Source organism: Ranitomeya variabilis, chromosome 1 (genome assembly GCF_051348905.1).
Source record: "Ranitomeya variabilis isolate aRanVar5 chromosome 1, aRanVar5.hap1, whole genome shotgun sequence".
Classification (NCBI taxonomy): Eukaryota; Metazoa; Chordata; class Amphibia; order Anura; family Dendrobatidae; genus Ranitomeya; species Ranitomeya variabilis.
In genome coordinates, this window is record NC_135232.1 from 664,024,417 (window position 1) to 664,158,231 (window position 133,815).

General features: G+C 43.8%; 2 protein-coding genes across 2 annotated transcripts; one reads left to right on the plus strand and one right to left on the minus strand.

The window, feature by feature from the left end:
• Positions 1–34,823: 34,823 nt before the first annotated feature.
• SCG5 (secretogranin V) lies at positions 34,824–114,756 on the minus strand. Its single transcript, XM_077263572.1, has 6 exons — positions 114,620–114,756; positions 89,535–89,766; positions 47,629–47,778; positions 42,402–42,511; positions 39,458–39,511; positions 34,824–35,298 (listed from the first exon to the last, which is right to left on the minus strand). Exons 1-6 carry the CDS (start codon positions 114,623–114,625, stop codon positions 35,209–35,211), a joined length of 642 nt encoding a protein of 213 aa, XP_077119687.1. The 5' UTR covers positions 114,626–114,756; the 3' UTR covers positions 34,824–35,208.
• A 13,276-nt stretch (positions 114,757–128,032) lies between these two features.
• On the plus strand, positions 128,033–130,191 carry LOC143798324 (uncharacterized). Its single transcript, XM_077281110.1, has 3 exons — positions 128,033–128,118; positions 128,279–128,435; positions 128,556–130,191. Exons 2-3 carry the CDS (start codon positions 128,308–128,310, stop codon positions 130,189–130,191), a joined length of 1,764 nt encoding a protein of 587 aa, XP_077137225.1. The 5' UTR covers positions 128,033–128,118; positions 128,279–128,307.
• Positions 130,192–133,815: the final 3,624 nt, after the last annotated feature.

Here is a 133,815-nt window from a genome sequence, read left to right on the forward strand (position 1 = left end):
AAGGATCCCCCACCATCAAGGTGATAAAGGGATCCAAACCCTAACCCTAACCCTAGGGATACTAACCCTACCCCTAACCCTACCCCTAACCCTAGGGATCCTAACCCTACCCTTAAACCTACCCCTAACCCTACCCCTAACCCTACCCCAACCCTAGGGATACTAACCCTAACCCTCCCCTAACCCTAGGGATCCTAACCCTACCCCTAACCCTACCCCTAACCCTAGGGATACTAACCCTACCCCTAACCCTAGGGATCCTAACCCTAACCCTAGGGATACTAACCCTACCCCTAACCCTAGGGATCCTAACCCTACCCCTAACCCTACCCCTAACCCTAGGGATACTAACCCTACCCCTAACCCTAGGGATCCTAACCCTACCCCTAGGGATCCTAACCCTACCCTTAAACCTACCCCTAACCCTACCCCTAACCCTACCCCTAACCCTAGGGATACTAACCCTACCCTAACCCTAGGGATCCTAACCCTACCCCTAACCCTAGGGATCCTAACCCTACCCCTAACCCTAGGGATCCTAACCCTACCCCTAACCCTACCCCTAACCCTAACCCTAGCTATTTCTATTTATAGTGGGTTTTCTTGTTGATTTTGATGATTGGCAGCTGTCACACACTTCTCAGCATGCTTTCAAAAACGCAAACGCAGGAAAAAACGCATGTAAACGCGGCAAAACGCAGCGTTTTTTTACCGCATGCGAAAACGCATGCGTCTAAAAAACGCAGCGTTTGCACGCGTTTACATGCGTTTTTTTCACCACCTGCGTTTGCGTTTTAAACGCTGCGTTTTTAAACGCAAATGTGAAACTAGCCTAATACGTTGTTTTTTTGTGATGGATTTGCTGCCAACCTCTTTTTTCCCCCCTCATGTATGAGATGGTTGTGGTTTCCAAGTGGAAATTACCACAAGAATGGACCAGTCACCTCTTTTGGTTGCTCCACAGATTTCGAAACAGTAAAAATAAGTTAGAAAAGACGGAACATACAGAAGTCGTGCCAACATTCCTGCACTCCTCATTTGTGATGTTTATTTAGAGGGATCCAGGTGGAATCCAACATGCGTTGTATGCGGATGCATCCGCACGTGGCATTTTGACGTGCCCGCCGACCCCACGCATACAACGCCTGTCCCTGCGTACACAATGTTAAAGATAGGTATGCAAAACGCATGTGGAAGTAGACAGAGCTTAACGGAGGTTGTACGCAGCCATGCACAGACCAGCCAAACGCAAGTGTGAAACCAACCTAAGTATGGAGGAATATGCCTAAAAAAAACTACTTTTTTTCCCATCATTTTTTCAAAATCTCAAGGGAAAAAATGATAAACAAAAAAAATAAACAGCAAAGTGCTTTTCAAGCATTACAATGAGTAGGATGAGTCTTTTAAGCATTTTTCATAATTTTTTGAGACTTTTTTAAGTAGCTCCGCATAGAAAAAGTCGAAAAAAAATAATAATCATAATAGTGTGAACATGGCAGAGCTTTTTTTTTTTTTTAAAGCTCTTCCCTCTGAGCTATTGCCAGCTGGACAGTTCCATGCTAACTCAAATGTTTGTGATTGTCTCCACCCAGAGTTCCTGATTGGCTCCACCCTGATTGCACACCCTATTTGAACTTGGCATTGTACTCCCTTGTGAGATTATTGAGCTTTCAGTCTCTAGTCAAGCAGCCTTGCACCTGCTGTTTAGTCTCAAGATTCTACTACCACTCTGTGTATTGATTCCTTGCTATTCCTGAGTACACTATGTGCTGCTCCTTTAACCCCTTTCTGACATCGGACGTACTATCCCGTCGAGGTGGGGTGGGCCCATATGACCACTGACTGGATAGTACGTCCAGCGCGATCGGCCGCGTTCACGGGGGGAGCGCGGCGGAGCGCGGCCGGGTGTCTGCTGACTATCGCAGCTGACATCCGGCACTATGTGCCAGGAGCGGTCACGGACTGCCCCCGGCACATTAACCCCCGGCACACTGCGATCAAACATAATCGCAGTGTTCCAGGAGTATAGGGAAGCATCGCGCAGGGAGGGGGCTCCCTGCGGGCTTCCCTGAGACCCATGGAGCAACGCGATGTAATCACGTTTATCCGAGGGTCTCTTACCTCCTCCTCCCTGCAGCAGGCTCGGATCCAAGGTGGCCGTGGCATCCGGGTCCTGCAGGGAGGTGGCTTCACTGCGCCTGCTCAGAGCAGGCGCCGGGAAGCCTCCAAGAGCTGTGCACGTCAGATCGCCGATCTGGCACAGTGCACAGCAAAGTGTCAGATCGGCGATCTTACACTATAACATCATGTTCCCCCCTGGGGCAATGTTACAGTGTAAAAGAAAAAATTCCAAGAAAAAATGCAAAAAAAAAAATATATATATTGTTCCTATAAATACATTTCTTTATCTAAATAAAAAAACAATAAAAGTACACATATTTAGTATCGCCGCGTCTGTAGCGACCCGACCTATAAAACTGTCCCACTAGTTAACCCCTTCAGTGAACACCGTAAAAAGAAAAACGAGGCAAAAAACAACGCTTTATTATCATACTGCCGAATAAAAAGTGGAATAACACGCGATCAAAAAGACGGATATAAATAACCATTGTACCGCTGAAAACATCATCTTGTCCCACAAAAAACGAGCCGCCATACAGCATTATCAAAGAAAAAAGAAAAAAGTTATAGTCCTCAGAATAAAGCGATGCAAAAGTAATTATTTTTTCTATAAAATAGTTTTTATCGTATAAAAGCACCAAAACATAAAAAAATGATATAAATGAGGTATCGCTGTAATCGTACTGACCCGAAGAATAAAACTGCTTTATCCATTTTACCAAACGCGGAACGGTATAAACCTCCCCCAAAAGAAATTCATGAATAGCTGGTTTTTGGTCATTCTGCCTCACAAAAATCGGAATAAAAAGCGATCAAAAAATGTCATGTGCCCAAAAATGATACAAATAAAAACGTCAACTCGTCCAGCAAAAAACAAGACCTCACATGACTCTGTGGACCAAAATATGGAAAAATTATAGCTCTCAAAATGTGGTAATGCAAAAAAAAATTTTTGCAATAAAAAGCGTCTTTCATTGTGTGACGACTGCCAATCATAAAAATCCGCTAAAAAAACGCTATAAAAGTAAATCAAACCCCCCTTCATCACCCCCTTAGTTAGCGAAAAATAAAAAAAATAAAAAAATGTATTTATTTCCATTTTCCCATTAGGGTTAGGGCTAGGGTTAGGGTTAGGGATATGGCTAGGGTTAGGGCTAGGGTTATGGCAAGGGTTAGGGCTAGGGTTAGGGTTGGGGCTAGGGTTAAAGATACAGTTAGGGTTGGGGCTAAAGTTAGGGTTAGGGTTGGGGCTCAAGTTAGGGTTAGAGTTTGAATTACATTTACGGTTGGGAATAGGGTTGGGATTAGGGTTAGGGGTGTGTCAGGGTTAGGGGTGTGGTTAAGGTTACCTTTGGGATTAGGGTTAGGGATGTGTTTGGATTAGGGTTTCAGTTATAATTGGGGGGTTTTCACTGTTTAGGCACATCAGGGGCTCTCCAAACGCGACATGGCGTCCGATCTCAATTCCAGCCAATTCTTCGTTGAAAAAGTAAAACAGTGCTCCTTCCCTTCTGAGCTCTCCCGTGCGCCCAAGCAAGGGTTTACCCCAACATATGGGGTATCAGCGTACTCAGAACACATTGGACAACAACGATAGGGGTCCAATTTCTCCTGTTACCCTTGGGAAAATACAAAACTGGGGGCTAAAATATAATTTTTGTGGAAAAAAAAGGATTTTTTATTTTCACGGCTCTGCGTTATAAACTTTAGTGAAATACTTGGGGGTTCAAAGTTCTCACAACACATCTAGATAAGTTCCTTGGGGGGGTCTAGTTTCCAATATAGGGTCACTTGTGGGGGGTTTCTACTGTTTAGGTACATTAGGGGCTCTGCAAACGCAATGTGACGCCTGCAGACCAATCCATCTAAGTCTGCATTCCAAATGACGCTCCTTCCCTTCCGAGCTCTGCCATGCGATCAAACGGTGGTTCCCCCCCATATATGGGGTATCAGCGTACTCAGGACAAATTGGACAACAACTTTTGGGGTCTAATTTCAACTGTTACCCTTGGAAAATTACAAAACTGGGGGCTAAAAAATAATTTTTGTGGAAAAAAAATTTTTTTTATTTTCACGGCTCTGCGTTATGAACTGTAGTGAAACACTTGGGGGTTCAAAGCTCTCACAACACATCTAGATTAGTTCCTTAGGGGGTCTTCTTTCCAAAATGGTGTCACTTGTGGGGTGTTTCAATGTTTAGGCACATCAGTGGCTCTCCAAACGCAACATGGCGTCCCATCTCAATTCCAGTCAATTTTGCATTGAAAAGTCAAACGGCGCTCCTTCCCTTCCGAGCTCTGCCATGCGCCCAAACAGTGGTTTACCCCCACAAATGAGGTATCAGCATACTCAGGACTAATTGTACAACAACTTTTGGAGTCTAATTTCGTCTCTTACACTTGGGAAAATAAAAAATTGGGGGCGAAAAGATCATTTTTGTGAAAAAATATTCTTTTTTATTTTTACGGCTCTGCATTATAAGATTCTGTGAATCACTTAATGGTTCAAAGTGCTCACCACACATCTAAATAAGTTCCTTAGGGGGTCTACTTTCCAAAATGGTGTCACTTGTGGGGGGTTTCAATGTTTAGGCACATCAGGGGCTCTCCAAACGCAACATGGCGTCCCATCTCAATTCCAGTCAATTTTGCATTGAAAAGTCAAACGGCGCTCCTTCCCTTCCGAGCTCTGCCATGCGCCCAAACAGTGGTTTACCCCCACAAATGAGGTATCAGCATACTCAGGACTAATTGTACAACAACTTTTGGAGTCTAATTTCGTCTCTTACACTTGGGAAAATAAAAAATTGGGGGCGAAAAGATCATTTTTGTGAAAAAATATTCTTTTTATTTTTACGGCTTTGCATTATAAGATTCTGTGAATCACTTAATGGTTCCAAGTGCTCACCACACATCTAAATAAGTTCCTTAGGGGGTCTACTTTCCAAAATGGTGTCACTTGTGGGAGGTTTCAATGTTTAGGCACATCAGGGGCTCTCCAAACGCAACATGGCGTCTCATCTCAATTCCTGTCAATTTTGCATTGAAACGTCAAACGGCGCTCCTTCCCTTCCGAGCTCTCCCTTGCGCCCAAACAGTGGTTTACCCCAACATATGGGGTATCAGCGTACTCAGGACAAATTGTACAACAACTTTTGGGGTCCAATTTCTTCTCTTACCCTTGGGAAAATAAAAAATTGGGGGTGGAAAGATCATTTTTGTGAAAAAATAGGATTTTTTCTTTTTACGGCTCTGCATTATAAACTTCTGTGAATCACTTAATGGGTCAAAGTGCTCACCACACATCTAGATAAGTTCCTTAGGGGGTCTACTTTCCAAAATGGTGATACTTGTGGGGGGTTTCAATGTTTAGGCACATCAGGGGCTCTCCAAACGCAACATGGCGTCCCATCTCAATTCCAGTCAATTTTGCATTGAAAAGTCAAATGGCGCTCCTTCGCTTCCGAGCTCTACCATGCGCCTAAACAGTGGTTTACCCCTACATATGGGGTATCGGCGTACTCAGGTCAAATTGTACAACAACTTTTGTGGTCCATTTTCTCCTGTTACCCTTAGTAAAATAAAACAAATTGGAGCTGAAGTAAATTTTTTGTGAAAAAAAGTTAAATGTTCATTTTTATTTAAACATTCCAAAAATTCCTGTGAAACACCTGAAGTGTTAATAAACTTTTTGAATGTGGTTTTAAGCACCTTGACGGGTGCCGTTTTTAGAATGGTGTCACAATTGGTTATTTTCTATCATATAGACCCCTCAAAATGACTTCAAATGAGATGTGGTCCCTAAAAAAAAAATGGTGTTGTAAAAATGAGAAATTGCTGGTCAACTTTTAACCCTTATAACTCCCTAACAAAAAAAAATTGGTTCTAAAATTGTGCTGATATAAAGTAGACATGTGGGAAATATTACTTATTAAGTATTTTGTGTGACATATCTCTGATTTTATTGCATAAAAATTCAAAGTTGGAAAATTGCAAAATTTTCAAAATTTTCTCCAAATTTCCGTTTTTTTCACAAATAAACGCAGGTAATATCAAAGAAATGTTATCACTATCATAAAGTACAATATGTCACGAGAAAACAATATCAGAATCACCGGGATCCGTTGAAGCGTTCCAGAGTTATAACGTCATAAAGGGACAGTGGTCAGAATTGTAAAAATTGGCCTGGTCATTAACGTGCAAACCACCCTTGGGGGTAAAGGGGTTAAACTATACTGCTACTCCTTTAAAGGCAACCTGTCAGCAGGATTGTGCGCAGTAACCTACACACACCGTCAGGTCGGCGCTGAAAGGCTACGGTCACACTATCAGTATTTGGTCAGTATTTCACATCAGTATTTGTTAGCTAAAACCAGGAGTGAGTCAAAAATACAGACTTGGTGACTTGTTTCTATTATAGCTTTCCCCTCTGTTTCTTCTACTCTTGGTTTTGGCTTACAAATACTGATGTAAAATACTGACCACATACTGATAGTGTGACCATAGCCTTAGGCTGCCATCACACTATAAGTATTTGGTCAGTATTTTACATCAGTATTTGTAGTCAAAACCAGGAGTGGGTGATAAATACAGAAGTGGTGCATATGTTTCTATTATGCATTTCATCTGATTGTTCCACTCCTGGTTTTGGCTTACAAATATTGATGTAAAATACTGACCAAATACTGCTAGTGTGATGGCAGCCTAAGGCCAGGGTCACACTAGAGAGTTTTACGGACGTATGAGAGGCGCAAAAACAACGCATTGCACACGGACCAATGATTCTCTATGGGGCAGCTCCTATCTGCCGTATATTCCTCAGCCGTATTTTACAGGCTGAGAAAATCGCTGAATGCTGCGTTTGTCAGCGTATTGCGCAAATAAATCCATCAATGAAAGTCTATGGTGGCGTGAAAAATACAGACTACACACGGACCATCAGTGTGACTTGCGAGAAATGCGCACCGGTGTTCTATAGAAAAGCCGGTAATTCAGTGCAGTGTACAGTAAAATCACACTGACAGGTTAGAATAGAATAGGTAAAATAAATGTCTACACATAGTATAGGTATATATATATATATATATATATATATATATATATATATATATATATATATATGTCAGTGAGACACCCACACATATACAGTATATATATATATATATCTATATTTAATACAGCGCTAGATAGCATAAAAGCTGGTAATTCAATTACCGGCTTTTACTATCTCCTTGGGGGCTCTAGCTGTTAAAATAAAGGGTTAATTCACGGAAAAAAACTGGCGTGGGCTCCCGCGCAATTTTCTCCGCCAGAGTGGGAAAGCCAGTGACTGAGGGCAGATATTAATAGCCTAGAGAGGGACCATGGTTATTGCCCCCCCGGCTAAAAACATCTGCCCCCAGCCACCCCAGAAAAGGCACATCTGTAAGATGCACCTATTCTGGCACTTGGCCTCTCTCTTACCACTCCCCTGTAGTGGTGGGATATGGGGTAATAAAGGGTTAATGCCACCTTGCTATTGTAAGGTGACATTAAGCCTGGTTAATAATGGAGAGGTGTCAATAAGACACCTATCCATTATTAATCCAATAGTAGTAAATGGTTAATAAAACACACACACATTAGGAAAAAAGTATTTTATTGAAATAAAGACACAGGGTGTTGTAATAGTTTATTATACTCTTAATCCAAATGACGACCCTCATTCTGTAAAAGAAAAAAAAGAAAAAAGTAACAATATCCCATACCTTTCCGGCACTCAGTCACGTCCCATGCTGTAAATCCATCTGAAGGGCTTAAAAATTTTTACAGCGAGGAGCCTGCTAATGCAGCTGCCCCTGGCATTAAAAACTGGGGAATGAATGGGAAGCAGGGGAACGTAGCATCGTAGACTTGCGGTGCTGCGCCCCCTGCTGGTATAAACTCGTATAGACTCTAGCGTGGGAATTTTTCTGAATAGTTTCTCACGCTAGAGTTCATACGAGTTTATACCAGCAGGGGGCACAGCACCGCAAGTCTACGATGCTATGTTTCCCTGCTTTCAATTTATTCCCCAGATTTTACAGACAGGAGCACAGCTGCATTAGCAGGCTCCTGGCTGTAAAAAAATTTAACCCCTTTAGATGGATATACAGGTTTTTGTATCTCCTATTGTTTCTCCAATATCATTGATTGCTGATATATTGTATAGCCTTATTCAAACATTACTGGCTTATTAATAACGAAGATGATTTGGTTGTTATCTATTTTCTGGCATCTAGTGGGTGCCATCTGTACATGTTAGTCTCAATATTGTCATTTTGGGACTAACTGTCCTTTTTTAATGACTATTATAAAAAAAATATTTAGGAGATTTACACATGTTAGCCTTTCTATTGAGACCTCCTATTTGAGTTTAATTCTGTTATAGGATGAGGGAATGTGCACATGTTGAGTAAAATTTCTGCATCTCTTGGCAGAAAAAACGCAGCTGCAAAAACGAACGTTTTTGGTTTTTTTTTGTGTGAAGTCAATGGTGGAAAAACGCAGGGCAAAAACACATAGAGAACTGACATGCCGCAGATTATTTTCTGCACCAAATCTGCAAGTCAAAAATACTTGGGTGCATGACACATCAGTTTTTCATTCACTTTGCTGTCATCAGGTTTTGTTTCAGGTTGACACAAATCCACGTCGAAAAACGAGACAAAAATGAACCCAATCTGCAACATCTGCACGACCTAAAATGTTCAAAGTCTTTTTTTAGGCTTTTATACCAACAAAATGGAGTCGAGACCACAAAATAGTCTATAGGTAATCAATATGATACCGATAAATTGTGAACAAGTTTTTTGAGACTTATATATCAAGGAAATGTACCCGAGACGAAATAATACCCTGTGGGTGAGCAATATAATACTGATACAATTTTGAACATTTTTTTTTTTTGAGGCTTATATAGCAACGAAATGTACTCCAGACCCGGGAAAAGTCTATGGGTGATCAATATAGTAACGATAACTTTTTGAAAGCTTTTGGAGGGTTATGTGCTAACAAAATGTACCCAAGAACACGTAATACTGTACAGCTAAGACATACCCAGCAACATTTTTACTTTTTTTTTGTCATTTATCACAAAAATGTACCCCAGAAAATGGAATAGTGTGTGGGTAAGAAAAGTGAACAAACAAGCAACATTTTCAAACGCTTTTTTCTACTGTTAAATAGCACAAAAACGTGACCTAAAGCACATAATACCGTATGGATAAGTAATCTTATCCTGAAATATTTTTCCATGCTCTTTGTACGTTTACATACCACCATAATGCAACAACAACCATTTTATCCATAACTGTATGGATGAGTCATTGAATCCTTAACAACATTTTGAACAAAAATATTTTGAAAGTGTAGTTGATGTACAGTACTTATACAGTCACAGTCATAGAGGCTTTACAGAAAGTGCAAGGCCAGACCAAAATTATACAGAGGGTCATCCATAGATCCCTGAAAGGCAACAACTGGTGGGCCTCATTAAAATATTGAATATTACAAATTCTTTTGTGTTGCTGTCATCTGGTGGTGGTGTGGAAAAGTGTTGGCTAATCGAGGCTTTGTTCATTTTTAAGAGGGAACTCTTCTGTATTCTCTGATTGGCGAAAGCGCCTGTCTGTTATGACCCCCGGGCAGCACTAAAAACCCGGTCAGACAAGATGCTAGCGGCAGGGCAGCACAACATCTCCAAGGCATAGAGAGACAGCTCATGCCAGGAGTCCAGCCTTGAGACCCAATAGTTGAAAGTCGCAGCGGAATTAGGGACTACGCTGGTTTGGTCAGCCAGGTACTACTTGACCATCTTTAAAAACTTTTTCCTCCTTGTCAAAAATACCCGGTTATCAGGAGCTGGGCTGGTATCATGAAATTGGCCCACGTCTTTGACAGTGTACCCCAGCTTTAAAAGTTTTTGTTCACTTTTAGAGATCACAGAAATATTCAAAGACCACGTAACACTGCATATCTGGGAAATGGAGGCCTACAAAATTTCTAAAAGCTTTTTAGCAGTTTTATAGATATGTTCAGACCACGTAACACTGTATGTCTGAGAAATGGAAGCCTACAACATTTTTAAAAGCTTTTGTTCATTTTTAGAGATTACGGAAATGTACTCCACGCTATGGAATAGTGTATGGCTGAGAAATGTAGCCCAGGAAAATGTTTCAATTATTTTTTGGTGTGTTATATAGCACAATAAGGACCTCAAATCACGTAATACTTGTTGGATCAAAATATATATATTTTTTCAGCCCCCAGTAAAAAAAAGCTACAGCTATATATTTGCCAACGGACTGCACAGGCCTAATCCCTGTCTTCAGATTGGATTCTATCTCTCTCCCTCCTTCGTCTAAATGCAGATTGTATGTGATACAAACAATTAGCCCTTAGAAGAGCTGTTAGGCACCGGTCACACTATCAGTATATGGTAGGTATTTTACATCAGTATTTGTAAGCCAAAACCAGGAGTGGAATAATCTGAGGAAAAGGATAATAGAAACACGTCACCACTTCCGTATTCATCACCCACTCCTGGTTTTGGCTTTTAAATACTGACGTAAAATACTGACCAAATACTGATAGTGTGACCGAGGCCTGAGTATGATGGCTCAGCTTCAGCAGCAGTATCAACATTACAGGCCTCTGATTCGTTATACTATGCACACAGCAGGCCTAAACAAGTAGTCCCTCCCACCAATATGAGGTGTCACAAACCTGTGCAATGGTGTCAGTGTGTCAAGCTGGGCTGCGCCAGTCCTTTTATGACCTCTGATGTCACTCAGTTAGCCAATCACAGTAACGCCACAACTGAGGATGGCTACAACATTAGAGTATGTGCACACGTTGCGGATTCCATTGCGGATTTTTCCACCCTGCGTTATACCTGCAGATTACCTGCGGATTTTGTGCGGTTTTAAAGCGGATTTCACCTGTGGTTTTACACCTGCGGATTCCTATAATGGAATAGGTGTAAAACGCTGCGGAATCCGCACAAAGAATTGACATGCTGCCGAAAATAAAACCGCTGCGTTTAACGTTTAACCTACCCTTTAAATTATAAACTGTTCATGTCTTTGGCAGTGGGCAAACTTATAAAATCAGAGAGGGATCAAATACTTATAGCCTCCAAAAAATAACCACAGTAGGTCAACTATTTTTTTTGTCACTCCAATGCATTTGCACCATAAAAGAAAATTTGTCACCAGGTTTTTTCTACCCCCATAAGAAAGTATCATGATATAGGAGTGGAAAACCTGATTCCAGTGATGTGTCACTTTTTTTATGAAATCATAGTTTTCTCTGCTGCAGATTTTACAGTTCTCTGAATGATGAGCTTTGTATAACCCTGATTACACCACTGATTGGCAGATTACTGTGTGCATATGCAGAAAGCAGACTTGTACATGGGAACATGACCCAAGAGAATATCTGTCCCAGTTTTATCTTCAACACAATTTGGCAAACTTGTCAAAGTCACTGGTATCGTTAAATTTGCCCATTTTTCTTGCTTTCAACACATCAACTTAAAGAACTGACTATTCTCTTGTCGCCTAGTATGTTCCACCTCTTCACAGATGCCAATTTAAGAAACTAATCAATGTTCTTTATCGTCTCAGAAGTTGCTTATGAGACAGAAAGGAACCGTCCAGGGTAAAAGTTTATGTGGCATGGTCTTACCACTGGTCAATGCTATTGGTCAATGCCTGTAAAATCCAAATGAAAACAATTATGAGAAACTATAAGTAGCCCTACAACATTACACTCTTGTCAGCAAACCCCGTTATGTTTCGTAGCCTAATTTTTACAAGCATTGACAGCTTCATGGAAAGCCAAGTTTCTACAAATAATTTCTTCATTAAATGCTTTCAATCTGTTGGACATCCATTACAAAGGGCAAGTTCAATTATCTATAAACTGTGCTTTCCATCCTCTCTGGTAAATTATCTCTCAAGATTTTCAGGAGCTCCATAATGTGTACTAGATACATGCTAAATAGCTCTAAAACTAGATGTTCCAAAATCTGAGGTCCTTGGACAAAAATCCACCAACAAAAAACTTGTGTTTTGGTAATAAGAAGTGTTACCTTATATATGAAGGTTTTCTGCACAGAAACATGACCATGAATGTCAGATACAGAGATGTAGGCTGATATTAGCTGTAGCAAAACATGAAAACACTTCTGCCCCTGATAGTAGAACATTGCTCACTGCTTTCATGTAGATATGTCGACCACTAAGGAGGTCTACACATAATTCATTATGTCACTATAAACCCTGGAGCAGCACAATCTGAATACTGAGTAATCCTGGGCTTTTCATTAACCAGTTCCTGCTGTAACAATCACATCCTAAAGGTACCGTCACACTAAACGATATCGCTAGCGATCCGTGACGTTGCAGCGTCCTCGCTAGCGATATCGTTTAGTTTGACACGCAGCAGCGATCAGGATCCTGCTGTGATGTCGCTGGTCGCTGAATAAAGTTCAGAACTTTATTTGGTCGTCCGATCGCCGTGTATCGTTGTGTTTGACAGCAAAAGCAACGATACCAGCGATATTTTACACTGGTAACCAGGGTAAACATCGGGTTACTAAGCGCAGGGCCGCGCTTAGTAACCCGATGTTTACCCTGGTTACCAGTGTAAAATGTAAAAAAAACAAACAGTACATACTCACATGCGTCCCCCGGCGTCCGCTTCCCACACTGACTGAGCGCCGCAAAGTGAAAGTGAAACCACAGCACAGCGGTGACGTCACCGCTGTGCCCTGCTACTGCCGGCGCTCAGTCAGTGCAGGAAGCGGACGCTGGGGGACGCATGTAAGTATGTACTGTTTGTTTTTTTTACATTTTACTCTGGTAACCAGGGTAAACATCGGGTTACTAAGCGCGGCCGAGGGACCTCGGCATCGTTGGTCGCTGGAGAGCGGTCTGTGACAGCTCTCCAGCGATCAAACAGCGACGCTGCAGCGATCGGCATCGTTGTCGCTATCGCTGCAGCGTCGCTTAGTGTGACGGTACCTTAAGTCCTCTCGGAAACCCATATCCACACTGCACACCTCCACTGCAAAGGTTTTTTTATATATAACATGTGTTCAACATATGGTCATCTTCTGAACCATCTCTGGGTTACAGAAGAGCAGCTAACGTCATAATTGAAGGTGATCAGACTCCACATCCTCTCCATTCACACTGAATTACAACACTACTCACAGAAAGACCAAGACACTATTAAACCAGTGCAGATAAAATGGGACACCATTGTTGTGTAGGGACTTGGTTTAAGATGACATTAAAATGGTTGCAACATGTTTTGGATGGACTGATTTGCTGTAGAATAGATAAAAGACTAGTGGACTATTATTGACAAAGTTAAAGTGTAAAATATTACACTTTAAAATGGAACTATCATTACATTTTACAATAAAACATACATTAACTATATTTCTTAGACCGGATGAGGATGGTGTCCTCATTTTAGAAATCTTTTTACCATATTTATTAATCCTTTCACCACCTTGGGTTTTTTGAGTTTCCGTCTTTTGCTCCACTTCTTCCCGGAGCCATAAATTTGTTTTCTATTTTTCCATCAATATGGCCATGTGAGGGCTTGTTTTTTGCGGGACGAGTTGTACTTTTGAACAACAGCATTGGTTTTACCACATTGTGTAATGGAAACAGGAAAAATTGCAAAAAAGTGCAATTCAACAATAGTTTTTTGGTTTGTTTCTTACCATGTTCACTAAATGCTAAAACCGACCTACCATTATGAGTCTCCAGGTCTTTATGAGTTTGTAGATACCAAACGTGTAGGTTCTTTTTTATTTAAGTGGTGAAAAAAAAATCCAGTTTGTAAAAAAAAAAAACCCCCCCCCCCCCAATTTTCTGAGACCCATAGAGTCTCCATTTTTCATGATCTGGGGCTGGGTGATGGCTTATTTTTTACGTGCTGAGCTGATCTTTTCATTGATACCATTTTAGTGTAGATACGATTTTTTGATCTCCCATTATTGCATTTTAATGCAATATTGCGGCAACTAAAAAATCGTAATTCTGGCATTTTTATTTTTTTCCTTGTTATGCCATTTACTGATCGGATTAATTCTTTTCATACACTGATAGATCCGGCGATTCTGAACCTACTGTGTAGCTAAAAATATCACCTGCTATGAGCGCTGGCCACATGATGTTGCATGGTTGATTCACTACCAACGTACAAGGAAAACACAAAAACATAGAACAAAAACTCTCAGATAAAAAGTAACAAAGTTTATTTAGAAAAATATTTTTAAACTGAAAAAATAGCAAAATAATAAAAATGATAAAGTAGACAGTTTAGAACACAGGTGTAAAGCACAAGGTCCCACAATATTTTAGCAGATGGGAAGACCAATAGACAGCAGCAATTTAAATAAAGTTCTAGTGCTCATATGGTTAATGCCCAACCAATACATGTCTCCATGAAGATATAACCACCGAATGCCTCAGATATAGATACATATAATTATACTGAGCAGGCAACTGCTACTGAGAAGCACAAGTGAAAAGTCAACAATGGAGAGGTGGAGGGTGTATATAACTTTAAGAGAACATGATCACCAAGGACAATGCTGTACTACAAAGGTCTTACCTATAGTCTCTACTTAGGGCCAAATGCTGCCAGCCGCAACTCAGGTTTCGCTTGGGCTTCCTCAGGGGGCTGTTATTTATTTATTAAAATATAAAATGTCTTTTTATTACTATATTTATATATTCACATATTTAATATTCATTTATATGCACTCATAACTGTTGAAACACTTTGTTAATTCTCTTGGTTAATATACTTCTCGTTGTCTAAATATCCTGTCCATGCATCTAGCCCAGTATAATATCGGGCTGTAAATTTAATCACAGCGGCTGTTCTTTTTTGGCACACTGCACGTTATACCTGTCATTGTATAATTTTTGCACCTTTTATAATTATTTTTCAATTTGGTAATAACTTTGGTGTGACTCCTTGTCACTGGGTCTGGGATGTGGCTCACCAGTATGGGAGTCGATCGCAGCCTTCGGGTGTCTCCTTTTTACTTTTGTTCTGGTCCTCCGATGTTAACCCTTTACTGCCACTGGACGGGATAGTATGTCCAATGGTAGTATTCCTGCTTTGATGTGGGCTCTGGCGGTGAGCCCGCACCCAAGCTGGGGACATGTCAGCTGTTTTGAACAGCTGACATGTGCCCACAATAGGCACGGGCGGAATTGCGATCCGGCTGCGCCTATTTCTAGGTAAATGCCGCTGTCAAACTCTGACAATTTAAAGGGAACCTGTCACCTGAATTTGGCGGGACCAGTTTTGGGTCATATGGGCGGGGTTTTCGGGTGTTTGATTCACCCTTTCCTTACCTGCTGGCTGCATGCTGGCTGCAATATTGGATTGAAGTTCATGCTCTGTCCTCCGGAGTACACACCTGCGCAAGGCAATATTGCCTTTCGCAGGCGTGTACTCCGGAGGACAGAGAATGAACTTCAATCCAATATTGCAGCCAGCATGCAGCCAGCGGGTAAGAAAATGGTGAATCAAACACCCGAAAACCCCGCCCATATGACCCAAAACTGGTCCCGCCAAATTCAGGTGACAGGTTCCCTTTAACGTGCGCTTCTGGCCATCGGGCTGGAAATACGCTCACCACTGACCCCCTTCACATGATCTGGGGTCATCGGAATAACAACCAGAGGTCTCCTTTAGACCTCTTTGGTTGTTGATGCTGGATTGCTATGGGCGCCACCCTGTGGTCGGCGCTCATATCAATGCAGTAATTCTACTACATAGAGGCGATCTGAGCATCGCCTCTATGTAGCAGAGCCAATCAAGTTGTGGCAGCTTCTAGCCTCCCATGGAGGATTAAAAAAAAATGGAAGTTTAAATCATCCTCCTTCGCCCCATTCAAAATAAAACAATAAAAAAAATCAAATATACACATATTTGGTATCGTTGTATTCAGAATCGGCAGATCTATCAATAAAAAAAGGATTAACCTGATCACTAAATGGCAAAGAGAGAAAAAAATCGAAAAGCCAGAATTACGTTTTTTTGGTCACCGCGACATTGCATTAAAATGCAATAACTGGCGATCAAAAGAACGTATCTGCACAAATGTGGTATCATTAGAAACATCAGTTTGGCGTGCAAAAAATAAGCCCTCACACAACCTGAGATAACGAAAATTGGAGACTCTACGGGTATTGGAATATGGCACATTTATTTTTTTTTTTGCAAACTTTGAAATTTTTTTTCAACACTTAGATAAAAAATAACCTAGACATGTTTGGTGTCTATGAACGCGTAATGATCTGGGGAATCAAAATGGCAGGTCAGTTTTAGCATTTAGTGAACCTAGCAATAAAGCCAAACAAAAACCCAAGTGTGGGATTGCACTTTTTTGGCAATTTCACCGCACTTGGAATTTTTTTTCCCGTTTTCAAGTGCACGACATGCTAAAACCAATGATGTCGTTCAAAAGAACAACTCATCCCACAAAAAATAAGCCCGGAAAAATAAAAAATGTTATGGCTCTGGAAGGACGGGAGCGAAAAATGAAAACGCAAAACCGAAAAAAGCTCCGGTCATGAAGGGATAAATCTTCACTGTCTTCCCCCTGCACCATATGGCTGAATTTAACCAGTGTGATTTTTTTTCCAAGGTGTCTTCTGTAATATGTGGAAATACCTGACTATTTTCTGTGTTCCTCACTAACAGTGAAATGTACAATCATTGAATCGGGATCTGAGACATTATCCAAAATATGGTCTTGCCCTTATGTAATTATATTGATTTTCTTTCCCCTATGCCGATATTGGGGTGAGAGTAATGAATATATTTATCTGATGATGAATTGAATATTCAATATCCCGACAATTAGCTGTGGCTAAAAACTATTAAAGAATTGTCCCTATAAAGGGTTTACCAGATATACTCAAGTATAAGCCGACCCCCCCTAATTTTGCCACAAAAAACTGGGAAAACTTAATGACTCTAGTATAAGCCTAGGGTGGGAAATGCAGCAGCTACCGGTAAATGTCAAAAGTAAAAATAGATACCAATAAAAGTAAAATTAATTGAGACATCAGTAGGTTAAGTGTTTTTGAATATCCATATTGAATCAGGAGCCCCATATAATGCTCCATAAAGTTTATGATGGCCCCATAAGATGCTCCATATTAAAATATGCCCCATATAATCCTGCATAAAGGTTAATAATGGCCCCATAAGATGCTCCATAGACACATTTGCCCAATATAATGCTGCACAAATGTTGATTATGGCCCCATAAGGGACCTGCAGGGATCGCGCCAGGAGCAGGTGAGTATAATTAGACAGCCCCTGCTCCCCCTACCCTGCCGACCCCTGGGTATGACTTGAGTATAAGCCGAGAGGGGGACTTTCAGCCCAACAAAATGGGCTGAAAATCTCAGCTTATACTCGAGTATATACGGTAACTAAAATCAACAAAAATTATTATATGGACAACTCCATTAACCATTGGTCTTAGTGAATAACGAACTGTACTGCCAACCGTGGTATTCACTTTATCAACTACGGCTATTGGATAACGAATTTTCATTCCATGGTGTATGATGTTTAACTACCGTATATACTCGAGTATAAGTCGACCCGAGTATAAGCCTACCCGAGTATAAGCCAAGACCCCTAATTTTGCCACAAAAAATGGGAAAACTTAATGACTCGAGTATAAGCCTAGTAGTAAATGTCAAAAATAAAAATAGATACGAATAAAAGTAAAATTAATTGAGACATCAGTAGGTTAAGTGTTTTAGAATATCCATATTGAATCAGGAGCCCCATATAATGCTCCATACAGTTCATGATGGGTCCCATAAGATGCTCCATATTAAAATATGCCCCATATAATGCTGCACAAATGTTGATTATGCCCCCATAATATGCTCCATACAGACATTTGCCCCATATAATGCTGCTCAAATGCTGATTATGGCCCCATAAGATGCTCCATACAGACATTTGCCCCATATAATGCTGCACAAATGCTGATTATGGCCCCATAAGATGCTCCATAGACACATTTGCTCCATATGCTGTAGCTGCGATAAAAAAAAATCACATACTCACCTCTCAGGCCCCCGGGACTTGCTATAGTCACCTTTCCGCGTTCCACCGATGGGCGCCGCTGTGTCTTCCGCGTCCTCTGCACTGAAGTTCAGGCAGAGGGCGGCGCGCACACTAATCACATTATTGCGCCCTCTGACCTGAGCATCACTGCAGAGGACTCGGAAGACACAGCGGCGCCGGCGGTGGAATGCGGACAGGTGAATATAGGGCAATGCCCTTGTTATACTCACCTGCTCCTGGCGCGGTCCCTGCACATCCCTGGTTCTCCGGGCGCTGACAGCTTCTTCCTGTATTGAGCGTGGTACCGCTCATTACAGTAATGAATATGGACCTGACTCCACTCCCATAGGGGTGGAGCCGCATATTCATTACTGTAATGAGTGGTACCATGTGATGGCTCAATGCTGGAAGAAGCTGCCGGCGCCCGGAGAACCAGGGACCTGCAGGGACCGCGCCAGGAGCAGGTGAGTATGATTAGACAGCTGCCGCTCCCCCTCCCCTGCCAACCCCTGGAAATGACTCGAGTATAAGCCGAGAGGGGCAATTTCAGCCTAAAAAAATGGGCTGAAATGCTCGGCTTATACTCAAGTATATACGGTATTTGTGTTTGTTGTTTTGAATATATCCTTTTTATTGCAAATTGCTATGCGTGACTAACAATTCAATTTATTAAGCAGGCATTTGCACAATTGATGGAGATTAGTGTGGATGGTATCTTATAGGACTAAATACCGCATATATATATCTTTGCACATGTATCCCTTTGCCTAGATGTCCTATAGGTGTCAACAGCGTGGGTAACAATATCTAAATTCTTGTTTCTAAAATTAAGATTTTGTCTACAGGTGACAGTTTTTTAGGTAGTTTGCTGAAAGCGATGTCTGAGTGTATTAGTATATCCACTTAATTAGGACCAAGTCAAGAGGACATAATAGTCCATTTTGAGGACAGTTTTGGCAAGCCTATCTGTATAATTTGCATCCTTCCTTTTAGCAAGTTTCAGGCAGTAAGGATTCACCCCTTCCTTAGACAAAATATAGGGGGCAGGTGGTTAAGACAGTTGCAAGAGGATCAAGCAACGCAGTTTTTTTGTAGTGTAATACACCAAAAAGTACTAAAGTGCTTACTTTTTATCGATAAAAGAATATATTTTATTGAAAAAAATAGAAAATATATGCAAATTTTTAGTTTTTATATTTTGCACACTTTCTATGTAGCTAATCTAGACAAATATTGGACCTTTTGCAAAGTTGATGAAAGTCAAGAAAAGCAGGGGATTTTAGCCTGCAAAACTGTAAGGCTATGCGCACACTTTGCGGATTTTGCTGTGGATCCGCAGCGGATTTGAACGCTGCGGATCCGCAGCAGTTTCCCATGAGTTTACAGTACAATGTAAACCTATGGGAAACAAAAATCGCTGTGCACATGCTGCGGAAAAAAATGCGCGGAAACGCAGCGGATTACATTCCGCAGCATGTCACTTCTTTTCTGCGGATTTTCACCTGCTCCAATAGGAAACTGCAGATGAAAATCCGCAGAAGAAACCGCAGTAAAAACCGCGATAAATCCGCAGTAAAAACCGCAACGGGTTTTCACTGCGGATTTTGGAATTCCGCTTGCGGAAAATTCCGCAGTGGAATCCGCAAAGTGTGCACATAGCCTGAATGCACCTCAGCATTATAATACAGACTGTATCAGATATAGTTCAGTGTGCACTGCGCTTTTGTGTTACATTTGGCAAATGCATCCAAAGGGCAATGCGTGCCACACTGCCACTGTACTAAATACTACTATTCTACTGATGCGGATTTTCTAATACCCATTTTAAATCCTTGTGTGAGAAAGGTCCATTTGGATCTGAATTACATGTAATATTATGTTATATTTGAATTACTTGGATGGAGAGAAACATCTTAGTGCAGTATTGATGGGTTTGGCTCCCACTGCTGCTCCTCTAGTTCAGCGTGCCATACACCTTTTACCAGGGCCGCAATCAGGGCATTACTGCCCTGACTGGCGTATTGGGCCTGGTGGGCAGAGGGGGCCCACATCGAGCCCCGTTTCATCTGCCCATCGGCAGGCTTCTGCCGGTACAGTAACTCTCAGACGCAGGTTCAATTACTCTATTGCCTTGCGGGCCTGCATGGGCCCACAAGTCAATAGTTAAACCTGCCAGCCACTCGGAGGCTGGCAGCTGATATAAGAGCACGTCGCCGGTATGACGTCATTGTCATTCGCTGGCGAGTCCGCGCTGAAATGCCTGAGATGGACATCGGTGCTGGACCGTGGTGTTTTTTTTTTAATTGAATGCGGCAAGCCGGGGGCAGTATGTGAGACACAGGGAGCAGGATGTGTGACACTGGGAGAAGAATGTGAGACACGGGGGGCAGAATGTGAGACACAGGGGGGCAGGATGTGAGATACAGGGGGGGGCAGGATGTGAGACACAGGGGGCAAGACTTGGGTATACTAATAGATCATAAACTGAACATGAGTCAACAGTGTGATGCAGCAGCAAAAAAGGCAAATGCAATTCTGGGATGTATTAACAGAAGTATACAGTCTAGATCACGCAAAGTCATTATTGCCCTCTACTCCTCTGGTCAGACCACATCTGGAATACTGTGTCCAGTTTTGGGCACCACATTTTAAAAAAGACATCAACAAACTGGAGCAAGTTCAGAGAAGAGCGACCAGAATGGTGACCGGTCTGCAAACCATGTCCTATGAGGAACGTTTACAGGATTTGGAAATGTTTAGCTTGCAAAAAAGAAGACTGAGAGGAGACTTAATAACTGTCTACAAATATCTCAAGGGCTGTCACATTGTAGAAGGATCATCTTTATTCTCATTTGCACAAGGAAAGACTAGAAGCAATGGGATGAAACTGAATGGGAGGAGACACAGATTTTATATTAGAAAAAACTTTTTGACAGTTAGAGTGATCCATGAGTGGAACAGGCTGCCACGTGAGGTGGTGAGTTCTCCTTCCATGGAAGTTTTCAAACAGAGGCTGGACAGACATCTGTCTGGTATGATTTAGTGAATACTGCTTTGAGCAGGGGGTTGGACCAGATGACCCAGGAGGTGCCTTCCAACTCTACCATTCTATGATTCTATGATTCTGTGAGGATGTGAGACACAGGATGGCAGAATGTGAGATACAGGAATGCAGAATGTGAGAGACAGGGGGCAGAATATGAGACACAGGGAGGAAGAATGTGAGACACAGGTGGGAAGAATGTGAGACACGGGGGCAGGATGTGAGACGGGGCAGGATGTGAGACGGGGCAGGATGTGAGACACAGGGGGCAGAATGTAAGACACATGGGGGGCAGGTTGTGATACACAGGGGCAGGATGGGAGACACGGGGCAGGATAGAGGCAAATGGGGCAGGAATACGGGGCAGGATGGAGACAGATGGGGCAGGAATATGGGGCAGGATGGAGACAGATGGGGCAGGATCATGGTGCAGGATGGAGACACATGGTGCAGGATCATGGGGCAGGATGGATACGATGGAGACAGATGGGGTGGCAGGATCATGGGACAGATGGGGCAGGATCATGGGACAGATGGGGCAGGATTATGGGACAGATGGGGCAGGATCATGGGACAGATGGGGCAGGATGGGGAGATCATATGGGGGCAGAATGGATACTCAAGATGGGGGATATTATTACCATAGGGGCTAATTAAGGGATATTATTACTGCAGTGATGTATTTATTTTATTTTTTGAGGATACTGTTTTAAATGGGGGGCAGTCCTTTTTTTCTTCATCTGGTGCAATGTAGAAGTTGGGGAAAAATTAATTAATGTGTTCTGCAAGCTGAGCTCTATATAACTGTGTTATTTCCTGAAGAGACGAGTTCTGGCTGGAAGACGTGATGGTGGTCTGTGCTGGATGAAGATGAAAAGCGAAGCTGAAGGACTTCACCTAGAGACATCACTGGTGAGTCAGTGTTTTATCTGCACACTGACACTATACAATATATACAGAGTTTCTGTGTACAATGTCACCAGTGATCACTGTATTACCTGTACACTGGCGCTATATACAGAGCTCCTGCGTATAATGGCACTGGTGATCACTGTATTACCCGTACACTGGCACTATATACAGAGGTCCTGTGTACAATGTCACCGGTGATCACTGTATTACCTGTACACAGACACTGCATACTAAGTACAGATCTCCTGTGTATAATGGCACTTATGGTGATAGTATTGTGTTTTTTTATTAATGATCAGCATTGTAGTGTTCAGTCACTATGTGGTGGTAATATGTTGTCCTGCTATGGTGTAGCGGTATTTGTCCTTTGTATGTGCTATTATTCGGTCACTGTGGTGGTATTATGTGGTCTGGTCATGGTGTGGTGGTATTTGTTCCCTGTATGTGGTATTATTTGTCACCATGTGGTGGTAATATGTGGTCTGGTCATGGTGTGGGGGTATTTGTTCCCTGTATGTGGTATAATTGGTCACCATGTGGTGGTAATATGTGATCTGGACATGGTGTGGCCGTATTTGTTCCTTGTATGTGGTATTATAGGTCACTATGTGGTGACCATGAGTAACATAGTAAAGGGGCTGATACCTGATTCCAGTGATGTATCACTTACTGGGCTGCTTAGTGCTGTTTTGATAGAATCACTGTTGTATTTTCTGCAGATCTAGAAGTGGTCTGAATGCGGAGCCTGTATAACCCTGCCCAAACCACTGATTGTCAGCTTTCTGTGTACACTGTCAACAAGCTGCCAATCAGTGGTGGGAGCAGAGTTACACAGAATTTCCTGACTGCTGTGCACGAGACAAGTAGTCCTGCAGTGCTAATCTCCTGCTGATAAAACACTGGTTGTATTGAAATTACAGCACACAGCCTAAGTTACACTTTGCTGAAATCAAGCTTTCTTCCCCTACATTCTGCTGATCTCACATTAAATAGAAGAAAACCTGTTGACATATTCCCTTTAAACTGTTTTGTGACTTTGTAGTGCAAAAAGTTGCATGTTCCACTAAAATACAAAATTTGCACCAATATATCTGGTTTGCATAGAATCACTCCATTGTGGGACTGGAGTACATTTGTGCCAAAATGTTATTTTTTAAAAGTTATATACGCGTGTAGCTCTGTCAAAGTCAAGACCAGCAATACCTTTACATGGGCAGTCTCCTTTACTGAGAAATCAGTGTTGAATTGATGTGCAAAAGAGGCTGAAGAGCTATGGTAGATCTGAAGCCTCTGTCTCTCCAGCTGTATTCCCAGCCTAGCACTGCCTCCTCCTGCTTCATTGACAGCCTTTATTCTGGGGAATTCAAGCAAAGAAGCCACCAGTCAAGCAGGAGGTGGAGGCGCTGGGCGGGAAATAGTGTTGGAGTGACAGAGGCTGCAGCCGAATATTTTAGATTATCCGTTTGGTATAGTTTAATAAAATGTTAAGTATTGAACAAGTTATTGCATCATTTAATGGACCATAATAAATGCATGTTAAAAATAATAATCTAGTCCAAATTACATGGAGAAAACATGCTTCTAAACCGGATCAACTTCTCCCTGATATTTACACCCACAGATTCCCTCATTAACGTGTATGTTGAGTTCAGCTGGTGTCTGTGGCGGCAGGGTTGATGTGACTGGCATTTGTGAGATGCCCGATAGGGTTTCCAGCATACATCATTCAATATTTCAGAATCCTCACTCTTAATGATTGAAGATGAGTCACTGACCTGCAGTAGCATGACTCTCAGATGAAAAGAACCAGGGCTCAAGGGGTTATACACAGGGCTGCCATCAGGGCATTATTGCCCTGACTGGCGTATGGGGCCCGGTGGGCAGAGCAGGCCCGCATCAGGCCCCAGCGGCAGGATTCTGCCGGTACAGTAACTGAACCTGCGTCTGAGACGCAGGTTCAGTTACTCTATTGCCTTGCGAGTCCGCAAGGCAATAGTTAAAGCCGCCAGCCAATCGAACGGACGGAATGTGAGACACAGGGGGCAGAATGTGAGACATGGCGGCAATATGGAGACACATAGGGCAGAATGGATACGATGGAGACAGATGGGGCGGTTGGATCATGGGACAGATGGGGCAGGATGGGGAGATCATAAGGGGCAGAATGAATACTCATGAGGGCTGGATGGGAGAACATATGGCTGGAGCCAGGAATGAGAGATACGGGGCCAGGATGGGGGATATTATTACCATAGGGGCTAATTAAGGGATATTATTACTGCAATTATGTATTTATTTTATTTTTTGAGTATACTGTTTTAAATGGGGAGCGGCCCTGTTACTGTGCAGAGTGACCCTGTTGCCTTTCTTTCTTCATCTGGTGTAGTGTAGAAGTTGGGGAAAAAATTAAGTAATTTGTTCTGCAAGCGGAGCTCTAGATAACTTATTTCCTGCAGAGACAAGTCCTGGCTGGAAGATGTTATGGCGGTCTGTGCGGAAGATGAAAAGCGAACCTGAAGGACTTCACCTAGACACTTCACTGGTGAGTCAGTGTATTATCTGTACACTGACACTGTACACAGAGCTCCTGTGTACTATGTCACCCGTGATCACTGTATTACTTGTACACTGGCACTATATACAGAGCTCCTGTGTAAAATGTCACCAGTGATCCCTGTATTACCTGTACACTGACACTATATACAGAGCTCCTGTGTATAATGTCACCTGTGGTCACTGTATTACCTGTACACAGACACTGCATACTAAGTACAGATCTCCTGTGTATAATGGCACTTATGGTGATAGTATTGTTTTTATTATAACTGATCAGTATGGTAGTATTCAGTCACAATGTAGTGGTAATATATTGTCGGGCCATGGTGTGGCGGTATTTGTCCCTTATATGTGCTATTATTTGGTTACTGTGGAGGTAATATGTGGTCTGGTCATGGTGTGGTGGTATTTGTTCCCTGTATGTAGTATTATTGGTCACCATGTGGTGGTAATATGTGGTCTGGACATGGTGTGGCAGTATTTGTTCCTTGTATGTGGTATTATAGGTCACTATGTGGTGGTGATATGGCGTCTGGTCATGGTGTGGTGGTATTTGTCTCTTTTGGATGTGATATCATTGGTCATTTTAAAAATTGAAAAATAAATAAAAATATACCAAAATTGTGTTGCATATTTTAACAAATGTTTAATAGGTTAGCATAGTGTAGGGCCCGGCCAAAAGAGTCTACCTTGTTGTGGTGGCAGATTAGAAAAATCTTTTGGCCAAAATAAAAGCTGCTGGCTATATGTGTGATCTGGTGATGGGAACTGTTAATGTATGATTGATGAGAATTAGAGTTTTTCCAAGAGAGAGGTGGGACTGTGGACATTTGAAGGGGTGTAGCCTGGGCGGAGTCTCAAAGGGCCCCCAAAAATGTTGCCAGTATGGGGCCCCGAAATTCCTAGTAGCAGCCCTGGTTGTACAGCATTGCTCATTTCTTCTGAACTTTGAGTTTCAGATGGCATAGCAAACACGTGTTCTTAAAGGACCACTACAGTAATTTTTTTTGTCCCCTTTACTATCAACCAGTAATGTTTTGTTTTTACATTGTGTGCATTAAAATATTTACTGATTGCCATCTTCTACCGTTTTCAGCGCTGCTCCGGTACCTCTCCTGTAACATGTGGCCGCAATTCTAAACTGGTTCATTCATGTCTTCTCTGTGAATCAAAAGTCACTTTCTCAGTGCTAGTCAGAGTCTTTGGCTAGAATCACACTAGCATATGGCATCCGATGTGATATGCTAATGACACTCGGCTCCTGCTCTGCTGCGAGTGTGAGCCAAGTGTTATGCTACTGTGCTCCGCAGCATCGGTGCAGAGGAGACAGAGAAGGTAATTTTTCCATCTCCTCCATGGCTTGACTCACTATATATCGGACTGCATTGAGATGACAGCAGAGAGCAGTCCAATGTTTCACTCACACCCATAGACTTGTATGGGTGCAAGCAGAGTTGGACTGGCAAACCGGAGAACCGGAAGATTCTCTGGTGGGCCCAGGCACTGAAACCTGCTGACATACTGGCCAGCAGCCTTGGTCCGTCACAGCTCCAGAGGCCCCCAGCCAGTGGTGTGTTGCTAATAGCGGCACACTCAGCAGCTATGGGGCCCCTGAGTCAGGGGGGCTCGCCCAGTGCCAGCGCAGCAGCAGCTGGAGACAAGAGCCTGTCCCTACTGCTAAAGAGAAATGAATATTCATGCTTCCCCACACCCCCATGGGCGTGGAGAGGAGTGAATACTCATTTCATTTTAATAGCGGGCAGTGTTGGTCGCAGGCTGAGGCTAACACTGTCCGCATGTAAAGCCAGAGTGGCTGCATCGGGGCCTCGGAGGTGGGCCCCTGCAGGGTGGCTAACCCTGAGAGCAATCGGCAGGCAGGGAGCAATCCCTGCAGCTTGGCAGCAAAGTGGAGCTGCAGGAATCCGATGCCGTCCTGCAGTGCTTCCTGCCCAGTGCTTCTTGTCTGACACAGCGTGGCTGGATGACGTCATCATTCAGCGCAGGGCTGTTTCAGAGAGAGAGCTGCCAGCAATGAAGATGCTGCTGGGATGTGCTGCGGCTGTGGGTAATGTGCGGAGAGGTGAATGGTGCTGTGTGTCTGTCTGCGTGTGTATGTGGTGCGGTGCTGTGTGTGCGTGTGTATATGTGTGTTGTGGTGCTGTGTGTATTGGAGATATGTGTATTGGAGATTGGCAATGATGTGGGGGATGGAGAGAGCAGTGATGGGGGTGGTGGGAGAGAACGCAATGTTGGTGGTGGAAAGGACGATGGGGGCTGGTGAGGGAGAAGGCAATGATGGGGGTGGTGGGGGAGAAAGCAATGATAGTTGTGGTGGAAAAGACATTGATGGTGGTTGTGGAGGGAGGTAATGATGGAGGTGGTGGGTGAGAAGGCAATGATAGAGGTGGTGATGAGGACAATGATGGGTGGAGGGGGAGAACAATGATGGAGGTGGAGTGCAGCTGCATTATGCCCTATGAGGGGGGCTGCATTATACTTTGAGGGGGTTACATTATATTCTGTTGGGGAGCTGCAATATATTCTGTGTGGGGGCTGCATTATTCTCTCGGGGCTACATTATATTCTGGGGGGGCTACATCATACTATATGAGGGGAGCTGCATTATGCCCTATGAGGAGGCTACAGTATATTCTATGGGGGGCTGCATTATACCTTATGAGGGGGTTGCATTATATTTTGTGGGGGCTGCATTATATTCTATGAGGGAGGCTACATTATTTTCTATGAGGGGGGTTACTTTTTATTCTATGAGGGGGCTACTTTATATTCTATGACTGGGCTACATTATATTCTATGAGGGGGCTACCCCAACCCCCTGCTACATAATTAAGACGTGTACTATCTTATATTATACCATGGTATTAGCGTGTTTTACCACACAATTGGTGGTCTGGTATTTATTTCTATGTGGCTAAATAGTGGGCCCAACGTGCTGCAGTCTGACGCTGGGGGCAAGTGAGCCGAGTCTTGCTGCAGCATACTACGATTGTTTTCTCATGCGGAGAAAATATTTGCAGATGTGATCTGCCCCATAGATTAACACTGGGCCGAGTGCTATGCGATGACTTATCGCACAGCACTGGGCTGTGTTATACAGTAGTATAAGGATCTTTAAGGCTTAGACTTAGGGCTCATTTAAACATCATTTGTTTTCATACAAGTGCTATCCGTGTTCTTCAGGAATAGTTCTCATACCAAGATATTCCATGGTCCTATGCACATGTCTGATTTTCCCCCCACCCCCACATTGGACTAAGTGGTCCATTTAAAAAGAGACATGTCTAATTTTGATCTGAGGGTCAGACCAAAATCAGCAATGCAAGTGTATGAGTCCATAAAAAAAATATTGGACCACAAACGGAATACTATGATTTTCACGCAGGAGAAAGTGGAGATAACCTTTTTTTTGTAGGCCACTTTATTTCTTTGTTTTGTGGGACATGATTTAATGGTACGTTAAGGTCCAATCTACATCATTGTAAGTCGAACGAGATGTCAATCAAAGTGCTGAGGCATACCTGCATCCACTGCTAACAGTATAGCGAGTAATGACCATGGTTGCATGTCAACTGTCCAGATATTCCAGGACGGTCTGAAAAAACAGGTCACTTTTTTCCCCATGTGGAAAAAAATGTGTTGTGTTCGTGATTTTTTTGGAAGCTGGAGAAACTCATACAGCATATTATGATTGTAATTATCTTCCTTTTTCCAGTTTACAGGCAGTGCAGCGAATGTCTTCATATCAGAATTATTGGCTGTGAACATGTTTCTAATGTGTGTGTAAAAAAAAGTTTTGTCTGTCCGTTATTTTTTGAGAAGCTGTAATTAACTTGGCAACCCTGATGATGATTGTAATCACTCTGTGCACACCCCATGACTAAAAGCCAGTGGCTCCCGTAAGAAATGTTAAAGGGAACCTATCACCCCGTTTTTTAAAGATTAGATAAAAATAGTGTGAAATAGGGGCAGAGCTGGGCTTTACATTAGTGCCTTTTTGGTGCCTTTACACCCCCGTTAGGCTGCCGAAATACCTTTGTGAAGTGGCCGTTTTGTCCTGTCACTCAAGTTGGTCAGGTCGGATGGGCGTGGTCACAGCGCTGTTTCTCCCCCAGATCAGGCTCATCATTACGTTGGTGGCGTAGTGGTGTGCGCATGTCCAAAGAGAAGATCCACTGCCCAGGAGATTCAAAACAGCGCGGTCTTCGCTATTCGCCGTTTACCGGTGGGCGCGGCCATCTTTCCTGTGGCTGCGCGTGCGCAGATGGAGCGCTCTGCTGCCCGGGGCTTCAGGAAAATGGCCGCCGCGATCTCCATCTGCGCACGCGCGGAATCCCGCGGCCATTTTCCTGAAGCCCCGGGCAGCAGAGCGCTCCATCTGCGCACGCGCAGCCACAGGAAAGATGGCCGCGCCCACCGGTAAATGGCGAATAGCGAAGACCGCGCTGTTTTGAATCTCCTGGGCAGTGGATCTTCTCTTTGGACATGCGCACACCACTACGCCACCAACGTAATGATGAGCCTGATCTGGGGGAGAAACAGCGCTGTGACCACGCCCATCCGACCTGACCAACTTGAGTGACAGGACAAAACGGCCACTTCACAAAGGTATTTCGGCAGCCTAACGGGGGTGTAAAGGCACCAAAAAGGCACTAATGTAAAGCCCAGCTCTGCCCCTATTTCACACTATTTTTATCTAATTTTTAAAAAACGGGGTGATAGGTTCCCTTTAATTTTCTCCCAGTAGCCGCACTTTCAGTAAGGCACCAGCAACATTATAATGCAATTTACCCTCACATTAATCCTATAACAGCCTCAATTTAAACTCTGCTCTTCCCTCCTGGGTCTGATAGGCCGACTCATAACTATTTTACCATTATTATGTAATTAGATGACCGTAATGAAATTATCACCTAGTTTTTCCAGAAACACGCATATAACTAAGGTATGTTACAAAAAGGAAATCACCACTACAGATTTATAATGTTGTATAGTCATATAAAATGTCTTTCACCACTGATGGGAAACGTGGTTTGAGTCATTGTTATTTACAAACTATCTTCCACTCATAGGCATCTATGCACCCAAACATGCTGAAAATACTCCAGAACAGCAAACTAGGACCAGATTTCTTGAAACCAGTACACAATTTACAGAGGAAGAAATATATTTTAAACTTGAAACCACCAAAATAATTCATCTTACCATTTTCAATTTATTCTAACCCTGCAAAGTGTTTTTGCTGCAAGCACTCAAGTTAAATCCTTAACAATATTTCTCATATTTTCCTTTAGTTTAGCTTTTGCAGATTTTTTTTTTTGTTAAATTTGGTTTATACAAGAAACACTGAATATATCTTTTGGACTTTTGTTTTTTAAGCAAAATTCTAGATGATGTAAAATGTTGATCCCAAAAACAACTTCAAAATAACTAAAAAAAGATCTATATATCTTATCTGCAAATAAAAAAAATTGCTGTGATAATATTTAGACACTGTTGTCATTGACATCTACCCAGTCATAAATACAACACCAGAAGATATTTTAATTTATGCATTTTTTTTTTATTCTTATTTAAATGCATATCTGAAAAATTAACACTTTCTGGCATGACATTAAACTCACATTTTCCTTTATAGCACCACTTTGGCATTTTCCTATTTCACCGCCAAATCAGTGTCACATACGTATGGTCCCTCCCTGTAGTAGAATTCTTACCGGTCTCCGACTTCTGCGGCTATCAGCCCTAATCCGGTCCTGTTCTGCTAGCTGACGGATCTTTCCAGTGTTTGCGGGGGGTGGGGTGGGGACCAGAAGTCACTTTTTTATGTACTGTAAGTCTATGACAGTCATAGACTTACATATTTATTTATTAATATCTGTGCTATAACAAAAAAAAACAATTTTCACTCTGGCCATTAAGTTTCATATTAGCTAACGTTTCCTGGGGACCCCTGATCTAGAGACTGACATTTTTTCCCATTCTTCTTTGCAAACTAGATCTAGTTAAGCGAGATTGGATGGAAGTGTCTGTGAACAGCAAATTTGAAGTCTTATTAGAGATTCTCAATTGGATTTAGGTCTGAACTATGACTGGACCATTCACACATATGAATATGCTTTGATCCAAACCATCTACTCTAGCTCTGACTATGTTTAGGGTCATTGTCCTTCTGTAAGGTGAACCTGTGCCCTAGTCTCAAGATTTTTCCAGCCTCTAACAGGTTTCCTTCCAGGATTGCCTAGTAATTAGCTAATTAGCTCCATCCATTTTCACATCAACTCTGACCAGCTTCCCTGTCCCTGCTGAAGAAGACCATCCCCAGAGCATGATGCTGCCACCACCATGTTTGACGGTGGGGATGGTGTTTTCAGGGTAATGTTCAGTGTTAGCTGTCCAACACACACATACAGTAATGCATTTAGCCCTAAAAGTTCTACTTTGGTTTCATCAGACCAGAGCACGTTTTTTCACATGCTGTGTTCCCTACTTGGCTTTTTGCAAACTGCAAACAGGACTTCTTATTGTTTGCTTTCAAAAGTGGCTTTCTTCTTGCCACTCTTCCATAAAGGACAGATTTGTGGAGTGCCCAACTAATACTTGTCCTGTGACAAATTCTGCCACCTGACCTGTGTGGATCTCTGCAGCTCCTCCAGAGTGACCATGGGCCTCTTTGCTGCTTTAGTGCTATTCTTGCCTGGGATGTCAGTTTAGGTGGACGGCCATGTCTTGGTTGGTTTGCAGTTGTGACATACTCCTTTCATTTTTGTATGATGGATTGAACAGTGCTCTGCGTGATGTTCACAGCTTGAGGTATTTTTTTTAATAACATAACCCTGCTTTACTTTTCTGCAGAAACAAGATTGTGCTTCACTCGATTGATAACAGTGTCTGCCTGCACAAAACATTGGGACACTACTTGCTGTATAGAGTGAAGAGCAAATTCTAACTGCAATCCCACCCTCTCAGTCCTGACTGGTCTTCCAGGGGGCTCTCTCAGCCTGGAAGGTAGTTGCATAAAACAATTAAAAAAAGGAATAATGCTCTAAAGGTCATTGCGGCAGTTTAAAAGTGACTGTTGACCTAAAAGGATCTCTTTAACAAGTACACACACAAAAAAAAGTGTCAAACATCCAGATAAAACCATCCTGTAAAAACCCAGTCTTAGCTCGTATTTACCCTGGCCAATTTTAAGGAACAAGCATTCCTAAAAACTCATTTACCAATAACAAGCCTGTCTAAACAGGTTAATCACCCAACAAAGGAGCAAAGCACTCATTTGTCTAAAACTTAACATGACAAAAAGGTTTAAAGTTTTTTTAACCCCTTCACAATCTATTACGTATAGGTACGTCATAGGTCGCCTCCCCCTGTTTTATGCAGGCTCTGGTGCTGAGCCCGCATGTTTTAAGGCATATGACAGCTGACCTGAATCGCGATCCACCGGCGACTGTTAACACGTTAAACATCGTTGACAATCTGACAGCGGCATTTAACAAAATCGCGTGTCATTAGCTCCGCCCACTGGTGCCCCTGTCACATGATCGCGGGGCCCCGATGGGTTGGTATGACAGTATTTTTGCTATACCTATCAGGGCTGAAGTGATCAGAGGATTGCAACTTCAAGTCTTCTATGGTAAAAAGTGGAGAAAAAAAGTGTTTGAACTTTTATATTTTTAATATTTTGGGAATAATTAAAAAAAAAAAAAAAAACAACAAATCACCCCACTTTTGCCCCATTTAAAATAAAACAATAAAAAAAATACACATTTAGTATTGCTGAGTTAAAAAAGTTTGATCATTCAAAATATAAAATAAATTCACTCATAAAATAAAAGCTGTAATGAGAATTTCAAAAGAACATACCGTATATACTCGAGTATAAGCTGAGATTTTCAGCCCAAATTTTTGGGCTGAAAGTGCCCCCCTCGGCTTATACTCGAGTCACGGTCGGCGGGTGAGGGGGAGAGGGCGCTGAGGCATACTTACCTGCTTCCGGGGCTCCTGACGCTCCCCCTCCCCGTCCCACGGTCTCCGGGTGCAGCAGCTCTTCCCCTGTTCAGCGGTCACGTGGGACCGCTCATTAGAGAAATGAATAGGCTGCTCCACCTCCCATAGGGGCGGAGCCGCATAATTCATTTCTCTAATCAGCGGTGCCGGTGACCGCTGACAGAGGAAGAGGCTGCGGCACCGAAGACCAGCTGTCCGGGGGAAGGAGCGGGACGCCGGGAGCAGGTAAGTATGACATATTCACCTGTCCGCGTTCCACACGCCGGGCGTCGCGCCATCTTCCCGGCGTCTCTCCGCTCTGACTGTGCAGGTCAGAGGGCGCGATGACGCATATAGTGTGCGTGCCACCCTCTGCCTGATCAGTCAGTGCGGGGAGACGCCGGGACCGGACGTGAGGAGCTGAAAGCAAGAGAGGTGAGTATGCGTTTTATTATTTTTATTGCAGCAGCAGCAGCAATGGCACAGCTATGGGGCAATAATGGATGGTGCAGAGCACTATATGGCACAGCTATGGGGCAATAATGGTGCAGAGCACTATATGGCACAGCTATGGGGCAATAATGGACGGTGCAGAGCACTGTATGGCACAGCTATGGGGCAATAATGGTGCAGAGCACTATATGGCACAGCTATGGGGCAATAATGGACGGTGCAGAGCACTATATGGCACAGCTATGGGGCAATAATGGTGCAGAGCACTATATGGCACAGCTATGGGGCAATAATGGTGCAGCGCACTATATGGCACAGCTATGGGGCAATAATGGTGCAGAGCACTATATGGCACAGCTATGGGGCAATAATGGACGGTGCAGAGCACTATATGGCACAGCTATGGGGCAATAATGGTGCAGAGCACTATATGGCACAGCTATGGGGCAATAATGGTGCAGAGCACTATATGGCACAGCTATGGGGCAATAATGGTGCAGAGCACTATATGGCACAGCTATGGGGCAATAATGGACGGTGCAGAGCACTGTATGGCACAGCTATGGGGCAATAATGGTGCAGAGCACTATATGGCACAGCTATGGGGCAATAATGGACGGTGCAGAGCACTGTATGGCACAGCTATGGGGCAATAATGGTGCAGAGCACTATATGGCACAGCTATGGGGCAATAATGGACGGTGCAGAGCACTATATGGCACAGCTATGGGGCAATAATGGTGCAGAGCACTATATGGCACAGCTATGGGGCAATAATGGACGGTGCAGAGCACTGTATGGCACAGCTATGGGGCAATAATGGTGCAGAGCACTATATGGCACAGCTATGGGGCAATTATGAACGGTGCAGAGCACTATATGGCACAGCTATGGGGTCATAATGAATGGTATGGAGCATCTATTTTTATTTTTGAAATTCACCGGTAGCTGCTGCATTTTCCACCCTAGGCTTATACTCGAGTCAATAAGTTTTCCCAGTTTTTTGTGGCAAAATTAGGGGGGTCGGCTTATACTCGGGTCGGTTTATACTCGAGTATATACGGTAATTGTTTTTTTTTTATAACAGGTTAGCACTCCTCCTTAAAAAATAAAATAAAGCGATTAAATTGTTGTTTGTACCCCAAATTGGTGTCAATAAAACTGTCAGCTCCCCACAAAAAAACAAAAGTCCTCCCACAGGAAAAATAAGAATATTACAAGTATCAGAAAATGGCGACTCAAGCCAAAACTGAAATAAAAAAGTTCCATTTAAGTTTGATATCTCTGTAATTATACAGACCTGGAGAATTAAGTGTCAATGATTTTTACCACACAATAAACAAAACCTAAAAAACTGATGGAATTGTATATTATTTTTCTCCATTTCACCACACTTGGAATTTTTCAAAAATAAAACACTGACCAGTTTTTAAGGGGTTAGAGACGTTTTGCATCAAGCCTACCAGTTATATTGGCATCATGAATACCCATATTAATAGATATAACATAAATCTCCAGATATCATTCATTAATCAGCTAGAGATGAACTTGTCATTGAATAGTAATGTCCAATGCATGGGGAATAAAATCTTTATTGCAGTTATTTCTAATTTACAGTACTAATCCAAGTAAGTAGTGATCTCTGCAGCCAGACACAGGAGATGGGGTCTTATTGGTAACTACATCTTAACACTGACTATATTTGGCAGCAAGCAAATGGTTAAACTTCCCCAAAGCATCACAAAAAATGCACAAGAAAAAGATACCGTTCCTATAATTTAACAGAAAGCAGAAGTCTATATTTTTTATTATCTATGACAACATAATGTTATAAATCCAGCTGTTTCCCATTCACAGGTCTATAAATAATAAACATGCTGCCAGTCAGTGGGGCTCTGGAGCAGCAGATAGGACGCCGAGCCGGATCACAGAAAAGACGGCACACTCATTTGGTTTTGCTTATTCTTCCTCTTCACCAGAGAAATGCGGAACAGACTTCTTGGCTACAACTTTATCCAGCCTCTGTCCCTGTAGGTATGGATTTACCATCTGTAAGAGGAAAAGTTGGGCGGTGACAAGTGTGTAAGTCATGAATATGATAGATAGATCTAGGTAGATAAATAGATTCCCAATCTCAAAGAGTGTACAATGTAAAGAAAATAACGGAATGATTTGGAAATTTCCTGTAGCCATATTTTATTAACACAAGGTAAGAGCACAGACCAGAAGGCAAACGTTGGACATTTTTCTATTTCATTTGAAAAAAAATAAAAAATCATTTAGATATTAATGGCAATAAAATATGTAAAAAAAAGTTGGGCCAGGACCATGTCTACCATTGTGGAGCAGCCCATTTTCTTTTTACAACAGTCTGTAACATCTGGGAAATGAGGAGACCAATTGCTGGAGTTTTGATAAAGGAATGTTGTCCCATTCTTGTCTGATGTAGGATTGACCCGGTCTTTGCTGGAGTTTTCGTTCCTGAATGCACTGCATGTTTTCTACTGGTGAAAGGTCTGGACTGCAGGCGGCCGTTTCATCACCCGAACACTTAAACTGTGAAGCCATGCTGTTGTGATGGATGCAAAGCTTTCCCTGAACTAAATGTTGCTGGGTTAGGAGAATATGTTGTTCTAACACCTCTATATAATGCTCTCATGGCGCCCTTCCTGTATTGCGCCGCCCTGCCATACATCAGATCAGAGATGTAGGAACTGTGTGCTGATAACAAGCTGGATGGTCCTTCTCACATTTTGATTCATCAGACCACAGAAAAATGTTCCATTTTTCCTCAGTCCGTTTTTAATTAACTTTGCCCCAGAGAAGATGGCAGCATTTCTGGATTGTGTTGATATGTGGCCTCTTCTTTGCATGATAGTGCTTTCATTTGCATTTAAGGATTGCAAGGTGAACTGTACTTACAATGATTTCTAGAAGTATTCATGAGCCTGTGCAGTGATTTGCACAACCCAATCATGCCTATTTTTACTGCAGCGCCACCTGGGGGCCCTTAGATCATGAAAATCCAATATTGACTGTTAGCCTTGTCCCTTGTGCACATGGATTTCTCCAGACTCTCCACATCTTTTCATGATATTATGTATGATAGATGGTGGGATATTCAAAGTATTTGACATTGAGGAACATTTTTCTGAAATTGTTCTATGATTATTAGATGCAGTTATTCACAGATTATTGAGTCTCCGACCATCTTTGCTTCTGAGAGACTCTGCCTCTCTAACATGCTCTGTTCTTTTTTGTGACTTCATTGAAAAATTACCCTCCATCTGCTATTCAATTACTTTTACTGTCTTTTGTTAACTTCGTCCCAACTTCTTTGAGGAGTATTGCTTCAATCAATTTCTAAATGAGTAAATTTTTCACTCAAATTAAATGGAAAATGTCTAGTGTTCACCTTCTTACATGTGTCCTATGTTCTGTTGTTAATAAAATATATCTAGAAGAGATTTCCAAATCATTGGATTTTTGTTTTCTTTACGTTTTATAAAGTTTACATTTTTTGCAATTGATGTTATAGATATATATTAGAATTTAATGGGTCATGTAATGTCCATGATGTATGTTTGACTTATACTCAAGGAAAGTCTCTGAAAGTATATGCTAAATATACACCCTGGACACATACAGTACAATTTCATACATCCCCCATCTACCATAATTAGGGGTAAAGAAAAAAAGAAGGCAATTAAAGTGTTCCCTTTGTATTCAGAAGAGCTATTGATTTCCCAAAATGTATGTGGAATATAGACAACAAACATGGACTGCATTGTAATGAAACTTAAACATGGTCACTGTTGTAGAGTGGGAAAAAGACTAAAACTGATAGTAATAGAGTCTGGAGTGTATTGAAGAGCTAAAATGAGTTTCAAATATAAACTTGATGTTGCTGCTAGAGATTAGTTATTTTTTATTTGAACTCTCAACTTCACCGAATTTTACTCAAAAACTTGGTTCCAAATATCTCAATACTGGAAAGCTTGTAATTGCCTAGAAAATACATGTGGAGTAGAAGAGAAAGAGAATCATAGAATGTTAGAGTTGGAAGGGACCTCCTGGGTCATCTGGTCCAACCCCCTGCTCAATGCAGGATTCACTAAACCATCTCAGACAGATGTCTGTCCAGCCTCTGTTTGAAGACTTCCATTGAAGGAGAACTCAACACCTCTCGTGGCAGCCTGTTCCACTCATTGATTACTCTAACTGTCAAAAAGTTTTTTCTAATACCTAGGAATCTAGAGAAAGAGGACCCCGCTGACCAAAAGATCTTACACTATACAGGAGAGAGATAGGACTCTGCTGACCATAAGAGCTTACACTCTACAGAACAGAGAGATAGAGAGGACCTCGCTAACCATAAGAGCTTACACTCTACAGGAGAGAGAGAAGCCCTCACTGATCATATGAGCTTACAAACTATAGGAGAGAGAGAGGACCCTGCTGAACATAAGATCTTACACACTACAGGATAGTGAGGACCCTGCTGACCATAAGAGCTTACGCTCTACAGGAGAGAGAGAGGACCCCGCTGACCATAAGAGCTCACACTCTACAGGTGGGAGAGAGGACCTCGCTTATCATAAGAACATACACTCTACAGGTGAGAAAGAGAGGATCCCACTGACCGTAAGAGCTTAAGGCCCCGTCTCACATAGCGAGATCGCTAGCGAGATCGCTGCTGAGTCACAAGTTTTGTGACGCAACAGCGACCTCCATAGCGATCTCGCTATGTGTGACACGTACCAGCGATCAGGCCCCTGCTGCGAGATCGCTGGTCGTGTCAGAATGGCCTGGACCTTTTTTTGGTCGTTGAGGCCCCGCTGACATCGCTGAATCGGTGTGTGTGACACCGATCCAGCGATGTCTTCACTGGTAACCAGGGTAAACATCGGGTTACTAAGCGCAGGGCCGCGCTTAGTAACCCGATGTTTACCCTGGTTACCAAAAAAAACAAACAGTACATACTCGCCTTTCGGTGTCCAGGTCCCTTGCCGTCTGCTTCCTGCTCTCACTGACTCCCGGCCGTACAGTGAGAAGTGAGAGCGCAGCAGTGACGTCACCGCTGCGCTCTGCTCTCACTGTACGGCGGCTCAGTCAGAGCAGGAAGCAGACGGCAAGGGACCTGGACACCGAAAGGCGAGTATGTAGTGTTTGTTTTTTTTGGTAACCAGGGTAAACATCGGGTTACTAAGCGCGGCCCTGCGCTTAGTAACCCGATGTTTACCCTGGTTACCCGGGTGCTGCAGGGGGACTTCGGCATCGTTGAAGACAGTTTCAACGATGCCGAAGTCGTTCCCCTGATCGTTGGTCGCTGGGGAGAGCGGTCTGTGTGACAGCTCCCCAGCGACCACACAGCGACTTACCAACGATCACGGCCAGGTCATATCGCTGGTCGTGATCGTTGGTAAATCGCTTAGTGAGACGGGGCCTTTACACTCTACAGACTGGAGAGAGGACCCCATGATGGCCAAAAGATCTCACACACTATACAGGAGAGAAAGATTTACCCAGTAACTCTGGAGATGGAAAGCAACTCTGTCATACAAATTATGACATACTGGGATCTGAGAATCAGTGATGGTCCAGGTACTGACCACAACTGTACAAGGTATGATAGTCATAGCTGCATGGTATTATGGACGAGTGGCAATGGAAAATGACATTACCCCACTCTCTGATGCTTCATCAGTTAGAGAAATGGTGCCGGGCAAGTCTTTAATCTCAAAATGTTCGATCCGCGAATCAATTCGCTCATCTGTAGTAGCTGATTGCTCATTATTGGCAATATCAAACAAAAAAAAGTTGAATGAATAGAAAAAAATCCATGTAAAACCACATCAGAAACATGCATATTGTACACAGACTTTTTTTCTGCCGGCACTCTGATTTATGGTGCAGAAAAATCCTCTGCAAATACTCATCACATGTACATACCTCAATTGTACTTCTGTCTACAAAATCTAAAATCATTGAAGCAGCAAACTTAGTGAAAATCAAAATCTGTCAGTCTCAAAACTTTTTGTCATGACTGTAAGAAGTAAACTCTGTACCCATAGCTGGTATACCTATATAATGTGTGGAGTTACCTAGGCTGAACTCTTTCCCTTGAAACTTTTATCTCCCATTTCCCACAACTATACAAGCACAACATGTCATATGTCAAGTAACAATTTTAAAAAATAAGTATTACCCTCTTTTTCCTCTGGGAGGTGCCTTTCATCTTCTCATAAAGTAGTTTTTTATTCTGCACACAGGATAAAAGCAGAAATCACAATGCAGTCAATCACAGTTTTCCTTTATAATGTGGGTACAAGGAATAGAAATTACCGTAGATAGCCTCCGTTTACCTATGCAGGAGGATTAGCTTTACTTGCCCAAGAATTACAGCTAGAAACATAGTTTTTGATGGATAAATACAAAAAATTCTTAGATTTAAGAGCACGTCTTTCCCCTAAACATTTGCAGAAAATAACCTACAAAATTAAGGCTTCTACAATTATTAAAATAGTTTAATAGTGCTATTTAACTAAAAGAATAAACGTCAGATATGAATAGATGGAGTGTGGAGCGGAGCATTTTCTTTCATTATATCCCACCAGACTGATTGATCTGGAGCCAGTCTCCCTGATCTCATTGATTTGCTCTTTCTAATCTGAATCTAGTCTAAGATCTGGGGATACTTTCTATAATTTGGTATCATTATAAAATGCTCACAATAATTTTCCCTTTAAGCATAGAGGGTTTTTGTTTGGCCTTGGGGATTCACATCTGTTTAATTCTTGCCGTCTTGTCTGGATTCAAAGATTATGCTGGAGAAATAGGGCTTTTCCACAAGTACAAAGACTAGAAAATCAATAAAGGTTTTTACAAATGACAGCAAAATTCTTTATTTTTCTACATTTTAGGGACAGTTCTGATGTACTGATTACACATAGACAATGGGTGCTATAGGATTTATCGAACCATTAAACGATTTCTTATCCTTAAAAAAAAAAAGACGTTAAATATGCACTACTAACAAAAATGTTATCCCACTAAACCTTTCCAAATATGTATGTGTTGTAAAACAGAAAGAAATTAAATGGAGTTTAAGTTGGTATACAGACAGTGTGTAAGTGTATGTTCACACTGGCAAATTAAACAAATAACCGAATATAGAAACAAAAATGAACATATACCCTGCTATAAGTAGGTAAACAGCAGGTGTTCATATAAAAACATGGGGTATTTAGTAAAAAAAACATAAAAGCCATCCCACCAGACACAAGGTGTGCCCAGTCGGGACAGTCCTAACCTCTAGTATTAAACTGTACCAAGGTGTACCCAGTCGAGACAGTCCTAACCTCTAGTATTAAACTGCACCAAGGTGTACCCAGTCGAGACAGTCCTCACCTCTAGTATTAAACTGTACCAAGGTGTACCCAGTCGAGACAGTCCTAACCTCTAGTATTAAACTGTACCAAGGTGTACCCAGTCAAGACAGTCCTAACCTCTAGTATGAAAACTGTACCATTTCAAAAATGATCTCAATGTGAATAAGGGTGGTCAGGAGAGGGCCCAGCTATGGACACCCAACCATGGGAAACTATATAAACCTAGACGCAAAACCGAAAGAAATTAACTGGAGTATAAGTTGATATACATGCAACGTGTAATCGCAAGTTCACTCTGACCATTAAACAAAATTAACAGGTTAGGACCGCCACGATTTGGTACAGCCTGACGCTGGTGGGATGGCCTTTATGCTTTTTTTGATCAAAAACAGTGTTTACTAAGTACCTTATGTTATTTATATGCACTATTGCTTTTTACTTACTTATAGCAGGGTATATGTTCAAGTTGTTTCTATGTTAGGTTTTGGATGTTTGTGTTGTAGTGCAGTTTGTATTAAAATACTTACCATTCACTGTCTTCTACGGTTTCCAGCGCCACTCCGGTCCTCTCTGGGTCACGTGAGCGCTCATCATCTTGGGACCGTTGTACAAAGCAGTGTAATTTTCACTAATGTAAGCCTCCATAGACTTACATTGTGATTGCGACTTACCGTCCACACACAAAACCCTGTGTGATCCAGTGATTTGAAGTCATGTGATCCAGAAAAGGACTGGAGTAACTTTGGAAACTGTGATCAGTAAATATTTTAATTCAAGTACACTACATTATAGACATAGTTAAAAAGTTCTAGGGGGATAAAATGTTTGTTGGGAGTGCTTCTTTAATATCATCTAAATACTGGGACCCCCACCAATTACCAGAATGGACTACACTTGGTGGTGGCCTTGCAGCTAAAGGGGTAAAGCGCATCGCAGAAAAAAACGCAGCATGTTCATTAATTTTGCAGATTTTTTGCGGATTTCCCGCTATTTAATGCATTAGAAAGCTCTGGAAAAAAACGCGAAAAATCCACACAAAAAAAGCGACAAAAACGCGATAAAAACAAGCAAAAAACGCATGCGGATTTCCTGCAGAAAAAGTCCGGTTTTGTTCAGGAAATTTCTGCAAATAATCCTGACGTGTGCACATATCCTAAAACTATTCTTTCCATTTATACTTTTTCTCTCTTTTGGATTCCTCTCCTGGCTTTGAAAATAAACAAAAACTACCACAAAAACAGGATTTGTGATACCAGCTTTATAAAATAAGCTATGGGACAATGAATTGATAGGTTTGTCTATCTAAAGAGAGAGCCATCTTGCATGGAACATTTATGTGCGATCAGTGGAGTTCTGATTCCTGGAGTCCCAGCCCAGCAGCAAACTATGGAGTAGAATGTTTTTTTTTCTATGAACAGCAGCCGATCTGCACAAATCAATTCAGTGGATGCATTTATGGAGCCCCGTTGCCCGCTACTGAATAGAAGTTATTATTATTTATTTATATAGCACCATTAATTCCATGGTGCTGTACATGAGAAGGGGTTACATACAGGGTTATAGATATCATTTCCAGTATTTACGATGACAGACCAGTACAGAGGAGAGAGGACCCTGTCCTTGCGGACTTGTTGGACCCCCATTGATCACACAATGATGAGGATCTATTTTGAGCATACTAAATAATATGTAAACCATTTGACAAGCGATGGGGGAAGCTTTAGAGAGCTAAAGAAGTAAGGGATGACAGTCATGACTTACCCACTTGTTAACTCCTGGATAGTTGTGTTCTGGGTCGTACAGGTTTTGGTGAAGCTGGTATTCTTTGCTGAACTGGGCTGTGTCTGGTGTATCTGCCAAGCAACCGTCACCTATTTTCCAAACAAAAACATTCTCATAAAAATGGAACAATTAGGTACATTTTCCCAAAGATGGCTTGCAGTAAGAACAACCTGTAGAAGGCAGGCTGTGCTTAGAATGAATTGTGCATTCATGTTCATGGAGAAAACACAAGTTATACTGTATAACGCAAAGAAACTCTGCAGTTGTGGGAGTAGCTGTATTAAGTGCCGAGGCAGGAGTAGACCTTGAGCTCTAGTCCTTAAAGGGGGTATCCGGGACCATTTTAGTTTTCTTTTCATGGGGTAAGGACAAGCAGGTAGTTGCTAACTACCTGCCTGTTCTGCCCGATGCTTCATCAGAGCAGTCACTGGCCACTCCTGACGGTGATTCTGTAGCTTTCACTAATATCACATTAACATAGCAGCTGCTTCTCTTCTGCTTTGCTCTGTTGAGGGGGCATTACTGCTGATGTTATGCTGATTGACAGCCGGCTTTCCACTGCCTAACTGCGGAGAGCTGTCTGTCAATCTGCACAATGTCTGCAGTGATGGCTTGTCAACAGAGCTGCTCTGTTGACATTGGGTTAAATGAAGTAGCAAAATTGCTGGTAGGAGCTACTATCTGCCTGTCCGTTCTTAGCCCCATGAGAAAAAACTAAAATAGTCCTTTATAACGCCTTTAAAGAGAACCTTTCAGCCTGGAAATGCAGTGCAAACTGCAAGCAACATTTTATAGAGCAGGAGCAGCTGAACATGTTGATGTATAGTTTTGTAAGGAAAAGATTCAGTAATACTTGCATTTTATTCAATGAAATCCTTATTCTCTCCATGCAATCAGGTCCAGTTGGTGGCTATAATCAGTGATTGACAGCTTCCTCTACATGCACATTTACACAGGGAAAACTGTCAATCACTGATTAGGACCTCCCACTGGACCTGTGCAAAGAAAGGGCAGGGAGTTCATTACATAAAATACAAGATGTACTGAATCTTTTCCCACAGGACTATGCACCATTCTGTTTAGCTCCTCCTGCTCCATAATATAAAAAGTTGATGGGTTTTCTTTAACCCCTTCATCCCCGGAGCTTTTTTCGTTTTTCGCTCCCCTCCTTCCCAGAGCCATAACTTTTTTATTTTTCCGTCAATATGGCCATGTGAGGGCTTATTTTTTGCGGGATGAGATGTACTTTTGAATAATACCATTGGTTTTACCATGCCGTGTAACAGAAAACGGGAAAAAAATTCCAAGTGTGATGAAATTGCAAAAAAAGTGCAATCTCACACTTGTTTTTTTGTTTGGCTTTTTTGCTGGGTTCACCAAATGCTAAAACTAACCTGCCATTATGATTCTCCAGGTCATTAGGTTATTTTTTATCTAAGTGGTGGAAAAAAGATTCCAAAGTTTGCAAAAAAAAAAAAAATTGCGCAATTTTCCGATACCCGTAGCGTCTCCAATTTTCGTGATCTGGGGTCAGGTGAGGGCTTATTTTTGTGTGCCAAGCTGCCGTTTTTTGAAGGATACCATTTTGGCGTAGATACGTTCTTGTTATCGCCCGTTATTGCATTTTAATGCAATGTCGCGGCGACCAAAAAAACGTAATTTGGGCGTTTTGATTTTTTTTCTCGCTACGCCATTTAGTGGTCAGGTTAATCCTTTGTTTTTATTGATAGATCGGGCGATTCTGAACGCGGCGATACCAAATATGTGTATGTTTGATTTTTTTTTATTGTTTTATTTTGATTGGGGCGAAAGGGGGGGTGATTTTAACTTTTATATATTTTTTATTTTTTTATATTTTTAAACACTTTTTTTTTAATTTTGGCATGCTTCAATAGCCTCCATAGGAGGCTACAAGCATGCACAACTCGATCGGCTCTGCTACATAGAGGTGAAGTACAGATCACCTCTATGTAGCAGAAATCCAGGTGTACTTTGAACGCCGACCACAGGGTGGCGCTCAAAGCAATCGGCCATCAACAACCATAGAGGTCTCAAGGAGACCTCTGGTTATGGCAATGCACCGCTGACCCCCGATCATGTGACGGGGGTCAGCAGTGCGAGCAATTACGGCCGCGCGGCCGGGAGCGCTAGTTAAATGCCGCTGTCAGCGCTTGATGGCGGCATTTAACTAGTTAATGGGCACAGGCGGATCGCAATTCCGCTCACGCTCATTGTGCGCACAGGTCAGCTGTACAAAACAGCTGACATGTCGCGGCTTTGAGGTGGGCTCACCACCGGAGCCCACCTCAAAGCAGGGGATCTGGCAGATGACGTACTATTCCGTCAGCTGGCAGAAAGGGGTTAAAGGGGTCAATAGGCCACTCCTCATAACATGCCGCCAAAAGACACATGGTAGGTGGGGGCCTGGTTAAAGATTTTATTTTGGGGTCCAGGAGCTTCAAGTTATCCCACTGGTTGCAGTGTATACCAGTAGTCCATGGCTGTGGCATTGCAGCTCAGCTTCATTGACGGTTACATATTATGGACTTTTATGCCCTCTGAATACTGCCTCATAGTGCCTTTATGATGCACGTTATTCTCACTTAGAAACATAACTTTTCTATGAGAATTCCTTCATAATACAGGATATCAATCTCCAAATCCTGATTGTTATTTGGATTTCTGGAAAATGTGCTCCGCAGTAGTGACCTCATAGTCTCTCCATGGAGGGCATATTAGGGATCTGTCACAAGTATAAAGATAATCTAGCATAAATAAAGGATATTTCAAATGCACACTGAAGAAGAAATTGGAGATTATAACAAAAAATAAAGCCAAAAAGAAACTTGTCCAACAAAATATATTTATGATGTAACATCTTTTAAACCTACATTGGAAACTTTACCAATGCTAACCTTAATATTAGATGCATGTTACATCGTCATGAGTCCACCTGCCCAAAAACCTTAAATTGCCTATACATTGCTTTAGTGATTTATTAGACAACTAGTCTAGATAACAGTCATAATCGCATATTGGGAGAGGTTCGATTACCTCGTTCGTGTCTGTAGTGGTAACTTATTTACCAAGAACACTTTTACTTTGTGCCTTTGGCAAAATTTGTAATGGCTATAGGTCCCTTTTAATGACTTGTTCATTTACTCACAGACACAGTGACGCCACTGAGCAGGTGCATGAGGTGGTGGAAAGTGAACGGATAGAGAAGGTGAATGTCATAGTTGCTAATTTTTAATTATTATTCATGTTAATCTCTACTGGGTTTTATTTTAAGATAATGGCATACAGTGCATTTATTGCATCTATTTGGGACAGTATTGATTAGTATATGGTTCCATATTACACATCGATATCTACACAATGGACCATGGATTCAAGAGGAAGAATGTCCTGCGGAAAGAGTGTTAAAGGGGTTTTCCAAGCTGGGGGCTCAAGTTTGAAGTCACTCTAAGGGACTACAGACTTGTGAATCTGCATATTGCACGCTTGTCAGGATTCTCCGATGTCGGCGACGGGAGTGGATTGTTCGTGACCACAAGTATGCGATTTGCATACTCCTGGCCATATTCCCACTAGATGTATACAACCTTGCTAATTTCACTTGTATTGAGTCGGCACGTGACCGCGTGTATGCAAATCACATAGGTGCAGTCACGTGCCCACCAGCATCGAAGGATCCTGACAGCGCTCACACTGTAAGCTCTGAGGATTCACAAGTCTGCATTCATGCAGAGTGACTGTAGACTTGGACCCCAAAGTTGGACAACCCCTTTAACACTGAAAGTAGATCATGAAATAACTTCATACTGCTCCATAGAGAGGCTGTCCAGCCACCTAAACAGTTTTTAAAAAATGCTGTAAATTAAGAAAAATAAATAAAACGGATCTTACCAATTCATCAATAACCTTGACCTGATGTTTCCCTGGTCTCCGACCATTCTTCTTGCTCAGTCTGTACATGTGGACATGTGACTGTTTTAGCCAATCACTGGCTGTAAAAGTGACATGTTGGTCGCAGTGGTAACATGTTTGTTCAGACTGAGCAGAAAGTACAGAAATTGGAGAGGGGACACCGGACACTGGAATGGCAGTATTACTATTTTAATTTTATAACATTCAAAGACAAAAAAAGGCAGACAGACATTCTTGTTAGGATGCTGCGCAAACATCAATCACATAAATAAGCAGACACCCCTCACCCTGACCCGCCCCCGAAAGAAGTGAAACGCGCGTCAGGGTGTGGGGACACCACTCTGCATTCTCCTGACCATCATCGGTCATTTACAGTCGTCCTCATGACAGGTACAACTCTTTGGGATTATCTTTTTCCCCTATATGTGGGCTATCATCATTTACCATCTGGATATCTTTACATCTATCTATTCTTGTGGATATGTATGTATCTCTGAGCCATCTAAATTAATTTATAGGTTTGTATCTTTATTGTTAAGTATTAACATTTCACTTTAGACTAGGGTTTGGGATGAGGATAATACCTGTATGCATTAATTGTTCTAAATTATATATACGCCTTGTTTTGCCCCTAGAAATACCCTGAATAGTATTTGATGTGTAAGTCTATACTGCTGGAATTATATTCCATCCTATATGTATTTATTATTTGGCATTACATAATTTATACGGATTTATTACAGGATTATAAATGACATAGACCTTATGAGATACACAGGATTTAGTGGCGTCCTCTATACGAGGCACCCTGTGATTTTAAATGTTTTTTATATGCTTTTCATCTAAATTAATGGATCTCTTCTTTCCTCTGGTGGATTACCCATAGCTAGATTATGTTTTGAAATCTTGTTAGATAGCTAAGCCATGGTGAGGGTGAAAAAAAATTGTTGGACACCATAAGAATTAATAATTTGTATTTCTTTTTTCAAAAAAAAGTATTTGGTCGATTCTTTTTAGGTACAGTCCCAGCTATAGATCTTGATCTGTACAAGTAACATGTTGAAAGTTTTACAACAAAAACATCTTAGGATAGATGATTGGATGTGTACAAAACACTACATTATGTACTAAAACTATTATTTTAAGGTCTCTCTTTATTTCATCCTTTACTAAAAAAAAAATTGTGAAGAAAATAGTTGCAGCTTATTATAAATGAGTGCCATATATTTTTCTGCTATTATATCAACTTTAATATTAGACAATAGATTAACTATACCTGTTTTTCCAACAGGACATGGGTTAGGAGGGTTTGGATATCCTTGATCTTCCCGAAAGTCTTTAGGAATGTTGTCCCCCGTTAGCTCCGCTACAATGTTTGGTATGTTCCCATATGGTCCCAAGTGCTGCAATCCTTCATGGGCGCCACCTGTAGGAAGTGTCAAATGTAATATGCACCATAAAAAATGACAAAGTATTATTGTATAACCAGGAGTATACATAGAAATCATGGGGCCCCATAGCAGGAGTTCTACTTGCACGCCACCCTTCCCTCCCCCCCTCCAAATTTTTTTTAATGCAATGTTGCAATGACCCAAAAAAATGTAATTCTGGTGTTTTGATTTTTTTCTTCTTACACCGTTTACCGATTGGATTAACCTCTTAACCCCAAAAACTTTTTGGGGTTTTGCGTTTTCGTTTTTTTGTTCCCCTTCTTCTCAGAGCCATAACTTTTTTATTTCTTTGTCAATATGACCATATGAGGGCTTGTTTTTTGTAGGATGAGTTGTACTTTTGAGCAACACCATTGGTTTTATCATGTCGTGTACTAGAAAACAGGAAAAAAATAAAAGTGTGGTGGGATTGCAAAAAAGGTGCCATCCCACACTTGTTTTTTGTTTGGCTTTTTTACTAGGTTCACTAAATGCTAAAACTGACCTGCCATTATGATTCTCCAGGTCATTACGAGTTCATAGACTCCAAACATGTCTAGGTTCTTTTTTATTTTTAAGTGGTGAAAAAAAAATTCCAAACTTTGTTGAAAAAAAAAAAAATTTGTGCCATTTTCCGATACCCGTAGCGTCTCCATTTTCTGTGATCTCGGGTTGAGTGAGGGCTTATTTTTATTTATTTTTGCGTGTTAAGCTGACGTTTTTAATGATACCATTTTGGTGCAGATACGATCTTTTGATCGCCCGTTATTACATTTTAATGCAATGTCGCGGCGGCTAAAAAAAGTAATTCTGGCGTTTTGACTTTTTTTCTCGCGACGCCATTTAGCGATCAGGTTAATCCTTTTTTTATTGATAGATCAGGAGATTCTGAATGCGGCGATACCAAATATGTGTAGGTTTGATTTTTTTTTTTTTTTTTGAATGGGACGAAACGGGGGTGATTTAAACTTTTATTTTTTTTTATTTGTTTATGTTTTAAAACATTTTTTTTTTACTTTTGGCATGCTTCAATAGTCTCCATAGACTAGAAGCTGCCACAACCCGATCTGCTCTGCTACATAGAGGTGATGATCAGATCGCTTCTATATAGCAGAATTACACACTTGCTATGAGCACCAACCACTGGATGGCGCTCACAGCAAGTCAGCACTGACAACCATAGAGGTTTCCAGGAGACCTCCGGTTGTCATGCCAACACAATGGTGACCTGTGATCACGTGACGGGGTCATCGGTGTGCGTGTTTCCGGCGCGATTGCAGCGGCATTTAACTGGTTAATAGCCGCGGGTGGATTGCGATTCCACCTGCAGCTATTGTGGGCACATGTCAGCTGGTCAAAACAGCTGATATGTCCCAGAAAGATGTGGGCTCACCATCGGAGCCTACATCAAACGGAGGGAGTCCGACATAGGCATAAATGTACGCCCGATGTCGGAAAGGGGTTAATTCTTAATATACTGTATATTGATAGATCTGGTGATTCTGAACACGGCAATACCAAATATGTGTATTTTTTATTGTTTTATTCTGCTCTGTGTAGCAGAAATGCTCACTTGCTATGAGCGGGCGGCGCTCATAGCTTTCCAGCAATAAAAACAACAAGGGTCTCCTACAGACCCCAGTTTGTCTTGCCAACCCATCAGTGATCCGCAGTCATGTGACACAGGCACCGATGGGCAGCTGCAGGTGGATCACGATTCCATCCGCAGCTGCTAGAGGCACATATCTGCTAATGAAATCAGCTGACATGTGCCAGAAAAGTTGTGGGCTCATCGCCGGATGGAGCCAACCTTAGACGTACCTATGCGCTTAGGATTGGAAAAGGGTCAAAAATGCTTTGCTATCTTCTAATAGCCTTCTCCTGCATTGTGGGCCTTCACCATTTTCAGAGTTCTAGGCAGCTACTTAGAAGAATCCACAGCTGCTGTTTTTTTTGCACAAGGTTAGAGGAGGATGAGTTTTTATAAAGCTGGGAAATTTGCATCACCTGACCTTTCCTAACGATGATAGTGAACAAGCCATAACCCCAACAGAATAAGGTCTGAAACCTTGGTCAAAGTTATCTGAGCACACAAATCTCCAAGGGTGCCCAAGATTTTGTATCAGCCCATTTTCCTTTTTGTTATTTCTAATGTAAAAAATGAATATGAGGTTTTTTTTGCCCAAAATACAAAAAGGAAATACGTCATCTTTAACTTTAGCCCTTTTAAAGATCATTTGATCTTCTACTTGCTTAACTGTTCACAATAACAATAATTTTGACCAGGGGTGCCCAAACTTTTACATACCATATAGTATAATGGATCCCATAGCCCTGCGCTGGCACTGGGACCCCTCGGCTCATGGGCCCCATAGCAGCCACGTGGCTTGCTGCCACTGGTGGTACACCACTGTGTATAACACTTTTGCAATTTGAAAAGAAAAATGCCAGTTTGTCAGTCTTTTATGTACTTAGTTATAAGGAGTTCCATAAATTTTCCTCCACTAGATGATCTTTGGCTAATTGATTCACAAGATTCTCATAAGGTTTTCGCAACATTGAAAGTTGTAACCTATCCACAAGATATATGGTAACTGTTATTAGTGAGGGCCCAATAGAAAAACTCCGCTGCCAGTCCTTTACAAATTGAATTGAGTGGTGGTATGCATGAGTGCTTATCGCTTCATTCTGACTAGGCATTTCAGAATCCAGTTCTCGGGATTGGTGAGAGGTTCTAGAGGTCAGATCCCCGCAAAGCTGCAGATTAGAAGAGAGCTGCGGAAATGTAGGTCTTCAGTTTTGGATGCATAACGTTATCCCATACGTGTTCCTCTTTCAAGATGAGTTTTATACCAGCCAAAGGCAGTCCATGTGCACCAAGGTATGTAAATCTGTACTTAAAGGGGTTGTCCCATGAACAAGGTTTATTTTAATCAATAGATCTTTGAATAATAATAAGTTCCAAAGTTTGATGGGTTTAAAAAAATGTTCCTGTGCTGAGATAATCTTATAAATGTGCCCCTGCTGTGTACTGTGTAAAGGCTGTGTTTGACCATGTTGGAACATGGTGTGATCATACCACATTTCCTAAGCAGGGGAGGAAGCAAAAGAGTATAAAGACAGGACAAAGTGGGTTCGCAGCTGATTCTTTCTTTGAGGTAAAACATTGCTTAAAAACAGGAATTTAATTGTTTTGCCCCACAAAAAGAATCATCTGTGATCCCATGCTGTAATGTCTATATACTCTATTTTGTGTACTCTCCAGCCCAGTAGCTGTGGTATGATCACACCATGTTTCAGCATGGTCAGTCACAGCCATTACACAGTACACAGCAGGGGCACATTTATAAGATTATCTCAGCACAGAAACATTTTTTTTAAACCCATCCAGTTGTGAAACTTATTTTTATTTCAAGATCTGTTAATTAAAATGTACTTTAGGCTGTTTGATGGAATATATTGGGCTCGATTAATCATTTGCAATGTTTTTAAGTTATTTTAGGGGTACCTTAGGATTATACTAGAGACTATAGAGCCCCACCCTTTCCAATGCTATGATCTTTTTTACATTTTATATGTACTGTATGTTTTTTTATGATGTCTATATTTCCATTATTTTAACATTAACCTAGTAAAGAATATTTTTAGGGGCGTTTCTAGCTTTGGTTTACATACATAAAGTCTCTCCAAGTAGAGACTGGAGTATATTTGTGACGAAATTTGCAATTTTTTTTAAAAATCACACAAATGATCAGTCAGGCGAAAAAACATATGGAAACCCTAAACTCCACCTGCAATATTGGACTAAAAAATAAACACAAAGCGACTTGAAGAAAGGCTCAAATGGAAAAATTAACACGGTATGAACAACAAAAGCAGAACAACAAAAAACAGGTGCAAATGCAATAATGATTCAGACCCAATGTCTTTTTAGTCATGTCTTGCTCCTCATTCTTTCTTGAAGGTACATCAATGACATTCTAATTCTCTAGGCTAATTCAAACTATTAGTTTGAAGTGACATAATAGATGCTATTAATTTCCTGCACAGTATAAGAACAAGGCCAATGGTGGAAACATCATTACATCTCAAATTCAACACTCATCAATAGCCCGTTATAAGAAAGTCATCACTCTTGACTCTACTAACCAAGAAATTTCCAAAGAGCTTAATATATATCCACAGACCTTTTAAAGAAGATCTCTCAATAGATTTTACCCTAAAAAGATCTTAAATTTGGTACATGGCCACTGTACTAAAAATAAATGTTATACTGGCCCACTTTCAGTTCTAGAAGTACATCTTAAGCTGAAGGGGCAACTTTGTCATAATTTTCTATCCAAGTTACCCTTCTTACCAAACGATCCCTAGCAATCTTTTTTTAATAATGCATGTTTATCATTCACATCCATTCTTGCAAGATGTACACTGTCTCAGCAGCATCCTGTAGTGGCGTATATCTACTTTATCCCACCTCTCATATATAGTGGCTCAGGCACAGAACTTAAATTTGCTTATACAACCATTTAGAAGTAAGGCATTTTAACTTTTTACATCCATAAAATACTCCTACTCTCTATTTAAAGTCTTGAGTGGCCATTTACTTCTGTATCCCAAGTTCTATTCCTGGATTGAAAGCTTAAAAGTGTGGTCCAAAAGCTAACATTTATTTTAATCCTAAATATATCTGTTTATTTTATATCATAATCTATTCTCTTTTGTAATGTACTTTAACTAAATATTCCCTATCGTTACCTCACTACGTTATCTAACTGCTATATATTTTTTCTACATAATTTCTGCATTTCAGAAACTCCAGTATATGCTAGGATACTCAAACAAGATGGCATCAGGAGGCAAGGCTGGTCTCTGTCAGGTTTTCTCCTTACAATGCGCACTGACAGTGCTCTCTTTTGCCGAATCGTAATTTCTCATCCGAGGAAGTGCACTGTCACTGTGCATTAAAAAGAATATTGCACCATGACAAGATCCTACTTAGCATATGTTTGAATTGACAAATGACGCCTGCTCAAAATCAAAACTATCTCAGATAACTGTATACTGCAACACTGCTAATATAATTGCTGTCATTAATGCAATATATATATATTATATATATATATATTCACAATTACTGGGTAGTGGCATAAATGTATAGGATAGCAGCAAATGATATAAATCATAAATACAAGCAAGAGGCAGCACATGGCAGTAAAGGGAGACTCAATGGCTGCTCATTTTGGCTATACAAGTTTCTTGGAACTCAGGATTAAGTGTTAGAACTCCAGAAATAGAAAAGCAACAGTCTCCTTGTATGAGCGATGCTTGCGGATCAATATGCAGCGCGCCACTTGTAAGCAGTTTGTTTTACAATGTGTCATTTCTGATACATGGATCCCCCTCATGCTCACATCACAGACCCTGTGGCACCGTGAGCTGCCCATAAAGAAAACAGAGGTACTTAGCAGGCTCCAGGGTGCTAACACATATCTAGTTAAAGTTTAACCAAGTGACAGCATTCCTTCTACTGAGAAAACACATCTCTCCTAAAGCACTTGGAAATAGAAGACAGCGAGGCTTAGATGAGCTGGGTCTCCATGCTGTAGCTAAGAAACCATTGCAATGTCAATCCTTAGTCCTACTGTCTGCAAATAATGAAAGGTCACTGCAGAAGTTCACTGCTATAGATGATGGTGGTTGGGGTCAAGATACCACATTGTTTAATCTCAGATGCAACCACTGATTACATCAGTTGATCATAAAGCAGATGCAAACATGATTTAAACAAGTTTAGGCCTAAGTACAGATAGATAACTTTTCCATTAATATTTTGTGCCAAAAACAAGTTGGCTCCAGCTAATAGAAAAGAAGAAGAAAAAATAGAATTATTCTTACCGTTAATTCGGTTTCTAGGAACCTTCCACGACGGCATACGGAGGTTGCCTCTTTGCCCTAATGGGGAACAGGAAATGGAGAGGTTGAAAGGCCCTCCCACCTCCCTCTCACCAGTGACTTATAACTGAAAACCATAGCACCGGTTTACCTTGAATCCCAGATTTAAATCCAGGAGTATAGGGAGGGAACTAGCGCCGTCGTGAAAGGTTCCTAGAAACCGAATTAACGGTAAGAATAATTCTATTTTCTCTAGTCACCTTCCACGACGGCATACGGAGGAATACCAACTAATTTGGCGCTAGGGAGGGACAACGGCCTGGAGTACTTTCCGGCCGAAGGCTAAGTCCTTGTTAGGCATCACATCTAATCTGTAATGCCTGGAGAAAGTATGCAACGAAGACCATGTGGCTGCCCTGCAGATTTGCTCTGCTGATGCACCTGCTCTTTCTGCCCAGGAGACTGAGGTTGATCTAGTCGAATGAGCCTTGATTCCCACTGGAGGGGTTTTATCTTGAGCAAGGTATGCTTCTGCTATCGCTTTCTTTATCCAGTTGGCAATAGTACTTTTGGCTACCTTTTTTCCTTTGTTTTGTCCTGATGGATGGACAAATAGATTGTGGTCAATTCTGTAAGAACTGGTTTGTTCTAAGTAAAATAATACAATGCGCCTGACATCCAGCATATGGAATCTCTCTTCTTTTGGATTTGCAGGATTTTGGCAAAAAGAAGGTAGAACAATTTCCTGGGAGCGGTGGAAATCTGATACGACCTTTGGAAGAAAGGAAGGGTCTAGGCGCAGTATTATAGAGTCATCTCTAATGGACAGGTATGGTTCTCTCATTGAGAGGGCTTGTAATTCTCCCACCCTCCTTGCTGATGTAATAGCCACTAGAAGAATTGTTTTATAGATCAGATTTTTCTGGGAGCAGGAGGATAATGGTTCGAAGGGGGGACCTGTGAGCCCCTGTAACACCAGGTTGAGATCCCACAGTGGTACTGTTATATGCTTCTTAGGGTTCATTCTAGAAGCCGATATCATGAATCTCTTAATCCAGCGATGATTTGCCAGATCCTGATCAAAAATTGAACTGAGGGCGGACACCTGGACTTTTAAGGTGCTAGGCCTGAGGCCTATTTCTAAGCCCTTTTGCAGAAAGTCTAGAATTCTTGAAATATTCAGATTGAAGGGATCCGGCACCTCAGGAAGACAAAAGGATGAGAATTTCTTCCAGATCTTATTATATATAGCAATGGTTACCGGTTTCCTAGATTTTTGAAGTGTGGAAACCACTGCTTCTGATAGTCCTCTGGCTCTTAATATTTGGGCTTCAGTAGCCATGCCACCAGATTCCACTTGTGGGCATCTAGGAGATGGATTGGTCCTTGAGAAAGAAGGTCTTCTTCCATCGGAAAATGGAACGGGCCATCCACCTGTAGATCCACTATCAGGTTGTACCAACTCCTCTTGGGCCACAGCGGAGCTACCAATATGGTAGGTGTTTGTTCTTCTCGCACTTTCTGCAAGACTCTCGCCAATATCGGAATTGGTGGAAACGCATAAGCCAGCCGAAAATTCCACTTCTGGGCTAGTGCATCCACTCCTTTGGAGCCGTCCCTGGGGTTTAGAGAGAAGAAGGCTTCGACTTTCGCATTTTGGCTGGATGCAAAGAGGTCGATTTCTGGAAGACCCCATTTGTTCACCAGCATCTCGAAACTTCGGTTGCTCAAGCACCATTCCCCCGGATGTATGTCTTGGCGACTTAGATAGTCTGCCTGAATGTTGGATGAGCCTTTCAGGTGAACCGCCGTCAGAGATAAGAGACGTCTTTCTGCCCAGGAGCATAGTCGGGCAGATATGTTCTTCAGGCAATTGTTCTTTGAACTGCCCTGATGTCTGATGTGGGCCACCGTGGTCACATTGTCCGAATATATCCGAACGTGATGTCCCTTGATAAGATGACCTCCTACTAGTAGGGCTTCTTCTACAGCTTTTAGCTCTCTGTAGTTGGAAGACTTCCTGCTTGTTGACTGGTCCCAGAGACCTTGGAAAGGGGTGTGATTTATCATGGCCTGTTTTGCTGGCGTCTGTTGTAACCGTGGTCAGTGGGACTTGCGTCCAACAGACCCCTTTTTGCAAGTTTTTTGGGGACATCCACCATGCCAGGGAGGCTTTGACATGACCTGGCGTGTACAGTTTTTTGCTCAAAGAACTGGGATGACCATCCCAATTCTGTAGGATATGTGCCTGAAGAATTCTGGAATGGGCCTGGGCCCATGGTACCGATTGAATGCAGGCTGTCATCGATCCTAGAAGAGACATGCCTTCTCTGATTGTAGGGGATCTGGTGTCCCTGAATGTCTTGACCTTTGATAGTAGGGTTAGACGATGTTCCAATGGGAGGAAGGACATTTGTCTTGCAGAGTCCAGAAGAACTCCCAGGAATTTCCTGCATTTGGAGGGTCGTAGGTGAGATTTCTCCAGATTCGGCACCCATCCAAGAGATGTCAGGATTTCGAGAGTCTTGGATACATGAGACTCCAAGGTTTGTTTGGTTGGAGCTATTAACAGAAGGTCGTCTAGATACGGCACTATACAGACACCTTGCCTCCGGATAAAGGAGATTACTTCCCCCATTATTTTGGAAAATACCCTTGGAGCAGAGGAAATTCCAAATGGGAGAACGTTGAATTGATAGTGCTCTATCAGATGCCCTCTCTGTACAGCAAATTTGAGATATTGGCGATGTCTTTGATGAATGGGGATGTGAAAGTAGGCATCTTTCAGATCGAGAGTGGCCATGAAGGAGTGTGGACCTATCAAGGGAATGGCATTCTTTACTGATTCCATCTTGAATCTTCGGTACTTGATATGCCGATTGAGATTCTTTAGATTTATAATGATACGGGACTCGCCCGATGGTTTGGGAACCAGAAATAGGCGAGAGTAATGCCCCCGATCCCTCTCCGATTCCGGTATCTGGGATATCGCATTTGACATCTTTAGGACCCTGAGACCTGACTCCAGATTGGACTGATCTTTCAGGGAGGGCAGGGAGGTGACTTTTAGACCCCGTGGGGGGGAGGAAATGAATTCTATTAGGAGACCCTCTTTGATGACATTGAGGACCCAGGGGCAAGTGGTGATGTTTTGCCACTGGGAGAAAAAATGTGAAAGTCTCCCCCCCACTGGATCGAAGTCACCGTTTCTCCTGTTGAGACTGCTGCTGCTGTTGTTGAGGGATAAGGATGTTTCTCCCCCCTCCCTTCGGGTAACTCCACCTCCCGGACTTGCCTTTCCCTCTCTGAGAGGTTTGGGCCTGAAAGGGACGAAAAAACTTCTTTTTGGGAGTTTTTTGTTCTGGGAGGGCTTTCTTTTTATCGGTGGCTTTCTCCAAGATGTCATCCAGAGAAGGCCCGAAGACGTAGCTACCTTTAAATGGTATGGCGCATAATTTGGCCTTGGAGGTGATATCACCAGACCACATTTTTAACCACAGCACCCTTCTAGCCGAGTTAGTCTGTACTAACGACCTAGCAGCAATTCTGATAGTTTCCATAGAAGAATCTGCTAGGAAACCTGTGGCTCTAAGGAGACTAGGAAGAGAGTCTAACAATTCAGCTCTTGAAGTGCCCTGGGATATGTGAGACTCTAGTTCACCTATCCAGCGGAATAGAGCCCTAGCCACGCATGTTGATGCGATATTGGCTTTGAGGGCTACCGAGGAGGTCTCTCATGATTTCTTCAACAGACTCTCTATCTTCCTGTCTATTGGATCCTTTAACTGTGACGAGTCTTCGAATGGAAGAGCCGTTCTTTTAGCCACTCTTGCCACCTGAGAGTCAACTTTAGGGACATCCCATTTGGCCAAATCGCCTTCCAAGGGGAATCTATGCTTCATCTCGGATGGAGTACTGAGACTTTTTCAGGTAATTCCCACTCTTGGTCAATCATATCAGATATATTCTGGTGGATTGGAAACCCTACCCGTTTACCCTTAGTTATGCCACCAAACATCTGGTCCTGTATGGACTGTGGTTCTGGCTCCTCCTCCAGCCCCATAGTACTGCGTACAGCAGCTACTAAGTCCTCAATCCAGTCTGAAGAAAAGAGATACTTTCTGGCTTCAGATGTTATAGAGGACATAGATTCCTCCTGTCGACCTGAGGATGAGGCATAGGAGAGGTCTGACTCAGATTCAGAATCCTCCTCCTGGATCTTCCTTTTTTTTGGCTGGAGAGGGTGGCGGAGGGGTAGGGGGGGGTAAAGGCTGCTAGGGAGGATTGCACTTCTTGCTTGACCAGAGATCGGATTTCCTCTAGTAAAGAAGGTTGCTCTGCCCTGACAATTTTGTCAGTACAGGTCCTGCAGAGTTTTTTCTCCCATGACGGTGGCAGCTTAATGTTACAGATGGCACACTTCTTTTTAGCAGTAGTTTTGGGGGCAGACCTTTCTCCCTGCAATGAGAGGGGAGAGAGAGTGACTAAAAGATACCCCCGAGTTACTACTTAAGGACCCCTGTCCCTGCGGCACTTACTGTGGCAGGGGCAGCTCTGGGCTCTGCAAGCGCAGGGCAGGTACTGCTCTCCATGATAGGATAGTCTTACCTGCGATGTTTTCTGGCAGGTTTTATACACAGCGGTATGCTCCTGCCCCCAGCGATGTGGAAACACCTCTTCCCCTCCATGGTCCAGCGTGGAGGACGCCGTCCTGCACGAGACACCGCCGGCGGAAGTGCCTCCAGGGAGCGCAGAAAGGACCGGAAGTGACGCGCGTGATCACTTCCGGGTTGCCAGCGGCATGCGGAGGGGAAGGAGACCGGAGAGCTCCAGGAGGACTCCGGTCAGGAACACTAGCCTGCTTTGCCCTCACGGGGGTGCGGGAAGGCTAGGCACAGGTCCCGAGGACACCGCAGCGCGGCGCGATGGGAGCAGCATAAGCGGGGAGGTAAGAAACGACCCCATGCTGCCCGGTTACATACAAGCCGACGCTTGTTAGATGCAGCAGTCACCGGCCACCACTGCATACGAAGTAAACCTCTCCTGTCCCATGGGGAACAGGAAAGACACTGGTGAGAGGGAGGTGGGAGGGCCTTTTAACCTCTCCATTTCCTGTTCCCCATTAGGGCAAAGAGGCAACCTCCGTATGCCGTCGTGGAAGGTGACTAGAGAAAAAAAACTTTTGCAAAATTTAGATTTGTTGTTTTTTATTTTAAATAGTCATCACATGTCATGCCTAAGTTTGGGGATTCAATCCGGTGACCTATTTACTTCATGGTCAGTTCCCATCTGCTGAGTTATTGCCCATCTGCTGAGTTATTGCCCTTTCTTCACTGTCCAAATGCTGATGTTTTCTATGGTCCTAGTTTCCCCTTCTTGGTTTGCTCACATCTCAGTGTTTCTCATTTTACCTTTTTGGGTTTGCCTTATATTCCAGGTAGGTTTTATGTTAACCCTTCACTGAACTTACTTGCTGGCTATACCTCAGTTTGTTTTGGTTATCCTTAGTTTTCCTTCTCTACCCTAAATGAATGTGTTTTAATTTCTCACCCTGTGTTTTTGTATTTTTTCAGTTTTCTTTCCCCTTTTTGGCAGTGTGTTGCGGCCTCCCCTCTGATCCCTCAGAAAGTAGGCGAAAGTAGGCTTGTTAGGAAGGAGTAAGGTCCAAGGTGATGGTTTTAATTGTGCAGATAGGGCCTTTCTAGACTCTACAGGGACTAGTTGGTTGTAATTGCGGCATCTCTGGGTGGTTGAAGTTCCCTTTGTCTGTTTCCTGTGTGTTTACACATTTATAGCATTCTAGCCAGCCTTTTAATGCGTTCTGATGCATCAGCACGGATCCAGGCTTTTAGCCTTGGCCACACAATTGCAGTCTTTTCCTTGGAGGTTTTGAATACGTTTGTGCTCAAAAGTTTACATACCCTGGCAGAATTCTTGCTTTCTTGGCGTTTTTCAGAGAATATGAATAATACACCAAAACTTTTTCTCCACTCATGTTTAGTGGTTGGTGAAGCCATTTATTGTCAAACTACTGTGTCATCTCTTTTTAAATCATAATAACAACCCAAAACATCTAAATGACCATGATCAGAAGTTCACATACCCCATTTCTTAATACTGTGTATTGCCCCCTCTAACATCAATGACAGCTTGAAGTCTTTTGTGGTAGTTGTGGATGAGGTTCTTTATTTTCTCAGATGGTAAAGCTGCCCACTCTACTTGGCAAAAAGCCTCCAGTTCCTGTAAATTCCTGGGCTGTCTAGCATGAACTGTGCACTTGAGATCTCCCCAGAGTAGCTCAATGATATTGAGGTAAGGAGACTGAGATGGCCACTCCTGAACCTTCACTGTGTTCTGCTATAGCCAATGACAGGTCAACTTGGCCTTGTGTTTTGGATCGTTGTCATGTTGGAATGTCCAAGTACTTCCCATGCGCAGCTTCTGGGCTGATGATTGCAAATTTGCCTCCAGTATTTGCTGATAACGTGCTGCATTCATCTTTCCTTTAACTTTGACCAAGTTTCCTGTGCCTTTTGTAGCTCACACATCCCAAAACATCAGCGATCCACCTCCATGCTTTACAGTAGGAATGGTGTTCATTTCATCATAGGCCTTGTTGACCTCTCTCCAAATGTATGGTTGTGGCCACAAAGTTCAATTTTGGTCTCATCACTCCAAATTACCTTGTTCCAGAAGTTTTGAGGCTTGTCTCTGTGCTGTTTTGCGTATTGTAGGTGAGATACTTTGTGGCATTTGCAAAGTAATGGTTTTCTTCTGGCAACTCGGCAATGCAACCCATTTTTCTTCAAGTGCCTCCTTATTGTGAATCTTGAAACAGCCACAACGCACCCCTAGTTTTCAGAGAGTCCAGTATTTCAGCTGATGTTATTTGTGGGTTTTTCTTTGCATCCCAAACTATTTTCCTGGCAGTTGTGGACTAAATTTTTGTTGGTCTACCTGACCGTGGATTTGTTTTTACAGAGCCCCTGATTTTCCATTTGTTAATCACAGTTTGAACACTGCTGACTGGCATTATCAATTCCTTGGATATCTTTTTGTATCCCTTTCCGGTTTTATACAGTTCAACTACCTTTTCCTGTAGATCCAGTGACAATTATTTTGCTTTCCCAATGACTAACAATCCAGAAATGTCAGTGGCTGTATGAAAGATGCAAGAGTCTGTCTGGATCCAAGAAACTCACTCAGCTTTTATGCACACACACTAATTACAAGCAAACAGGTCACAGGTGAAGATGTTATCTTTAATAGCCATTCAAACCCATTTGTGTCAACTTCTGTACTTGTTATCAGGCCAAAATCACCAGGGTATGTGAACTTTTGATCAGGGTCATTTGTATGTTTTGGGTTGTCATTATGTTTTAAAAAGAGAAACAAGAAATGGCTTCACCCAACCACTAACCATGAGTGGAGAAAAAGTTTTGGTGTTATCATTCATATTCTCTGAAAAAAGGCCAAGAAAGCAAAAATTCTGCTGCGGTATGTAAACTTTTGAGCACAACTGTATCAAGCAGCAACAACAGCTTGCATGTTTTGCTGCCTCAAATGACTCAGGCCTATAGAGCATTGCCGTTGAACCCCAGGTAAAGTTTCCGTATTGATTCAATGGGGACAGAGATAAGTTCTCTACCTTTCCTGCATCATATAAATTATATTTTCACCTATGTCCTGTCTCCATTGGTTCCAAGAGTCAAAAAGTGGACATTCTTTTGTCTTTACCCCGTGGAGATCTACAGGCTTGGACATTTTATTTGCCTGAGGATTCCCTGGTGTTTTCTGTTTTCTTCTGTTGAGGCATTTTTCTCAGCTCTTGGCCTCATTTATGACAACCCTGACAAAGTCGTTGTGGCTGCATCCAAGATCCACAAGTTGGTTCAGGGAGACTATAGAGCTGAGGACTACCGCTTAGAATTTAGATTCTGGGCAGTAGAGAAATTACTCCACTCTTCGGAAGTTCTGCCAGGAACTTTCGGGTTAGAGTATGGATATTGTTATGATCTGGTGGCCTAAGAGCAGCATGAGACGTACTCTGGAGAAGGTGGTACCTGTACTGACCGCAGACCCTGAACTTAACACAACAACTAGAAGTAGCCGTGGGATGTACCTGACACTCCCTAGACACCTAGACACAGCCGGAGGACTAATTACCCCCAGAGACAGAAAAGGGAAAACTATCCTGCCTCAGAGAAAATCCCAACAGATAGGCAGCCCGCCACAAATATTGACTGTGAGAGAAGAGGGAAAAAACATACACAGACGGAAATGAGAATTTAGCAAAGGAGGCCACTTCTAGCTAAACAAAAAGGATAGGACAGAGTACTATGCGGCCAGTATTAAAACACTAGAAAATATCCACCACAGAAAATACAAAATCTCCACAGCTAACTAAAGATATGGAGGGTATATCTGCATCTCCAGAGATACCAGCTTGGCTAAGCAAATCCTTATACTGACCAAGCTGGACAAGACAAAAACATGGAAAAGAACTGAACAATAAGTCCACAGCATGTGGGCAGCAAATAAAGGCCAGAACTTAGCTTTGTTGAAATGAACTGCAAAGCAGAAGAGACCAGGCAGGCATGTGAATCCTCCAGGAACAATGGACAACTGGCACTGACTAAAGGGTGAAGCAAGATTAAATAGCCCAGTCAAAATTACAAGAAGTGAACACACCTGATAACTGCTGTGATTCAGAGACAGCAGCGCTACCACTTACAACCACCGGAGGGAACCCAAGAGCAGAATTCACAACAGTACCCCCCCTTGAGGAGGGGTCACCGAACCCTCACCAGAGCCCCCAGGCCGATCCGGACGAGCCAAATGAAAGGCACGAACCAAATCATCAGCATGAACATCGGAGGCAACAACCCAAGAATCATCCTCCTGGCCATAACCCTTCCATTTGACAAGATACTGAAGCTTCTGCCTCGAAAAACGAGAATCCAAAATCTTCTCAACCACGTACTCCAACTCCCCATCAATCAACACCGGGGCAGGAGGATCAACAGAGGGAACAACGGGTACCACATATTTCCGCAACAAAGATCTATGAAAAACATTATGAATGGAAAAAGAGGCTGGAAGGGCCAAACGAAAAGACACTGGATTGATAATCTCAGAAATCCTATAAGGGCCAATAAACCGAGGCTTAAACTTAGGGGAGGAAACCTTCATAGGGACATGACGGGAAGACAACCAGACCAAATCCCCAACCCGAAGCCGGGAACCAACACACCGACGACGGTTAGCAAAACATTGAGCCCCCTCCTGAGACAACACCAAATTGTCAACAACATGAGCCCAAATTTGCTGCAACCTGTCAACCACAGAGTCCACCCCAGGACAATCAGAAGGCTCAACCTGCCCCGAAGAAAAACGAGGATGAAAACCAGAGTTACAAAAGAAGGGTGAAACCAATGTAGCAGAACTAGCCCGATTATTAAGGGCAAACTCGGCCAATGTCAAAAAAGCCACCCAATCATCCTGATCAGCAGACACAAAGCATCTCAAGTAAGTTTCCAAAGTCTGATTAGTTCGCTCGGTTTGGCCATTTGTCTGAGGATGAAATGCAGAAGAAAAAGACAAATCAATGCCCAGCTTAGTACAAAAGGCACGCCAAAACCTAGAGACAAACTGGGAACCTCTGTCGGACACAATATTCTCCGGAATACCATGCAAATGAACCACATGCTGAAAAAACAAAGGAACCAAATCAGAAGAGGAAGGCAACTTAGGCAAAGGTACCAAATGAACCATCTTAGAAAACCGGTCACAAACCACCCAGATAACTGACATCCTCTGGGAAACCGGAAGATCCGAAATAAAATCCATAGAAATATGCGTCCAAGGCCTCTCAGGGACCGGCAAAGGCAAAAGCAACCCACTAGTGCGGGAACAACAAGGCTTGGCCCGCGCACAAGTCCCACAGGACTGCACAAAAGAACGCACATCCCGTGACAAAGAAGGCCACCAAAAGGACCTACCAACCAAATCTCTGGTACCAAAAATCCCAGGATGACCAGCTAACACAGAACAATGAACCTCCGAAATCACTTTACTAGTCCATCTGTTGGGAACAAACAATTTCCCCACTGGACAGCGGTCAGGTTTATCAGCCTGAAATTCCTGAAGAACCCGTCGTAAATCAGGGGAGATGGCAGAAAGAATCACCCCTTCCTTCAGAATACCGACCGGTTCAAGGACCCCAGGAGAATCACGCAAAAAGCTCCTAGAGAGGGCATCAGCCTTAACATTCTTAGAACCCGGAAGATACGAGACCACAAAATCAAAACGAGAGAAAAACAGGGACCATCGGGCCTGTCTAGGATTCAGCCGTTTGGCAGACTCGAGATAAATCAAATTCTTATGATCGGTCAAGACCACAATACGGTGCTTGGCCCCCTCAAGCCAATGTCGCCACTCCTCAAATGCCCACTTCATAGCCAACAACTCACGATTGCCGACATCATAATTGCGTTCCGCAGGCGAAAACTTTCGAGAAAAGAAGGCACACGGTTTCATCAAGGAACCATCAGAATTCCTCTGAGACAAAACGGCCCCTGCCCCAATCTCAGAAGCGTCAACCTCAACCTGAAAAGGAAGAGAAACATCCGGCTGACGCAACACAGGGGCAGAAGTAAATCGGCGTTTAAGCTCCTGAAAGGCAGAAACAGCCGCAGAGGACCAATTCGTCACATCAGCGCCTTTCTTCGTCAAATCGGTCAGGGGTTTAACCACACTGGAGAAGTTGGCAATGAAACGACGATAAAAATTAGCAAAGCCCAAAAATTTCTGAAGGCTCTTCATGGATGTGGGCTGGATCCAATCATGAATGGCCTGAACCTTAACCAGATCCATTTCTATAGATGAGGGAGAAAAAATGAAGCCTAAAAAAGAAATCTTCTGTACTCCAAAGAGGCACTTAGACCCCTTCACAAACAAGGCATTATCACGAAGGATCTGAAATACCATCCTGACTTGTTTCACATGAGACTCCCAATCATCTGAAAAAATCAAAATATCATCCAGATATACAATCATGAATTTATCAAGATAATTCCGAAATATATCATGCATGAAGGACTGAAACACAGATGGAGCATTAGAGAGTCCGAATGGCATCACAAGGTATTCAAAATGGCCTTCGGGCGTATTAAACGCAGTTTTCCATTCGTCACCCTGCTTAATACGAACAAGATTATATGCCCCTCGAAGGTCAATCTTAGTAAACCAACTAGCCCCCTTAATCCTAGCAAACAGATCAGAAAGCAAAGGAAAAGGGTATTGGAATTTGACCGTGATCTTATTCAAGAGGCGATAATCAATACAGGGTCTCAAGGAGCCATCTTTTTTGGCAACAAAAAAAAACCTGCTCCCAATGGTGAAGAAGATGGCCGAATATGCCCCTTCTCCAAGGACTCCTTAACATAGCTCCGCATGGCGGTATGTTCTGGCACAGACAGGTTGAAAAGTCGGCCCTTAGGGAACTTAGAGCCTGGAATCAAGTCAATAGCACAATCACAGTCCCTATGCGGTGGAAGGGAACTGGACTTGGGCTCATTGAATACATCCTGGTAATCTGACAAAAACTCAGGAATTTCAGAAGAGGGGGAGGAGGCAATTGACATCAGAGGAACGTCACCATGAACCCCCTGACAACCCCAACTAGTCACAGACATAGATTTCCAATCTAATACTGGATTATGCACCTGTAACCATGGGAAACCCAGCACAATAGCATCATGCAAATTATGCAACACCAGAAAACGACAATCTTCCTGATGGGCTGGCGCCATGCACATGGTCAACAGTGTCCAAAACTGAGGTTTATTTTTAGCCAACGGTGTAGTATCAATGCCCCTTAAAGGAATAGGACTCTGCAAAGGCTGCAAGGGGAAACCACAACGTCTGGCAAATTCTAAGTCCATTAAATTTAGAGCGGCGCCTGAATCCACAAATGCCATGACAGAAAATGAAGATAATGAGCAGATCAGGGTCACAGATAACAGAAATTTAGGTTGTACAGTACTGATGGTAACAGAGCTAGCGATTTTCTTGGTACGCTTAGAGCAATCAGAGATAACATGAGCAGAATCGCCGCAGTAAAAACACAACCTATTCTGACGTCTGAATCCTTGTCGTTCAGCTCTAGACACAATCCTATCACACTGCATAGGCTCAGGACTCCGCTCGGAAGACAAAGCCATAGTGTGCACAACTCTGCGCTCGCGCAAGCGCCGATCAATCTGAATGGCCAGAGACATAGAATCACTCAGACCAGCAGGCGTGGGGAACCCCACCATAACATCTTTAATGGATTCAGAAAGACCCTTTCTGAAGATTGCCGCTAAAGCATCCTCATTCCATTTAGTTAGTACAGACCATTTTCTAAACTTCTGGCAATATGATTCTGCCGCTTCTTGACCCTGAGACAGGGCCAACAAGGTCTTCTCAGCATGATCCACTGAATTAGGTTCGTAATACAGTAACCCAAGCGCCTGAAAAAAGGTGTTTACATTAAGCAACGCCGGATTCCCAGGTTCCAGGGCAAATGCCCAATCCTGGGGGTCACCACGCAGCAGAGATATAACAATTCTAACCTGCTGGATGAGATCACCAGAGTAACGGGGTTTCAGAGCAAAAAACAGTTTACAGTTATTTTTAAAGCTCAGGAATTTGGACCTATTCCCAAAAAACAAATCAGGAGTTGGAATTCTAGGCTCTAAAACCGGAGTCTGAATGATATAATCAGAAATACCCTGTACTCTATCAGCAAGTTGATCCACACGAGAAGCCAATCCCTGAACATCCATATCAGCGCTGAACTCCTGAGCCACCCAGAGGTAAAGAGGGAAGGAAAAAAAAAAGCACAACAGACTACAGAAAAAAAAATGGCTCAGCACTTTCCTTCCCTTCTTCTGAGATGCGGTTAACTCATTGTTGGCCAGTTGTACTGTTATGATCTGGTGGCCTAAGAGCAGCATGAGACGTACTCTGGAGAAGGTGGTACCTGTACTGACCGCAGACCCTGAACTTAACACAACAACTAGAAGTAGCCGTGGGATGTACCTGACACTCCCTAGACACCTCGACACAGCCGGAGGACTAATTACCCCCAGAGACAGAAAAGGGAAAACTATCCTGCCTCAGAGAAAATCCCAACAGATAGGCAGCCCCCCACAAATATTGACTGTGAGAGAAGAGGGAAAAAACATACACAGACGGAAATGAGAATTTAGCAAAGGAGGCCACTTCTAGCTAAACAGAAAGGATAGGACAGAGTACTATGCGGTCAGTATTAAAACACTAGAAAATATCCACCACAGAAAATACAAAATCTCCACAGCTAACTAAAGATATGGAGGGTATATCTGCATCTCCAGAGATACCAGCTTGGCTAAACAAATCCTTATACTGACCAAGCTGGACAAGACAAAAACATGGAAAAGAACTGAACAATAAGTCCACAGCATGTGGGCAGCAAATAAAGGCCAGAACTTAGCTTTGTTGAAATGAACTGCAAAGCAGAAGAGACCAGGCAGGCATGTGAATCCTCCAGGAACAATGGACAACTGGCACTGACTAAAGGGTGAAGCAAGATTAAATAGCCCAGTCAAAATTACAAGAAGTGAACACACCTGATAACTGCTGTGATTCAGAGACAGCAGCGCTACCACTTACAACCACCGGAGGGAACCCAAGAGCAGAATTCACAACAGGATATGCTGGTCTACAGTTCCTGGCCACATTTAAAGGCCTTTCAGTGGCATCTTCTTTGCTATCAGTTGAAACTTGTGAACCTATGCAAATTGGTGCTTGCAGAGATTGCAGAGGGGATACAGAACTCACAGCATCAGCTCATTTTTGTTTATATTGTGGTCATTGGGGTCACATCATGGTTCAATGTTTCAAATATAATAAAGAATTTCTAAAGAAAAAGAAAAGATTGTAAAATGTAGAGATGCAGGTTCTAAAAAGTGTGAGATTGTCCCTCGTACAAACACCCGTTGTTTTCCTTAGTTATCCCTAGAGACTAAATCAGGTTTTATTTGTACACCTGCATTTGTGGATTCCGATTTGGACTTGAATCTAATTGATCAGGATTTTGCTATAAACTGTAGTTTTGTGGATTTGATCTCTTGGCCTTCCCACTCAAGTTTTGGCAATTGATATGTCACCTCTTTCACAAAGTCAGATACTATGAAGGTCAAGAAACTATGTATGAAGTAGGATAATGAATCCATGCCTGCACTGCTCCTGGCAGTTGAACCCCCTAAATGCTGCGACTGATATGAATCATAGTATTTACTTATGGTTTTGTAGCCCATTCCAGCTTTGTGCAGGTCTATGATCTTGTCCCTGACATTCTTCTAAAGCTCTTTGGTCTTGTCCATGTTTTAGAGGTTAGAGTCTGATTGAGTCTGTGGACAGGAGTCTTTTATAAAGGTGACTATGTAACACAGCTGTCTTTAATGCAGGTAACGAGTTGATTAGGAGCGTCTAACTCATATGTAGGAGCCAGAACTCTTAGGGTATGTCTCCACGTTCAGGATTGCATCAGGATTTGGTCAGGATTTTCCATCAGTATTTGTAAGCCAAAACCAGGAGTGGGTGATAAATGCAGAAGTGGTGCATATGCTTCTATTATACTTTTCCTCTGATTGTTCCACTCCTGGTTTTGGCTTACAAATACTGATGGAAAATCCTGACCAAATCCTGATGCAATCCTGAACGTGGAGACATACCCTTAGGGTATGTGTCCACGTTCAGGATTGCATCAGGATTTGGTCAGGATTTTTCATCAGTATTTGTAGCCAAAACCAGGAGTGGGTGATAAATGCAGAAGTGGTGCATATGTTTCTATTATACTTTTCCTCTAATTGTTCCACTCCTGGTTTTGGCTACAAATACTGATGAAAAATCCTGACCAAATCCTGATGCAATCCTGAACGTGGACACATACCCTTAATGGTTGGTAGGGGATCAAATACTTATTTCTCACTGCAAAATGCAAATACATTTATATAATTCATACAATGTGATTTTCTGGATTTTCTTTTTGATATTTTATCAATCAATGTGAAAATTAACATACCCTTAAAATTATAGACTGTTCATGTCTTTGTCAGTGGGAAAACTTACAAAATCAGTAAGGGATCAAATATATATTTCCTCCATTGTGTATATATATTTTAAAAATCAGAAACTAAGAAAAATAAATACATTGTACTAATAAATTTCTATTTTTATGTTAAAAAAAGAAGCAAAAACTAAACAAAAAAAAGTACATATTTGGCAGCGCCGCATCGTGGACCACCTGCCCACAAAACTGTCCCAATAGTTAACCACTTCAGTGAACATCGTAAAGAAAGACAAAAAGTCAGCCATACAAAAAAAGTTGTTTGCCCAACATACTTGTTATGTAACTGATTGCTGCTGGATCCGTTTCAAACGGATGATTGGACATGTGAACTTAGCCTTAGGACTGCCACAATTGTCCAATTAATTCCCAATACAACTGACATGTTATATAATCATCAGGCTTTATCAGACATATATCCACCCCGCCAGTTTCCTGGGAATTACTCCAAACCCTTCACATGCTGCTTTACAATGCCTGCATTGGTAACACTTATGTTAAATTACATACTTCAAGCCCCAGGATGGGTCTGTGGGTTGTTTTCAGTTTTATTAATCCTTCATTGACACTAGTATCTCTTGAAACAGGATTTAAGGCTCCACACATTTTTTATTTTTTTTTTAAATACAATTAGCAACATCTGTTACCCCAGTCATTTATAATATTGACTCCATCACTATAAAAAGCCAGCAGCTCCACCTTGTGTTGAAAGTGGGGTATTACAACCTGCGCAATGCATATGATAATAGTTAATGAGATATCTTTGTTGATCATATGCAAATGCCTTCCCTGCGTGATGGCGAATAATACAAAGCAGACGGGTTCCTATTCCTATGCATTTCATCAAAACACTATGTCATGTAAGGAGCAGGGGGGAGTAGGGCTTGTGTATAAAAACCTTTCCCTCCCATGTCTGCAATGATTTGCAGACCCCGGGAGATAAGAAGGGATCAGAGGGTCCCTCACGCATAGGATTTTTTACTGTAGAGTCAAGGTCGCCTGGTTTCCAGGAATCCTATTCATCAGGTCCTCTTGATTTCATCCCTTAGATCATAGCACAGGAAAGCTCATTAATGTTAACATTTAGTATATATATGTCATAGTTAAACATCCAAGACTTTCAAAGGCCCTTCAATTAACATTGGTACCCACAGGCTATAAAAAGGCCATACCACACCACACAATAGTGAACGCTAGGTCTGCTAACCTAACGGGATATATACATGGAGGCGTCTACCCAATGACAATCTATGTCAAAAATGTCCATTAAAGCATTCTCTTAATCATCTTTCAGTCAAGTCCGCTGCTTTTGACTTTGATCAGACAAAACTAAAAGTACTATAAGCAAAACAATATAACTGCTTCCCTTCAAGGTGTTGTCCACCTTTGGGGATTTTTTTTCCCCTTTAGTATGTATTTGGGGCTAAAAATTAATTCTTGTAATTTTCGTTCAAAATTTGGCACAATTTTCCTTCTATAGCCTCTGTGTTGCATTGGCTGCAGATTGAGTTAACTGAAAGATTTTTTTTTAAAACACACAACACATTAAAAGTTGAATGATCCGAGAAACAGAGTCCGTAAGACAAACAAAGCAAAATTAAGTGAAAAAAAAAAGTTGCTGTAAAGGTGGACAATACTGTATTTACCCACCAGATGGCCTGGATATACGATTAACATTGGTCACATGAACAGCAAATGTGAAATTTAAAACTTTCTTTCATATCTTAAAACTTTTTTTTTTTTTTTGTTAGGTCTTTACCCAGCTTGAGAAAATGCTGACAAGTTGCTCATGACATATATTACTATGGTGCATTTGAATGTCCAAGAAAATCTGATTCGTTACCAGAAATAGTTTTACGCTAAGCTATGATTAAGCGTTTTTGTACCCGAAAAGCATAGGCATTATGTTTTTTTTCTTAATTTGTGCATATACTGTCATTTTTTTTATTCTTTATAATTAAAGACTAAGTTTTAACTACTTTACTTTGGGGCTGGAGAACATCTCCTTTTGGACCATTGAAAGAGTTTTACTAACATGAAAAACTATTACTTACCTTACATTATTATTTAATTAATCTTACCGGTAATGGGAATTTTATTGGTTGTCCAAATGTCAGAGTAATGATGGTTTCACATGTCTGAAATTCACAATATGAGAGTACAAACCTCAATGTCTACGTGGATTCCCTGATCTGAACTATCAACCTGTTGAGTCTGGGTCATGGAAACCCAGACTAATTACCATACCTTAAGTGCCATTCACAATGAATGCTAACACCTTAAAGAAGCACTTCCATCAAAGTGTTTATCCTATTAATATATTGCAGTCATCATATTATATAGCTCTGTGTACTTACAATTGCTCATTTTGCCTTTCTACCCAGATAATTCTTCTCTTTTCTCTGCCCTTTGTAGAAACAGGAAGTCTTTAGTTCCTGCAGAAATCATTCCCCTCTTCAACTCGTGACCCACCAGCTCCTCCCATCCCACCTGCCATTTTCAGGGATATTGGAGTCATACAGGGAAAATGAACCTCCTGTTTCTACATAGAGCTTAGAAGGAATCAGCTAGTCAGTTATTAATCACGTGATGTGATAGATCTATTAGAAAATAGAAGAATTAGCTGGGTAGAAAACCAAAACGAGCAATTGTAAGTACACATTGTTATAGAATATGATAACTGCGATATTTTAAGAGGGTAAAAATTTTGATGGAAGGAGTGCTTCTTTAGCAAAATATGACATACAGGTAGATCAGCGCAGGAGTGCCCATGTGCGGATGGAGATCAGGAACAGGCGCTAGGAAGGGTCAGAGAGGCCCTGCGCCTGCGCACTGCAGTACTTTCCTCTGCCCTCAACAGGGCAAACAAAGTATGCCTGCGCAGGAGCCGCGACAGGAAGCAAAGAAGAGGATGTCATCGTATGAAGATGGGAGGCCCTGGACCGCGACGCCCATCGAACCGGACTGCAGCGGGACCGACCCTGGGTGAGTATAATCTAACTTGTTTTTCTTATCTTTCAGGTTACATCGGGGGCTTATTTACAGCATTATAGAATGCTGTAGATAAGTCCCTGATGGCGGTGGCCTTCGCTTATAGGCCTAAAACGGGGTGACAGATTCCTTTAAAAAAAAAAAAATTATAATGTATAAAAATATAAAAAAAATCCTCAAATAAAGAAAAATTTTTTTTTTCCAATAAATCCATTTATTTATGTAAATAAAAAACCAATAAAAGTACACATATTTGGTATTGCTGCATCCGTAACGACCCACTCTATAAAACTATCCCACTAGTTAACCGTAAAAAAAAAAAAAAAAAAAAACAGGCAAAAAGCAATGCTTTATCATCATACTGCCGAACAAAAAGTGCAATGAAACGTGATCAAAAAGACGGATGTAAATAAAAATGGTACCGCTGAAAACGTCATCTTGTCCCGCAAAAAACAAAGTGCCATACAGCATCGTGAGCAGAAAAATAAGAAAAGTTATAGCTCTCAGAATAAAGTGATGCAAAAACAATTTTTTTTATATATAAATAGTATTTATTGTGTAAAAGCACCAAAACATAAAAAAATTATATAAATGAGGTATTGCTGTAATCGTACTGGCCCGAAGAATAAAACTGCCTTATCAATTTTACCACACGCGGAACGGTATAAATGCCCCGCCAAAAGAAATGCAGGAATTGTTGTTTTTTGTTCATTCTGCCTCCCAAAAAATCGGAATAAAAAGCGATCAAAAAATGTCATATGCACGAAAATGGTATCAATAAAAACGTCAACTCGTCCCACAAAAAAGAAGACCTCACATGACTCTCTGGGCCAAAATATGGATAAATTATAGCTCTCAAAATGTGGTGATGCAAAAACTATTTTTTTGCAATAAAAAGCATATTTTAGTGTGTAACAGCAGCCAATCATAAAAATCTGCTATAAAAACCCGCTATAAATAGTAAATCAAACCCCCCTTTATCACCCCCTTAGTTAAGCAAGAATAATAAAATAAAAAAAAAATATTTCCTAAAGTTGGGGTTAAGGTTTGGATTACATTTACAGTTATGGCTAGGGTTGGGATTAGGGTTAGGGGTGTGTTGGGGTTAGGGTTGGAGTTAAAATTGTTTTTTTTTCACTGTTTAGGCACATCAGGGGTTCTCCAAACGTGATATGGCGTCCAATCTCAATTCCAGCCAATTCTGCATTGAAAAAGTAAAACGGTGCTCCTTCCCTTCTGAGCTTTGCCGTGCACCCAAACAGTGGTTTACCCCCACATATGGGCTATCAGCGTACTTAGGACAAATTGCACAACAACTTTTGGGGTCCAATTTCTCCGGATACCCTTGGGAAAATAAAAAATTGGGGGTGAAAAAAATCATTTTTTTGTGGAAAAAAAATGATTTTTAAATTTTCACGGCTCTATATTATAAACTTTAGTGAATCAATTGGGGGTTCAAAGTTCTCACAACACATCTAGATAAGTTCCTTTGGGGGTCTAGTTTCCAATATGGGGTCACTTGTGGGGGGTTTCTACTGTTTAGGTACATCAGGAGCTTTGCAAACGCAATGTAATGCCCGCAGACCATTCCTTCAAAGTCTGCATTCCAAAACAGCGCTTCTTCCCTTCCCAGCTCTGCCATGTGCCCAAACTGAGGTTTCCCTCCCACATGTGGGGTATCAGCGTACTCAGAACAAATTGCACAACAACTTTTGGGGTCCAATTTCTCTGGATACAATTGGCAAAATAAAAAATTGCAGGCTAAAAGATCATTTTTGTGGGAAAAAATGATTTTTTAATTTTAACGGCTCTACATTATAAACTTTAGTTAAACAATTGGGGGTTCAAAGTGCTCACCACACATCTAGATAAGTTCCTTGTCTGGTCTAGTTTCCAAAATGGGGTCACTTATTGGGGGTTTCCACTGTTTAGGCACATCAGGGGCTCTCCAAACACGACATGGCAACTGATCTCAATTCCAGACAATTCTGCGTTGAAAAAGTAAAACATTGCTCCTTCCCTTCCGAGCTCTGCCATGCACCCAAACAGTGGTTTACCCCCACATATGGGATATCAGCGTACTCAGGACAAATTGCACAACAACTTTAGGGGTCCAATTTCTCTTGTTACCCTTGGGAAAATAAAAAGTTTGGGGCGAAAAGATCATTTTAGTGAAAAAAAATATGATTTTTATTTTAACGGCTCTACATTATAAACTTCTGTGAAGCGCTTGGGGGTGCAAAGTGCTCACCACACATCTAGATAAGTTCCTTAGGGGGTCTACTTTCCAAAATGGTGTCATTTGTAGGGAGTTTCAATGTTTAGGCACATCAGGGGCTCTCCAAACGCTGCATGGTGTCCGATCTCAACTCCAGCCAATTTTGCATTGAAAAGTCAAATGGCGCTCCTTCCCTTCTGAGCCCTGCCATGCGCCCAAACAGTAGTTTACCCCCACATATGGGTTATCGGCGTACTCAGGGCAAAATGCACAATAACTTTGGAGGTCCAATTTCTCCTGTTACCCTTGGTAAAATAAAACAAATTGGATCTGAGGTAAATTTTTTGTGAAAAAAGTTAAATGTTCATTTTTATTTTTTAAACATTCCAAAAATTCCTGTGAAGCACCTGAAGGGTTAATAAACTTCTTGAATGTGGTTTTGAGTACCTTGAGGGGTGCAGTTTTTTTTAGAATGGTGTCACTTTTGGGCATTTTCTGTCATATAGGCCCCTCAAAGTCACTTCAAGTGTGAGGTGGTCCCTAAAAAAAATGGTTTTGCAAATTTTGTTGGAAAAATTAAAAATCACTGGTCAACTTAACCCTTATAACTTCCTAACAGAAAAAATTATGTTTCCAAAATTGTGCTTGTGTAAAGCAGACATGTGGGAAATGTTATTTATTAACTATTATGTGTGATAGGACTGTAATTTAAGGGCGTAAAAACTGAAAGTTTGAAAATTAAGAAATTTTCTAAATTTTCTCCAAATTTCCATTTTTTTCACAAATAAATGCAAGTCATATCGAAGAAATTTTACCACTATCAAAGTACAATATGTCATGAGAAATAATCTCAGAATCACCAGGATCCGTTGAAGCCTTTTAGAGTTATGACCTAATAAAGTAACAGTGGTCAGAATTGAAAAAAATGGCGTGGTCAGGAAGTTGAAAACAAGCTTCAGGGTGAAGGGTTTAAGTTCTGTTTTTCTACTGTATCAAATACTTATTTTATGCAATAAAATGCAAATCAAGTATGTAAAAACCATACAATGTGATTTTTTTTTTTTTTTTTTTTAAAGATTCTGTCTCACAGTTGAAGTGTACCTATGATACAAATTACAGATCTCTCCATTCTTTGTAGGTCGAATACTTGCAAAATCAGCAGTGCATCAAATTCATATTTTTAGGTACACTGGGGTAAATAAGTAAGAGCTTTTGAGAGGTTTTTTTTTTGAATGATAAATCAATTCAGTAATGTTTCTCCTTGTGGAGAGTGACATGTCTGACATTTCTGTGTAAGGAGGTATATAGGCCATGCAGTGTTCCTTTGGGAAATTGTGGCAATTTGCATATTTAATTCCTCAGAGGAGCATTGCATGGCCTATAAGTCGCTTTACACTGGCATGTAAGGTATGTCACTTTCCACAAGAAGAAATGTTAGCCTTTAGACCCCTGTCAGAGGCCTCTCACACAGCCAAATTAGAGCTCAATCTTTGCACTGAGGAGGGGCAACACACAGAAGCACGTGTCTACAAAGTTAAATTGTATTGGTGTCATGCGTCTGGGTTCAAACTTTGAGCCTGCGTTTGTGGTCGGCTTCTCTGTTTCCAAGCCACAGCAGATACACATTTTTTGATGGTTTTTAGTTTCTGTTATGCTTGCTTAAGGCTTTTTAGGTTAATAGGTATTTTCATTTACTAATTTGTCTCCTATCACCTTTTGGGTTTGGCTTTACATACTTTCCCCCTGCTGCTGATAGTCTCATTTGGATGTCCAGCCATACTGCTGTACTTTAAGCCAGGAAGTGTAAGACCAGCTAGGGTTTATCTCTCTACTGTTTAGGTTCTTTACCCTGCATCTATATTCTGTTTCTTTTTAGGAAGTAGCCAACATATTATCTAACAATACCTACTTAATCCTTAATTTTGTATTTTGTGGTTTGTTTTATTCACTTTGAGATCTTTCTATTTCAGCACACAGTTCTGTAGGTAATTTGCACTCTGCTCTGCCCTGGGGTCCGTTAGGATTGTGAAGCGCTCAACGGCCTTTCAGGCAGCATAAATCTAAGTTGCCATTGTCTAGTGTGTGGTTAGGGATATCTCCACTCACGCAGGAACCACTAGGGACTGTGAGGCATGGTTCTCTAGTCTGTAGAGAAACCGGCAGGGTCAGTTGCAGTTTTTAGTGTGTTATCTTTTCTCCCGTGTGAGCTGCTACACTATCATAACATCTGGTTTGGTTTTATGCCAAATCATATTGCAGTGCCTGTTTCGCTTGTTTTAGGGTTGCCACTTTCAATAGATGGCACTAGAGTTCAAGTACTCTTCCTTCCTGAAGAGGCAGTAAGAGGATTTATTAAAAATGTTCATTTCCCTGTTATTCTGATGCAAGACTTTTATAATGTATAAGCCACAATGGCATGAGAGCTGATGTTGGGCATATAGTATCTACAAGACCTACAATTATGATATAATGAGGTTGTTTCCTTTGTTATGTAAGCAGTGCACAGATTTGGATAGTATAGCTCACCCACTGCAGTTTGGAACACTAATGGCTGATAATCCTAAGTAATTAGTTGAGTGACTTGATGGGTATTCCTTTTAGGCATGCAGTGACTGGCATTGCTAATTAACATCTTTGGGCTATAGCTCTTTTCTGTAAGTGGAATTGATGGTTGATTTATTATGAAGATCAGTCATGAATGCCCTCTAGATACTTACCCAAATTGGTCCTCAAGACATTTCTTCTTTGTAGCAAAGGTCAACTGTCTTTTAAGACGACTCAGACGCCGTTATATAAGCTTTGTTTGCAGTTTTCCGTAATGTACCTGACGTAACTGCATTCTGGCTCTCAAAAGCAAGGAGATGAAAAGCAAACAGCAAAAATATGCCTGAGTGTTACCAGACCTTCTAAGGGTCTGATCACATTGTGTGGACCATATATTTTCACTTTAACTAATCACATTACTTGTTCTAGCCTTTGTTTAGGCGTATGTAGGAGTTAGGCCTTTTTTTATATAGTACAAGAAAAAAAAAAGGCTTTTTCACCTATTAGTCCGTATGTTCACATTTGTCATCGGTGTGGTATCCTTATTTCACGTATTTAAAAAATATATATTTCTGAACTTCTCCTACCAGTAAACAATGTACAGCACTAGTATGACACATAGATGGAATCTGAGTGATATATGTTTTTTCATTAATCTATTTTCGAGTTTGAGCAGTGACTCTCACCAAAAATAGGCATGTCTTTTTCTGTTCCTCTAATACTTTGACCAAAAAAAGAAGGGTAGATCACATACATGAAAAACAGGCGTCTGAATGAGGCATTATACTATTAAAAACTCCAAGTTAATTATGAATTAATTTCTGTAGATTATTAGTGTGGTAGGAGATACTTTTTGCATGTGGGCAGAAACTAGCATTTTTCTATTCTCTATGCATTCGTTGAGGCAACATAAATGTTGTCTTGGCAAGCATTGGCTTTCTAAGGCCGGGGTTACACTTGAGAGAAACTCGTATGAGTCTCTCGCATCAATACCCGGCACTGCCGGCGGCGGTTTGGACTGAAGCATGCAGCTGCATAGAAATACATTCAGCCGCAAACTCCGGTTCCAAGTGCCTGTGGCAGTGACAGGTATTGATGCGAGTTTCTCGCATCACACTCACAAGTGTGACCCCAGCATAAAGCATATAGTGTTAGGTGTCGAGTTCCCACCGCTGCACAGGGGGAATCTCGAACCATGTCCACTGCGGTCTCCCATTCTTCTCCAGCCGCAGTGGAGCCTGCTCAGCAGAGACGTCGGTCCCAGCGTCTGACTCAGATACTGTGCACTTGGTTACTGCTGCCCTTCCAGGTCCAGCCAGTGTGACCAGCACTGATCAGTGGCGAGCAGACGCTCCTGGGACTAAGTCCTGCTTTTCCTCTACTGAGCATGCCCAAGGGACGACCTCTCATTGAAGGTCGGGGTCACATGCTCAGGTCCTGTAGCGGCTCCTATTGGATCACTAGGAAGGTCCTGGAGAGCTTCTGCTAGTATAAACTTGATAACGTGTGTGTGTGTGTAGATGAATGACTGTCGATGGATGAAAGCTCCTTAATCATTCCCATTCCTTGTGTTGACTGCTCGTGAATGGTGGAAGCTATCTAGTGACCGACAGTGCTACCTGCACACCTAGCACACGTTACAGTGCCTTTTTGCAGTGCCCGCCTGCACCATGCACAATCAGTACACTTTCCTGACAGCCTATCAGTGTAGGGTGGGAATTCCCGCTTGGACTCTGCATCTGACTTGGGGCGACCTCAGGCGCGGGCTCAAAAGCCAACAAGGGTCAGAGCGAGTCCAACCACCAGTTTAGTGGGGGTGATTCATAGGGATCCCACTAGTGTCTTGCAGCTGCACCCTGTGACTGCTAACAGGGCGCAGCATATTTTGGCGACTCTGCGAAGCAACAGAGTTCGCTTCCGTTCACACTGGGTGAAGTCTAACCCACGTGTGAGCAAGTGTCCATCCGTCATTACTCAGCAGCAGGTACCATCTCTGCACGGTGGACCCCGGGGTGCGAACGCGCCTCATATCTACCTCTTTATTATTTGGTGCATTCCACTAGCCCTAACATATAGTCTGCTAGGAAAACCAATGCTGATGCTAAATTAATCTTTGGACTCATTTTGTGGGGAGAGTTAGGGCTGCAAACACTTGATAACTAGCCTCATAGTTGGAAAAGCATATTCACAAAAGATAAGTTATAAAATGTACTATTTTGTCTACATTGCAAAAAGTCATAAGATTAAAAACATGACTTAGTGCTTATCACAGGTGTTGGCATACATACCGTATTTTCCGGATTATAAGGCGCACCGGATTATAAGGCGCACTTTCTATGAGCGCCTCATAAGCAATTTTGTTTCATATATAAGGCGCACTGGATTATAAGGCGCAGCACATTACCGTTAAATAAACCATTGCTCAGACTGCAAGTCAAGATTTATTACACTTTTTAACAATAACTTGAAACTGGTTCAGCTGTAATTGCAAATCAAAACGTTTACCGTACTTTTTCAGTTCATTCCTCCACCAGAAATCCATCAAATCCGTCATCTTCAGTGTCGGAGTTGAACAGTTGGGCGATTTCGGAATCAAGCATGGGGTCCTCCTCTTCATTATCCGAGTCGGTCTCGCTGCTGCTGCTAGGCTCTTCAGTGGTGATTCCAGCCTTCCTGAAAGCTCGGATGACACTGGAGACTGATACATTCTTCCAGGCATCCACGATCCACTGGCACATAGTGGCATAACTCGCACGGCGTTGCCTCCCTGTGTTGGTGAATGTGTGGTCACCTTCTGTCATCCAATGCTCCCATGCAGCTCGCAATTTAACTTTAAATGACCTGTTGATGCTGATATCTAGCGGCTGGAGCACTTTGGTTAATCCACCAGGGATGACAGCAAGCTCCGAATTAGTTTTCTTCACTTGGGCTTTGACAGTATCGGTCACGTGGGCGCGCATCGAGTCACAGACCAATAGGGATGGGGATTTGTGAAAAAAGCCACCCGGTCTCTTGACGTAGACCTCCCTCAGCCACTCACTCATCTTCTCCTCATCCATCCAGCCCTTTGGGTTAGCCTTAATGATGACACCAGCAGGAAAATTTTCTTTAGGCAAAGTCTTCCTCTTGAAAATTACCATGGGTGGTAGTTTCTGGCCATTAGCCTGACAAGCGAGAACTACAGTGAAAGATGACTTCTCATTTCCTGTGGTACGTATAGATATTGTACTGGTCCCTGTTTTCTCAACAGTACGGTTTACGGGGATATCGAAAGTGAGGGGAACCTCATCCATGTTAATAATGTGTTCTGGCTGGATATTCTTTTCATTTATCTTGGTTATGCAGTAGGTGCGGAAAATGGCCAGCTTCTCTTCATAATCCTTTGGTAATTGCTGGCACACAGTAGTTCTGGTGCGAATGGAGAGATGACGCCTTTTCATGAAACGAAAGCACCATGAAGGACCTCCTCGAAAGTCCTTGATCTCCATGTCACGTGCTAAAGCAGTGGCTTTGAGTCGAATAGAGACAGTGGAGACGCTTCTACCTGCGTTTCTCTGTTCCATAACCCACTGTTCTATTTTGTCCTCCAACTGTGGCCACCTTGCTTTGTTTCCTCGGAAACACAGTTTGGTCTTCTTTACTTGGCGGAGGGCATCTTCTTGTTTTCTCCACTTACGCACCATGGATTCATTAATGTTGAATTCTCTTGCAGCTGCCCTATTTCCATGCTCTACTGCATAACTTATAGCTTTAAGCTTGAAACCTGCATCATAAGCATGTCTCTTAACAGGAGGCATTTTTTGGGGTAGTGGATATAGTTAACGCTAAAGCACAGATATATTGCAAGGATCCTGCGCACAGAGCTGTAAGTATCACAGCAACCCTGCACGCCGGTCACATCCACCCTGCGGCCAAAGCTCTTCCGCCCCACCTGCTGTATAGGAACGTCACGGGACCCCTGCACGCCAGCCTCATCAACTCTGCAGCGTGTCTGCTGCACGGGGCTTCAGGAAGATGGCCGCGGGATGCCGCGCTTGCGCAGAAGAGATCGCGGCGGCCATCTTCCCAAAGCCGAGATGCAAACTCGGCTTTGGAAAGATGGCCGCCGCGATCTCTTGTGCGCACGCGCGGCATCCCGCGGCCATCTTCCTGAAGCCCCGTGCAGCAGACACGCTGCAGAGCACTCTTCTGCGCACACGCGGCCCCAGGAAGATGGCCGCCCCCACCGATGAAAGAGATGACAGCGCAGATCGCGCGCTGTGTCTTCACGTGGGCGCAGGGAATTCGGAACTTGGACATGCGCACACCACTACGCCACCAACGGAAAGCTGGGGAAGAAAAGAGCGCTGTGAACACACCCATCTGACCAGACCAGCCTGATTGACAGGCGAAAACAGCGACTTTGGTAATGTATTTCTCAGCATAGGTGGGGAATCAGGGTACACTACATACACTATAGTAACGCACAGCGCAGGCCCTATTTAACAGTATTTATAGCTCAATCTGAAAAAACGGGGTGACAGGTTCCCTTTAATACTGTTGGAGCTAGATTGTGCTGTGGAACCAGGTGCCAATTAGGGGCGTAATATAAGCGTGCACTTTATTTGTACTTTCACTTTCACTTCGGGCCCGCAGCCAGTTGGTCTTATATATACCAATAGTGGTGGTGCTGTGGTATGCCGCCGCCGACCCCTGCCGCCCACGATAGAGGTAAAGGATCCTGTATGAACCTCTCTCTTGGTTCATATATAAGGCGCACTGGATTATAAGGCGCACTTTCTATTTCTGAGAAATTCTCAACATTTTATGTGCGCCTTATAATCCGGAAAATACGGTACCTTTATTACCAAAGTGTACCATATCTATTACAAGTGGATAGTATATATTATTATATTGATAGAGATTCATCTCCTCCGGCTGTGTTCTGTCACCTTCCTCTGTGCACTTAAGATTAAAAACAAACAAACTCATAATATGACATTTTGTAATGTATGTAATAAAAATTACTATTTTGTCTACCTATGACTTGTATCCTTTTGTATATAGGTTTTTTTTGTTTGGGATATAGTCCGGGTATACAGTTATGGCCAAAAGTGCTTGCACCGTTAAAATTGTTCCAGAAAATGAATTTCTCTCAGAAAATTATTGCAATTACTCGTTTTGTTATACACGTTTATTTCCTTTGTGTATATTTCAGCTTAAAAAAAAAAAAAAAAGAGAAAAAAAGGCAAATTGAGCATAATTTCACACAAAGCCCCCCAAATGGGCAGGCCCAAATGGGCAGGAATAGATTGTTGACACCCTCAATTTAATATTTGGTTGCAAACCTTTTGAAATAAATAACTGCAATTGCTTCCTATAACCATCCACAAGTTTCTTACGACTCTCAACTGGAATTTTGGACCACTCTTCTTTTGCAAACTGTTCCAGGTCTCTCATATCTGAAGGTGCCTTCTCCCAACAATTGTTTAAGATCTCTCCACAGGTGTTCAATGGGATTTAGATCCACACTCATTGCTGCCACTTCAGAACTCTCCAGTGCTTTGTTCCATCCATTTCTGAGTGCTTCTTCCAGTATGTTTAGGGAGATTGTCCTGCTGGGAGATCCATGACCTAGGATGTAAACCCAGCTTTCTGACACTGGGCACTACATTGTGACACAAAATCCTATAGCAATATTCAGATTTCCCGATGCCTTGTACACTCCATAGACTTTTATTAGCGACGCAGTGCGATGCATTGCCACACGTCGCAACCGTCGTGCGACGGTTGCGTCGGACCGTCGCCACCAAAAAACGTTGCTTGTAACGTTTTTTGGTGCGTCATCTGCAGCATTTCCGACCGCGCATGCGCGGCCGGAACTCCGCCCCCACCTCCCTGCACCTCACAATGGGGCAACGGATGCGTTGGAAAACTGCATCCGCTGCCCCCGTTGTGCGGCGCATTCACAGCTAGCGTCGGTGCGCCGCAACGTCGCATAGCGACGTGCAGTGCACGACGCTGGTGTGAAAGTAGCCTTAGGCACCCAGTGCCAGAGGCAGCAAAACACCCCCAAAACATCTTTTAACATCCACTATATTTGACAGTAGGTGTAGTAGTACTGTGTTCTTTCTTTGTAAGCCTTATTCCATTTTCGGTGAACAGTAGAATGATGTACTTTAAAGCTCCATCTTGGACTCCTCTGTCCACAAGACGCTGGGAGGAAGCTTGAGGATGATACATCCCCTCTGCCAGTGTAGACCTAGTGCCTGGCATGATTCTTATACAGAACCATCAACAAATTGGGTCACATCAATCCTCATACACATTTAGGATGGTTATGTATAGATATAATATGACAGCTATCCTATGTCGATATCTATCCTATTTTATAAATGGTGAAACTTTTGTTCATGGCTGGTTTACATTTTGCTTCTACATTAAGCTGCAGGATTATTGTGCATAAGTGGTCAACTTTGTATAAGCTCCATGTGGGAGTGTAGGTTTGATGTGGCAGTGAAAATAAAAAATGAACTAATAAGTAGGGTTGAGCGAAACGGATCGGACAAATTGAAAAATCGCCGACTTTTGGCAAAGTCGGGTTTCATGAAACCCGACCCGATCCTAGTGTGGGATCGGCCATGCGGTCGGCAATCTTCGCGCCAAAGTCGCGTTTCGTATGACGCTTTCAGTGCCATTTCTCAGCCAATGAAGGAGGACGCAGAGTGTGGGCAGCGTGATGACATAGGTCTCGGTCCCCACCATATTAGAGAAGGGCATGACAGTGATTGGCTTGCTTTCTGCGGCGTCACAGGGGCTATAAAGGGGCGTGCACGCTGACCGCCATCTTACTTCTGCCGATCGTAGCATAGGGAGAGGTTGCTGCAGCTTCGTCAGACGAAGGGACATACTTAGGGAGGGAAGATTAACCCCCATACCGCTTGTGCTGTAGCGATTTCCACTGTCCAACACCACCTTTTTTTTGCAGGGACAGTGGAGGCTATATCTTTGTGCATCAGCTCTGTAGCTTATTAGGCTGCCTTATAAGGCTCCCTGATAGCTGCATTGCTGTTTGCACCGCTGCTGTGCAAACCAACTGCTTTTTTTTAAAAGCAAAAATCCTGTTGCTCCTTTCTGCAGTTATCTTGTTTATTTGTCCACACTTTTGTGTGCAGCAGTCCTTTTTATTGCTGCCATACTTGTCCTGAGATCATTGTAGGGAGATTGAAATTGTACTACAGTCCTTGTATTTTTTTCATATATCAGCCAGCCACTTGCTGCCACTTACATTGCGTTGTTTTATACACTGGGCCTGAGTTGTGGTTCAGTCTCCCCAAAATAAAAAGGGGGATTGAAATTCTCACAAAGTGGATATACCTCAGTCCTCTTAGTTTGTGGTATATCAGCCAGCCACTTGCTGCCACTCACATTGCGTTGTTTTATACACTGGGCCTGAGTTGTGGTTCAGTCTCCCCAAAATAAAAAGGGGGATTGAAATTCTCACAAAGTGGATATACACCACAAACTAAGAGGACTGAGGTATATCCACTTTGTGAGAATTTCAATCTCACTTTTTTTTTGGACACAGAACCCAAACTCAGCCCCAGTGTATAAAACAACACAATGTGAGTGGCAGCAAGTGGCTGGCTGATACACCACAAACTAAGAGGACTGAGGTATCAGCCAGCCACTTGCTGCCACTCACATTGTGTTGTTTTATACACTGGGGCTGAGTTTGGGTTCAGTCTCCCCCAAAATAAAAAGGGGGATTGAAATTCTCACAAAGTGGATATACCTCAGTCCTCTTAGTTTGTGGTGTATCAGCCAGCCACTTGCTGCCACTCACATTGCGTTGTTTTATACACTGGGCCTGAGTTGTGGTTCAGTCTCCCCCCAAAAAAAGGGAGATTTAAATTCTCAACAAGTTTATATACACCTTCTACCTTGTTTTACAGTACCATATAATGGTTGTTATTTTGGTTACATTTTCCCAAAAATGAGGAAGTCTGGTGGAAGAGGCCGTGAGCGGTCATTGCCAGCTGGTACTGATGGTGGTGGAGCATCTGGTGGTAGTGCAAAAAGGAAAATAGCACCTAAGGCTGGAGGTGTTGAGCCAGCGTCATCGTCTGGCTACACAAGGCCTCAAAGGCTCCCTAATCTGGGAGTAGGAAAACAGCTTTTAAAGCCGGAGCAGCAGGAAAAAGTTTTGGCTTTCATTGCTGACTCAGCCTCTAGCTCTTTCACCTCCTCTTCCGAAAGTTCCAAATATAAAAGCAGCGAGTCGTCAGTGGATGCTCCCGGTCAGGAACAAGACGCTTTCTTGTGTCCTTCACCCAAACCAAAAGTGAAGGATGCGGCAGGCGACACTACAATTTACTCCATGGAGCTCTTTACACATACCGTGCCTGGGTTAGAAAGGGAAATTGTTAACAGCCCATTACAAGATGAATCGGACATGGAGTGCACAAATGCACAGCCACAGCTAGATTATTATGCTGTTCCATTGACTCAGATCACTACATTGCCCTCGCAGTGTACTGAGCCAGAATCTGACCCTGATGAGACTATGGTGCCCCGTCCCAAACGCTATAGCACCTTACACGGTGACACAGAGGAAGGTGCACAGGACATTGAAGAGGAGGTGATAGATGACCCAGTTGTTGACCCAGATTGGCAGCCATTGGGGGAAGAGGGTGCCGCTGCCAGTAGCTCAGAAGCAGAGGAGGATGATCCGCAGCAGCCATCTACATCGCAACAGCTGTGATCTGGCAGGCCCGTTTCAGGCCAAACACATTTGTCAAAAACAAAAACAGTTTTAGGACAGCATGGCCATCCGGTGAAAGTAGCACAGCGTGCAATGCCTGAAAAGGTATTCGATAGTAGGAAGAGTGCAGTGTGGCAATTTTTTAACCAAGATCCGAATGATCAGTCAAAAGTTATCTGTAAGAAATGCTCAAAGACCTTTAGCAGAGGGAAGAATCTCCAAAATTTAAATACAACGTGCATGCGTAGACATTTAACCAGCATGCACTTGCAAGCCTGGACTAACTACCAAACGTCCCGTACCGTTGGTGCACCCGCTCAGAATGAAGGTAGTCAGCAACGCTACATTGCTTCCCTCACTGTAAGCCCACTGGTTAGGACACCACCAGCAGCAAATGTGGAGGTATCGTCGCAAGGCCAAAGCAGTCAGGGAATCACAAGGTTCTTGGTATTTTTGATGTTGGCCTACATACAGTGTTTCCTACCATCACCAACCCTCTCTCAATCTGCCATGTCCACCACCACCCCCGCTAGTTCCACCATATGCAGCTCTCCAGTCCAGCTCACCCTACAAGAGACTCTCGCTAGGAAAAGGAAGTACTCATTCTCTCATCCGCGTACATAGGGTTTGAATGCCCACATTGCTAGACTAATCTCGTTAGAGATGATGCCCTACCGGTTGGTTGAAAGCGAAGCTTTCAAAGCCCTGATGGCCTACGCAGTACCATGCTATGACCTACCCAGTCATCACTTCTTTGCGAGAAAAGCCATCCCAGCCCTCCCCCAGCATTCAGCATGTCAAAGACCGCATTGTCCATGCACTGAGGCAATCAGTCAGTAGAAAGGTGCACCTCACAACAGATGCATGGACCAGTAGGCATGGCCAGGGACGTTACGTGTCCATCACGGCGCACTGGGTTAATGTGGTGGATGCAGGGTCCACAGGGGACAGCCATAGTGGGACAGTTCTGCCTAGCCCATGGTCTAGGAAACAGTTGGCTGTAGGCGTTCGCCACCCCTCCTCCTCCAGAAGCGAAAGCTCGTCCACAGAGCGCAGTCGCACAACCACTCCATCTGCAGCTGCCAGTGTTGCACACGAGGTGTCCCATTATGGAACAGCTAGTGGTAAGCGTCAGCAGGCTGTGTTGGAAATGAAGTGTTTGGGCGACAACAGACACCATGGAAGTATTGGCCGAGTACTTGCAGCAAGAAACTCAGTCATGGCTGGGCAGTGTACATCTTGAGGCAGGCAAGGTAGTCAGTGATAACGGAAGGAATTTTATGGCTGCCATAGCCCTTTCAGAACTGAAACACATACCTTGCCTGGCTCACACCTTGAACCTGGTGGTGCAGTGCTTCCTGAAAAATTATCCGGGGTTACCAGCCCTGCTCCTGAAGGTGCGAAGACTTTGCTCGCACATCCGCCGGTCGCCCATGCACTCCAGCCATATGCTGAACCATCAGCGATCGCTGAATCTTCCCCAGCACTGCCTAATAATTGACGTTGCAACAAGGTGGAACTCCACACTGCACATGCTTCAGGGGCTGTGGGAACAGAGGCGTGCTGTAATTTATTTGTGGGAGGATACACATACACGGGCAGGCACCTGGATGGCAGACATGGAGTTGTCTGGTGTGCAGTGGTCGAAGCTACAAGACCTCTGTCAAGTCCTTCAGTGTTTTGAGGAATGCACACGGCTGGTAAGTGCAGACAACGCCATCATAAGCATGAGCATCCCACTAATGTATCTGCTGATGCAAAGTTTGACGCACATTAAGGAGCAGGCGTCTGCAGCCGAGGAGGAGGGAAGCCTTGATGACAGTCAGCCATTGTCTGCTCAAGGAACTCTCCTGGACGAGGTGGCGGACGAAGAGGAGGAGGAGGATGATGATGGGGATGAATATTTATGGGAGGAGGATGCTTCTCAGGGGGCAATAGAAACTGGTGGCGTTGCAAGGTCAGGTACAGGGTTTTTGCGGGACACAAGTGATGTTGATTTGGAAGAAAGTGCTCCTCAACCCAGCACAAGCAGTGAATTGACACCTGGAACTTTGGCCCACATGGCTGAGTATGCCTTGCGTATCCTAAAAAGGGACCCCTGCATTATCAAAATGATGACTGATGACGATTACTAGTTGGCCTGCCTCCTGGATCCACAATATAAAGGAAAATTACAAAATATCATGCCACATGAGAACCTTGAGAAAACATTGGCTACCAAACAAGCAACTCTTGTAGACCGTTTGGTTCAGGCATTCCCAGCACACAGCGGCGGTGATGGTTCTCACATGAGCTGTAGGGGGCAACATGGCAGATGTGTTAGAGGTGCACAAATCCGAAGTGGAGTTGGACAGAGGGGTTTTATGACCAGGTTGTGGAGTGATTTCGCAATGACCGCTGACACGACAGGTACTGCTGCATCGATTCAAAGTGACAGCAGACAGCATTTGTCCAGTATGGTTACGAACTATTTTTCCTCCCTTATCGATGTTCTCCCTCACAGGTCATTCCCCTTTGATTATTGGGCATCTAAAATAGACACCTGTCCTGAATTGGCAGAATATGCATTACAGGAGCTCGCTTGCCCAGCTGCTAGTGTGCTATCAGAAAGAGTCTTCAGTGCTGCTGGTTCAATACTGACCGAAAAAAGGACACGTCTGGCTACCCGAAATGTTGATGATCTAACCTTCATTAATATGAACCAATCATGGATTTCAAATTATTTGGCCCCACCTTCCCCTGCTGACACGTAGCTTGCCTGAAAAATGTCTTGCTTTTGGCCTCCTCTTACTGACTTCTCCAATTCCTCCATTTGCAGCTGCTGAATGTCCACCATAGGCCGTTTTTATACCTCCCTAAATGGGCTGACTCCCCCCACAGGGCCGTGGTCACCACTTGGCGCAAGCACCCGTGCGAGTGCCATTTGCCTGGGCAGGTGGGTGTGCCCACTCTTGGGCAATGGCACTGGCACAGGGTCCCTCATAGTACAATAGAGCGTCTCTGATGGTGGTGGTGCACAACCAACGTCAGACACACCATCGCCCACGAGAGAGTGTTCCCCCCAGCTCGAACAGTGCTCTACCACTTGCAAAACTTACCTCTCCCTGCTCCACCACTGTGTAGTCTGTGCAGTTAAATCTTTCAATGGCACTGCCAATACAAAATTGTTGAAATGATAGATGATAGTAAAAATATACAGGGGCCCTGGCCTCCATTTAGACCAGTTAATACTTTGCGCCAACTACCACTGTCTGCTACTCAGCAGAGGAGCCCACCCCGTGAATCCTGACAGAGTGTACTGTGAGGATTCTCAAGTCTATAGTCACATAGAATTGCTGCAGGCTTCGGCCCCAAGTCTGGATAACCTGATTAAGCATATGCCACGTGACAAACACTTCAGCTGACTGCTATCTCTCCCAGTCCCCTTCCATATACACGTCAGTCTGGATGAGCGTATATGTGTCTGGTTAGGAAGAGGGAGAAAGACGCTAAAAGACACCTTTGGCAGGATAGGAGACAAAACTGATTGTTGGGTCCAACCACTGGGACCTGCATCGATCTGAAGAATTGAGAATATTTATCCCTGATGGGGCGCTTTTTTTTTTCTGCTGACAACAGGTAAGATGACCAAGCACACTGCTCCATTCATTCATTATGGGGCAACCATAAAAGCCAAACAATCCTCAGGAGCCTCATAGGGAAAAAAAATGATGCCTCAGTCCAGCATGTGTGGTGTCATTCCACTCTAATGGGAATAAAAGATCTTCATTCTGATGATCGGCGTGGGCCCCGGTGATTTTACCCACACGATCAACAACCTATCATGAATCCTCTGGATAGGCAATAACTTTTTCCCAGCTCAACCCCTTGAACAAAAAAAGATCAGGAATGCTGTAATCCATACGCCCTGTGGGAAGAAACAGCAGGCTCCCAAACACAATAGTGATCATTAAATCCCATGGAAATTAGCAGGTTCAGGTAGTAGGACAACTTGGTCTCCCCTATTAGCCCCCTCTCATGTGCCATAGTTTTCTAAAGCACTTTTATGCTGTAGCCATGAATCAACAAAAGTTTGCCCATTTGATGAAAAAAAAAAAATTACTACCTTTGCCAAATTGACAACTCCGTACAGTTCCTGGCACGGATAACTCCTGAAAATGAAAAGGTCTGAAAGTGAGCAAAGTGTAATATTGCAGTTGTCAGTTACCTTCGATATTCTGTGGCCCAACAATGTTCACTGCCTGGTGAGCTGGATACTCCACTCTTGGCCTTGCAATTCCTAGCTCTTCCATCACCCCATGAAGCAGCCGCTGGATGTCTGCCTCGGATACTCGATCTGGGCTTCGTACACTATGACCAAAAGTTGGATTCATCGAACAGAGCATTATCGCAAGCATGGGATAAACCAAGGCGATGAACCCGTTGGTCTCCATCTTTACCTGAATATAATCCCAAAAGGTAATGTTATGCCACCATTACTATCACATTACATTTGACCATATATGGTTATCTTAAGTCATAAAGAAATGAGTTGTACATTTGTAGGATCATGTATCAGCCTATCCTTAAACAGACCATTTCACATCCTGAAATACTATTTACCAGTAGATATTGGGGTAACATGCAGGTAATTAGAGTTTAAATCCTGTGTAGCTGGCTTGCTAGAGCAGTGGCTACAGGGAAAATAAGTACCGTAGTTATATCCTCCCTGCAGCTGCTTGCTTCCAGTTATGGGGGCAGTGCAGGGAGAGGTTACAGTTTCTAATCATTATACAGTGAGAGTGCTATAAGCATGCTGCATCACATTGACAGCGAGATTTGAATTGTAGATGTGCAAAGTAGTCTGTCAGTCCAAGTGATGAGGAGTAATTACAACCACATTTATTGCATAGCGAACAGTGACTGTAACCGATCCCTTCACCAACCCGATGACTGGTGGCAAGCGGCTGCAGGTAGGATATAACTTTTTTTTTTTTAGCCGCTGTTCCAGTAAACTAGCTACACAGGGTTTAAATCTATTTATCTACAGATAACCCCTATATCCACAGGTAAGCACCATTTCTGGACATTATAGGTTCTCTTTAAAGGTGTTTTACTGTACATTGATATTTATAGCCCAGCTAGACCAACAAGAAGGAAGCATATTCCAGCCTACAGATGCATCTCATCATTGTCTCATGAAAATTTGCAGCAACAATGTGGACTAAGAGCAGTTCTTCTTCAGACAATGTGCATATCTATGTAGACAGGAGACAAATCCTGTTTTTAGGATAAACTGTAAATAGATCGTTGGAGGTTCTATTCCTGGCACCCTCTCTGATCAGCTTATTGCAAGGGGTCGTTAATTTAATTATGCTTTATAGTGGTACCAAAAATTTAAACACAATTACATATTAAAAACAAAATCATAAATTGCCATTAAAGGGAACCTGTCAGGAGGATTGTGCTCAGTAACCTTCACACAGTGTCAGGTTGGCGCCGCTGACTAAAATGATTCCTTGGGTGATGAAATCCGTCCTGTGGTTGTTGTTTAATCTGTATTTTCAGTTTTCAGTTAATGATATGCTCGTGCTCTGGGGTGGCCTGTGGGGGGGGGGGGGTGGGGGGGGGTTGAGTTCAAGTGGTGCTCTGATTAGGTATTCATGTGTATGGCTTCTAACAGGGCACTGATCGCCCACTGACCTGCCCCCCAGTTTACATAATGTATATTATATATATATATATTTATCTTCATTAAAAAAAACCCCTTCTGAAGGCAGGCACTAGTGCTGCAGCGGGATTACATATATAATGTGCATGTAATACTTTTCTTTCATTTTTCTTTCCATACATTCCTTAAAAAAAAAAAAAAATCAGTTTGAAAATGGCGCCAGCCATTCCAGCACAGTAGCAACTCTTGGCGATCTGATAACTGATAACTTCTTTCTAAAAACTGTTCCTTCAACCCTATCCAACCCCCACCCTCCCTTATCCTCCCTTCTTTCGAGGTTCACTCTGTCCGTATCTACGCTCCCTCGAATCTCCAAATGGCTGTCATATACCGACCACCGGGCTCAGCCACTGCCTTCATCGACCAATTCTCCACCTGGCTCCTTCACTTTCTCTCTGCTGACATCCCCACCATCATCATGGGTGACTTTAATATCCCTACTGACACCGCCAGCCAGCAGCCTCCAAGCTCCTGGCCCTTACTACATCCTTTGGACTCACTCAGTGGTCCTCCACAGCCACCCACACAGACGGACATACACTAGACCTCATCTTCACCCGCCTCTGTTCCTTATCTAACCTCACAACCTCTCCCTTCCCCCTATCTGACCAAAATCTACTCACCTTCTCATCCTTGTCCTCCTCACCCGCCCCCCATGTCCAGCCATTACAACATCCTCGCAGAAACCTCGCACATCTAGACATTCACAGACTGTCAGACTCTCTTCTACCTCTGTCCTCCATATCTTCACTCCACGACACGGACAGCGCCACCGCTTTTTATAACTCCACCCTCACATCTGCCATAGACTCAGTCGCCCCTCTCATGCATGGCACAGTGCGACGAACCAATAGGCAACCTTGGTATAACAATCTCACAAAAAAACTTCGACAAGCATCCAGGGTTGCGGAGCGGCATTGGAAGAAAACACACCTGCCAGATGACTTCACTGCTTTCAAACAAGCTACATTTGACTTCAAATTAGCCCTCACCTCCGCTAAACAGACCTATTTCACTAACCTTGTATCCTCACTATCCTACAACCCAAAACAACTATTCAGCACATTTACCTCCCTCCTCCACCCACCACTGCCACTTCCAACTCCCCTCATCTCTTCCGAGGACTTTGGTCGATCTTGTTTTTGAAGTAGGTGGCAAACAAGGCAAACCCTAAGTGTTCCACCACCCCAACCACTCCATATACCAGACCTCTGCCCTTCCCTAATAACCTCCCTCTCCAACATCACTGAAGGAGAGCTTACTCACCTCTTTTCCAAATCGCACCTCACCACCTGTGCACTTGACCCCATCCCCTCCCACCTGCTCCCCAACCTCACTAACATGCTCATTCCAGCCCTAACCCATCTCTTCAACCTATCGTTATCTTCTGGTACCTTCCCCTCTGCCTTCAAACATGCCACCATCACACCCATCCTCAAAAAAACTAACCTTGACCCAACTGCTATGCCCAGCTACCGCCCCATATCACTGCTCCCGTTTGCTTCGAAACTCCTTGAGCAGCATGTCCATGCTCAAATTTCCTGCCACCTCTCATCTAACTCTCTCCTTGACAACCTCCAATCTGGCTTCCGCCCCCACCACACCACCGAAACTGCTCTGACCAAAATTACTAATGACTTCGTCACAGCCAAAGCTAACAGACAGTTCTCCATCCTTCTCCTTCTTGACCTGTCCTCTGCTTTCGACACAGTCGATCACTGTATACTGCTACAGATTCTTTCTTCCCTTGGCATCAAGGACCTTGCCCTGTCCTGGATTGCCTCATACCTTTCCGACCGCACATTTAGTGTTTCCCACTCCCACACCACCACCTCATCCCGCCCTCTCTCTGTTGGAGTCCCTCAAGGCTCTGTCCTAGGGCCCCTACTTTTTTCCATCTATACCCTTGGCCTAGGACAACTCAAAGTCCCATGGCTTCTAGTACCACCTGTATGCGGACGACACTCAGATCTACCTCTCTGGCCCAGATGTCACCTCTCTGCTGTCCAGAATCCCGAAGTGTCTGTCAGCCATATCCTCCTTCACCTCTCGCTTCCTAAAACTCAATGTAGACAAAACTGAACTCATCATCTTTCCCCCATCTCACGTATCCCCCCTACCTGACCTATCTATTATGGTAAATGGCATCACGCTCTCTCCCGCACCTGAAATCCGCTGCCTCGGGGTAACTTTCGACTCTGCCCTGTCCTTCAAACCGCACGTCCAAACTCTTGCCACCTCCTGTCGCCTCCAACTCAAAAATATTGCCAGAATCCGTCCCTTCCTCAGGCCACAATCTACCAAAACTCTTGTGCATGCCCTCATCATCTCCCGCCTCAACTACTGCAACACCCTCCTCTGTGGCCTCCCCACTAACTCTCTTGCACCACTCCAGTCTGTCCTCAAACTCTGCTGCCCGGCTAATCCACCTCTCTCCTCGTTACTCCCCTGCTTCTCCTCTCTACAAATTTCTCCACTGGCTCCCAATTCCCCAACTAATCCAGTTCAAACTACTAACACTGATCTACAAAGCCATCCACAACCTGTCCCCTCCCTATATCTCTGAACTAATCTCCCAATACCTTCCCTCACGTAATCTCCGATCCTCCCAAGACCTCCTACTCTCCTCCACACTTATTCGTTCCTTACACAACTGCCTCCAAGATTTCTCCCGAATATCCCCCATCCTCTGGAATTCCATGCCTCAACATGTCCGACTATCCACCACCCTCGGATCCTTCAGACGGAACCTGAAAACCCATCTCTTCAAGAAAGCCTACAGCCTGCAATAACCATTCTGCCGCCTCGCCATCGCCAGAGCAGCCGCCTCACCACCGCCAGAGCTGCAGCACCTCTGACCTTCTGTCTCATCCCCACTATCCCATAGAATGTAAGTCCGCAAGGACAGGGTCCTCTCTCCCCTCTGTACCAGTCTGTCACTGTAAACGTGTTTACTGTAAATGATATCTGTAACTCTGTAACCCCTTTCTCATGTACAGCACCATGGAAATAATGGTGCTATATCTAATATATAATTGCCTAGAATACTACTTCCTGCAATTTGTGCCAACTTCCGTGGCTTTGTCCGGAGCTAATGTCCGGAGATAATGTCCGGAGCTAATGTCCGAAGCTAATGTCCGGAGCTAATGTCCGGAGATAAGTGACGTCACCAGTGTCCTACACCCAGGCAGAGCACAGTGGCCCCAGGCAGAGCACAGGGGCCCCAGGCAGCATATGGGGCCCCAGGCAGAGCACAGTGGTCCCAGGCAGAGCACAGGGGCCCCAGGCAGCCTATGGGGCCCCAGGCAGAGCAAAGTGGCCCCAGGCAGAGCACAGGGGCCCCAGGCAGCATATGGGGCCCCAGGCAGAGCACAGTGGCCCCAGGCAGAGCACAGGGGCCCCAGGCTGAACATGGGGCCCCAGGCAGAGCACAGGGGCCCCAGGCAGAGCACAGGGGCCCCAGGCAGCATATGGGGCCCCAGGCAGAGCACAGGGGCCCCAGGCAGAGCACAGGGGCCCCAGGCAGAGCACAGGGGCCCCAGGCAGCATATGGGGCCCCAGGCAGCATATGGGGCCCCAGGCAGAGCACAGGGGCCCCAGGCTGCATATGGGGCCCCAGGCAGAGCACAGTGGCCCCAGGCAGAGCACAGGGGCCCCAGGCAGAACATGGGGCCCCAGGCAGAGCACAGGGGCCCCAGGCAGCATATGGGGCCCCAGGCAGAGCACAGGGGCCCCAGGCAGCATATGGGGCCCCAGGCAGAGCACAGTGGTCCCAGGCAGAGCACAGGGGCCCCAGGCAGCTTATGGGGCCCCAGGCAGAGCACAGTGGCCCCAGGCAGAACATGGGGCCCCAGGCAGAGCACAGTGGCCCCAGGCAGAGCACAGGGGCCCCAGGCAGAACATGGGGCCCCAGGCAGAGCACAGGGGCCCCAGGCAGCATATGGGGCCCCAGGCAGAGCACAGGGGCCCCAGGCAGCATATGGGGCCCCAGGCAGAGCACAGTGGCCCCAGGCAGAGCACACACCAAATCGGAGGCCGAGGGGCCCCGCCAACCAAATCGGAGGCCGAGGAGCCCTGCCCACCAAATCGAAGGCCGAGCGGCCCCGCCCACCAAAGCAGAGGCCGAGGGGCCTGGCCCCGCCCACCAAAGCGGAGGCCGAGGGGCCCCGACCACCACATCGGAGGCCGAGGGGCCCCGCCCACCAAATCGGATGCCGAGGGTCCCCGCCCACCAAATCAGAGGCCGAGGGTCCCCGCCCACCAAATCGGAGGCCGAGGGTCCCCGCCCACCAAATCGGAGGCCGAGGGTCCCCGCCCACCAAATCGGAGGCCGAGGGGCCCCGCCCACCAAATCGGAGGCCGAGGGGCCCCGCCCACCAAATCGGAGGCCGACGGGCCCCACCCACCAAAGCGGAGGCCAAGGGTGCCCGCCCACCAAATCGGAGGCCGAGGGTCCCCACCCACCAAATCGGAGGCCGAGGGTCCCCGCCCACCAAATCGGAGGCCGAGGGTCCCCGCCCACCAAATCGGAGGCCGAGGGTCCCCGCCCACCAAATAGGAGGCCGAGGGTCCCCGCCCACCAAATAGGAGGCCGAGGGTCCCCGCCCACCAAATCGGAGGCCGAGGGGCCCCACCAACCAAATCGGAGGCCGAGGGGCCCCGCCCACCAAATCGGAGGCCGAGGGTCCCTGCCCACCAAATCGGAGGCCGAGGGGCCCCACCCACCAAATCGGAGGCCGAGGGGCCCCGCCCACCAAATCGGAGGCCGAGGGGCCTCGCCCACCAAATTGGAGGCCGAGGGTCCCTGCCCACCAAATCGGAGGATAAGGGGCCCCGCCCACCAAATCGGAGGCCGAGGGGCCCCACCAACCAAATCGGAGGCCGAGGAGCCCCGCCCACCAAATCGAAGGCCGAGCGGCCCCGCCCACCAAAGCGGAGGCAGAGGGACCCCGCCCACCAAATCGGAGGCCGTGGGGCCCCGCCAACCAAATCGGAGGTCGAGGGTCCCCGCCCACCAAATTATTCTTACATTTGAATAAATAAAGTATATATGGATTCTAGACTCCCGATTCTTTAGAATCGGGCTGCCATCTAGTAAATAAATAAATAATAATAATAATAACTGTTACTACGCAAACACTGGCTGCCTCATCTTAGTGGTGACAATTTTTTTTTTTTTCTAGCAACATGGCGCCGCCGGCATCTGTGCTACTGCGCAGGCGAGGCTGGCGCCAATTACAAAGTGATTTTCATTATGAATTTACGGACAACATGAAAGAAAACGATTACATCAATCATGCTGCAGCACAAGCACCATCACTGGTGCCTGCCTGCAGTAGGGGATTTTCTTTTCAACATAATATATATATATTCATTATGTAAACTAGCATGCAGGTCAGTGAGGGGTCAGTTATCTGTCAGAAGCCATACACATGAATACCTAATCAAAGCACCACATGAAGACCCCGCAGGCCGCCCCAGAGAACGAACATATCATTAACACAAAACTGAAAATAAAGATTAAACAACCGCAAGATGGATTTCATCACCCAAGGTATCATTTTAATCAGTATATAGGCACCGACCTGACACTATCTGCAGGTTACTGAGCACAAACCTGCTGATAGGTTCCCTTTAAAGGGGTTCTCTGGGAATAGAAAAATCATAATTGTTTTCCCTATGGAGGTAATCACGATAGAATAAAATGGTTGTTGTCTTATTAGTGATACAAACATGACGTAGAATGTTAGGACAGATGCCTTTTAGCAGGTGCAGAAGCTCCTCTGCTGTGATCTGGAGATTACCTATATCATATTTTGCCATTCAGAAAGGGTAGACAGCAGTGTGAAAGGCCACTTCTCATCTCAGCACCCCTAATATCTCTAGTATTAAGTCAGATAGACCGGGTGGACTGCAGTATGAGCAGCCTCTTCTTACCTCAGCTCTCCTGGTATCTCCAGTATTAGATCAGATAGACAGGGTGGACAGCAGTGTGAGCAGCCTCTTCTTAACACCGCATTCCTGGTATCGCAAGTAGTGATGAGCGAATATACTTGTAACTCGAGATTTCCCGAGCATGCTCAGGTGTCCTCCGAGTATTTTTTAGTGCTCGGAGATTTAGTTTTCATCGCAGCAGCTGAATGATTTACATCTGTTAGCCAGCATAAGTACACGTGGGGATTCCCTAGCAACCAGGCAACCCCCACATGTAATGAAGCTGGCTAACAGATGTAAATCATCACCTGCCGCGATGAAAACTAAATCTCCGAGCACTAAAAAATACTTGGAGGACCCCCGAGTGTGCTCGGCAAATCTCGAGTAATGAGTATATTCGCTCATCACTACTTGCGATACCAGGAATGCGGTGTTAAGAAGAGGCTGCTCACACTGCTGTCCACCCTGTCTATCTGATATATATATATTCGCTCATCACTTATCACCAGTATTAGATCAGATAAACTGGGTGGACAGCAGTGTGAGCAGCCTCTTCTTAACGCCACACTCCTGGTATATACAGTAGAAGACTACCCTTTGGGAGCACAACTTTCTGCACATGAAGGTAAGTGAAACTTCCTACTAAACATGCTCGCTGCCTCGTGTCCTATTAACAGTCTAGGCCAGCTTTCTGTAACAAGACAGCAGCCATTTTAATTCTAGTGTTTTTACCGTACCTCTGGGGACAAAACAATTGTGATTTGCTAATTAAAAAAGGCATTTAGGAATTTTCTTTAGTTATTTTATGTATATTCCTGGAGAACCCCTTTAATCATCAAAAAGACACTAATTGATGATTTAAATTTTCTGAAATACACCATATGTATTTGTATAATCTATATCCTGGCTGCTGCATTAACTCACATTCACCGCCCTTGCATAAACTCTTTACACTCCATCCATATCGGCCCCTCTGTCCTCTCCTCTCCTATGTATAGCACTCATGCTCTGTTCACATTGCTTAACAGCGCAGATCCATTCAGTCCCACCATCCAACACAAGAGACGCTCTCACAAATCACTTAACCATCTGCTCACTCTTTCTATCCTCCTTCTCCTAGTCGCTGGAGACATCTCTCCAAACCCCGGCCCCCCATGTTATAGCCAGTCAAACCTCCCAACTGCTACACCCAGAAACCCCTCTAACCTTATTAATATTCCATGCATGCCTTCTGTCTCTTTCAATTGTGCCCTTTGAAATTCTCGCTCTGTGTGTAATAAACTCTCCTTCATCCATGACTTCTTCCTTTCTAATTCTCTTAATCTCCTGGCCCTTACTGAAACCTGGATCCAGCAGACACCACCGCTGCTGCAGCTCTTTCATATGGTGGACTACACTTTTCTCATACCCCAAGATCAGACAGAGCAGGTGGAGGCGTTGGTCTGCTCCTTTCACCCAAATGTACCTTCCAAGTTATCCCCCAAGTACCCTCACTTGTATTCCCTTCCTTTGAGGTCCATGCTGTCAGACTCTACGTCCCCTTCTCCATGCGAGTGGCGGTGGTGTATCGTCCTCCCGGCCCCTCTCATCAGTTCCTGGATCACTTTGCCACCTGGCTTCCACACTTTCTCTCCTGTGACACCCCCACCCTTATCATGGGTGATTTCAACATCCCCATTGCTTCTCCCCTCTCCCCATCTGCTTCTCACCTTTTATCTCTAACCTCCTCTTTCGGCCTCTCGCAGCATACTAACTCTCCAACGCATGAAGATGGAAACTCCCTTGACTTGGTCTTCTCCCGGCTTTGCTCAGTGGATGATTTCACAAACTCCCCTCTCCCGCTCTCTGACCACAACCTTCTTTCCTTCTCTATCAAGTACTGCAACCCCGCCCAGGTCACCCCCACTTTCCACACTTATAGAAACATACAGGCCATTAACACCCAGAAACTTATGAAGAACTTGCAGTCCTCATTGGCCCCAATCTTCTCCATCTCATGTCCTGATTCTGCTCTGAAGCATTACAATGAAACCCTGCAAAGTGCCCTGGATGAAGCGGCACCTCCTATACATAGAACAACTCGGCACAGATGGCGACAACCGTGGCACACGCTGCAAACACGCTTCCTGCAGCGGTGCTCCAGGTGCGCCAAACGTCTGTGGAGAAAATCTAATCTACCCGAAGATTTCATCCATTATAAGTTCATGCTAAAAACATACAACTCTGCCCTTCACCTCTCCAAACAAACCTATTTCAACACCCTCATCACCTCACTGTCAAATAACCCTAAACGTCTCTTTGACACTTTCCAGTCCCTACTCAACCCAAGAGAGCAGGCCCCAACCACAGATCTCCGCGCTGACGATCTGGCCAATTACTTCAAAGAAAAAATTGACCACATTCGACAGGAAATCATCTCCCAATCTCTTCATACCATGCACTGTCCTCCCTCCCCCACTGCATCTAGTTCACTCTCTGACTTTGAACCAGTTACAGAAGAAGTAAGCAGGCTCCTTGCATCTTCTCGCTCGACCACTTGCACCAGTGACCCCATTCCGTCACATCTCCTCCAGTCCCTTTCCCTGGCTGTCACCTCTCACCTAGCAAAAATATTCAACCTTTCCCTCACTTCCGGTATTTTTCCCTCCTCATTTAAGCATGCCATCATACATCCATTACTTAAAAAACCCTCCCTCGACCAAAATTGTGCCGCTAATTATAGACCTGTCTCTAATCTTCCCTTCATCTCTAAACTCCTCGAACACCTGGTCCACTCCCGTCTTACCTGCTATCTCTCAGATAACTCTCTTCTCGACCCTCTTCAATCTGTCTTCCGCTCTTTACACTCTACAGGAACTGCCCTCACTAAAGTCTCTAATGACCTACTAACAGCTAAATCTAATGGTCACTACTCCATGCTAATTCTCTTGGATCTCTCCGCAGCATTCAACACTGTGGATCATCAACTCCTCCTCACTATGCTCCTCTCCATCGGCCTCAAGGACACCGTTCTCTCTTGGTTCTCCTCCTATCACTCTGACCGATCCTTCACTGTATGTTTTGCTGGTTCCTCCTCTTCTCACCTTCCCCTTACTGTTGGGGTTCCTCAAGGATCAGTCCTAGGCCCCCTCCTCTTCTCTTTGTATACTGCCCCTATTGGACAAACAATCAGTAGATTTGGTTTCCAGTACCATCTCTATGCTGACTACACCCAATTATACACCTCTTCTCCTGTTATCACGCCGACCTTTTTAGAAAACACCAGTGATTGTCTTACCGCTGTCTCTAACATCATGTCCTCCCTCTATCTGAAACTGAACCTGTCAAAAACTGAACTCCTCGTGTTCTCTCCCTCTACTAACCTACCTTTGCCTGACATTGCCATCTCCGTGTGTGGTTCCACCATTACTCCAAAGCAACATGCCCGCTGCCTTGGGGTCATCCTTGATTCTGAGCTTTCATTCACCCCCCACATCCGATCACTGGCTCGCTCTTCTTATCTGCATCTCAAAAACATTTCTAGAATTCGCCCTTTTCTTACTTTCGACTCTGCAAAAACTCTTACTGTTTCACTTATTCATTCTCGTCTTGACTATTGTAACTCTCTACTAATCGGCCTCCCTCTTACCAAACTCTCCCCGCTCCAATCTGTCCTGAATGCTGCTGCCAGAATCATATTCCTCACTAGGGTTGAGCGAAACGGGTCGATCATTTTCAAAAGTCGCCGACTTTTGGCTAAGTCGGCGTCTCATGAAACCCGATCCGACCCCTGTGCTTGTCGGCCATGCGGTACGCGACTTTCGCGCCAAAGTCGCGTTTCAATGACGCGAAAAGCGCCATTTCTCAGCCAATGAAGGTGAACGCAGAGTGTGGGCAGCGTGATGACATAGATCCTGGTCCCCACCATCTTAGAGAAGGGCATTGCAGTGATTGGCTTGCTGTCTGCGGCGTCACAGGGGCTATAAAGGGGCGTTCCCGCCGACCGCCATCTTACTGCTGCTGATCTGAGCTTAGGGAGAGGTTGCTGCCGCTTCATCAGAAGCAGGGAGAGCGTTAGGCAGGGTCCACTAACCACCAAACCGCTTGTGCTGCAGCGATTTCCACTGTCCAACACCACCTTCGGTGTGCAGGAACAGTGGAAGCTATTTTTTTTTTTTTTTCCCCTCAGCGCTGTAGCTCATTGGGCTGCCCTAGAAGGCTCCGTGATAGCTGTATTGCTGTGTGTACGCCACTGTGGAAACCAACTGCTTTTTTCAAAGCACATATCCTCTTGTTCCTTCCTTTCTGCACAGCTATCTTTTTTGTTTGTCCACACTTTTTATTTAATTTGTGCATCAGTCCACTCCTATTGCTGCCTGCCATACCTGGCTTACATTACTGCAGGGAGATAGTAATTGTAGGACAGTTTTTTTTTTTTTTTGTTTTTTTTTTGTGGGAGATTAAGATTGGCATTTCTGCTACAGTGCCATCCCTGTGTGTGCCATCTCTCACTGAGTGGGCCATAGAAAGCCTATTTATTTTTTCCGTGATTTGTGTTCTAAAATCTACCTCAACACAGAAACACTACATCAATCAGTGGGAGAAAAATATTGGCCTCAGTCAGGGCTTGTGTGCCACTGCTGTGTGTGCGCTATCATTCAGTGGGCTATAGCAAGCCTATATTTTTTTTTTTTTTTTTTTTTTAATATTATTTGGTTTCAAAAGTCTCCCTGAAAAAAAAAAAAAACCTAAAAAAACAGTGGGAGAGTAATATTGCCCTTTCAGCTTGTGTGCCAGTCTTGACTCCTGGGTGTGCCACCTCTCTCCCTCTCATTCAGTGGGCCATAGAAAGCCTATTTATTTTTTTTTTTAAATATTATTGGGTTTCTAAAGTCTCCCTGAAAAAAACAAAAAATACATAAAAAAACAGTGGGAGAGTAATATTGCCCTTTCAGCTTGTGTGCCAGTCTTGACTCCTGGGTGTGCCACCTCTCTCCCTTTCATTCAGTGGGCCATAGAAAGCCTATTTTTTTTTTTTTAATATTATTTGGTTTCTAATTCTCCCTGAAAAAAAAAAAAAAACCTAAAAAAACAGTGGGAGAGTAATATTGCCCTTTCAGCTTGTGTGCCAGTCTTGACTCCTGGGTGTGCCACCTCTCTCCCTCTCATTCAGTGGGCCATAGAAAGCCTATTTATTTTTTTTTTTAAATATTATTGGGTTTCTAAAGTCTCCCTGAAAAAACAAAAAATACATAAAAAAACAGTGGGAGAGTAATATTGCCCTTTCAGCTTGTGTGCCAGTCTTGACTCCTGGGTGTGCCACCTCTCTCCCTTTCATTCAGTGGGCCATAGAAAGCCTACTTATTTTTTCCGTGATTTGTGTTCTAAATTCTACCTCAACACAAAAACACTACATCAATCAGTGGGAGAAAAATATTGGCCTCAGTAAGGGCTTGTGTGCCACTGCTGTGTGTGCTATCTCTCATTCAGTGGGCTATAGCAAGCCTATTTTTTTTTTTTTTTTTTTTTTTTTAATATTATTTGGTTTCTAAAGTCTCCCTGAAAAAAAAAAAAAACCTAAAAAAACAGTGGGAGAGTAATATTGCCCTTTCAGCTTGTGTGCCAGTCTTGACTCCTGGGTGTGCCACCTCTCTCCCTCTCATTCAGTGGGCCATAGAAAGCCTATTTATTTTTTTTTTTAAATATTATTGGGTTTCTAAAGTCTCCCTGAAAAAAACAAAAAATACATAAAAAAACAGTGGGAGAGTAATATTGCCCTTTCAGCTTGTGTGCCAGTCTTGACTCCTGGGTGTGCCACCTCTCTCCCTCTCATTCAGTGGGCCATAGAAAGCCTATTTATTTTTTTTTTTAAATATTATTGGGTTTCTAAAGTCTCCCTGAAAAAAACAAAAAATACATAAAAAAACAGTGGGAGAGTAATATTGCCCTTTCAGCTTGTGTGCCAGTCTTGACTCCTGGGTGTGCCACCTCTCTCCCTTTCATTCAGTGGGCCATAGAAAGCCTACTTATTTTTTCCGTGATTTGTGTTCTAAATTCTACCTCAACACAAAAACACTACATCAATCAGTGGGAGAAAAATATTGGCCTCAGTAAGGGCTTGTGTGCCACTGCTGTGTGTGCTATCTCTCATTCAGTGGGCTATAGCAAGCCTATTTTTTTTTTTTTTTTTTTTTTTTTTAATATTATTTGGTTTCTAAAGTCTCCCTGAAAAAAAAAAAAAACCTAAAAAAACAGTGGGAGAGTAATATTGCCCTTTCAGCTTGTGTGCCAGTCTTGACTCCTGGGTGTGCCACCTCTCTCCCTCTCATTCAGTGGGCCATAGAAAGCCTATTTATTTTTTTTTTTAAATATTATTGGGTTTCTAAAGTCTCCCTGAAAAAAACAAAAAATACATAAAAAAACAGTGGGAGAGTAATATTGCCCTTTCAGCTTGTGTGCCAGTCTTGACTCCTGGGTGTGCCACCTCTCTCCCTCTCATTCAGTGGGCCATAGAAAGCCTATTTATTTTTTTTTTTAAATATTATTGGGTTTCTAAAGTCTCCCTGAAAAAAACAAAAAATACATAAAAAAACAGTGGGAGAGTAATATTGCCCTTTCAGCTTGTGTGCCAGTCTTGACTCCTGGGTGTGCCACCTCTCTCCCTTTCATTCAGTGGGCCATAGAAAGCCTATTTTTTTTTTTTTAATATTATTTGGTTTCTAATTCTCCCTGAAAAAAAAAAAAAAACCTAAAAAAACAGTGGGAGAGTAATATTGCCCTTTCAGCTTGTGTGCCAGTCTTGACTCCTGGGTGTGCCACCTCTCTCCCTCTCATTCAGTGGGCCATAGAAAGCCTATTTATTTTTTTTTTTAAATATTATTGGGTTTCTAAAGTCTCCCTGAAAAAACAAAAAATACATAAAAAAACAGTGGGAGAGTAATATTGCCCTTTCAGCTTGTGTGCCAGTCTTGACTCCTGGGTGTGCCACCTCTCTCCCTTTCATTCAGTGGGCCATAGAAAGCCTATTTTTTTTTTTTTTAATATTATTTGGTTTCTAATTCTCCCTGAAAAAAAAAAAAAAACCTAAAAAAACAGTGGGAGAGTAATATTGCCCTTTCAGCTTGTGTGCCAGTCTTGACTCCTGGGTGTGCCACCTCTCTCCCTCTCATTCAGTGGGCCATAGAAAGCCTATTTATTTTTTTTTTTAAATATTATTGGGTTTCTAAAGTCTCCCTGAAAAAACAAAAAATACATAAAAAAACAGTGGGAGAGTAATATTGCCCTTTCAGCTTGTGTGCCAGTCTTGACTCCTGGGTGTGCCACCTCTCTCCCTTTCATTCAGTGGGCCATAGAAAGCCTTTTTTTTTTTTGGTTTTTTTAATATTATTTGGTTTCTAAAGTCTCCCTGAAAAAAACAAAAAAAACATAAAAAACAGTGGGAGAGTAATATTGCCCTTTCAGCTTGTGCGCCAGTCTTGACTCCTGGTTGTGCCACCTCTCTCTCTCTAATTGTGGGCCATAGAAAGCCTTTTTTTTTTTTTTTTTAATATTATTTGGTTTCTAAAGTCTCCCTGAGAAAAAAAAATAAATAAATTAGGTGGGAGATTAATATTGACATTAGTGCTTGAGTGACAGTCCTGCGTGTGTGTCATCTCTGTGATTTTGTGCCACAGAAAACAGAGTGTGTAACATTGTGCCTGATTTTCCTTGTGGTCTCACCAACCTGTTAAGGGATATTGAAATCATACTGAAGTTATAGCTCACCGTGTAAGTTGTTTGATAGCAACAAATAAAGTTACTTTGGTTAAGATTTTAAAACAATGAGGAAGTCTGGTGCAAGAGGTCGTCGTGGGCGTTCATTGTCAGCTGGTAATGATGGTAGTGGTAGTGGAGCATCAGGTGGTCGTGGGGATAAAAATATTCCACCTAAGTCTGGAGCTGTGGAGCCAGTTTCGTCGTCAGGCTACACAAGGCCTCGAACGCTCTCTTTTCTGGGAGTAGGAAAACCGCTTTTAAAGGCGGAGCAGCAACAGCAAGTTTTGGCTTACATTGCAGACTCAGCCTCTAGCTCTTTTGCCTCCTCTTCCGAAACTGGTAAATGTAAAAGCAGCGCGTCGCTTGTGGATGTTCACGGTCAGGGACAAGTCGCTTCCTTGTCCTCCTCAGCAAAAACTACAACAAGAGAGAAGGATGCAGCAGGCGACACAACGGGTCACTCCATGGAGCTCTTTACACATACCGTCCCTGGCTTAGAAAGTGAAACATTTAACAGGCCATGCCCATTACAAGTATATTCTGACATGGAGTGCACTGATGCACAGCCACAGCCAGAGTACTATGCTGCTCCTTTGACTCAGACCACCACATTGCCCTCTCAGGGTACAGATCCACAATCAGACCCTGATGAGACTATGTTGCCCCGCCACGAACGCTATACCACCGACCGACACAGTGACACAGACGAAGTTGCACACGAGCTCGAAGAGGAGGTAATAGATGACCCAGTTATTGACCCCGATTGGCAGCCATTGGGGGAACAGGGTGCAGGCGGCAGTAGTTCAGAAGCGGAGGTGGAGGAGGGGCCGCAGCAGGCATCAACATCGCAACAGGTTCCATCTGCCGGGCCCGTATCTGGACCAAAACGCGTGTCAAAGCCAAAACCTGTTGGAGCACAGCGTTGCCATCCGGTTAAAGCTCAGTCTGCAATCCCTGAAAAGGGATCAGAGTCTAGGAAGAGTGCAGTCTGGCATTTTTTTAAACAACATCCAACTGATCAGCGCAAAGTCATCTGTCAAAAATGTTCAACTAGCTTAAGCAGAGGTCAGAATCTGAAAAGTCTAAATACTAGTTGCATGCATAGACACTTAACCACCATGCATTCTCAAGCCTGGACTAACTACCAAACGTCCCTCAAGGTTGTAGCACCCTCGGCCAATGAAGCTAGTCAGCAACGCAACATCCCTTCCGTCACTGTAAGGCCACCATTTTCCGCACCACCGGCAGTATCTGTGCAGGTTTCTTTGCCAGCCAAAAGCAGTCAGGGTCAGGGAATCACCAGTTTTGTAGGAGGAAATATTGCATGTAGGGCACCGGCGGAAACAATACCGTCTCCAACCGTCTCTCAGTCTGCCATGTCCACCGGCACACCCGAAAGTTCCACGATCTACAGCTCTCCAGTCCAGCTCACCCTACATGAGACTCTGGTTAGAAAAAGGAAGTACTTATCCTCGCATCCGCGTACACAGGGTTTTAACGCCCACATAGCTAGACTAATCTCGTTAGAGATGATGCCCTACCGGTTAGTTGAAAGCGAAGCTTTCAAAGCCCTGATGGAGTACGCTGAACCACGATACGAGCTACCCAGTCGACACTTTTTTTCCAGAAAAGCCATCCCAGCCCTGCACCAGCATGTTAAACAGCGCATCGTCCATGCACTCAGGCAATCTGTGAGTACAAAGGTGCACCTGACTACAGATGCATGGACCAGTAGGCATGGCCAGGGACGTTATGTGTCCATCACGGCACACTGGGTGAATGTGGTGGATGCAGGGTCCACAGGCGACATCAATTTAGGGACAGTTGTGCCTAGCCCACGGTCTAGGAAACAGTTGGCTGTAGGCGTTCGCACCCCCTCCTCCTCCTCCTCGTCCTCCTGCAGAAGCTACAGCTCTTCCACAGAACGCAGTCGGCCAACCACTCCATCGGCAGATGACACTGTTGCACACCAGTTGTCCCATTATGGGCCAGCTACTGCCAAGCGTCAGCAGGCTGTATTGGCTATGAAGTGTTTGGGCGACAACAGACACACCGCGGAAGTTCTGTCCGAGTTCTTGCAACAAGAAACGCAGTCGTGGCTGGGCACAGTAGATCTTGAGGCAGGCAAGGTAGTGAGTGATAACGGAAGGAATTTCATGGCTGCCATCTCCCTTTCCCAACTGAAACACATTCCTTGCCTGGCTCACACCTTAAACCTGGTGGTGCAGTGCTTATTGAAAACTTATCCTGGGTTCTCCGACCTGCTCCTCAAAGTGCGTGCACTTTGCTCACATATCCGACGTTCGCCTGTACACGCCAGCCGTATGCAGACCTATCAGCGGTCTTTGAACCTTCCCCAGCATCGCCTAATCATAGACGTTGCAACAAGGTGGAACTCAACACTGCACATGCTTCAGAGACTGTGCGAACAGAGGCGTGCTGTTATTTATTTGTGGGAGGATACACGGGCAGGCAGTAGGATGGCAGACATGGAGTTGTCAGGTGTGCAGTGGTCGAAGATACAAGACATGTGTCAAGTCCTTCAGTGTTTTGAGGAATGCACACGGCTGGTTAGTGCAGACAACGCCGTAATAAGCATGAGCATCCCCCTAATGCGTCTGCTGATGCAAAGTTTGACGCACATAAAGGAGCAGGCGTCTGCACCAGAGGAAGAGGGAAGCCTTGATGACAGTCAGCCATTGTCTGGTCAGGGCAGTGTACAGGACGAGGTAGCGGGCGAAGAGGAGGTGGAGGACGAGGAGGATGATGGGGATGAGTATATTTTTAATGCGGAAACTTTCACGGGGGCACAGGAAATTGGTTGCGTGTCACGGCCGGGTTCTGGTTTTTTGAGGGACACAAGTGACGTAGATTTGCCTGCAACTGCCCCTCAACCAATCACAACCGGAGATTTGACAAGTGGAACTTTGGCCCACATGGCGGATTATGCCTTACGTATCCTACAAAGGGACACACGCATTACGAAAATGATGAACGATGACGATTACTGGTTGGCCTGCCTCCTTGATCCACGCTATAAAGGCAAATTGCAAAATGTTATGCCACATGAGAACTTGGAACTAATATTAGCAACCAAACAATCAACTCTTGTTGACCGTTTGCTTCAGGCATTCCCAGCACACAGCGCACGTGATCGTTCTCACACGAGCTCCAGGGGGCAGCAGACTAGGAGTGTTAGGGGTGCACACATCAGAAGTGGCGTTGGACAGAGGGGTTTTCTGACCAGGTTGTGGAGTGATTTTGCTATGACCGCAGACAGGACAGGTACTGCTGCATCAATTGAAAGTGACAGGAGACAACATTTGTCCAGTATGGTTACTAACTATTTTTCATCCCTTATCGATGTTCTCCCTCAACCGTCATTCCCATTTGATTACTGGGCCTCCAAATTAGACACCTGGCCAGAATTGGCAGAATATGCATTGCAGGAGCTTGCTTGCCCGGCAGCAAGTGTCCTATCAGAAAGAGTATTCAGTGCTGCAGGGTCAATATTAACCGAAAAAAGGACTCGTCTGGCTACCCAAAATGTTGACGATCTAACATTCATTAAAATGAACCACAACTGGATTTCAAAATCTTTTGCCCCACCTTGCCCGGCCGACACCTAGCTTTCCTATGAAAAGCTCTTGCCTGTGAATTACTTTTCTAATGTCTAATTTGCTGCTGCAGATTGTACAGCATACGACATGTTTACACCTCCCTAAATGGCCAAACTCCCCACACGGGGCCGTGGTATCGCGACTTGGCGCAAGCACCCGTGAGACTGCTGTTTGTCTGAAGAGGTGGGTGTGCTCGCTTTTGGTTGACGGCATTGCTACTGGGTCCCTCATAGTACAATGTAGTGTCTCTGGCGGTGGTGGTGCGCACCCAACGTCAGACACACCGTTGTAACATGAGTGGCCCTGGGGCGGTCCCGCCGGCCTCAAGAGAGTTCCCCCCTACCCCAGCTCAAACTGGGCTGTACTACGTGCAAAATTATGTCGCACAGCTCCACCAATCTTTAGTCTATTCGCTGACATCATTCAATGTCTGGCACTGACAATACAAATTTGTAGACATCTATGATGCAACTTAAAGTAGTCTGTGTCTGTGTCCTATATTGGCACCATTAAATAGTTACTGCCAAATTACTATGTCAGAAACACAGCAGATGAGCCCACCCCTGTACCTAAGTATGCCATCTTTTTTTTTGTTTTGGTTGTTTTGCGAGACATTAACATCTATTTATATTTTGGGAGTACTGGGACAGACACTCCTTGCACTACTCCTCCACTCAGCACCAAGCTGCCTGCCCGTGTATCCATGTAACCGCTGTAAAACTGCCATGAGCCTATTGTTTGTTATTTTAGGCCTTTGATAGCCTGTCTGCGGTCCCTACTCCTCCACTGACCACCAAGCTGCCTGCCCGTGTATCCATGTAACCGCTGTAAAACTGCCATGAGCCTATTGTTTGTTATTTTAGGCCTTTGAAGCCTTTCTGCGCTCCCTCCTTCCACTAGTCCTCCACTGACCAGACCACTGCTGCCCGTGTACCCCTGGAACCAATTTTAAAGTGCCTACAGCCAGCCCATTTTATTGTGTTAGGCCTTCGAAGCCTGTCTGCGGTCCATACTTCCACTAGTCCTCCACTGACCAGACCACTGCTGCCCGTGTACCCCTGGAACCAATTTTAAAGTGCCTACAGCCAGCCCATTTTATTGTGTTAGGCCTTCGAAGCCTGTCTGCGGTCCATACTTCCACTAGGCCTCCACTGACCAGACCACTGCTGCCCGTGTACCCCTGGAACCAATTTTAAAGTGCCTACAGCCAGCCCATTTTATTGTGTTAGGCCTTCGAAGCCTGTCTGCGGTCCCTCCTTCCACTAGGCCTCCACTGACCAGACCACTGCTGCCCGTGTACCCCTGGAACCAATTTTAAAGTGCCTACAGCCAGCCCATTTTATTGTGTTAGGCCTTCGAAGCCTGTCTGCGGTCCATACTTCCACTAGTCCTCCACTGACCAGACCACTGCTGCCCGTGTACCCCTGGAACCAATTTTAAAGTGCCTACAGCCAGCCCATTTTATTGTGTTAGGCCTTCGAAGCCTGTCTGCGGTCCATACTTCCACTAGGCCTCCACTGACCAGACCACTGCTGCCCGTGTACCCCTGGAACCAATTTTAAAGTGCCTACAGCCAGCCCATTTTATTGTGTTAGGCCTTCGAAGCCTGTCTGCGGTCCCTCCTTCCACTAGGCCTCCACTGACCAGACCACTGCTGCCCGTGTACCCCTGGAACCAATTTTAAAGTGCCTACAGCCAGCCCATGTTATTGTGTTAGGCCTTCGAAGCCTGTCTGCGGTCCCTCCTTCCACTAGGCCTCCACTGACCAGACCACTGCTGCCCGTGTACCCCTGGAACCAATTTTAAAGTGCCTACAGCCAGCCCATTTTATTGTGTTAGGCCTTCGAAGCCTGTCTGCGGTCCATACTTTAAATACTCCTCCACTCACCACCAAGCTGCCTGCCCGTGTATCCATGTAACCGCTGTAAAACTGCCATGAGCCTATTGTTTGTTATGTTAGGCCTTTGATAGCCTGTCTGCGGTCCTTACTTTAAATACTCCTCCACTCACCACCTAGCTGCCTGTGTATCCATGTAACCGATGTAAAACTGCCATGACTGCCTACTGTTTGTTATTTTAGGCCTTTGATAGCCTGTCTGCGGCCCCTACTTGCAATACTCCTCCACTGACCACAATGCTGCCTGGAGTGCCTGCCTGTGTATCCATGTAACCGATGTAAAACTGCCATGACTGCCTACTGTTTGTTATTTTAGGCCTTTGATAGCCTGTCTGCGGCCCCTACTTGCAATACTCCTCCACTGAGCACAATGCTGCCTGGAGTGCCTGCCTGTGTATCCATGTAACCGATGTAAAACTGCCATGACTGCCTACTGTTTGTTATTTTAGGCCTTTGATAGCCTGTCTGCAGCCCCTACTTGCAATACTCCTCCACTGACCACACCAATGCTGCCCGTGTACCCCTGGAACCTATTTAAAAGTTCATAGAGCCTAGTTATATATTTTATTTACTATTAATAAGGCCATGATGGACTACGCTGTACCACGCTACAAGCTAACCAGTCGACACTTCTTTTGCGAGAAAAGCCATCCCAACCCTCCACCAGCATGTAGAAGACCGCATTGTCCATGCACTCTGGCAATCTGTGAGTACAAAGGTGCACCTGACAACAGACGCATGGACCTGTAGGCATGGCCACGGAAGATTACGTGTCCATTACGGCGCAATGGGTTAATGTGGTGGATGCATGGTCCACAGGGGACAGCCTACTAAGTCTGTCTGCAGTCCCTAATTCAAATTGTCCTCCACTGTCTAAATCGGAACTTCCACCTTCTGGCTTTCGGCCTATAGTATCAGAAATTAAACTGCATTTGGCCTTCAACTTTGGTTAGGGCCTACTAACGGCTTCTGCCCCTCCCTGGTGTTGTCCTCAACTAAATAAAGCTGAGCTTCAACCTTCCGGCTCTCATTAAGTGGTTTTAAAAAAAAAATGGTGGTTAGGGCCTACTAACGGCTTCTGCCCCTCCCTGGTGTTGTCCTCAACTAAATAAAGCTGAGCTTCAACCTTCCGGCTCTCATTAAGTGGTTTTAAAAAAAAAAAAAATGGTGGTTAGGGCCTACTAACGGCTTCTGCCCCTCCCTGGTGTTGTCCTCAACTAAATAAAGCTGAGCTTCAACCTTCCGGCTCTCATTAAGTGGTTTTAAAAAAAAAATGGTGGTTAGGGCCTACTAACGGCTTCTGCCCCTCCCTGGTGTTGTCCTCAACTAAATAAAGCTGAGCTTCAACCTTCCGGCTCTCATTAAGTGGTTTTAAAAAAAAAAAAAATGGTGGTTAGGGCCTACTAACGGCTTCTGCCCCTCCCTGGTGTTGCCCTCAACTAAATAAAGCTGAGCTTCAACCTTCTGCTCCAAATTACCATTTTAAAAAATGCAATAGGCTTTTCCGGCCTACTAAAGGTGTCTGCCCCTCCCTGGTGTTGTCCTCAACTGAACAAAGCTGAGCTTCCACATTCTGGCTTTCGCCCTATACTATCAGATATTAAACTGCATTTGGCCTACTAGTGTGGTTAGGCCCTTGAAACAGTGTCTGCTGCTCTTGGGTTTGCTACTCCACTGAACAAAGCAATGCCGCCTGTTTAGTCCTGTTACCAATTTTGAACTGCATGTAGCCTACTTTATTCTTTGGCCCTATATCTGTTTCCTCCTCATCCTGCCCATTGCCCAGCCACTGCTAAATGAGTCTGCTGGTACATTGACCTAGACCACTACATTCCCCTTGTACTCTACACAGCCAGAATCTGACCCTGCTGAAAGTAAGGTTCCCCTTCCCGCATGTTATACCACCTTACACAGGGACAAAGAGGAAGGTGCAGATGAAAGTGCAGGTTCCTTCATCAGGTGGGGGGGCATACTCGTTGGCGACGTCACTGGCACAGGGCCCCTCAGAGTACGCAAAAGTGTCGCTGCTGGTGGGAGGCGCCCCCGCCATGCAAACACACCGCCGTACTTTGAGGGGCCCTGTGCCAGTGGCAATGCGAACGAGTGGGCCCCCCCTGCTTGCTCAGGATCACAGCACTTGCAACTTTTAAATACTTACCTTTCCCTGCAACACCGCCGTGACGTAGTCCGCATTTCCTGGGCCCACGAAAAACTTGAGCCAGCCCTACTCCCCCCACAACTTTCCCCCAATTCCTTATGCCCAACTATTATTATACAGTTAATTAAGATTGGCAAGCTTCAGAAACAAGAATGGATGTTTTTGGCATTAAAATGGGCACTGTAGGTGTTTTCCTGGCCTCCACTCACTGCCGACTATGCTTCCCCATTGACTTGCATTGGGTTTCGTGTTTCGGTCGATCCCCGACTTTTAGCGATAATCGGCCGACTGCACTCGACTCGACTCTGGACAAAATCGGGTTTCCCAAAACCCTACTCGATCTTAAAAAAATGAAAGTCGCTCAACCCTATTCCTCACCAACCGTTACACCGATGCCTCTACCTTGTGCCAGTCATTACACTGGCTATCCATCCACTCCAGAATCCAGTACAAAACTACTACCCTCATCCACAAAGCACTCCATGGCTCAGCACCACCCTACATCTCCTCTCTGGTCTCAGTCTACCACCCTACCCGTGCCCTCCGCTCCGCTAATGACCTCAGGTTAGCATCCTCAATAATCAGAACCTCCCACTCCCGTCTCCAAGACTTTACACGTGCTGCGCCGATTATTTGGAATGCATTACCTAGGTTAATACGATTAATCCCCAATCCCCACAGTTTTAAGCGTGCCCTAAAAACTCATTTGTTCAAACTGGCCTACCGCCTCAATGCATTAACCTAACCATCCCTGTGTGGCCCATTCAAAAAAAAAAAACAAAACCATAATCAGGTTCCTCTCATCATGTTCTCATACACTTTATGCAGTTAATAGCACTCTGTGTCTGTACTGCTACATACTTAGGCTGTTAACTGGTTCATGCAGCTTTACATGAACACCCGAGCCTTACACTATGGCTGGTCCAAATAACTAAAGCAATTGTTACCATCCACCTCTCGTGTCTCCCCTTTTCCTCATAGTTTGTAAGCTTGCAAGCAGGGCCCTCATTCCTCCTGGTATCTATTTTGAACTGTGATTTCTGTTATGCTGTAATGTCTATTGTCTGTACAAGTCCCCTCTATAATTTGTAAAGCGCTGCGGAATATGTTGGCGCTATATAAATACAAATTATTATTATTATATGATACTAGAAAATGCTACTGTAGCTATGGCATCTGTTCTTTCAGGAAAAGGGAATACCTTATCATTCAAAGCTGATACACAATTTTTTTTTTAGCTACTTTAGTTAGTATTTATTATATTGTCAAACCATGTGAATTTTTTTTTTTAAATGTTGCTACAAAAATGAAACGTCATTCCTTTAATCTGGTAATGACCGGACACGTAGCATAAGTCCTGGAAATCGCTGGCAGACAGGAGACTACCTGGAAACTGAGGGGAATTTGGCAAAGACCTAACAGATTGCAACTATAAATAGACATTCTGGGTTGTCAGATGTTCATATAAAAGTATAAAACAATCTTTAAAATGTTAGGGTGCTTAATTTCATTAGTTTTATCTGATCAGAGAACATTTTCTACACTTTTTACATTTCATATATCCTTGCAATCACTTGATGGGGAAAAAAAAAATCAATATTTTTGCACCACTGGATGCAGGATTAAAGAATATCAAATGGACTAATTTTTAGCACCTTTCCCTCTTCTTCTCCAGAGTTGTTAAGATGTAAATATCCATCTAATTTATTGAAGAGGAAGGAATAAGTATTGGTCTAATCTACCAGCAGTTTCCCCATCGCTCCACTGGAGAGCAGACTTTGCAATGCATAAGGGCAGAAAAAGAATGTATCAGGCAAGGCCGGATTTATATATGCATGTAAACTGTAATACATGTTCTAGATGAGCAATGATTATACCTTATAGATAAGATGTTTTGTGTGTACATGCGAGAAAGGTACATTTCAGAGATTTGATTTTATTTGCAAGGGGCATCAGATTAGAAAAATCACTGTTCGCATTATTCGCCTATGGATTTGCAATGTATGTAATTAGTTTTATACTACACATTGCTACTGAGCAAAGGGCTAAAACAGCCAAACCATTTCCAGCATGACTTGAAATACACAGAGATTACAACCATCGAAAACCCCTGTAATACATTACAAAAAAAACATGTCTGACCACCCATTTTACAAGGCGAGGAAGAGGTATTAAGAAATCTAACCGAAAAGACACAATATATCATCTCATGCATGGAGAACAGAAATAGGAGACTTACAAACATGGAGGATGACAGCTGGGAGATGCAGGATCTGAAATGAGGAGAGGAAGCAGCAGGGATGGAGGGAGGAAGGGAGGGATGGAGACAGATGGAGCAGAGGCGTGGGCGGGAAGCTACAGTGACAGGTGAGAGGGGAAGGAGAACAGAGGCAGAAGGAGAACCTGGAGCGTCATGGTCTCTCCTCTAGGATGTAGAGACTATACAATTGCTTCTAATTCCGGCATCTGTATATAAGGTTCATTGGTTCTCCAGCAGATAAATATTAGGGAAGGTTCAAGTGCAATTGGTACCTAACAAAATGTTCACCGATTTCAGCAAAATACATGAAAACGCAAAGTTGTACTATGTGATCTCAGTAATGACATTTGTCATTTGTGGACAGCGTTTCTCAACATTTCCAAATCAAATACCCACAATATAAACAAAAGACCTCATACTACCTCCCATGCCACTAGAACTTCACCTCCAGCAAAAAATATTTTATATACTGTATTTATATATTTTTTTAAGCTTTGTAGCAAATACATAAATCATAGTTAGAATGCAGATAAATACTTGTTTAACCCTTTCCCGACAGTGATTTTTTGGGGGCACTTTCACTTTTTTCCTCCCCTTTTTCAAAGTGCCATCATATTCTTATTTTTCCATTCAAATGAGGGCTTGTTTTCTGCAGTATAAAGTTGTAGTGTTAGGCTATGTGCACACGTCAGGATTTCTTGCAGAAATTTCCTGACAAAAACCGAACATTTCTGCCAGAAATCCGCATGCGTTTTTTTTCCGCGAAAAATCCACAAAATTAATGAACATGCTGCTTTTTTTACTGCGATGCGGGTTTTTTTGCATCATATGCACAAAAATTGCAGAATGCATTCTAAATGATAGGATGCATATGTATGCGTTTTTATCGCGAAAAAATCTGAACGTGTGCACATACCCTCAATGGCACCATTCAATGTACTGTGAAATGGGTAAAAATGCCAAATGCAGAGAAAAAGAAAATTCTACAATTGCTTTCAGGTCAGTATGATTACAGGGATACCAAACGTCTTTAGTTGTTTTTTTTTAATTTAACTGGTGAAAAAAAAAAAAAGGGTAAATTCTTGGAAAAAAAACCCATAGTTATTATTAAGGTTGAAGGAAGACTTTAAGTCCATCTAGTTCAACCCATAGCCTAACATGCCCCATCATGTTGATCCAGAGGAAGGCAAAAAAAACCCATGTGGCAAAGAGTAAGCTCCACATTGGGGAAAAAAATTCCTTCCCGACTCCACATACGGCAATCAGACTAGTTCCCTGGATCAACACCCTATCAAGGAATCTAGTGTATATACCCTGTAATATTATACTTTTCCAGAAAGGCATCCAGTCCCCTCTTAAATTTAAGTAATGACTCACTCATTACAACATCATACGGTAGAGAGTTCCATAGTCTCACTGCTCTTACAGTAAAGAATCCGCGTCTGTTATTATGCCTAAACCTTCTTTCCTCCAGACGTAGAGGATGCCCCCTTGTCCCTGTCTCAGGTCTATGATTAAAAAGATCATCAGAAAGGTCTTTGTACTGTCCCCTCATATATTTATACATTAACATAAGATCACTCCTTAGTCTTCGTTTTTCCAAACTAAACAGCCCCAAGTGTAATAACCTATCTTGGTATTGCAGACACCCCAGTCCTCTAATAACCTTGGTCGCTCTCCTCTGCACCCGCTCCAGGTCAGCTATGTCTTTCTTATACACCGGAGACCAGAACTGTGCACAGTATTCTAAGTGTGGTCGCACTAGTGACTTGTATAGAGGTAAAATTATGTTCTCCTCATGAGCATCTATGCCTCTTTTAAAGAGAACCTGTCACCCCCAAAATCGATGATGAGGTAAGCTCACCGTCATCAGGGGCTTATCTACAGCATTCTGTAATGCTGTAGATAAGCCCCCGATGTATCCTGAAAGAGAAAAAGAGGTTAGATTATACTCACCCAGGGGCGGTGCCGCTGCGGTCCGGTCCGATGGGTGTCTCAGGTCCGCTTCGGCGCCTCCTATCTTCATTCCATGACGTCCTCTTCTTGTCTTCTTGCCGCGGCTCCTACGCAGGCATACTTTGTCTGCCCTGGTGAGGGCAGAGCAAAGTACTGCAGTGCGCAGGCGCCAGGCCTCTCTGACATTTCCGGCACCTGCACACTGCAGTACTTTGCTCTGTCCTCAACAGGGCAAAGTACGCCTGCGCCGAACCTGCGGCGTGAAGACCAGAAGAGGATGTCATGGAATTAAGATAGGAGGCGCTGTACCGGACCTGAGACGCCCATCGGAACGGGACCGCCCGTGGGTGAGTATAATCTAACGTCTTTTTCTCTTCTTTCAGGTAACATCGGTGGCTTTTCTACAGCATTACAGAATGCTGTAGATAAGCCCCTGATGCCGGTGAGCTTACCTCCCCATCAATTTTGGGGTGACAGGTTCCCTTTAACCCCTTCATGACCTTGGGATTTTCCATTTTTCCGTGTTCGTTTTTCGCTCCCCTCCTTCCCAGAGCCATAACTTTTTTATTTTTCCGTCAATTAGGCCATGTGAGGGCTTATGTTTTGCGGGACGAGTTGTACTTTTGAACGGCATCATTGGTTTTACCATGTCATGTACTAGAAAACGGGAAAAAAATTCCAAGTGCGGTGAAACTGCAAAAAAAGTGCAATCCCACACTTGTTTTTTGTTTGGCTTTTTTGCTAGGTTCACTAAATGCTAAAACTGACCTGACCTGCCATTGTGATTCTACAGGTCAATACGAGTTCATAGACACCTAACATGACTAAGTTATTTATTATCTAAGTGGTGAAAAAAAATTCCAAACTTTGCTAAAAAAAAAAAAAAAATTGCGCCATTTTCCGATACTCGTAGTGTCTCCATTTTTCATGATCTGGGGTCGGTTGAGGGCTTATTTTTTGCTTGCCGAGCTGGCGTTTTTAATGATACCATTTCGGTGCAGATACGTTCTTTTGATCGCCCGTTATTGCATTTTAATGCAATGTCGCGGTGACCAAAAAAAACGTAATTCTGGCGTTTAATTTTTTTCTCGTTACGCCGTTTAGCGATCAGGTTAATGCTTTTTTTTTATTCATAGATTGGGCGATTCTGAACGCGTCGATACCAAATATATGTAGGTTTGATTATTTTTTTATTGATTTATTTTGAATGGGGCGAAAGGGGGGTGATTTAAACTTTTATTTTTTTCACATTTTTTTTTAACTTTTGCCATGCTTCAATAGCCTCCATGGGAGGCTAGAAGCTGGCACAGCACGATCAGCTCTGCTACATAGCAGCGATCTGATGTTCGCTGCTATGTAGCAGAAATGCAGGTGTGCTGTGAGCGCCGACCACAGGGTGGCGCTCACAGCTGCCGGGGATCAGTAACCATAGAGGTCTCAAGGACCTCTATGGTTACAATGTAGAAGCATCGCCGACCTCCGATCATGTGACGGGGTCGGCGATGCGCTCATTTCCGGCCGCCCGGCCGGTTAAATGCCACTGTCTGCGTTTGACAGCGGCATTTAACTAGTTAATAGCGGCGGGTGAATCGCGATTTCACCCGCCGCTATTGCGGGCACATGTCAGCTGTTCAAAACAGCTGACATGTCCCGGCTTTGATGCGGGCTCACCGCGGAGCCCTGCATCAAAGCAGGGGATCTGACCTCGGACGTACTATCCCGTCCGAGGTCAGAAAGGGGTTAATGCATCCCATTATTTTATTTGCCTTTGTAGCAGCTGCCTGACACTGGCCTCTAAATGTGAGTTTGTCATCCACCCAGGTTTTTCATTGACAGTTTTGCCCAGAGTTTTAGAATAAGGCCGGGATCACACACACGCGAGATCCGGCTGAGTCTCACAGGTGAATACCCAGCTCTGGCACCGGTACTCTGGAGCAGAGCATGCAGCCGCACAGCAATACATGGAGCTGCACGCTCCGCTCCGGAGTGCCGGCGCCAGAGCTGGGTTTTCACCTGCGAGACTGGGCTGTATCTCGCGTATGTGTAATCCCGGCCTTAAGCACATAATTATACCTCTTATTACTTCTGCTTAGGTGCATGACTTTACATTTATCCCCATTAAACTCATTTGCCATTTATCAGCCCAAGCTTCTAGTTTACATAAATCCTCCTGTAATATAAAATTGTCCTCCTCTGTATTGATTACCCTGCAGAGTTTAGTGTCATCTGCAAATATTAAAATTCTGCTCTGTATGCCCCCTACAAGGTCATTAATAAATGTTAAGAGGGCCCAATACTGACTTCTGTGGTACCCCACTGCTAACCGCGACCCAGTCCGAGGGTGCTCCATTAATAACCACCCTTTGTTTCCTATCCCTGAGCCAGCTCTCAACCCACTTACACATATTTTCCCCTATCCCCATTACTCTCATTTTATGTAACAACCTTTTGTGTGGCACCGTATCAAAAGCTTTTGAAAAGTCCATATACACTACGTCCACTGAGTTCCCTTGGTCCAGTCCGGAACTTACCTCTTCATAGAAGCTGATCAAATTAGTCTGACATGAACGGTCCCTAGTAAACCCGTGCTGATACTGGGTCATGAGGTTATTCCTCTTCAGATACTCCAGCATAGCATCCCTTAGAATGCCCTCCAGGATTTTACCCACAGTAGAGGTTAAGCTTACTGGCCTATAATTTCCGGGTTCAGTTTTTGTCCCCTTTTTGAATATTGGCACCACATTTGCTATACGCCAGTCCTGTGGTACAGACCCTGTTATTATGGAGTCTTTAAAGATTAGAAATAATGGTCTATCAATGAGTGTACTTAATTCCTGCAGTACTCGGGGGTGTATCCCATCCGGGCCCGGAGATTTGTCAATTTTTGTGATTTTTAGACGCCGCCGTACTTCCTGCTGGGTTAAGCAGGTGACACTTAATGGGGAATTTTTATCACTAGTCATATTGGCTGCCATGGGATTTTCTTGTGTAAATACTGATGAAAAAAAGTCATTTAGCATATTGGCTTTTTCCTCATCCTCATCCACCATTTCCCCCAGACTATTTTTAAGGGGGCCAACACTAGCATTTTTTAGTTTGTTACTATTTACGTAGTTAAAGAATATTTTGGGATTATTTTTCTCTCTCTGGCAATGAGTCTCTCTGTCTCAATCTTTGCAGCCTTGATTTGCTTTTTACAGAATTTATTTAATTTTCTATATTTATTTAATGCCTCATCACTACCTACTTCCTTTAATTCTCTAAATGTTATCTCTTTGTCAAAATCCTAATTATGAGGATACATTTTTTTTTTTATACACCATAGTTAAGGCACAATTTGATAATTCTGATATGCTAGAGTAGTATGGACTATAACAAGCCCTGTGCTTAATGAGTAATAGTAGCCATGTCCTGTTACATCATTTGATTAGTGTCTCTTTTGGGGGACCAGAGTCCAAACACAAAATTTTTCATGGCATGGTTGAGACTTTGATTTTTTAATTTTCATGGGAATTAGTGGATCTTAGTGCGTGATTGGTTATGTTATAAACTCCACTAAGATTCTAGTGGGTGTATGGTTATTAATTTTAATAACTACACATTTATTTAATATAGTTTAATATCTAATTGACATTTCCTTCCTTTGTCCATTTTTATTGATCATATTTGAGGGTAGATACATTTTAATAGCATATTTTGTGGCTTTGCGGCTACTGAAAACCTCAGTTCTGGGTTTCGACTATTTCTTGTTACTGCATTTACTGATTGAGTTGTTAATTGTATATTTTAATAGTATGCTGCATCTGTAAGAGTCAAAACTAAGTGTTTGCTTATTTTAAAGGAGGGAAATATGTATGTGTGGTGATTTGAATTTTTATATTTGAAAAATATTTTTCTTTTTAAAAGGCAATTTGAACTTGTGATTTTTCGATTGCTTATACTATATCCTGCAATACCATAGTATTGTATGTAGTGAAAAATCATGGTCTTTTATGAATGTCAGCCACAGGCTGTTCTTCAGAAAAGCACTGTCATGGCTGGTTTAGTAGATTCTTTACTGCTATAGGAACTCATCTGCACTGTGTAATCGTTTCAATGAGTATATGTAGGGGTTCCGCCCCCTACATTTGACAGAAACTGCACTCATCAAGGTGACCAATGACCTTCTGACAGCAAAATGTAACGGTGACCACTCTCTGCTCATTCTCCTCGATCTTTCTGCAGCTTTTGACACTGTTGACCACCCTCTCCTACTCTCTAGGCTCCAGTCACTAGGCATTAAGGACACTGCTCTCTCCTGGTTCTCTTCCTATCTTTCTGACCGCTCCTTCAGTGTTCTGTTCACCGGCTCCACTTCATCTCCTCTTCCTCTCACTGTCGGGGTACCTCAGGGCTCAGTCCTTGGCCCCCTTCTCTTCTCCCTCTACACGGCCCCAATTGGACAGACCATCAGCAGATTTGGCTTTCAGTACCATCTTTACGCTGATGACACACAACTATACACGTTATCCCCTGACCTTACCCCCGCTGTACTACAGAACGCCACTGACTGTCTGTCCGCAGTCTCTGACATCATGTCCGCTCTCTACCTGAAACTCAACCTCTCCAAAACTGAACTTCTTCTGCTCCCGCCTTCTACTAGCCTCCCTAAATCTGACATCTCCCTCTCTGTGGGTGGCACCATAATAACACCCCGGCAGCAGGCACGCTGTCTGGGTGTTATGTTTGACTCCAATCTCTCCTTCACATCCCATATACAATCTCTTGCCCGCTCGTGCCGCTTACACCTAAAGAACATCTCTAGAATCCGCCCTTTTCTCACCATGGAGACAACAAAAACCCTCACTGTCGCCCTAATCCACTCCCGTCTGGACTACTGTAATGCTCTATTAATTGGCCTCCCCCTCACGCGACTTTCCCCTCTCCAGTCTATCCTTAATGCAGCAGCTAGGGTCGTCCATCTGGCTAATCGTTACTCAGACGTGTCCGCTCTTCGCCAGTCGTTACACTGGCTGCCCATTCATTACAGGATACAATTCAAAGTACTTGTTCTCACCCACAAAGCTCTCCACAGTGCGGCACCCCCTTACATCTCCTCCCTCATTTCTGTCTATCGGCCTAGCCGACCACTACGCTCTGCAAACGACTTTCGACTAACCTCTGCACTAATCCGTACCTCCCACTCCCAACTCCAAGACTTCTCCCGTGCTGCGCCAATCCTCTGGAATGCTCTACCCCAAGATATTAGGACCAGCCACAACTTGCATAGTTTTAGGCGCTCGCTCAAAACTCATTTGTTCAGAGCGGCCTATCACGTTCCCTAATCAAACTCATTTTATGTTTGTGTGTGTGTGTGTGTGTGTAGCCCATTCACTATCTCCATCTACCCCCCACCCCCCTGAAGATGGCTGGACCATCATTGTAAATACATCATTGTAAATATACACACCTGTACTTTGTATCTCCCCAGGGCTGTATTTAGAGTTTCTGCTGCCCTAGGCACTTTTAGCGCTGCCTCCCCCTTTGGTGAGTATGACACTATCGGCAGTGACTTTAGCAAGAATCGCTGATGTGAAAGTCGCCTTTTGCAGCCGATCGGGCAGTTTTTCTGCATCTGCCGCGTAACGGATCACTTACGGCAACACTGCGTTCGGCCTCATTCATTCCCTATGGGATTTGCGGCAATTTGCCGTGATCTGGCAAATGTGGTACCATACCTCCCAACTTTTGAAGAAGGGAAGGAGGCATAAAGTGTGCGGCAAATTTTAGGCCACGCCTCTGACCACACCCATTTCACAACTAGTCACACCCATATCCACGTCCCAACCACAGCCATTTAGCACTGCTGATCACACTGTTTTATATACAATAATTATAAACGAAAAAATATGGCCACAGTGCTCCATACTGTATAATGGCCATTGGCCACACATGATGCTCCATACTGTGTAACAGCCACACATGATGCTCAATACTGTATAATGGCCACACAGTTCTCCATGATACTGTATAATGACACCCCCCCCCCTGTATGCATGGCTCATATACACCCCCCCCCGTATGCATGGCTCCTATACACCCCCCTGTATGCATGGCTCATATTCACCCCCCTCCTGTATGCATGGCTCATATACACCCCCCCCTGTATGCATGGCTCATCTCTCCACCCCTCCCCCTGTATGCATGGCTCATATTCCACCCCCCCTGTATGCATGGCTCATATTCCACCCCTCCTGTATGCATGGCTGATGGCCCATCAGCCATGCATACAGGGGGGGGTGGAATATGAGCCATGCATATGGCTCATATATTTCCCCGTAGGACCAGGTATATACCGTGCCCTGGCATACACAGGGGTGGCAGAGCAGGACTTGGATGGCGTGCGGCGAGTTTGCCAGTAACCCGCTCGGCTCTGCTATATCTGCGCAGCACTCACCTTCAGGTGCCCGTTCAGGTCGTGCGGGTCCCGGTCCGGCTGAGTGTCATACGATTTCTCCGTCAGCATCGGGGCAGAGGAGCGGTTGAACTCGTCCTTGTCCATGAAGATGCGAGCGTCGGCTTTCTCCTTCTCTAGCCCCATGCTTCCTCCTTAGGGGGAGACCCCGCGACTGCTCCGAGCTGTGGTGCGAGAAGACACTTCCTGGATGGTGCAGCTGCTCTCCGCGCCCCCCTCCTACCCGGTGTGAGTTGTGAGTATTGTCTTCAAGGAGGGCGGGTGGGACTCGGAGGCGGGGCGGTCGGTCGCTTGTGACCTGGGACTTAAAAAAAACAAAAAAAAAAAACAAAAAAAAACCCCCTTGCTCAGGTGCCGCCCCCCGCAATGTCGCCGCCCTAGGCACGTGCCCTCGAGTGCCTAGTGGCAAATACGGCCCTGTATCTCCCCACCTCATTGTAGATTGTAAGCTCTCACGAGCAGGGTCGTCTTATTTTGCTTTATTACTGTATTGTTAACATTGTTACCTATGACTGTTGTGTTTGAAACTGTTAAACTGTAAAGCGCTGCGGAATATGTTGGCGCTATATAAATAAAGATTATTATTATGAAGGCATGGCTAGGTTACTTTAGGACTACAGGGAGTTTTTAGAATAGTTTCTTGTGAGAACACCTTTACGAGAGCTGCAAAAATTGCAGTTCTAATTCAGATTAAAATCCCATAGTGAGCCAGACTAATGCGTAACCCTTCTAATGATTGAAAGCCTTTACAATTCTCTATTCCTCCCCTTGTTACTTCTTTCCATTTCTTTACTTTGATTAAATATCAGCACTGTTTAGCAGCCGAGCTGTTTTTTTTTTTTTATATACTGTTCATCATTCTCACAGGTCTTCCTGCGACAGCTTTTCAGTAAAGTATGGTTATACACTGGTAGGCATAGGTTACTTCTCGCTAGTCAAGCCTTCATGCTTTTCCTTCCAGCGCCCTCCAGACTCAGACCAAGACACGAAGTTCAGCCTCAGTACTTTCTTATACTGTTCTTGAATGGTCATGTTCTGATTTTATTGCAAGTAGTTGCCAATTCCTCTGCATACAAGATTCTAAAGTGATTATTGAGCATATTAATAATAGAATTTGTGTATTCATTTCTACTGTGACTAGCAGGAATAATACTGACCAGATATAGGCCTCGTTCACACTTTGCGGCGTCCCTCTGCGGGTTCTCCCGCAGCGGAATTGATAAATCTGCAGGGCAAAACCGCTGCGGTTATCCCTGCAGATTTATCGCGGTTTGTCTTCCAGTTTCCGCTGCGGGATTACTCCTATACTATTGATGCTGCATATGCAGCAATATGCAGCATCAATAGTAATGTTAAAAATAATAAAAATTGGTTATACTCACCCTCCGATGTCCGGATCTCCTCGGCGCTGCACGCGGCGCTCCGGTTCCAAAGATGCTGTGCCGAGAAGGACCTTCGTGACGTCACGGTCATGTGACCCGGGCGTCATCACGGTCATGTGACCGCAACGTCACCGCAGGTCCTGTTCGCACAGCAACTCTGACCGGCCGGCCGCGTGCAGCGCTGAGAGGTGAGTATAACATGATTTTTTATTTTTATTCTTTTTTTTACCCCAAATATGGTTCCCAGGGCCTGGAGGAGAGTCTCCTCTCCTCCACCCCGGGTACCACCCGCACATTAACCGCTTACTTCCCGCAACGTGGGCACAGCCCCATGTGGGAAGTAAGCGGTTCAATGCATTATTCTGCACAAAGAAGTGACATGCTGCGGGTTTTAAACCGCTGCGTTTCTGCGCGGTTTTTCCCGCAGCATGTGCACAGCGGTTTGCGGTTTCCATAGGGTTTACATGTAAATGGAAACGCTATGGAAACTGCTGCAGACCCGCAGCATCAAAATCACCGTGGTTCCGCGGTAAAAAACGCAAAGTGTGAACATGGCCATAAAGTTAGAAGCACCTGGCTAAAACCACGCAGTATGTACCAGACAGTGACTGTATGATATTGGACATATGAATCACTCTGAAACACTGTGGCGTTTCAGAGAAAGAGTTTAAAGTGGTTTTCACTACTCAACCAACCTCTTCTCAATCGGCATGTTTACTCCCAGTAAAAAAAAAAAAAAAAAACACTTGTACTCGCCTCCAGTGCCATTGAAGCAGTGTCTGCACTGGCATCAAGCGAGCCCTGCGTCTAATCAGCAATGGCTTTACTCTAATCACCTTTGGAAGTATGAGATATCAAGAGGAAGTGAGCAGCTGTGCACAGCTGACTTTTTCTTGATGTCCAATTCATGCAAAGGTGGGGAGCATAAAGTCAGCGCTGATTAGGCGCAGGGCTAGGGTTACAATGATGTGACACACTTGCACAATGTGGACAAACATGATCGATTGGGGTTGTCCGAGTACTGAATAACCCACATAGACGCAGAGACCAGTCAATCCAGGGCAGCAGGCGGGGAGAAGCTGCTGTGGACTTGCCTAGCCAACTAGGTTCTTGTGTGGCTCGATCCACGGCGGCTTCTCCCCGCCTGCTGCCCTGTATTGGTCTCCCACTGAATGCGTCTATAGGTGGCAGCTAGAAGTCGAGGGCCTCCAGGCTGACTAGTCATCGTAGTGATGAGCGAGCACGCTCGGGTAGTCTCCAAGTATTTTGGCGTGCTCAGAGATTTAGTTTATGTCGACGCAGCTGCATGATTTGCGGCTGCTAGACAGCTTGAATACATGTGGGGATTTCCTAACAAACGAGCATGCTTGGAGAAACTTGAGTAACGAGAATACTCGCTCATCACTAGTCTTCGGCGCAGCTCAGTCCCCAGCAGCTTTTAAAATGTGTTTGACTGAAACACCGCATTGTTTCAGAGTCAGACATACCTGGCTGAGATCATACAAGCCAGTGTCTGATAAATGCTGCCCAGTTCACAGGAAGCATGTATCAGCTGTCAGGTTCCCTTTAACCCCTTAGTGACAGAGCCAAATTTTTGAATTCTGACGAGTGTCACTTTATGTGGTAATAACTCTGCAATGCTTCAACATATCCCAGTGATTTTGAGATTGTTTTTTCGTGACACATTATACTTAATGATAATGGTAAATTTAGGTCAATATGTTTTGTGCTTATTTATAAAAAATATTAAAAATTTGAGAAAAATGTTAAAAAATTAGCAATTTTCTAAATTTGAATGATTATCCCTTTAATCCAGATGGTCATACCACAGCAAAGCATTAATAAATAACATTTCCCACGTCTGCTTTACATCAGCACCATTTGTAAAATGTTATTTTATTTTGTTAGCATTTTAGGTGGTTTAAAAATGTAGCAGCAATTTTTCAGTTTTTCAAGGAAATTTACAAAATTTATTTTTTTAGGGACTTATCAATGTTTGAAGTGACTTCAGGGGTCCCATATATTGGAAAACCCCCAAACGTGATATCATTTTAAAAACAGCACCCCTAGACATATTGAAAACTGATGTCAGGTAGTTTATTAACCCTTCAGGTGATTTTCAGGAATTAATGCAGTGGTATGACAGAAATGAAAATGTGTAATTTTACCACCTAAATGCCTCTAACTTCTGAACAGATTACTACAACCGTCAGACTCTAAGGCCGCTATTTGGTCATGAACTGCCATGGCAAACATCAGGACCATACAATGATGACACTGGTCAACAGCATTTTTGGTGCCAAAGATATTTCATCAAATTTAGGGTATTTTTGGGGTGCTGATTCTGAATATGTCATCAGTTTTGCCAGATTGGCTCAAGTTTTTGAGATTTTTGGTATCTTATTTATAGCACTTGTTGGTAAATGCGACGCATCATCTCATTAATTTCTTTGGATTAGTACTTGAACTGAGCAGTTCTCAATATAGTTTTGTGTTAGGGTGGTTTCACACTTGCGTTTTTGTCTGCAGCGTTTTTTACCAAAAAAACGCATGCGTTTTTTTCCCCTATATTTAACATTGAAAACGCATGCGTTTTTTGGTGTACGCGTTTGTGAACGCATGCGTTTTTTAACTGCATGCGTTCATTTAATAAAATGCAACTTGTAGTATTTTGAGGGGCGTTTTTTTTTTCCAAAAAAACGCATGCGTTTACATGCGTTTTTTTTGGACAAAAAAATGCATTGGAGTCAATGGGGACGCATGCGTTTTTTTTGACATGCGTTTGCATGCGTTTTTTTGACGCATGCGTTTTTTTGGCACCATTGAATTAAGTGTAGATAAAGATGTCTAGACACTGATAAGACTCCCCCATAGCAGCAGGGTTATAAAAGGAAGGTGGGGGGAAGTTTCTGGTCACTTCTCATCAGACTCCAAAGAAGACAGCACCCTGCCCGGACGCATTGTTGGACAAGACACAGAGCAATGTGAGTATATCCTAGCCAATGCATTCATTTTCAATTTTTTGGATCTACATGTCCTAATTTCTTCTATTTTTTTTCTTTCAACACGCATCAGAATGTCTTCTCCGGTTTCCTCGTCTGATGAGGAGTTCCAGCCACGTCAATCAGAAGTGGATCACGTGAGCGAGGTATGTTTTTTGTCCGTCAGCTTGGTAAGTATTGACTGTCACATCGACACATGAGGCAATTTTTTTTTTTTAATTTTATAGAGCACTTCAACTGAGGGACAGAGAGGTACTGAGCAGCGGAGTCAAGGTCCAGGTGGAAGATGGCAGCGGGTATGTATACCAGGCAGACTGTCCTTATTGTAATATTCTTTTAACTTCCTTTCTGTACCCTTGTTTTTCTATACATATTTCTTATATCATCCTTTTCTGAAAGTTGTCTTTCATATTCCTGCCCTTTCTCATCTTCGTGTCTTATTTTTTCCAAATGTGGTTGAGCAAACTTAAATGATTTTGTTTTAATTTTAGGTTTCACAACGGGACGACGACCGGATTGATAATGACCTGCTGATCAGTCTGGTCCAGGAGCGAGTCCCGTTGTGGGACAGCCGGGATCAACAGCACACCGTCAATAGTGTTCTCCGTCGTTTGTGGAGTGAGGTGGCCCAAGCGTTGTGGGATGGCTGGGAGAATTCCCCGCCACGGGTCCGTAATGCATTTGGTAAGTATTGCACGGTAGTGTGAAGCAACAGACCTTGGCCATGCTATCTTGACTGTGTGTGATGAAAGAAACTTTTCGTAGTTTCTGTCATCACACACAGTCACGAGAGCACGGCCAAAAGTCCTTATTCTGACCATTATATTTTATTGTTATTTCACAGTGGAGAAAGTAAGGACACGTTGGCGTTCCATGAAGGACCGCTTCAACAAGGACCTACGTGCAGAGAAGAGTGCAGCTAGTGGTTCCGGAGCAAGGCACCGGCTCTACAAATACCACCGTGTGTTGGCCTTCCTGAGACCGGTCCTTCTCATGAGAACGTAAGTATTTCTCACATGCCTCCGGTTGTGTTGCATTGACATAATCTGTCACTTTTAATTCCACAGGATGTACCGTCTTGTTATAGTTTGGTATTAATTTTCTGTTTTCTTTTTTCACAGCACACACTGCACGACTGTTGCCACAGGTTCTGGAGCGGTCCTTCAGCCGGCAGCCACGGACCCGTCCCAGCCATCCAGCAGCGCAGCACCAGGTGGGTCTTCCACACTCACTGGAGACCAGGGGGCTGGCCCATCAGGTCTTCCCCTTTCGCAGTCCTCTTTCGCTGCACCCATTTTTGCGGGCTCATCCCGGCAGCGACAGAGGGCTTCGGATAGGTCCCTCATGCCCGAGTTTTTACACTTGAGCTCGGTTTTACATGAAGCTATCAAGGCTTTAGGTGACAGAATGGATGTGACCCATAATCTCTTAAATTGCCGCATCCAGGATGTCGCCAAAAGCGTTGATCAATTGAAAGCCGACCTCAAGAAGCCAGCTCATCATTTTTTCAATCAAATCCTAGAGGGCATGTCGGAACACCTTAGCCCTGATCTCCAGCTGAGTGTGATGCAGGCCTGCAATGTTGCTTTTGTGCAGGCTATGCAGCAGAGTCAGAGTCGTAATGTGGCGGCATATCCAACTGTGCCGTCACTGTCACAAGTAAACACTATTCCTACCTCTGCTGCATACCACTGCACGGCCACCTCTATTCCCTCTACAGGTGTACTCCACTACAGCGCCAACACGATGACGAGTGCTGTTGGACATCCCACCGCCACCACCGTGACGACCGCTGCTCCGGCTTGGACCTCCTCCGCTGACACCACCATGACGCAGGACCCTGGCGTGGCTTATCGGCCCGGCACCCTCCCGATGCAGCAGGACCCATCCATGCAATATCGGACCGGCCCACCCCAGATGCAGCAGGACCCAGGCCTGGCATTTCGGACCGGACCCACCCCGATGCAGCAGGACCGAGGCCTGTCATATCTGACCGGACCAACCCCGATGCAGCAGGACCGAGGCCTGTCATATCTGACCGGACCAACCCCGATGCAGCAGGACCGAGGAGTTGCTTTCCGGGCAGGACACCCCCCGATGCAGCAGGACCCATCCATGGCGTATCGCACCGGGCCCCCCATGATGCAGCACGACCAAGCCATACCTTTCCAGGCAGGACCCACCCTGATGCAGCAGGATCCATCCATGGCTTTCTGTTCCCCCCCACCAGCAATGCAGCAGGACAATGGTATGGGATTTGTTTCCCCCCCCCCAACGAGGCACCAGGATCCTGGAAGGGTTTTTGTTTCCCCCCCCCCAACGAGGCACCAGGACCCAGGCGGGAGTTTATCTTTCCCCCCATTGGACTCAGACATTGCCGAGCGCTCCACAATGGAGACTGACTGTGTGGAGACGGGTCCTGACGTGTCTCCCGCCCACACTTTACAACATAGCCCAAGAAGACTTCCCCCAACCCGGAAAACCCAACGTAAAACTGGCAAAACGCATAAAAAACAAAAAACTTTGATTATTCCTCCCCCATCACCTACCGATGTGTCTCAACCTTCCAGTGTGTCTCAAGCCCCTCATGTTTTAAGCCCCATCCCCGAACTTCCAGACCCTTCAAGTTTTGTTGCCCATTCTCCTGCCACCTCTGCCTCCTCCACGGTGAGCCAGGCTTCAGTTCTGAATACCCCCCAGTTACGTCACTCAACCCCAAGCCGGCGTGGTTCAACCTGGCGCGGTACCAAAAAATAAATTTGTTTTTTTTTTCCTCAATAAAAAAAAAGTTTATTTGAAACAATTGTTTGGTTTATTGTGTCTTTCACCGCTCTCAATACACAACAATAAACTTCGTCACACACTTATTCTTTTGGCCTACACATATCTCCAGTAGTATAAAATACCAGACAACATCTATATGTGTTTCTTTAGTATACAGATATGAGTTGGCCAAAAAAATAGTATTTATTTCCATACTCTTATTTTTGTACCTAGTGTAGTGTCACTGTACAAAGAGAAAATGGTGGAAATCAAGTTCAGAACTCAACTTAACCGGTCAGATGTCAAAATATATACCTGACCGATTAAGTTGATTACTGCCTTGTATATTCACCATATTCTATATAGCACATTATGTGACAATGGTTGTCAAACAGATGGGACAATTGTTCTCACACTCTACATATCTATGCTCACCAGGCCAGGTGTCAGAAATTGTGAATTCATGATCATGTATATGTTTATCATGAATTTATTATTGCTTACACTTGACTTGATGGATATAGAGACCGTGACAGTCTTGACGCAATGACGTCAACAATATTAGAATTAATAAATAAACATTTTGTACCATTATTATAAGTATGGGGCCCGTGGTTTATATCATTCTTTGAAAACCAAAATAGGGAGTGCAACAGAGGTAAATTACGATGAAAAATTAAAATTTATTACCTCAACAACTATCACCCACTCCTGGTTTTGGATTACAAAATATGATATACATATCTACTGCCCATCTTTGGTCAACCTTTGTTTAGAGAGGAAAAAGATAGTAGACATGGTGAACACAAAAAAGTTTATTAATTAGAAAAATTTGTATCAGTGTTTAATAATTGGTAAACATAAACATACAACAGGACATTTACACAACATTGTCCTGCCATGACACACGTCCAATATCGGACACAAAATAGGCCGCAAATTGGTCCCGCATAAGACCAACGGCTGCAGTTGACCGCATCGGGTGATGCTGAAAATCAGGCAATGGGTGTGCAACAGGTTCATCAAGTTCAATGTGGGGTCGCTCCTTAGCCATTATATAATTGTGTAGCACCACACAGGCTTTGACCACCTCGTCCACTGTTTCCACTTTTAGATTGATGGCTGTTGCAAGAATGCGCCATTTAGCAACAAGAATGCCAAAGCTGCACTCTACGGTTCTTCGGGCCCTGGTCAGTCTGTAGTTGAATATTCTTCTAGTGTGGTCCAAGTCCCTACTAGAATAGGGCTTCAGGAGATTTTCACACATCTGGAAGGCCTCATCCCCAACCATAACAAATGGCAGCGGTGGGCCTTGAGTGTTGGGGAGAGGCTGTGGAGGGGGAAAATTAAAATTGTTGCCATACAACCGACGGCCCATATCCGAGCTCTTGAAGGTTTGGGAATCATTGCCACGGCCAAAAGCTCCAATATCCACGGCGATGAAGCGACACTCCGCATCCGCTATTGCCATAAGCACTACCGAAAATTTTTTTTTATAATTATAAAACTCAGATCCGGTTCTGGCAGGTTTGACAATGCGGATGTGCTTTCCATCCACCGCCCCTAAACAGTTTGGGAAATCACACACGTTCAAAAATGTAGTTGAAATTTCCCGCCACATGTCCACGGTGGGTACGGGTATAAACTCCTCACGGAGTGCATTCCATAACGCACGACAGGTGTCCACAACAATTCCGGAGAGGGTTGAGATTCCAAGGCGGTATTGGAAGTGCAGGGAAGATAAACTCTCTCCTGTGGCAAGAAATCTAGAAGAAAAAGAAACAAAAACAAAAAAAATTAAAATCGGCTCTAATGGTGTTTTTTTAAAAAAAAATAATAAAAAAAAAAAACATAGAAAACATGTCATAACAACAAAGTTGACGGTCATTGGTTTAGTTTTGGAACGTACCGTAATGTCACTAACAGACGTTCCTCAGGTGGAATCGCTCTACGGAGCCGTGTGTCCTGTCGCCTTATGGATCCTTCAACACGAGCCAGTAAATCCCGGAAAGAATCTTGAGACATTCTGGTATAATCCTGGAATTTCTCCGGGTTGGCATTCAGCTCCGCATAGAGCGTGTGATATGCTCCACGGCTCTCACGCACTTCAATGATGGGGTGCCTCCAAAAACGCCGACGCTGTCTCCTTCTCCATCTTTGGCGGTTTCGGTCTTGCTCCCAAGCAAAAACACAGGCAAGGAAAATCTTGAAGCTGAACTCCAGTTTGAAATAAAAGTTATCCATAGAAAGATCCATCGTGACACCGGAAACAGTAGCAAGCTCTGAAAATTTCTGTCCCCCTAGGGTCTATATATTGAGAGACAATCATATACGGCCTCTCTATTCCCATTGGTTGTGTCTGGTTATCTTTTTTTTTTAGGAAAAATGTTCAAAAAAACGCAAACGCATGCAAAAACGCATGTAAACGCGTGTAAACGCTGCGTTTTTTTGACACACGCGTTTAACGCATGCGTCTAAAAAACGCAGCGTTTATATGCGTTTACATGTGTTTTTGCACCATGCGTTTTTTTTTAAAAACGCATGCGTTCAAAAACGCAAGTGTGAAACCAGCCTAAGTGTTCTAAAAGTTTGTTCATAGCTTGATTTTTGCACTAACTATGTTGTTGTCTGTTTTCCAGTGAAAAGCATGAACTCATCAAGAAGAAGTTGTCTTAACGATCCAGACTCATTCTGTTACATTTGTGGTGAATACACACTGCCAAAACATAGAAGAAACATAACAGACTTCGTAAAACAGGTGTATTTTGCCTATTTTGCGGTTATGCTTGGGGACCAAGACAAGTTTTGGGCACCACACATAGTGTGCAAAGCATGTATCGAATTATTACGAAAATGGAGCAAAGGACAAAGAAAAAGCTTCAAATTTGGTGTTCCAATGGTGTGGAGAGAGCCAAAAAATCATCATGATGACTGTTATTTATGGTAAACACAGGTACAGGCACATCTTCACAATGAGGGACAGGCCTTCTTGCAGATTCCATGTTACTCCCATTTTCGTTTCTTATGCTTATTGAATCCTTGCACTTGCACTGCACAGAAATAAGTCATCATGATGATTTTTTGGCTCTCTCCACACCATTGGAACACCAAATTTGAAGCTTTTTCTTTGTCCTTTGCTCCATTTTCGTAATAATTCGATACATGCTTTGCACACTATGTGTGGTGCCCAAAACTTGTCTTGGTCCCCAAGCATAACCCCAAAATAGGCAAAATACACTTTTTTTTACGAAGTCTGTTATGTTTCTTCTATGTTTTGGCAGTGTGTATTCACCACAAATGTAACAGAATGAGTCTGGATCGTTAAGACAACTTCTTCTTGATGAGTTCATGCTTTTCACTGGAAAACAGACAACAACATAAAGTTAGTGCAAAAATCAAGCTATGAACAAACTTTTAGAACACTAATTAACACAAAACTATATTGAGAACTGCTCAGTTCAAGTACTAATCCAAAGAAATTAATGAGATGATGCGTCGCATTTACCAACAAGTGCTATAAATAAGATACCAAAAATGTCAAAAACTTGAGCCAATCTGGCAAAACTGATAGCATATTCAGAATCAGCACCCCAAAAATACCCCAAATTCATTAAAATA

Bases quoted from the DNA above. Each gene is read 5' to 3' on its own strand.
- SCG5 (XM_077263572.1), bottom strand. The intron at 47,779-89,534 runs GTAACTGACAAC...CACTTCCTACAG, and splicing joins TGGGCCACAGAATATCGAAG to GTGGCGCCCATGAAGGATTG. The intron at 35,299-39,457 runs GTAATACTTATT...TTCCTCTTACAG, and splicing joins CCTCCCAGAGGAAAAAGAGG to ATGGTAAATCCATACCTACA.
- LOC143798324 (XM_077281110.1), top strand. From the start codon at position 128,308: ATGAAGGACCGCTTCAACAAGGACCTACGTGCAGAGAAGAGTGCAGCT. The intron at 128,436-128,555 runs GTAAGTATTTCT...CTTTTTTCACAG, and splicing joins CCGGTCCTTCTCATGAGAAC to CACACACTGCACGACTGTTG.